The sequence below is a fragment of the Schistocerca americana genome, chromosome 2, assembly GCF_021461395.2.
Source record: "Schistocerca americana isolate TAMUIC-IGC-003095 chromosome 2, iqSchAmer2.1, whole genome shotgun sequence".
NCBI lineage: Eukaryota > Metazoa > Arthropoda > Insecta > Orthoptera > Acrididae > Schistocerca > Schistocerca americana.
Genome location: NC_060120.1, coordinates 137,718,335 through 137,862,513, shown reverse-complemented (window position 1 = coordinate 137,862,513; position 144,179 = coordinate 137,718,335). Strand labels below are relative to the sequence as shown.

The following is a 144,179-nucleotide window of genomic DNA, read 5'->3' as shown; positions in this document are numbered from 1 at the left end:
GGAAGATAAGATCATGGACCAATACATGGGGTTTTAGGTTTGTCGGTAACAGCTAGAACTTATTCCCAAATAGAAAAACGAGGAATTTTTTAATGCAATACACAATGGCTAACGCCTCGTTTTCAATTTGCGAATAATTTTGCTGTGCCTGTGAGAGTGTTTTAGAGGCAAGAGCAGTTGTTAGCTCTGTACCATTAGCGTACGTATGTGAGGGAAGGGCTCTTGAGTTGCAAGGGTCAATAGATATCCTAGTGAGAAAGTCACTAAGCATGGGGTGATACCAGTTTATACTTTTTTTTTCAACTCAAGAATGCTTTGTAACACTGAGGCTAGGAAATGAACTGAACATCTTTCTTCTTCAGATTGTTCAATGAATGTGTGACGTAATTTCCCCAGAAAGTAAAACCTGTGATGGCTTAACGTGGTTTCAGGCTAACATCTTCTCAATTTCATGAACATGCGCTGCCATCTGTGTGATCTCTTTGCTGCTCAACGTAAGCCTCAGATACTGAACAGATGATGCAGAAAACTAGAATTTGTCCAGTTGCAACAGATTCAATTCCTCAGTAATTGCTGAATTATTAAATTTTGATTGCTCTTGCCTAGTAGCACCCAACACCCAAATGTCATCCAAATAGTTCACACAAGTCGGAATATCATGCATATCTTTGGAAAATTCTGATGCTCAGGCAGACTCTTCTACCGACACATTCCTAAAGGTGCATTTACTACCAGGATTATTTGAAAGTCTGCATATAGAGATAACTCCAAGTATGCGTGCTTCAAGTCAATCTTTGAAAATTTCTGCTCCTTTGCTGTCTTTGGTAAATTGTCCTTTGGCCATAAATGTCTGTCTCATTTTCTGCGTTAATCGGGCCGTAAAATATCCGCAAATTCTGAGGGTCCCTTTTGCTTTCTACACGAAGACCAAAAGAACTGTCCACTTGTTACAGTTTAATACATATACCCACTAGGATAATGAACATCCAGTCTCCTAAGGAAGGTAATGATAAAGAAAATTAAGGATATAATCACTGGCGTGGCAACAGAAAGTTGTTACGCTTTTCCACAACACAATAGTTCACGAGAAAATAAATGAATCAGAAGGTCATGAGTTTGCAGTTATTTATTCTCAAATTAAAAATTTTGAAAGTAAAATTAAATGACGGTACTGGCTAAATAAACGTAATTAAGACTTCGTTCTGTAAAAAAAGCTACTTTCGCTAACCTCAGTGTAACGTAATGCAAAATTTATAAAAATGCAAGCAATTTACATTTGATTATTGAAACACTGAATTGAATTCACTATAATAAATGAGCAACTGATTTTACTTTCAATATAACAACAATAATATACATAACAAGTCAGCAGAAGTCACTCGCTAAGGTGAACACAGAATAAATACGAGTAAAATTGCGCACTCTTAATTTGTGCTGTATCTTTGGTTTCTAGTTTTGCCATTGAATGTTTAGTTAACTTTAAGTGAATTAAGTTAATACTCAAAATGGCTAATTAGTGAAGTCTCTGTTAAACAATACAAGAATGAACAGTTTATGAGGCAGCAAAATTTTGACTGAAACTGGTCATCAGCAAACAAACAAAATTGGCAGTAAATAGCTAATCAATTTTCATAATTTTACGACGCTTGCTGATTGCATGTAAAGGAAGGTGACTCTGCTTGGTAATAATGTCTGAGGACAACGACAACACAGGTGTCCTACAAGTTTTAACCACAGCAGGTTATTACTCAAGAATGTAAGTCAGAACTTGTGAAAGGAATACCACTGCGTAATGCCTGTACAGTATTAATTATACTCTGTCAGTTAACAGCCTTACGATGTTGTAGCTGTGCGAACGACGAAGAATGTAGCCGACGACCACGCTGAGCTACTGCAGTTGCTGCTGCAGGTTGAGAATCACGAGTCGTCTCCAGAGCCACGGATAATTATGAGACAGGTAATCATTAGAATTGTAGCTTGCTCCACCTGCCCAGTCCTAAAGTGGTCTCAATCGAATTAGGTGTGCCCGTACTGGCGCGATCGTAGCTGCTCACCACATCTGCGGGAGCTCCCAACAAACACTTCCACACTGTTTCATGACTCTATGCTTCCTCTCTGGTTGTAGAGCAAAGACAAACAACGCCACAGCCACTGCCATTTCGTCGTTTCTATGAATACATTTAAATGAAATTCCCTTGACCATTACCCAGCAATTTACAATATTGACATCATAATTACCATCAATTATATACCTTAAGAAATAAATACACCATTACACCCCTGCGTAGTAAATATGGTTTCTGTAATAAAGCTTACAGATTCAGAATTAGAATTACAGTACGAGTTACTAACTCAAATTAAACGGCGAAATTTATTTGGTTGTGTAGAAGGTATTTTATCCGCATTTTCGATGTGACAACACTATAAAAATTGTATTTCAGTTTACATCTAAGCCTTAAAAAAAATTTATATGTGTAAAGAATGTTTATAGATCTGTGTAAGTAATGCTGTAAAAACTGTACTTTACACTCGGTTAATACTGGTTAAAGAAATGTTACGGACATGTATCAAGAAGTGAAGACGCACTGTACAGCGGCGTTTCTGGACGCGAGTGGAGTGACGTCAGAACGCGCTGCACAGGCACTTTGCTGAAGGCTCTGTGATTAGACGCGCGAGTTAAGTGCTGAGCTAGTGTGACGAAAAGTTTTAATTAGCGGCACGATAGCAACTCATGAGCTCGGGCAAATGAAAAGGCAGCTCCATTCGCATCAAGATCCTGCTCCGCCAGTGGTCATTGCTAAGTAAATGTGTGGTCCCACATTTTCTCTGGAGCTACCGCAGCAGTGTCGACGACAGCTGCTGCTTCATCTCTTCGACAACGAAGGACGTAGGACTGTATTACTTATTTCACCTTTTTAGAACTCTAACGGCATTACTCAATGATACTGGCGAAATTTTACTTCTAATAATAATGACTGCAAAAACTTAGGATCTTTAACCTAATAGTTATCGCAAGTCAATATTACCAAGTGGGTCCCGTGCCAAATTCTGTTACTGAAAAACACCGCATATCGTTTATTTGAAAAGAAAGAAATATATAAAAAAGAATTTGAGTGGCATTCATTTCTATATTTTTCAATAATTTTGGAAACAGAAGTAGAAGTATTTCTCATGCGAAGTATTTTTAATGCGCCTGAGTAACTTCACTGTTGAGATAAATATTGTTTAGAGGCAAAGCTATTCTTTCAGATCAAAAGTAATTTCAACTATCGAAAAGTAAATAAATTCCCGACTTTTCATACTAAAGATTGTATTTAAAAGAACACATTATTCATGCTTGCTAATTTTAGGTAAACTTGTGATGCTGTTTTGTGTGATGACTTGTTGTAGTTGTGTTAATATTCGGTGGTAGTTCTTTCATTTAAGTATTTCTAAAGTCAACTGAAGATTTTTTGTGTTTTATTGCCAATTCTCAAGTTAGCAAAAGTGAGTGAAAGCTACTGTGAGTTGCGAAACTACCTGGCATGAAAGTAGGTAGCCTTCAGTTAGTCAAGTGAGATTTATTTATTCCAAATTCATTTCATTGTGTTTATTAACGAGGGTAGGAATAAAGGAAATCCTTCATCATTATTACTTCTTCACATGTTTTGCTACTGCTAACTTGTGTGTAGCTTTCTATTGCAGCACATATCCAAATTATTCCTTACTGATTGCTGTCCGCAACTTTAATTACTCAGTGCACGGACAGTACCCAACTGGGCTGCTGACCGTTTTCTCCTTTATATGAAAAGTACCGGTAATAGTAAAATTTGTTGTTTTATACCCCTTTTCGTTGGAACAATACGTGAATGATTTCACAATTTTTAATAACTGAACTAAATTTAACTGAAAATAGAGTAGGCGGAATAAGTTGTCCTCAGAGATAGCTTATTGTAAGCTTCTCTCTTGCTAGGTGGTGTTACGTTTTCATCGGAAAGGACAGACATGCCAAATTTACTTCTGTTAGGCACTCACGAACACGATCAATCACATTTCCGCAAAAGGTAGGTACGTGTGGGGGGGACGATATACGTAGCGACGCCGATGTCAATCTTGCGATAGTCTAGTAACCGAATTTTGCACTATGAGGAAATTTCGTGTGGTCATGAAGCCTCTTTTCACTACGAACAAAGAGTCGTGCACGTACTGTTACCGCCAGTGCAGAGAAGATATCACACAGGTGTGGGATGATAAAATTTTGTTTCATTAGCAAAAGAAATTTAAATGATTCAGAATACTGAAAAACGGAATTTGGTCTACTTTAATTATGACCAGGCGGTCGAACAAAGGATGCCGGGTGAGTCGGAATCCATAGCTTAGGAGCGGTCGGCAGCCGTCCCAAACGCTGACACGGGAATGCGAACACTTACGGCAGAGGAATTTCACTCTACTGAATACGCCGCCGAATGCAGTACATTTTTTAAAACTGAACCAGCTGACGATTTATACGAAAAAATAAAAAGGAACCGAAATTAGAGGCACAACAAAGCTCTCTGGGAAAAGTAAATGGATTCCCAAGTATTTCGCTTGTTCAATTGGAGATACAGGAAAAGAAAATAGATGCCCAGAATACATAGGTCAAAAGTGATATGGAGTAAATGGAGACACAATGAAAGAAATTATGTGAATGGATTACTACTATCGATAACAGTGTTATCGCAGTGAACAAGAAAGAACATTCCATAAATAAGGATATGGAAACAATCAATACCGAAATTGGTAGTCTTAAACGCGACATGACGACATGCAGTCGCAAGGTCAGGATGTAAATGGTCGATTTGACTGAGATTAAGATAATGTTGAACCTATTGTCGAAGGCACAGTAGGAATGTTGAGGGATGGATTTAACTAACAGGTAGCTACAGTAAAACAGGGACAAATGAATGAAATCTCAAATTTGACAAATTTTGTATCGACAGATGATACGAAAGTTAAGGAGCAGAGGGGTTTCGCAACACAAAATGTTGGAGGTGGAAGCGTTGGCCACGACCACCACCGAAATAGCGAGTAAAGTCTCGGACCCTCAACTAACAGTTGAGGGTAAATACACTCCTGGAAATGGAAAAAAGAACACATTGACACCGGTGTGTCAGACCCACCATACCTGCTCCGGACACTGTGAGAGGGCTGTACAAGCAATGATCACACGCACGGCACAGCGGACACACCAGGAACCGCGGTGTTGGCCGTCGAATGGCGCTAGCTGCGCAGCATTTGTGCACCGCCGCCGTCAGTGTCAGCCAGTTTGCCGTGGCATACGGAGCTCCATCGCAGTCTTTAACACTGGTAGCATGCCGCGACAGCGTGGACGTGAACCGTATGTGCAGTTGACGGACTTTGAGCGAGGGCGTATAGTGGGCATGCGGGAGGCCGGGTGGACGTACCGCCGAATTGCTCAACACGTGGGGCGTGAGGTCTCCACAGTACATCGATGTTGTCGCCAGTGGTCGGCGGAAGGTGCACGTGCCCGTCGACCTGGGACCGGACCGCAGCGACGCACGGATGCACGCCAAGACCGTAGGATCCTACGCAGTGCCGTAGGGAACCGCACCGCCACTTCCCAGCAAATTAGGGACACTGTTGCTCCTGGGGTATCGGCGAGGACCATTCGCAACCGTCTCCATGAAGCTGGGCTACGGTCCCGCACACCGTTAGGACATCTTCCGCTCACGCCCCAACATCGTGCAGCCCGCCTCCAGTGGTGTCGCGACAGGCGTGAATGGAGGGACGAATGGAGACGTGTCGTCTTCAGCGATGAGAGTCGCTTCTGCCTTGGTGCCAATGATGGTCGTATGTGTGTTTGGCGCCGTGCAGGTGAGCGCCACAATGAGGACTGCATACGACCGAGGCACACAGGGCCAACACCCGGCATCATGGTGTGGGGAGCGATCTCCTACACTGGCCGTACACCACTGGTGATCGTCGAGGGGACACTGAATAGTGCACGGTACATCCAAACCGTCATCGAACCCATCGTTCTACCATTCCTAGACCGGCAAGGGAACTTGCTGTTCCAACAGGACAATGCACGTCCGCATGTATCCCGTGCCACCCAACGTGCTCTAGAAGGTGTAAGTCAACTACCCTGGCCAGCAAGAACTCCGGATCTGTCCCCCATTGAGCATGTTTGGGACTGGATGAAGCGTCGTCTCACGCGGTCTGCACGTCCAGCACGAACGCTGGTCCAACTGAGGCGCCAGGTGGAAATGGCATGGCAAGCCGTTCCACAGGACTACATCCAGCATCTCTACGATCGTCTCCATGGGAGAATAGCAGCCTGCATTGCTGCGAAAGGTGGATATACACTGTACTAGTGCCGACATTGTGCATGCTCTGTTGCCTGTGTCTATGTGCCTGTGGTTCTGTCAGTGTGATCATGTGATGTATCTGACCCCAGGAATGTGTCAATAAAGTTTCCCCTCCTGGGACAATGAATTCACGGTGTTCTTATTTCAATTTCCAGGAGTGTAAATTTTCGTATCCTGTCGTGTACAGAGTACGGATTTATCAGTGAAGGACGAAAGTTTTGACACACTTAGAAAGTCGGGTGGAGTTCACTCAACAGATTTAATTAAAAATTGTGGAAGGGCATTGCCAACAACGTGGCAGACGAAAGATACGCTGATGAGCCCATACATTATCACCACTTTCCAACGCGAGGCTGAATGCCTCCTGGTGGTGTTGCGGGTACGGGACACAGTAAGGAAAGAATGTAATTGGAAGAGAGACGGAGGGGCAGGCTTTAGAAAGCATCGCTCCAGCGAAACGCAACTCGCCCTTTTTTCACATGGTATCCTGTGAACCATGGATGAAGGGTATCAGCCGGATGCCATATTCCTTGACTTGCGGAAAGCGTTTGACTCGGTGCCCCACTGCAGACTCCTAAGGTACTAGCATATGGGATTGGTTCCCAAGAATGTGAGTGGCTCGGAGGCTTCTAAAGTAATAGAACCCAGTACGTTGTCCTCGATGGTGAATGTTCATCGGAGGTGAGTTCAAAATGGTTCAAATGGCTCTGAGCACTGTGGGACCTACCTTCTGAGGTCATCGGTCCCCTAGAACTTAGAACTACTTAAACCTAACTAACCTAAGGACATCACACACAACCATGCCCGAGGCAGGATTCGAACCTGCGACCGTAGCGGTCGCGCGGTTCCAGACTGTAGCGCCTAGAACCGCTCGGCCACCCCGGCCGGCCATCGGAGGTGAGGGTATCATCTGGAGTGCCCAAGGGAAGTGTGGTAGGTCCGCTGTTGTTTTCTATCTACATAAATGATCTTTTGGATAGGGTAGATAGCAATGTGCGGCTGTTTGCTGATGATATCTGTGGTGTACGGGAAGGTGTCATCGTTGAGTGACTGTAGGAGGAAACAAGATGACTTGGAGAGGATTTGTGATTGGTGTAAAGTATGGCAGCTGACTCTAAATATAGATAAATGTAAATTAATGCAGATGAATAGGAAAAAGAACCCTGTAATGCTTGAATACTCCATTAGTAGTGTAGCGCTTGACACAGTCACGTCTATTAAATATTTGGACGTGACATTGCAGAGCGATATGAAGTGGGACAAGCATGTAATGGCAGTTGTGGGGAAGGCGGGTAGTCGTCTTCGGTTCATTGGAAGAATTTTGGGAAGATGTGGTTCATCTGTAAAGGAGACCGCTTATAAAACACTAATACGACCTATTCTTGAGTACTGCCCGAGCGTTTGGGATCCCTATGAGGTCGGATTGAGGGAGGTCATAGAAGCAATTCATAGGCGGGCTTCTAGATTTATTACTGGTAGGTTTGATCATCACGCGAGTATTATGGAAATGCTTCAGGAACTCGGGTGGGAGTCTCTAGAGGAAAGGAGGCGTTCTTTTCGTGAATCGCTACTGAGGAAACTTAGAGAACCGGCATTTGAGGCAGACGCCGGTACAATTTTACTGCCGCCAACTTATATTTCGCGGAAAGACCACAAAGATAAGATAAGAGAGGTTAGGGCTCGTACAGAGGCATAAAGACAGTCACTTCTCCCTCGTTCTGTTTGGGAGTGGAACAGGGCGAGAAGATGCTAGTTGTGGTACGAGGTGCCCTCCGCCACGCACCGTATGATGGATTGCGGAGTATGTATGTAGATGTAGATTATAGCGAAGATACGGACCGAAAATGTGGATATCCACTGATACAAGCAGTTTTCACAAAGGACGCATTATTGTGGCCATGCGGCTGGATACTAGAATCTCTGAAACGGCAATGCTGTATGAAAGATGGTGAAATAACGAATAGCCATTGTGCTATAAGACGACAATGTCTCATCACAAAACGTAGAGGTCAGCAGATTCCCCACTGTGTAATCCAACTTAGGTAATCCAGCATCGGCTGCAATCTGTCACAGATTTGACGACAGAGTACAATGCTAGTGCAGGCACAGGTATTTCGATGTACACCGTTCAAATGCCATTGTTGGACGTGAAGCTCCACATCAAACGACGTTTTCGAGGTCCTGCGTTGACCTAGCGACGTCATCAGTCATGATTGCAGTGGGCACAGCGTCACTGAGGTTTCATCGTAGATCAACAGAAACGTTTCGCTTGTCGGATGACTCGCATTTCTTGTTACACTAGGTCTCTGGTTGGATCTTTCCACGCCGTCATCCAGGCAAATGGCTGCAGGGAGAAAACACCACGCCACAGTCACAGGCCGGTGAGGGCTTTGTGCTGTGCATTACTCTGAGTCGGGCGTCCATGGGATCTGTATTGGTAATTGAATGCTTCATGAGAGCAATGAACGACATGAACATTGCGGATCACCTGCATCGCCTTCTCTTGTCAGCAGGTCGATAACGTCACAAAATCTCCCCCTATGGCGATGACACCTTCCAGCAGGATAACTGACGGTGCAAGGTCAGAATCTTGGTACAGTGGTTTGAGGGGAATTGTAGTGAACTGACATCGATGTCTCGGCCAGCATATCAGTCAACTCAAGTACACATGTTAATCCAAAAACATTATCGTGGAAGTAGGGGCCAGGAGGTGCTAGTGAAATAACACACACTGCTAAGGTTATCTTTTCATTTTAAAAGGCTTTCTCAATAATAAATTTTTAAGTCTGGCATTAAAAAAAACAATTTCAAAAACAATTTCGAATTTATATATATATATATATATATATATATATATATATATATATATATATAAAGAACTTTTAAATAGCTGGCAAATTTTCTCTATGTAAAGGATATTGCAAGGTATGACGTTAACAGCTTCCCAATAGTAAGATTTTATGATTTTAACTAGATATATATAAGACAACAATTAAAAGAACTCTTTTAAATAGCTGGCAAATTTTCTCTATGTAAGGATATTGCAAGGTATGACGTTAACAACTTCCCAATGATAAGATTTTAAACTTGTTATATCTATAAGAGAACAATTCCTTCAAATAAACACCTTTAAGTAGATAGTTTGTACTAAGCTAAAATAGTTGTCTCTCGCTGTTTAAATAACTTATATTACACCTGTCAGTTGTAACATGATAAATGTGAATAAGCCAGCACACGAACCTTCACATTAAAGGCAGTTTCCAAAAAAAAAATTCCGTATCTCGGCGAGGGAGTGACACTTGTAAAGGGGCCCAAATCTCAATAGGCGGAATAGTTATTGGTGGTATTGGTGGTCTACAAGGCCACAGCAGATTAGGCCCAAAACTTCCATTACAAGCCACCACCTCCCGTAGTTACCCAAAACCAGAAGATGTAGCAAGGGCGGTGCCTGCACAGACTCCGAACCACAGAGACAGGAGACTCCGGTCCTAAATCATCCAATCGAGGTGTGAATGAAACGGTCTGACCAAGAAGAAATTACCACATTCCTGCGGACAGACAAACGAAAACTGTGGTGGGAAGACCCCAACAAAACCACTGGTGTAGAAACTCATACACTTCACTAGAACTTGAAAAAACCCCTTTTATATATATATAAAAACAGTACTCCACTTCTCACACTCCACAACAGTGCCGGGAACATGTTGCACTTCCAAATGCTCCTCAGAGCCAACCGCTGCCAGTGGTTTCAACGGCCGATAAGAAGACATACGGTCCCACGCGCTGACCACCTGCACCGCGGCTTCTAAGCTTCATAATACACGTATATGCGGGTTAGGCAGACTTAGCACCTGACAGCCAAGAGAAGGCAAGCGATGGGGTCTAGGCTTCGATAATTCCAGAGTGAGTTATCGAGTACTCAAAATCGAATTCTTGAAAAGAATACTGGTCTGACAGAAGCAGGAAAGTGTATCGATGGTCCTTGTAGTGTCAAGATCCTATGACAACAATGAGCGAACCTCAGTACGAGAGTTTTCAGAAAACTGGGTCCACAAGCTGGAGTATTTGCGTGAGCGATGATCAGAATCTGAGATCCTGTGGGAGCTGTGGAAGAAAATTCATGACGCCTCCAAGCGGCGTACTGGCAGTAACTACAGAAAAATTACTGCATTTTGAGGAGAAGTAAAGGACGAAGACAACTGATGGAGTAATCGCGAAAATTTTAGAAATTGCAATCATAATCACGGAGTGGGAAATGACGAAGTACAGTACCAGATAAACTTGGTACGAGGGACATAGAGTGATAATAGAACTAACAGAAACAATCCAAATTATAGCAAAGCCACAGGATCGGTGTTGCCAACACCAATTAAGGAAACCCACTAACAACGTTGGTTAGGGGCTTGACGGGCGTGAGGAGATTTGGCGGCAACGGAAAAATCACAATCTGTATCGCTATGATAAACACAGATGGGAAAATCGGCGATACGAGAAAGATTGCATTAACTCCGACAGTGACGTACATACTGTAACAATTGTTGAGTTAGGAGCAGGTGGTGGAAAAGTGCTTAACTTGCTGAGTAATAGAGAATAAGTAGTACTGGTCGTAAACGAAGAGGCAGACGTTGTTAAGGTAATAGCGGAGCTGCAGGCTCCGGTAAGCAGTGATTCACGGAACAAGGTAAGGAACCAACTGCGAAAAAGCTGTCGTTACTGAGTGCAACAGTGTAAGATAGTACTGAGTGAACAAGAATAAGGGTGGTTTTGGAGTTGTGCTAATTAGGAGAGCTGACAAAAATTGATGCTTCTCTCACACGCAGATACTAGCAAATCTAAGGAATAGTGTTCGGTACAAAAGATACAGGAATGTCCAGAAGAGGGAGACGTTGTGACCAAACGCAGTCTAGTTAATCGTTGCGACTTGAACAGCAATCTGTGTGAGCAGTGGCAAAATGACAAAGCAAACCATGATCCGGAAGCAACGTAGATTGAAACGTTTGTGAGGTAAAGGCAGACGTAGAACAGTCTGACGATAATGGAGCAGGATACGACAGCCCAAAGGGGATGAGACTTTTACCGGCGAGGCACATTTCTCAAAATGAATCGGAAGATGATACCCGTTTTTATCGGCGAGTCACGCTCAGATAGACTGTGACGACCTTGTGTTGAAACAAATACAACAAATTCACGAATTACATGGAATTATTACCTTAAATGTTTACGTTCGATCGGAACATATTCAGAACGAAATGACAGAAATCAAAGATGTAGACGAGACAAGGAGAAAAAAACCACCAGATAAATCTCGTTCGATTCAAATTATTCCTCACTCACTGCTGTTCGCAGTTTTTATGACTTACTGAACGGACAGTGTCCAACTGGGCTGCCGAGCGTACCAGAAGTACATACCAGTATCAGTAAAGTTTACTGTTTTGTATCCCGAGGTCCACGATGCTCCTTCTCGTTAAAAAATACTTGAATGGTTGCACGGACAGTGTCCAACTGGGCCGCCGAGCGTACCAGAAGTACATACTAGTATCTGTAAAGTTTACTGTTTTGTATCCCGAGGTCCACGATGCTCCTTCTCGTTAAAAAATACTTGAATGGTTGCACAGTTTTTGGTAACTTAACTACATTTAACAACGTAGAGTAGGCGGAATAGGTAGTCCTCAGAGATAACTTAAAGCAGACCTCTCCCTCACTAATCGGTGTTACAGCTTCCATCAAAACCGCTAGCCCACCCCAATTTTACTCTCTGTTAGGCACATGCGAACGCAGAAGGTGGTTGTGTAAAAGGAGACGTTAGACACTGGCTATCTGAGATCGGCGCAATTATCCTGCAATCTGTTTAACTGGGCATTTATGGTTGGTGCACTGTATGGGGACTGGCTGTGCACGACAAAATTTGGACATAGCGAACCGCTTGAGAGAAATATGTGCTTTAAACTATTTAGCTCGAAACAATGTTGGTTGGAATAACTGTTCATACTTCTCTAGTAACGGTTATAAATATTGGAACGGTACTGAGCCGGATACCACTTTCGTCTCATTAAAGATTTAAAAACCAAATGCAACGAACGCATCTACACCAATAATTTTTACATCACCTGACTACAAACGTATGGCCAACACAGTGATTTGCTGTTCCACATTCTTGTGAATTGACAAAACGAACTGTGGCAATTGCTGTTTACATCACTTTGTGAAAATAGACATGTACAGTTCCGGTATCCTACTTACCCTTTCTTTTGCTGGCTCTATGATACAACATGCAGCGGTGACGCCGGCATACGGAAGTGCGTCGAAACACTGATAGGTTTCGTGCATCATTAGTGTAACTACATCCCCTATATCCAACTGGAACTGGACTGTAATACCATTGATATCCAAGTCAATTAATAATTTACTAGGTACTTGGTCGGGTTCAGCCGAGACTGGGCCGGCCGAAGTGGCCGTGCGGTTAAAGGCGCTGCAGTTTGAACCATCAGTCGAGACTGGAGTTACAGCGAACACTTCTGTTTGGTCAAGTCCTGCTGCCCACAGTGTAACTGCGAACCCCGGCTAATCGGCCTGCAGCGCTGTTTTCCAAGCCAGTCACGCTATTGCTAGGCATCCTTGTATGCGGCTGGAGTAACTCGCGATAAAACGTGTCCACTTGTGACACTAGAGGCGCGTTCAACAGTTAGGACAAAACTTAAGCATCAGTGGGGGTGAGTCCAACAGTGAGGTGGAACTTTTCTTATCATCATAATAGAGTGACCTACGTAGAGACGCCTGGCTAGGTTGCATCTGTTTACTAGGGCCACTGAATCCTATTTGGGAGCAATAGATTTTTCAAATGGTTCAAATGGCTCTGAGCACTATGGGACTCAACAGTTATGGTCATTAGTCCCCTAGAACTTAGAACTACTTAAATCTAACTAACCTAAGGACATCACTCAACACCCAGTCATCACGAGGCAGAGAAAATCCCTGACCCCGCAGGGAATCGAACCCGGGAACCCGGGCGCGGGAAGCGAGAATGCTACCGCACGACCAAGAGCTGCGGACAATAGATTTTTCCCTGAGTGTCATCTAGTGGAGAAATATGACGACGGGGTGTGAAGAACTGAGCTATTTGGCAATTACCAGAAAACGCGGTTGAGCTGCTGCCTGCAACTCAAACCTTTTAGCAATACTTGCAATTGTGCTTAATAGGGGGTGTTGGCCGGACCTCAGTGTCCAAAATTAATTTGATTACTACGATTCCAGTAAAAGAATTAACGAACGAGAACCTACAATTCGTACCTGCCAACTTTCATTTAAGGACGAGGGCTTGTAAAAGCGCCTTGCATGACACGTGAGACTTATCGATATCCACCAGTATTGTTGCTATAATGTGCTCATTCAGCAGACTGCACTGTTCAGTAAATGCCAGGGCTTCAGGGTGAGGGTACAGACACAGATTTCGCACGGTTTCCTAAAGGCTTATGTTGCTGGCCAGTAACAAAGCGCTCAAGACTCTGGCGCCCGTTATGTTACTCACCGTGCAATACAGAATAAATCTACACTGGTAGTTTTCGCACTATGTCGTCGAACACATGAAACGGCGGGAACTGGGTGAGAAGGTCGCCCCAAAGGTCGTCAACTCGCAGGTTGCATACCCATGTTTTAGACAAGCTCCAAATTCACATTGAGGTCTCCTGCATCTGGTCATGCTGTAGTTGCTGCTGCAACAACTTCTCTTCCTGCTGTGGTTCCTGCAGCGTTATTTGACGCTCCTAAGGCTCCATAAACTCTTGAACCATCGTCACGAGCTATTTCGCACGTGAGAGACAGCCTCGTCTTCACTTTTGTGGCGCACTACCCCAGTAGGGGAGTGCCACGACCTAATATCTCAGGAGGACGTCATGCACACGAAAAAAAAAATACCGGGTTGAAGACCGCCAGCCTTACACAGATCCGAAAGGACAAACCGAGTGGAAGTCAAACGTGAAGTGGAAAGGATTATCGACAGCGAATAAACTAAATCTGCATAGAAAACTGAGGGAATATCGTAGAACAAGCGTGTCACTACGTGAAAACAGTAATATTTTGAAAGTCACTTTCGTTTTGAAGCCAATAATCATCTGACCGGTTTGATAAGCCCGACCATAGATTCATATCTTGTTAGTCCCTTCATTTTAGAGTAGGACTTGCATCCTACGTCCTCAGTTTTTGTTGAATGTACTTAAATTTTTCTCTTCACCTTCATTCTTCACCATCTGCAGCACTGTCTAGTACCAAGGAAACTATTGCGTGATGTCTTAACACTTGACCCATTTCCAGGCCCCTCGTCTTGGCAGTGATTTCCATACGTTCCTGTTTTTAACCACGTCTATGTAGAGCCTTCTCAAACCTTATTTTTTCAGTCCATATAGTTTTCAACAACCTTCTAGAGCACCACATCTCAATCACTTCGATTTTCTCAACTTCTCGTTAAGGATAAAGATCGAAAGAAAAGACTGTGATCACATGTTTCTAATTTAAGTCTTACAGAGATGGCCAAAACTAAAAGCTGGAAGAAAAATGTGGTTGGAAAAATGTTGATTGTAACCATCTATTTCTATCACAGTTAACAGTGCGTGACATACATTAACTTTTCCCGCAATTCTGCGAAGGGAATTATACCTTATGTGGGCCAGTGTAGACGTTTGTTAATCGTAACGAATGAATATGTCTCCCACCGGCTTTCAGTCCATCGTGAATTCGTGCGTTATTAAAGGCGAAAACAATGGCGACTTCTCTCGCACTGGTGTCTGCATAACGGAAGCACGGACACGGACAAGGTATTTCCCAATCGTCTGGACACGCTCTCACCGTTTAATCATAAGCAAGTATGCGTCGCATTTTCTGTTACAACATGCTTTTAAAATTAATGCGGCAACTGCCCACAGTTTATGAACGGGTTCTTCAAATGGGCTTCTGTCATGACTCCTGTCCATTGCTGTCATTCTTCTTTGGTTTAGCCTCTTTGCCACCCACGCCCCACCTTCTTGTACACTGTTGGTTGGTTGGATGGTTGGTTTTTGGGGGAGGAGACCAGACAGCGAGGTCATCGGTCTCACCGGATCAAGGGCGAATGGGGAAGGAAGTCGGCCGTGCCCTTTGAAAGGAACCATCCCGGCATTTCCTTGGAGCGATTTAGGGAAATCACGGAAAACCTACATCAGGATGGCCGGACGCGGAATTGAACCGTCGTCCTCCCGAATGCGAGTCCAGTGTGCTAACCACTGCGCCACCTCGCTCGGTACACTGTTGATAGCTTGGTATGGACGAAGAACTGTCTCATGTACCGGTCCTTTCAGAAATCGGACATTCTCAGTAATCGCATGAATGTTCAGATGTGTTTGACTTCCTAAGGGATCAAACTGCTAAGGTCATCGGTCCCTAGACTACACATCACTTAAACTAACTTACGCTAAGGACAATACACACACCCATGCCCGATGGAGGACTCGAACCTCCTTCAAGAGAAGCCGTGTAATCCGTGACATGGCGCCTCAAACGGCGTGGCCACTCCGCACGGCTAGTAATCGCATAGCTCAGCTTTCAGTGGCGAGTATATTACGTCTGTAGGAAGGACATAAGCAGATATGCTTGAAATGACTCTGAGCACTATGGGACTCAACTGCTGTTGTCATCAGTCCCCTAGAACTTAGAACTACTTAAACCTAACGAGCCTAAGGACATCACACAATCCATGCCCGAGGCAGGATTCGAACCTGCCACCGTAGCGGTCGCGTGGTTCCAGACTATAGCGCCTAGAACCGGCCGGCATAAGCAGACAAAACGTGACCAGATGCTTACTAGTTAGCAAATGGAACTGTCTGAGACAGTTTAATTTATCCTCTCTCGTCATTTCTACTGAAATTGGACACGTATTACGAAGAAATTTATTCAATATTATTACGATATTGCTTACACTCATTCATACACTCGGGTTAACCTACTTTGTTACTAATAGAAATTGAGTTAACTCACTGCGTGTTCATATCACACATCGCTCATACATATCAAGGATATAACTTTCAGCTTAGTTCTGATGAACTCACCGGACGAAATACTGTTCACCCCGTGAAAAAGTGCAAGGAATGTCATACTGTAGAACAGTTGGCAGGCGCTCATGTGAGCCTCCACTGTTGGCGTTACTATGGCACTGAAGTGTTGTGTATGTGGTAGTTCGTTGCATGAAAACAGCTCCACAATCAGTGGAACGATAAAGGGGGTGTAACAGAATGGTAGAAAGAAACTATGTGTTTGAACATATTCAAGACTAGGCCATGAGCGAGGTTGCCCAATTTCTTTATGTACTGACCTGGACTGACCAACGTGCCTAGGAGGAATAGTGTCTAGAAGGAATAACTGACCACCAGCTGACATGAATAATGAGCAAGCACTGTGTTTGTAAAAATATATGTGGGAACACGTGAGGCAATACTGACCCTACGACTTATCTTAGAACAAGGATTAAGGAAAGGCAAACCTACGTTTCTAGCATTTGTGGACTCAGAGAAAGCTTTTGACAATTTTGACTGGAATACTCTCTATGAAATTCTGAAGGTAACAGGGGTAAAATACAGGGAGCGAAAGGCTATTTATAATTTGTACAGAGAGCAGCTGGCAGTTAGAAGAGTCGAGGGGCACGAAAGGGAAGCAGTGGTTAGGAAGGGAGTGAGACAGGGTTGTAGCCAATCCCCGATGTTATTCAATCTGTATATTGAGCAAGCAGTAAAGGAAACAAAAGAAAAGTTAGGAGTAGGTATTAAAAGCCCAGGAGAAGAAATATAAACTTTGAGGTTCGCCGATGACATTGTAATTCTGTCTGAGACAGCAAAGGACTTGGAAGAGCAGTTGAACGGAATGGACAGTGTCTTGAAAGGAGGATATAAGATGAACATCAACAAAAGCAAAACGAGGGTATTGGAGTGTAGTCGAGTTGGATCGGGTGATGCTGAGGGAATTAGATTAGGAAATGAGACACTTAAAGTAGTAAAGGAGTTTTGCTATTAGGGGAGCAAAATAACTGATGATGGTCGAAGTAGAGAGGATATAAAATGTAGACTGGCAATGGCAAGGAAAGCGTTTCTGAAGAAGAGAAATTTGTTAACATTGAGTATTGATTTAAGTGTTAGGAAGTCGTTTCTGAAAGTAATTGTAAGAAATGTAGCCACGTATGGAACTGAAACATGGACGATAAATAGTTTGGACAAGAAGATAATAGAAGCTTTCGAAATGTGGTGCTACAGAAGAATGCTGAAGATTAGATGGTTAGATCACATAACTAATGAGGAGCTATTGAATAGAATTGGGGAGAAGTGGAGTTTGTGGCACAACTTGACAAGAAGAAGAGATCAGTTGGTAGGACATGTTCTGAGGCATCAAGGGATCACCAATTTAGTACTGGAGGGCAGTGTGGAGGGTAAAAATCGTAGAGGGAGACCAAGAGATGAGTACACGAAGCAGATTGCAGTAGATACTGGGAGATGAAGAAGCTTGCACAGGATAGAGGAGCATGGAGAGCTGCATCAAACCAGTCTCAGGACTGAAGATCACAACAACAAGAACAATATGTAACGTCCGTCTCCGCAGCGCAGCGGTAGCGTTACCACCTACTACAAAAGGGGGCCCGGGTTCGATTCCCGGCAGGGGACTGGGTGTTGTGTGTCCTTTCTCATCATTGACACGCAAGTAGCCGAAGTGGCGTCAACTAACAAGACTTGCAATACGGTGACCGAACCCCGAAGGAGATATCCCGGACAATAAATGCCATACGATTGTTTCATTTGTAATATGTGACAAGGACTGGAGAAGAGAGTCAATCGTTGCCAACGACGGTTTCAAACCTGACAGGAAATGTTGTTGTCAGTGAATATAGGTCCATTTCAAACGGATTAGGAGCGAAAATTACGAAAGGAACTGCATGAAATGGACGTTTAGGGTCGTGTATCTGTGGGATCCTGCTCACTCGTCTCTTATAAGGTGGCTAGGACTATTAGACAATTAGACAACATACAAGCAAATCATATTATTGGAGTTCATTACAGTAACTGAACTGACGACACTTAACTTTCTACATGATAGGTCGCAAGCCCTTTGCCACATGCAAATAATCAATGTCCTTTGATATATACAATTTCCATGCAAGCTTATCACTCAAGTTCATAAGTCACTGCTATCATTAATACCACTGCGGCTTTTCTATGGTGCCTCTTTTGCTGTCCGGCCGCGGCTAGATGGCGCGTCGCTTTTACTCTCTTCGTGTAGAGGCCGCTCCAGTCGTGGTGACGTTCTAGTCAGCGTGGTATTTGCTGACGTCGTCTCACAGCCCTCTCTGATGTATCGTTCTTGATCTCCTTGCCGGCGCTTGTCTTTACGCCGCAACAGTATCTCGCAGCAATCTATTGCTGAAATCGTCCATACAACACAGATACTGAACAGTAACTGACTGAAGAGAAGTACTGTGGTATGAGAAATCGTGACTTGTCTATTTCGCAGTAACGGAAGAGGCTAAATGCAATGACGGTGTTTAGTCGGCAGTGTAATGAGGGTGTGGTTCAGGTCACAAGTGGTTCTGCAACGTTTCGTGAGCGTTTCCGGTACCTTGGCTTCAGTTTAAATAGTGGAGGCTACCATTAAATACAACCAAGATGTTTATTTCAAAGTGTTTTATGGCCAAGTGATGCCCACACATTCACGTCTTCAGGATAAATTTCTGTAAACGCTCCTGTCCTCCAACACAACAGCCACGTTCGTAGAGTTAAGTTCTAGTTTCCTAGCACACCTCGACTGGCCCGCTCAATCATCATATGTTAATTACATTCAAAATATCTAAAACTAAATCAAACAGCAAATTCAGCAAACCAGTTAATAACCCAGCATTTTGGTAGCTGTAGAATGTCTGATTATCAATGAGTGAACTTATCTGGACACACCTTATCTCAAGGAATTTATATATTCCCCTCCTCGGAAAATTTACTCCGTTATCAAGGCTAGAGGCGGTGTTACACACATTAGAACAATATCCATTGCGAGTTGTAAGGGTACAGACATCGTTATCCTTTCTCAGATGGCGGAAAGCCCTACCCTCCTTAGCAATGACATTATCATTGTTGGACAAGTAACACTCTCTCTCTCCCTCTCCTACCCTTTCCATCTCGTAACAGTATAATATTAGACGAGGTAACCAATCACTTGAATTGCGGAAAAGTCGCAAAAATTTCAAAGGTATGCAGTATTTCTGAAAAAATAATTTCTTAAGATTCATCTGAAGTGGCCTCATGTTCAAACATATTCGGTTCAAATTTTCATATTTTTAAAATTATTTTTCTCTAAAACGCGTAAATTGGTGCCAAAACACACACACACACGTGCCTCTGTATCTCATACATCAAATACTGTATGCATTACACATGTGCTATCTCTCTCCCTACCTCCCTCCCTCCCTCTCACTCTCTCTCTCTCTCTCTCTCTCTTTCTCTTTCTCTCTCTTTCTCGCATACTAATCGAGGAGCAGATATCATGTGGGTGTGTGTATCCTTACAAAAGTTTATTTTCTATTATTCTAATACAGGAACACACACAAGCTAACATTTTGCCTCTACGAATACCGTACTGTACTGCCTCATCATTAAATTTCACCTAAGACTTGTGTACACTATATGTCCACATCTGCCTCATCATCATTTCTCTGATTTATAGACCTCTCTGTATTTCCTATTCTCTTCCATCCACTTTTGCCTTTTCATTAAAATTAACCTCATAGTAGTGCTTACTTTGATGAAGCAACAAAATTATAACATATTAAATAGTGAACGAAAGGAAAATCAAACAAAAATGCTATGGATATAAATTTTACCACAAAAATTTGCTTACGTTTTCGAGCAACAATTCATGGGTAACATTGACTTGCAGCACAGATCGTTTGACATGTTATAATGTCAAGGCAGTGGAAACGTATGAGCTTATTATGCAGGGTGACTATAATTAGAGTTCTAGTTTCAAAACGTTGTACAATAAGAGGTACCACTTGACGTCAAATTTGAAAGAACTGTTATGACAGACGAGGAAACGATATGGGAACAAAAAATATTCAAGGAAAATATTATTATTATATGGCGCTCTAAGCAGCAGAATATACAGAATGAAAGACCTAGGCCACATGGCTGCTCCCCAGCTTACATCTGAGATGTTCGGCATGACTGTCTCAAGCTGGATCGCAGGCTGATGTTAAACCTCTTTGGAAGAATGGTGTCTGTGCGCAGTAGCCCTGCAGAAGCTTCGGATGTTCAAGGGTATTAAAAAAGGCGTCGATCCGATGTCTGGCAAGTGTCTCGAGAAAATAATTACTAATCTCGAAAAGACAGGTTCTTTTGAACTGAAATGTAGCAGAGGTAAGAAAACAAATGATCCGATGTCAGTAGAGAATGTGGCCACAGCATTGCAGGAGGGGTCGAGAAGTGGTGTGCAGAGATGCAGTTCATAAGGAATTCACAGGGAGTGCCCGTTCACAAAATCATAAAATTCTACGAAACATCCAGCATTGCTAACCATACAAAATTACCCACACTCAGTAGATGTTTTACGCTGACCTGCCAATATGCCAAACGTTTGAGCTAGAACTTGTTGCTTGCATGGAAGAGGATAATGAATGACCATGAAACAAGCTGTCGGCAGACAAAGCCCATTTCCATCTGCAAGAACATGGAAATACACAGAATTGCAGAATATGGGAAACGGAAAATTCGCTAGCACATCAATCGGTAGAGCTTCGTTCTGCAACGGTAAATGTGTCGTGAGCATTGGTGGCATATTTTATCGTAGGGTTATTTTTCTCAAGGAAGGGTCCCGTTACCTGTGCTGTTACTGGTGAATGCCACAAGAGTGTTTTGCCCACCAACGTCATCCCAACCCTCCAAGGGTATGCATGTGTGGGTAGGATCATTTTTATGCAGGATGGCGCTACTCTGACAGTGAAACAGCTACTACAGAGGCGTTCTGGAAATTTTATGTTTATCAGATGCCATTTCCCTACAGCCGCACCATACAGATCAGCTTATCTTCATCCGTGTGACTTCTGTCTGTGGCCTCCAAGATACTTAAGTCTGCCGTCGAAAATACTGTTTCCCAATTTCAATTTGTGGCAGAAAACATTGGACAACATACTGAGCACATCTGGCACCACGAAAATTAAAAAAATATTTGGCTTTTGCTTTTTATGCGGTTTTTGCCCTCATGGCAAATAAAAACCGATTGATCATTGCTTCCTTGCAATTTTTTGCTTCAAGACACTTAATAATCGGTTTCTCGCATTCGATGTGGTATGGCCCTGTCGTGCAGGATGGACTTATCTAACTAACAGACCCACATTTGTTTAATGGCAAACTTTTACAGTCATGCACAGTGCACAGTATGATTGCTTTAATACGCAGCTCACACCATAGGTGTCGTTCTGCGAGTAATCTTTTACTGTAGCCGAACCCATTTACGTTATGACTCTTACAAAAATATCTAGTGGAAAAATGTTCGCTAAATTTTTCTTTTTCATAACATCTCCCCTTTCCTCGCTAATATTGCATTCATATTCGAGGTCTCTCTGACCAGCGTTTTGAATCACTAACTTTAATTATAATCAACCTATACATTGTACATTGTCTTCAACACTTTTTAGAATATCACCTATTGCAAACAATAGGTTGTTACAATTTGACTAATTATTGGAGGCAACTCCACTATACAACCAAGTTTTCGCTGCTGTATCCTTCTTAAAAAAGGCGAAATGACGCTTCCAGGCATTTTGTGGGAAAATTACCTACAATGTGAATAACATATCCTCAACCTAACAATCAACCTGTTTTTATACTGAAACAAAAACAATTCAGTGTTTTAAATACACCTGCACTTTAGAAGGAACAGAGTTCAGGATTTGTATACCAATACCAATAAATTTTTCATAGCGTGTAATAAAAAGGGGGCGGCGGCGGAGTACTTATGCCCACCACAAAAAGGTAAATATTGTTAACCTTCATTAAGAGCATACTTATTAAGTTGGCACTGATGTACACGTAGGACCCAGAACATAAAAATATCTTTTGGCACAGTCTTAGCAATACCAACGCATTTTCTGTAATGTGTGCACAGAGGGGAGGGGTACTTTAAGAAGAAGCGGAATTCATGCGGCTACACCCCCGAAATTTAAGGAAGCACTTATTGCACCGCGAAAACATGAACATCAAGCATTGCCACATTCGTTGCTACACAAAACATTTCAACAATGTAAAATTAATTTAGGGATGTGTCCACTCTTCGCCTTTAATAGGGTTTGAACTCTGCTGTGAATACTTTAAATGAGCTGTCCGAATGTCTGTAGGGGAAGGGCAGCCCATTCTTCCTCAAGGGCCGAAATGACAGATGTAGTGATGTTGATCGCTGAGATCTGGAGTGAAGTCAACCTAACTCATGCCAAAGGTGTCCCATCAGCTTCACGTCCAGACCCTAGGCGGGCCAGTCAATTTCGGGAATGTTGTGCACAAACCATTGCCTCGCAGACGTTTCTTTATGACATGGTACGTTGTCATGTTGATATAAAGAGTCTCTGAAATCTTGTTTTGATGTAAATAGAACACAATGATTCTGATTCCCGTCCCATTTAGCTTTTCTTAAGATCAGTAGGAGGACTGCACCCTAATCCCGAAAAACATCCCCTTATCGTAATATCGTTATCTTCGTACTTTATTGACTGCAGATAACGGCCATCATACAAAATCATTCCATTATACAGTGACATCCACTGTCCAATGGCATCCCGCTTTACACCACGGCAAGTGTAGCTTAGTATGGACTTCACAATTAACTGGCATACGAGGACCTGCTTAACCTTCGCCGCTCATTCTTTTCAATTTTTTATCCATAATCATTGTGAAAACTGGACTACTTGTAGCACTTTTGAGCTCAGGAATGATTCCTGCTGCTGATTTCATGCAATTCTCTAGATCCAGTGTCAACGGTCCTTCACGAAACTTCTGTTTCAGTACATGAAGTCTAACTGGTACTGTGTGTGGTTGTTGCTCCTTCGTGTTTCACTTCACATCGCGAACAGTAGAACGGGACAGCTTAGAAAGGGTTTAAATACCCTTCTTACTGAGGTTACAAACAGTGATAAGTTCACGTTGGAAGGTACAGTCCAGGCAACTCTGCTCCTAGTGCTTCTCTACTGACAAAGCAGCACTCATCCTTCCCCCCCCCCCCCCCCCCTTACCAGTTTTATACGATAGCCTGAAATGTGCTGCCAAATGCTTTTGGTTAACACATTTTTTGGACAGATAGTTATATATTGGCGTAAGCATACACCTGCTGCACTCACTCATATTATAGCTGAGGATATTGTGTTTTCGCCAGACATGTAATACATCATCTAGGCCACACAAACATCGATGTTTTGGAACTCGTTTTATCCGGTTCCCCTAGATTTCCCCTGGGGTGACAGGCGGCTAACAGTTAACGGTGATTGACGGGCAACTGTACATGAAAGGACTTATCGGTGCTTCTGAGGTTCACTCTCGTCCTAGCGAGAATTAGAGCTGATTAGGGAATAATAAAACTAGCAGACCAGGAACAAAATTCTCGGATAAAAAGAGTGTGTGACAGGGATGTAGTCTTTCACCCATACTGTACTATCTGTACGTCGAAGAAGCATTGATGGAATTAAAAGAAAGGTTTTAGATCGAATTAAAATTCAAGGTTAAAGTATATCAATGATAATACTCGGTGATGGCATTATTATCATCAGTGAACCTGAAGAGGAATTATACGATCTGCTGAACTGAACTCGCTGATGGCATTATTATCATCAGTGAAACTGAAGAAGAATTATGCGATCTGCTGAATGGAATGAACTGTCTAACGATTAGAGTACATGGTTGAGAGTAAATCGACGAGAACAGAAGTAACTCGTGGTAGCAGAAATGAGAACAGCTAGAAACTTCACATTCGGACTGGTTATCATGAAGTAGATGAAGTTAGGGAATTCTGCTACCTAGGCCGCAATATAACCTATGACAGACGCAGCAAGAAGGATATAAAAAGCTGACTAGAACTGGCTAAAAGGGAAGTATACTAATACTAAACATAGGCTTTAATTTAGGGAAGAAATTGCCGGCCGAAGTGGCCGAGCGGTTTTAGGCGCTACAGTCTGGAACCGTGCGACCGCTACGGTCGCAGGTTCGAATCCTGCCTCGGGCATGGATGTGTGTGATGTCCTTGGGCTAGATAGGTTTAAGTAGTTCTATGTTCTAGGCGACTGATGGCCTCTGCAGTTAAGTCCCATAGTGCTCAGAGCCATTTGAACCATTTTTAGGGAAGAAATATCGGAGCAAGTACTTCATGAGTACAGCATTGTGTGGCAGTGAAACATGGCCGGTGGGAAAACCAAAACAGAAGAAAATCGAAGCATTAGAGACGTGGTGCTACAGGAGAATTTGAAAATTAGGTGGACTCTTAACGTAAGGAATTGCAATGTTCTCCAAAGAATCGAAGATTAAAGAGTACATATGAAACACTGACATGAAGTGAAAGAATAACTGTAGAGGAAGACAGAAATTGAAATACACCCAGCAAATAATCGAGGCCATAGGTTACAAGTGCCACACCCTGAAGAGGTGGCCACGGGAGAGGAATTCGCGCTAGAACACATGAAACCAGTCAGAGGACTGGTGAGTCGAAAAGAAACTGAGGGAAGAACTTTGTTATTCTATTAAAAGACACTTACATCGCTGATTGGAACTTATTAATATTCGTGTGTTATGATATGTGCTAAGACAATGAACAATGAAGATTAACTTTTCTAGTCACTGTTAGGCATTGTCTTTCCTGATTCATGTTTTAATTTTTCAATATGTCATTCGTAAAAGAAGTATGTCAGGAAAAAGTACTAATAATAGTTTTTCTTACCTTTGACGCTATGTAATTATGGTATTTTGATTTTGTTGTTCAACAAATCGAGCATTAATATAATTTTGGAAGTACTTTATATACATGTATATATATATACTTGTACAAGGTACTAATGAATACTAGCACCATAGGTTATGGAAGGAGGAAGGTTGTGTTCAGTGAGAAGGGTGTAGTTTGAATTTCCTCGTTTTCAATAATAATTAATGACTTTCATTAATCATCGTTATGATGAATCAGAAATAACGTCTAATGTTATGAAACAACTTTAATGCACAATACAGTTGTCTAAATGTATCTCATTTGTATTTTGAGATATTAACCATTAAGTACTGAAAGAGGAGACAAGTTTTAAAAAAATGTCCAATTGTGTGTGAAATCTTATGGGACTTAATTGCTAATGTCATCAGTCCCTAAGCTTACACACTACTTAACCTAAATTATCCTAAGGACAAACACACACACCCATGCCCGAGAGTAGACTCGAACCTCTGCAGGGACCAGCCGCACAGTCCATGACTGCAGCGCCCAAGACCACTCGGCTAATCCCACGCGGCAGACAAGTTTTAATTTATAACCATGTGCAGATGAGAATCTTATGAAATACACTGTTAATGATGTTGAAAGCTTTCAGTCCGGGGTGCGATTTTCATAGAATGAATAATGATGCACTACTTCCATGATGTAGCAGTATATCTACATCTACATACATACTCCACAATCCACCATATTGTGCGTGGCGGAGGGTACCTCATACCACAACTAGCATCTTCTCTCCCTGTTCCACTCCCAAACAGAACGAGGGAAAAATTACTGCCTATATGCCTCTGTACGAGCCCTAATCTCTCTTATCTTATCTTTGTGGTCTTTCCGCGAAATATAAGCTGGCGATAGTAAAATTGTACAGCAGTCAGCCTCAAATGCTGGTTCTCTAAATTTCCTCAGTAGGGATTCACTAAAATAACGCCTCCTTTCCTCCAGAGAATCCCACCCGAGTTCCTGAAGCATTTCCGTAACACCCGAGTGATGATCAAACCTACCAGTAACAAATCTAGAAGCCCGCCTCTGAATTTCTTCTATGTCCTCCCTCAATCCGACCAGATAGGGATCCCAAACGCTCGAGCAGTACTCAAGAATAGGTCGTATTAGTGTTTTATAAGCGGTCTCCATTACAGATAAACCACATCTACCCAAAATTCTGCCAATGAACCGAAGACGACTATCCGCCTTCCCCACAACTTCCATTACATGCTTCTCCCATTTCATATACATTTGCAATGTTACTCTCAAATATTTAATGAACGTAACTGTCTCAAGCGCTACACTACTAATGGAGTATTCAAACATTACGGGATTCTTTTTCCTATTGATCTGAATTAATTTACATTTATCTAGAGTTAGCTGCCATTCTTTATACCAATCACAAATCCTGTCCAAGTCATCCTGTATCCTCCTACAGTCATTCAACGACGAAACCTTCCCGTACACCACAGCATCATGAGCAAACAGCCGCACATTGCTATCCACCCTATCCAAAAGATGATTTATGTAGATAGAAAACAACATCGGACCTACCACACTTCCCTGGGGCACTCCAGATGATACCCTCACCTCCGATGAACACTCACCATCGAGGACAACGTACTGGGTTCTATTACTTAAGAGATAGCTTGGAACTGATGTAATGATATTTACATTGAGATGGTATAACTACAGTGTGCTAGGTTTCTTTGTGGAGTGTTTTGCTGATCTTAGCGATGCTGATGATGTTGATAATGAAGTTGATTATTGAGCATCATTGGAGTCTATGAAGTATTACGTAAGGGGTGTGGTGTGGTGGCTAGTGACTAATTCGCTTGGGGCATATGGGAACTGTGTTCATGGAATCATGTGGATCATACATGCAATGAAGTGTAAGTTATCCTGAAGAGTAATTGAATGTGAAGTCAACAAGGATGAAATATTAGAAAATGTAACAGGCACACTAAGGAGACTACCTACACTACACTTGTCTGTCTTCTTTCAGAATACTGCTGCACTGTGTGGGATCCTTACCAGATAGGACTGACTGAGTACATGCAAAAGTTTAAAGAAAGGTAGCACGTTTTGTATTATCGCGAAATATGGGAGAGAGTGTCACAGAAATGATACAGGATTTGGGCTGGACATCATTAAAAGAAAGGCGTTTTTCGTTTCGACGGAATCTTCTCACGAAATTCCAATCACCAACTTTCTCCTCCGAATGCGAAAATATTTTGTTGACACCGACCTACACAGGTAGGAACGATCACCAAGATAAAACAGGGGAAATCAGAGCTCGTACGGAAAGATATAGGTGTTCATTCTTTCCGCGCGCTATACGGGATTGGAGTAATAGAGAATTGTGAAGGTGATTCGATGAACCCTCTGCCAGGCACTTAAATGTGATTTGCAGAGTATTCATGTAGATGTAGAGGTAGAAGTAGATGTAGATATAGATTGTATTTGTGATCGATTCGTTTTGTGAATTGGGGAAGGGTAGAAACGGTTGTTTGAATTCACTGATATTATTTCAGCGACAAATACATAAACAACTAAATATTTAGTTTGCCAATGAGATTTCATTACTGTTCTTTGTAATGTGTACCATACTGTATTATGTGAAAACACACTGAACCATGAAATGAGGCCTACAGTCAATTAAGTTGTGTCTGCTAAGGTAATGGCTTTTGATACGTTGGAGGGTTAACACTTATGTGCAGTATTTGACTTGATTAGTGAAAATATGAACTGTTTATTATTTTTCAGAACTGGTTATAACTTTGGATTACACGTATCTCACGTAGAATTTTTACGGAAATAGCATTTTTCCTGCAGTTTGAATCATATGTTGAAATTGTGTTTTTGAAATAATTTTCAGGTGTAATAATGTCTCTGAACTTTTCACTGCTTACGTAAAACTCGCTCAGAAACCTGTCAAGATATAGTTTTAACTCTACATGTGATAATTTCAAGCGAGAAATTCTTCATCCTCTAATTACTGACCACTGTTATGAAAACTAATTTAATGATGGGTTCTTGTAGACAAGTACACGAGGTAAGGGAAATGTGACATACACTGTGCTTCAACTTGAGATATGTTGGTTTATCATGCAAGATGTGCTGGATGCTACCGTAAGGGATGATGGGCTTGCTGGAAAAATATATCGACAAAACAAAATTGATATTGAGGGAACTGTGATGCTAAGATTAAAAATGTAGAAAGGAATGGAACATGTATTCCATAAGGGAATGGTGAATTGTGTCATTCGTCACATTTTAGCAAGTAATATGAAGTTTTTTTTACTAACGGTACTGTATGAGGGATATATATTACAGTAGCTGTGGAGCTTTATTTCACCTGATTGTTCCTGGATTACAAAATACACATGCATTAACAAAGAATATTTTCCTTTCAGTAAATAATTTATTTCATAAAAACGTTTACTTCCATTTCTTTTCAACTAACCATGGGGCTGTAACACTGACTGGATGACAGAATTTTGATCACATTTCACGTCTGCAAAATTCTTGGGAGATTTCATAAATGGAACTGGCCAGTGACACAGTTTTATTTTATAATATATGGCGTGACACATTTACATACGAACAGTTGTTCAATCAAAATTTTTCTATATCAGTGCAAAGGTATGTGCAGAAGATTTCTTTTGGAAGAAACCCCATTATACTTAAAATGTGTCTAAGTTATTTTGCAGTCTTGGAAACAACGATATGTGCTATTTTTGCTAATACTGACAGCATTAATTATTTTTGTAAAAGTAGCAAAATCTAAGTATGGAACAGTAAATGTACAGCATTCGAAGACAACTTTATCTGATTATAAATTAAGAACTTTGAATAATTAAGTAAATCTTTGTTTACTGTGCATTTGGTCGAAGGCAGTAGCTGTGAGTTGAATATGGACAGGTTGTTTTGGATTTGAGGTGGACCTATTTGCCTGGAACATGTTTGGGGAGAAATTCATTATATAATGAATTTTAATTTTCTGTTCACATTGTTAATATGTAACCACAAATACTATCCAATATTTCTTTTCCTTAAGCTGCAAATATTGCCGAATACACAATGTGAAAACGAGGAAAGTCAAATAAAATACAAAAAAGTGAATGAGACAAGTAAAAACGGACTATTATTAATTTCGAGGTTTCTTGAGCAAGAAACGACTCAATTGTTGTAATAACGTTATTAAATCATATTATATTTATAGTAATACAGAAGAAAATGGTATTGTGATCAGAGCTGGGAGCCAATGATTCGAAATTATTTTGCTTTGATTTAAATACTTAAAGTACACCCAAATCAATATTAAACTCCCAACCAGTATTTCAAGTCAAAGAAACCGTAAATAATTATAATCACATTAAATAAATGATTTCGAAACTTTAGCCAGTGTCTGAGATGGCAATATAGACATTGGGCACCTATTTCAGTTAGCTGTGTTTCTTCGTCCTTGCCACACAGATTTCAGCTTCTTTTTAGTAATTGTATCTGTGACATGTGTATAGCATATTATGGACACTTTCGTAGCTATTGCTGATGTCGTTTTCTGCTTACCAATGAAGTTCCATAAGCTGTGAACGTCCCACACTATTTTTTCCGTTGAAATAATATGTAATTCTAAGACATGGCCGGATTGATAAGTTATGTTTCTGAATTCCAGCAACGAAACAATCAACCATTGCTACATTTCACTTTATTAGCTGTAGATTCTCTCTTTCTGTAGAAAAAAAAGTCTTTATAACTGTTAAAGAAACGAAGCAAAACAAGTTACGGATCCAGCATTTACGATGTGAAGCAGATTATAAATAAACCCTAAATATAGACATATGCCAAGCAATGTTAATTTACTGATGACTCAATATTTAAACTAATGACAGAATTGTAATTTCTTGATTGAATTAGAAAGCGAATATTAAACCTTGTTCTGCTACAGTGAGGTAAATTGAGTATTACGCGCTAAGATTCTTAAGCAATTCTACGTCTTGAAAGGAGAAATAAGAGTTGCTATTTTTTCTTGACTACCTCAAATGTAACCTTCTTTCCAAAGGAAAAGTGAAAAATGTGTCAAGCAAAAGTTTTCCTACAAGTGTCATCCATCTTCCCCCCTAGTCTTTCATGTTTCCAAAGCCTTACATATACGTTCTAGCATCATACTGGTTACGCCACTTAGTATTTTTTGTCAGTCTCATTCTTAGACCTCTGTGTTCACTTTATCCAGCTTGAGCTGCTGCATTCTTACATTTTGTCACTTCCTCAGCTGAATTCAGTATGTCCTAGTCACCCTAGGATTTATACCTGATTTATGTTTTTGCTATGTGTTCCTTTGCTGATATCCCTAGTTAATTTCTAAAAGCCATCCTTTCGTCAGTCCATTATTGCCTCATGCTTCCTCTGAAACGATGAAGAACATCTACCCCCTTCAGTTTATCCCTTCAGTTTATCGAGGTCCCATTCCCCTGGTTTCTAAAATTGCTTCACTTGAAATCTGCTGCTAATATGCAATTAATTATGGTCAGAGCACACATCAAATATCTCACAGTTAAACTCTTTTCGGGGATACCTGTCATGTTATTATGAAATCAATCTGAAACCTTCCTGTGTCCCTTGGTCTCTACTGTGTATACACTCACCTTTCACAATTAGTAAATAATGACGATTAAATAACTCTCTGAGCAAAATTAAGTCATATGGCTGTCTCTTTAATTCCAGTTTCCCAATTCCACGCCTTCCAACTAATTTTCCTTCTCTTTCTTTTCCTCCTATCCAACTACAGTCACACATCACAACGAATGCAGTCAGCCACGAAATACCCTCATGTGCCAATCTCTTCATCCCAGACAAGCACTTGCATCAAATGTCCGCAATTATTTGTTGGATGTATTTCTATCTCTTTCATCCCCTACAGCTTTTTATCCACTACTGATCCCTCTAATGTGATGGACTTTATTCCCTGACGTCCTAACACGTATCCTATCATCTTCTTGTCAATGTTCTCCATAAGCGCCTCTCATCGCCGATCTGCGGTGATCCGTTATCACATAGTATCTTGTCAGTCCACCTGATTTTCATCCTTTTTTGTTTCTCCCACAGTACACCATTCACTATCACACAGTGCCCTACTTGCATCGTTCATCATATGTTACATCGTATCCAGTGAAGAGGATTTCCTCTGCTTCATCTCATTCTTCGTCCCTATTTTGATGTTATCACTAATCTAATGTCTGCTACACTTCACTTTCGTCTTTCTTCAATTTTCTCCTAGTCTATATTCTTTGCTCATTAGAATTATCATTCTAACCGACAGGTAATGTAATTCTTCTTCACATTCACTGAAGGTAGCAATGTCATCAACAAATCTTTCATTGAAATCACATCATTATGAATTTTAATTCCACTAATGAACGTGTTTTTTATTTCCATCATTGCTTCTTCGATGTATAGACGGAACAGTGGGAGTAAGCCACGTATTTCAATCAGTTAACGTTGAAGTTGGCTAATCCGAGCGTTGCGCGCTCAAATTCAAGTGGCCTGCAAGTGACAGTAGATTCATAAAGCCGAACGACTGAGTGATATAGAATTCGACATGGGACAGTAATAAGGATCAAATTCGAGCCAAAGACTAGGCGGTCTCGTGCGCTATCATCTAAACTTTGAGATCAACTGATTGTTCAAAAATGGTTCAAATGGCTCTGAGCGCTATGGGACTTAACATCGATGGTCATCAGTCCCCTAGAACTTAGAACTACTTAAACCTAACTAACCTAAGGACAGTACACAACACCCAGTCATCCAACTGATTGTACCTGGCATCGTGAATTTGCCTGTGTGAAATAACCACTGGCTATCTTCAACGCTAACTAACTCCGAAATTTAGAAACGCATCGAATTTCTTCTTAACATTTATATCTCCACACGACCTACCCTAAAACAACTTTACTGTTTCTGACCACTGTCTCTACAGCATGCTCCTATTTTTCTCAAAATTTCGAACATCTATTATTTTACAATATCAAACGGTTTTCCAACTACATCTTGATTTTTCTGAAGTCTTACACAGAGAGGCATTAAGCAGATTGTGCAATAGTTCTCGCACGGTTCTGCTTTGGCTGTCTTAGTAATTGTGTCAGTGATATCTTTTTGAAAGTCTGATGTTATGTCTAGGAGACTTGTGGATTCTACGCGACTTGAATAGTCGCCCTGTTGCCACTTCCCACAAAGATTTCCGACTGTCCCTTGTACCTAAGTTAACTGAAGTCACTCAAAACTATTAAACTGTGACTCTAATACTCGATCTCCATATGTTCCATGTCAGCTGCAATTTCCTTCTCAATCTGGACGTCCAATGCACTGTTTTCATGTAGCCGCTCTCTCGTCTGCACTGAACAGTGGAGTTTCATCTGATGACCTCGCTTTCCATAGCACGGAAGGTCGTCCCTCGAACGACCATTTCTCTTTCGATCTCAAGAAATTTGTCCTGCAGCCATTTTCCCTTGGATTCTTTGCTCTTGTTATTTCCTTCATTCTTAAGTGACGTTGTGTATCTGTATTGTTGCAATTAAAAGAACTTTTTTGTACCTTTTCCTTTTGCCAATCAATATTAGGTTTTCTTTTGTTACCAAAGTATCTACGTAGTTATCTTCTTTATACATATATTTCTCTGTCCGACATCTGTAACTGATCTTTTTGGAGTAGTAAGTTCCTCTCGAACTGAACTGCTTTAACTACCTGAATAATTTCCTTAACCTCATAACTCAATTTTTCAGTTCCTTATCACTTGCGTAACTATTTGGCACCTCAATTCTTACTACGTTGGCGGTGTAGTCATGGTTCCTAATTTGGGTGTGACAAGCCATTCACTATGTGGTACACAGTGGCTTACGCGTATGCTAATTTTCTTATTCATTATGAAACCATCTCCCGCACTAGCCCTATTTGATTTTACGTAGCCAATACTGTAATAACCTGACAATATGTCCTGTTCTTTCTAACACAGACTTCACCAATTCTCACTGTACCTAACTTCAACCTATCTATGTCCCATTTAAAATTCTCTAAGCTACTTGCCCTATTACGGGATCTAAGATTCCACCCTCTGACCAGTAAAGTAACAGTTTAGTTGTTTTGCTGACGAATACATCGTCCTGGACATGCGAATGGGGAATATTTTATCCCCGGATTGGGAGTACGTTACTAAAGAAGATCCCACGGTCGTTCACCCATACAGTAGAGAAACGTGCCCTCGGGAAAAAATAGCGCCTCTGTCCCTTGTACGAATAGACGACCTCATAGAGTGGTCGACGGGAATAGTAGCTATGCCTGTCGTCACCTTCATGAGGTTGCCGTTTAGTACGTTTCATGCGGTATAGTGCCTTGTTGACGGTTCTTTTTAGCAGAAAATTTCTGATTCTTTAACATAACCTGAAATTACCCCGTCAGGGCGAAAATCGTCGTTCGTAAGTTAATAAAGAACATTCTGCAACCTACGACTTTTTCTTTTAGATTGTTGGCTAAGATGGGTTATTTTTGCCCTCTACTGACACGGCTGCTGCCCTTCCTCATGATCCACAGATTGGTCTGGCCTCTTCACACGTGCCCTTCTGTTGTGGTTACACCTACGGTAAGGCAATATGGGTACATGAGGCATGGCCTCCCTTCTGTTGTGGTTACACCAACGGTAAGGCAATATGGGTACATGAGGCACGCAGGCCACGCCACCTCGACAAGGTCCATGATTAATTGGAAGGGTGGGGGGCGGAGAGAAGGAGGAGGCAGAGGGAGGAATGTAGCAGCAAATATTGCATAATTTAAATAAACCTCAAATACTTAAAAAGGCAAATAATTAACGAAAAAGTATTTTACAAATGGAAGTGACCGAAAGATGTTAACCGGTAAATTTATGATTTGTAGAAAAGAAGCTGTATCATCATACACCCTTCTTAAGATCCTTAGGACTTGCACTAAATTGTCAGTACCAGGTATATTTTTCGTGGCGAAGAAGTAACTCTGTTACTTAAAGTCAGGATGTTCAGACTTATGTATGAAACTTTCTATTGCAAAAATCTACACGGCGTCAAGCGAGCCCCTTGTCCATTTAGACCACCGAGGAACTAAATATTACAAAGGAAAAAAATCTTTAAGATAATGCAACTAAATGTGAATTCAGTCAGTGTGCAGGTTTCGAGCATTCTTCCTCTGTGTTACCATACATGACACCTGACTGTTTCCACTGGAACTGGAGTAGCAGGACGTCTGAGAGGCATGTAAGTGTCTTGTTGCATCAGAGCAGATCACAGAAATTCTGGAAATACGAGTACCCACCCACCTGGCGTCTTCAAATGATGTTCTCGTCCCAGCACAGATGTTGAATTCAGGTCGGGGGTCCGGTGCTCTAGAGCTGACCCTAAAACGAAATTGCTGTTAATTGGGCTAAGGTTCCCATGTCACTGGTTGAACATATTGTCGCGAAGATGAAGAAACACGAGTTGTTTCATCTGCAATTCGTTATTCTAAAATTATTAAAAGTGTAATAATACCGGACATTATCAGCTGCAGAGCGATTGTGAATTCAATGCATAGATAGCTTCAGATATGAAGTTATTATTGCCTTGAGCCCATGTACAGTACATACATTGGATTCCTAGTTTCGACAGGGCTAAGCTACCATCTTCAGATCTGCTAGTTACTAAAATTTCAAATGGATTACACCATTGTAGCTGTAATTGTAAATTAACGTTTTTTCGTACGTTCTTTTGGACATATCCTCAGTTTACAGGTTGTGAAATCCGGCAGTGCGATAAAGCTAATGTTTGTTTTTGTACCGACTTAACGAACTGTGAATTTGAACTAAAAAAATTAAAACTAAAATTCCCTTTACGTACGTTATTACGATAAATACACAACTTGCAATAAATGCCTTACCTCATGTAGAAAAGAGAGTAAAATAAAAAATGTAACTGTGTAGTCATCGTACATAGAATCATACAAATATGACACATTAGCAGGTGCCGCATGTGTCTGAGATGACTGCCGGCTACATACTACCGGATACCTGTTGGGCTAATAGAGTAATACAGAGGAGTGCCGTCAAATGGCAGCAGTCTCGTGAATAATAATAAATATTTTCTAGGTTCTTCTCACAATATATATGTACATGCAACAGTATATCGTTACAGAAAACATGGCGTATCAGTGATAGCACTATTACAATAATGGTGGACACTTACGTTTTTCACAAAGAGCACACACATAATACGTTTTCTTATGCAGTTATAATAACATGAGGTCTAGAGCAAGGAGACAATGGAAGATAATTTTCAACAGGTAAATTTTTGTTTATCGAGCACTACGATGTCACTCGAAGTCTAGGTAACAACTGAACACTGTGATTATCGAGAAGTGATACTATACAGCTTTAGAGAGAAACGATGGAATTTGCTGGAATTATAGGGAAATACACAGATCAAGCATTTACAAATATAAGGAATTACAAGTGAGAAGAGTTGCAGTTACAGAACTCCTAACTTACAATATAAGTTTCTATTTCAATAATATAAGGAAAACACAAAATTATCACCAACATTTGGTAAGATATAAGGACATTCTCCAACACAGACTGTAGCTTTTTGTTCACTTAGCTAGAGAAAGGCACTTATGGCGGTGGACCTTATAGTTACAGTGTAAGACAATTGTTATCAATAGCAAGTGCCTGACGTATTGGTGAAAAGCAATAAAGTATTATCAGACAGTGATAAGCTATACTAATCAAAAGAATAATGTGCTGTAATTCGAGTATGTATTATGGAAACAAACCATGACCCAAAATATCCTATAAACATTTACGAGCGCTTTTTCTAACCAAGATAGCCAGATTACATGGCATAACTTTGTGAATAGCTTCATTTTATAGCTACACTGACTATTGTTTTACTATTTCTCATCTAGACCTAGAGCACTATATTAAATTTTCCACAGCTTAACTCTAAGGTGTGGAGGATATCCTATGTCATATTTAGTTTCCATGATAGATAGATGAATTACAGGACACCACTGTTTTGATGATTGTGCCTTATCACTGCCTCCACAATACTGTTTCTCACCGAGACGTCGGGCACTGAGAAGATGACAATTTAGCTCTGAGGAAACTAGTAATCCAGTATACCTACATGTGATAAAGACACTGTAATCTTCATATCTGAAGCTTTCTCTACTTTATTAAAAGTGGTTATTAAAATGAAATCTAGAGTGAATGGTGAATAACTTGCTATTGAGATAATGTCATTTATTGTTATCTGTGTGCTGAATTATACTTTTAACGGTAAACCCTGTATCTTCTGTCTTGATAGCCTGTCAGTTAATATGACTGCAAGACTGTCGCTGTTTCCCTGTAACCCTAGTACTAGTTTAAAAATTGTTGTTGGTACCTCACTTCATATTCTTACGTCATACATCAACTAAAGCACGTACTCTCAAGTACAAAGTGAAACCTGTGACTGAAATTTTGGCTTTCAGAACTGCAAGCCTCCACACTGTAAGATTTCTGAAATTTGAGTAGCCTCACAGACAATTGTAGAGGAATATTGGACGAGGATAAAAACTGTCAGGATGTGCCGTATTAAAACTCTTCCGAGTTTCCCAAAGGATTGACTATTTCCAGCTACAGTGTCCCCCTTCCTCTCGATCTGCATCACCGGATCCCGCAATGCTGAGGACACCGCTTCATTGTCTGTGAAAGAGTTTGGTGTGGAATGGCTGCCTCGTCGACCCATGCACTGCGCTGCTGTGTGTCAGCCTTGTACAGCCGTGGAGTTGTGACGACGTCAGGATGTGCCGGCAGTCGACTCAGTGGTCTCTGTCCCTGCTGCATCAGTGCTGCCCACTAGGAGCTGCAGGGTGGCCCGCGGCATGCTTCCTCGCTGACGTGGCTAGGATCGCAGCAACAACAAGCGCCAGTGATCTGGCCTCAAAAGCTGCAGCCCTTGCCCTGTGATGCCTCTGACGTGTGTTGGGAGCCAACAAGGCTTCCCACAGTAGCAAGCCATGGCGTGGCCCGCCACTGGCTGGTTGCAGACACCGCATTGGCCTCAGAGAGTGGAACCAGCAACCTGCCATGGACTGCAACACTGGGGCCCAATTTGCTGCTGTGCGTAGCCAGTGGTGTGACACACCCTGCTGTCGAGGAGAGCTGTCACACTTGAATGCCTTGTTAGTGAACCGGCGCCTCTTCATACGCAACTGTGAGCCTGTGTTTTGCTAACGCACTGCTCCGAGTCATGTACTCATAACACCTGGGTTGGGCAACTGGGGCTCTTCTGCCTGTAACTTGCGCCATGCAAACCGCTGCATTTACTCTTTTCAGCAGGTCTACGGCCCTGTTGTCTCCCTTCTACTTTGCGACTGCTGGTAGAGTAACTTACAGACAACAGTCCGGTGTCTGGCTGTAACTTGTGCACTCAGAAATATTGAACCAAAGCTAACCTTTTCCCATCTTAAACGGTGGTGCCGCTACACAATGGGCAGTTTAAACATGGAGTTTACATAGATCATTATGACTCAAAATAATTACGAAAACATAAATTTGTTATTGCTGGGGCAAGATTTCTCATACTAGTTTTTAAACATAGTGCAGAATTAGTGCAATTAATTCAATGAAATATAAGTAATGACTAGTTCTAAAATCTCAACAGTCTGAATTTACACAACTGAGCAACATCAAGTTTCCAATTTTGTTTATAGTAATAAATCATGCTAAAGAAAGTCTGGAATGCTTCATAAGCCAGGTCATTCGCATCAAGAAACCTCAACTAATATCTGATCACAATGTACTTCTGTTGGAATTTTGCCCTCAGTTACAATGATAAACTTAAAACTGAAACAAACATTTTTGTTATTCAGTAAATTAGGCCACTACATGTAGCATTTGATCTCCACCTGTAATACTACAGTGGCGCAGAACTGCCATGGCTTGCGATTACTTGCGTTATTAAGAGGAGTCTCCCACATCAGAGGAACTGTGTTAGTTCATTCTGTGATGTTGATCAGCATATGATGTAACAGGTTCCATTACACCTTCTGAAAAAGACAATTTTAAAATTGTCAAAACCTAGGTCATGCAGCTTCTGAAGTTACAACCATGTTTAAAATTTTGAAATCGTTTCCTTGGTTCAGTGCCACCCAGTTACATACGTTCTTTTACCACATTACTCGACATATAAATATTTTTCACAGCATTTACACTCATCAGACTGATGTTCTATCTCAACACTAGAACAGCTATAACGACTTTCCATACACGTGGAGATGAACAAATTCCTTAAATTTCAAAATAATTCGATTGTGGATTAGATGTGCCAGCTATATGCAGACGTGATGCTGCCATTTTTAGCTGTCACACTACATAGACAAATGGCAGAGTGTCTCATATTGCGCCTGGACTGATATCCCTTCACCCCTCTCCGTGTCTCCCCCGCTCCCCCCCCCCCATCCCCACCACTTCTTGACTACATCTTTTGCATACAGGACAGGTACATCTTTGTTTGAAACAGAAAAATAACATTAATCTTCAAGCTACTATAAATGACAAGAACATGAAATAAATAACAAAAATCCATAGACCACATCATTACGTGAGAAATCCCGGCAAATACATTTTTTATATAATTTTTAATACAAATACTGACAGTGTCTTTCATTTATTTTCTTTTAGTTTGTTGTAAAAGCTGAAACTGTAGTGTTTTTTTTTGTGTATGCTACTCCTGTGCTTAAAGCACATTGCTCCGCCCTAAGCTCAGCCAGTGTCGTTTATTCGCCTTGTCAGCAGCTCAGCAGCTCAGCAGGACAGCTAACGCTAATGGCCTACCCTATCTCTGAGTCATGCAGACACACAGGTCTGTCCCTGCACCGAGTGTGCTTTAAATTCTCTTTACAGTCTGCTGCCGTGCTGTTTGCCTTACATTACGTGGCGCCGCTTGGCTGGTCCTCTCTTCTCATACATAAAACACAATGTTAAAAGAGGTAGAAAATTACCGTAATCTTATGGTAACTACTTATAAAGTGTCATGTTTCGATACATATTGGAGTTTTACAGAAATTCTTCTGCCTAGTCTGAAAACATTTTACTTCCACTGTAGCACGTAGTCTTACTATATAGACATACATTTCTGATTCGTAGTTTTTAAGAGAACACTTTGGTCTGTAGGCATGCCATAGAGAAAATGAGTAGAATGCAAATACTAAGTGTTGCTTCCGCTCGATAATCAGACACTCATTCCTGTTGCTGTATTGTTACCCGTCATCTACTGTTACTGTGTCCAAATCTATAATGTAGATGCTGTCTTATCTTTATTTCAAGAAGTGTAAGAAAATGTTTGTGAATCATATTATGTACACACGGATCAGTGTCCTCAGACATCAGCTATTCGCAGACAGAACATACTTTAAAATGTGGCTATAAATTTTTACAAATACAGAAGAAGAATGTGGACTGTTAATGTATCCACATAAGGCAAAACGAGATAAGTTCCTAAACTCAGATAAATAACAAAATTAATTATTTTTTCTTGAAATGTCCCCAGTAACAAACTGCAACACAAAATTAAAATTTGCGAATTTAAACGTATGTGTGGTCCAACTGACGGAACTCTGAGGTAGAAAACCAGAAAGGAAACTAAACTGAAGCTTTACAGTACTTGCCAGAACTGTTAACATTACATGGAAGTGGGTTGTACGTAATCTCGGAGGAAGCCATGAGATGAAATTCCTCAGGGCAGTCAAGGGTTGCAGACTGGCAAAGTATGAAACACAGAAATAGGACAAGAGAGTCTAATTTTTGATTTGAAAAGCAAAATTAGAAAAAGATTATCTGTTGTAGCCATTTAGAATTAATTTAGCAGGAACATCTTCCTAGACGTGTCATAAATTACAAGCTTACTGGACACCGAAGTGTTGATATCTGAGGTAAAGCATGGTCTTTGGAACATGCTGCTCAATTTACACGATGAAGTGAAGAAAAAGAAAAATCAGAAGAAGATGTAGATGATGATAATGATGGTGATTACGCTTCCTGAACTTTTCAGCCCGAGAGGCTAATTAATACCTGGCCTTTAAACCTACGCCTATTTAACAGCGTTAACTATCTGCCCAAAGTCTTCTAACACTTCTGACCCATTCACTTGTGTTTTTGTTGTTTGGTCATTGGCTCTTGGTTTTCATCAGTCCCTCTTTCTTCGCTATTAAGAGAATGGGATCACAGCAATTACTTTGTGAAAGTTCAATTAGTTCACATTCTAGTATCTTGTTTATTTCTTGCAAAGGGAATGGGTTACGTTTTAACTCTGAACTTGTCATATAGCTTCACTTGGAAGCGATAATCATAGTTTTTCATACACTATGGTGTCCAGAGGAACGCTTTTTGATGTTTAAGCAGTATCTTCTTCAATTCATGAAGTTCATCTTCACTTAATCTTTCAATACCTCCAATATTTTTTCAAAATATTTACATCCATTCTGACCTCATCAGACTCTGCCAACCTCGCTTGAGGATGAAGTTGTGTATTCCAAATCAAGATTCTAGTACATTTGTTCCCTCGTTATGCTTGTTGTGGCATTGCCGTTACTGACTTGAGCTGACACATTTCATTGCAGTGTAAACACTTTTTCTTCTTCATCTTCCTTTACATTCATTAAACCTTCAACAACATCTAGCATTGCGCTGTTTGCTGTCAGGTAGTCCATACATAATTTTAAATTGACACACAGCCCTGGCACTACCTCAGATTTCACAGGGAACATCGTATCTTGCAGTTTAAGTTAGTAGAGATATCGTTTCTTCAATATCTCACTTCCTATTCAATGAGCTGTAATTACTATGATAATAAGCTGTAACTACTTGCACTGATAAATTATCTTTTATCTTTGCATATAAGTCATTACATGCAGATCGAACCTCACTACAGGACTCGAAGATTGCTATTGTTTTCATATTTTATACGATAGCCTAAGTTGTCTGAAGGCGCACTTACTTTACTTGTTTTGTTTCATCTTCCATAAGTGATTCCTTTTCAAATCATTTTCATAATAAGCCAGAAATTACACAAGTGCTCTGTTGCGTTCACAGTTGGACTAAGTCTTAGAGTCTTATAATTTTTCTGCATTTCTCTTTCTCTTGTCCGAACGTGCCCCAGAATTTGGCTATTTTCTTATCCTCAGGAGTTTCCGTAATAACTCTCTCTGTTCATGCCCCTCTGAGACGTGCGCCTTCCCTTCTAGACGTTTTACAGGCAATTTTCGTTCAAGCCACAATGCATATTATGCCTGTCAACAAGTGATCCCCTGTTTTATTCGATGTCATTACGCCTCTCTTTTCTCCATCCACTCCTTGTCCACTCTTCCTGCCCTTGTCTGTTGCCCGACAGCGAATCTGCTCAAGTACATCTGTTAAATTACTGACATTATGTTTGTTGATAAGTTTTTACAGCGCTGACACAGTTTCAGTATTATCATAGCAATTAGACTGGATTCCTTGAATGGGTCGGTTAAGGAGATGTTTTTCTCCCTGTTGGAAAAAAATTCTGTAGCTTTCGCAAAGACACCTAACTAAGCTTCGACCTTCGAAAATTTGGCTTTAGACACTGTTGTGTCTTCCGCTAGACCAGTATTGATTCAAAAATGAACCAATGGATTCTTCATATTGAATTATCTCATTTTGAGAAGACCGAAGGAGCACTCTCTTTTATTTGTCAAAAACACTAAGCAGCCTAGATTATACAACCTATGTCGTTGAGTGTTTTCAGCAAGAAGTCTTCATATGCTTTACGTGTAATAGTTCCTTTTCTGGGAAATAATGGAAATTACATTCAAAAATGTAATTTACTCTATCGCTTACTGCTTTCATCTTTTCTTGTCTCTTCCATGTTAATTTCCCTTCTGTCTCGTAATAGCATTAGTTACAATCTTGGTCTCTATTTTAGGGAATTTTTCAATATTTACTTCTATTTGGGTCAACTCTACTCACCATTCATTATTCTTTACAACTTGTTTCTACATTGAAATTTTATTCATAAGTTGACATTTTTCGTTTGATACAAATTCTGTTTAGGTGTTTTACTTTTGGTGTTATGATTTACTAGTCACAATAGATTCAGTTTGTGTATCAGAAATTTCTCTGACCTTGGAGTCTTATTAAAGTTTTTAAAGTCTTTTCTCAACTTATTTTCCATTTTTTCTTGATAATCATTCAAAGTTCCAATCAGATCTTTTGTTTTCCCCGTCTTTCTTCCCTAAGGGTTGCTATTTTATTACAAATTGCAATGTCCATTCCATTTTGCCCTGGTAGTAGTTTCATTATCCTTCTTTATTAAGTTTACATAAATCAGTTTTAATACCCATCTGATCTGCTTTGATATCCTACCTGTTGTTTGTTGTTGTGGTCTTCAGTCCAGAGACTGGATTCATGCAGCTCTCCATGCTACTCTATCATTTGCAAGCTTCTTCATCTCCCAGTTCCTACAGCAACCTACATAAGTTCATTTAATTCATCCCTCTGCCCTTTCTTTTAAGTTTTTAAAAGTATTCTTTATTGCCTTCTGGAAATCTTGCAGCGTTTATATTTAGGAAAACTTGATGTATTTCTCCCACAGTTTTATTTCCTCTATTGTCATCCTCATTTGTCAAGGTACCACCAGATACCATACCAGAGCTTTACATAAGCAAATCTTCTGTTGATTGTTTTGAAATGACACATCAGATTCTGCATCACTTTCTCATTCACAACAGTCACGTTAATGTGGTCAGACACGACAGATTTTACATGATCATGAACACTATCAAACTTCTTTATGTTTCATTTGTAGCTGATATGAAGGATAATCGTTACCATAATCAGCTTGCACACATTCCTCCTTCTAAAAAAATGTCTCGTTTCCACATTCACTTGCAATTTTACATTTAAAAAAGCTTTAGAAAAAAATTACACACTTTCCTTAACACAGCAACGATGACTGCATACGCATTAATATTATTCAGGCCACTCACCTCTTACTAACAGTAACTCCATACACTGAACAAGTTTATGCTAGCTTAATTAACAGTTACTCTGGTTTCCAGTTCTCTGTGAGCTGTCACCAAGAGAGTCTCTGCCGCTGTTAGCTGTGTGCTGCCAACCTGGTATTGTACCACTAACATTGCTCAATTTGACTACACCACATCTCTCATTCGCTTTTCCTTGCTAGTGCAGCTGCTTGGACTAGGGGTTTCTTCTTTGTGTAGCCTGCTCTACTGTCTTCTCCTTTGCGTGGTTCCTTCTTGCTTTGAAACCTTCCCAATGTTACAGCTCACGTAATCCATGGACCACACACGCAAACATATATATTACCGTAATACAGTGACATATAGCTGCAGTCTTTAGGCTCTTTTTACACACTGTAAACACAATGATTTAACAGTAATTTGTTTGTAGCAGAATTCTTAAAGTTCTATGTAGATCAAGCCCGATTCTTGACAGTTCAGTACCAACTTTCCTACTGCACACTACTCTCGCTTGTAATTTCAAGTCTGAGTCTTTCAGAAATTCTCTTCATCAAAATAATATAACAACTAGGTATGCTATGAATGGCGGTAAAGAATCCCCAACAAAATGCCACTGAATGTGTTACAGTCTGTGAAAAATTCGACTTGCAGTTCCCTCCTCTGTGTTACCACACATAACGCGTTTCCACTTTTACTGGAATAGCAGGACGATAACGAGCCAGCGGTCTGTTTGTGTTTTGCAGCATCAGAGCAGACTTCTGATACCCCGAAAACACCTACGTGGCGTCTTCGAATTTAGTTCTAGTTCCTGTAGATAAGTAGAACTCAGGTTGCTGATACGGAGCTCTTAAGATGCCGTTGAAAGGAAAGTGACAATGATTAGCTAAGGGTCACCATGCTACTGAATAAAAATCCGGCGTTTGTTGGGTGTCAATGGTTATTTGACCATATTTTCATCAATGAAGCCAAAAACTGATTACGAATGTCGCATGTGAAATAAATCAAATCAAATAAATTGTTAAACTTGTAGTAACACATGAAATCATATATCATAGTCTCTGTTACTTTCTGCTTAACATGCAGACTCATCGACAGCGGCCCTATAGAACTGTATTGTAAAGCCCTCATCTAGAAGTGCAGTGAGCAGCCGTAATCACGTTGCTGGTCTTTCGTTTTGTCGAGAAGACGAAGATACGAACTTATTCATCAGCGAGCTGCTATCGTAATGTAAAAGTGGCGGTTACAATGATACCTGAACTAATATGTATAATTCTCTGCTGATAGGACATCTCCGATGGTTATCAATCTTGTATGAACTATATATTAACGAAGATTATAAATCAAAATGTGGGAGTTGGCGCGCAGGCCCAAGGGTAATCCCTAGACTTGCCATGACAAACAATCAGATTATACTGCTGTTAAAGTGGTACAGTGACTGATGATATAGGTATTTGATGCAGCATCTGTAGTCAGAATTTCACCCTATTTTCTTGCATTACACATCAACCAATGCATATTCTCCCTACTACAAAGTGAAGTCTGGAACCGAAGATTGTAACTCCCAGAACCAGGTATGTTAGAATGTTATTAAGCACATTGTAACTGAGTGCCAGACTAATATCCCAGTACACACTAAATGATCTAAGTAAGTCAAAGAATGGGATTTACACCATTCTGTTTTACTATCAATACCAGAGCTAAAAACAAGCTTTACCCGGAAACGAGTTGCTTTATGGCTGAGGTTCTAGCAAGAAAAGAGGCACTGAGATATGCACTGCATACTATCAACAATATCTGAATAATAATAGACTTCCGTAGTTGCCTTGAAATAGTAGAAAATCCATCCTCGAACTTGTAAACGACCTATTAGATCTTCGAGGTGCATGAACTAATTTCTCAGTGTAAGAGCAAAATATAAGAGTGCAAATTCTGTGAGTCGAAGGGCGCTGCGGAATCAGAGATAACGAAATGGTTGGGCGTTTAGGTAGGAGTGGCATCGTGGAATGAACACTTTTCTTTGTAAGTCCGCCTTACATTGACTTCATAAAAACTGTAACTCAGGGGAAATCAGATGATTGTTAATTCTGGCAAACCACTTAGATAATGCAAGGTCTAAAATGGGCACAGATTCGACAAAATTCCCAAAAAAACTTTCAAGCCGACATACATCAATCATAATATGTGAAATGAACATGGGCGTGACCGTGGACATCTCTACACCTTGTTATTGTGAAAGTCGCGCCTCTAGAATAGCAGATCGAAATCACCTTCCGCTTAGGTCTTCTCATTACGCTAGTCAATAGACCGAACCTTATAAGGCAGTCTTCCAGTTGGTAATTCCCCTAAATGCCAGTGCCCGCAGTAATCTACGTCCAAATAGCAAGATCTTTCAAGAGATGTCTGTTATCTCTCAATTCTAAACAGTGCAGACAGGATGATGATGATGATTTGGCCTGTAGAGCGCTGAACGGCGTAGGCGTGGTTGTCAGAGCCTGTACATATTCACAAACGTTTCACTGGCAGTCTCGAATTCCCTGGCTCGGCCGGGAATCGAACCTAGGACCCTGTGATCAAGGGGCAGCAACTCTAGCCACTAGACCACGAGCGTAAAGATAGAACGCCACAGCAACTGCGATACTTCATTGGCTCCACAGGTGCACTCCAGTAACTGTTGGTAGAATAAGAAATCTTATGCAGACATTTTATAATTGGTTATTTGTTTTTGCCATTTGACTACTGTACAGTCAATTACTTAATTTCAATGATGTATACCAACGAGATTATTACAGTAAAAAATTCTTGGCAGTTGTTAACATCCCCAACCAACTAATAAGAAATTTTACCTAACTTCGGTACTTCATTGGCTCCACAGGTACACACCAGTAACTGTTGCCAGAATAAGAAATCTTATGCAGTCATTTTATAATTGGTTGTTTGTTTTTGCCATTTGACTACTGCACAGTCCATTACTTAATTTCAATGATGATTACCAAAGAGATTATTCCAGTAAAAAATTCTTGGCAGTTGTTGACATCCCCAACCAACTATTAAGAAATTCTACATTTTGGTGTTATTTGTAATGACGATTTTCAATTAAATAATAGTGACAATTATCAAAAATTCGTTATTATCTTAACAAATTATACGATATAGTGAAACGTCTTAAATAACAATGTAATTGGCTAAATAGGTAGGTAGCAAAAAGCTAAATAAATGCAATACGAAAGAGAACACTTGTGCTTTAGATCTGCACTCATAATTAATAGAAATGTGTACACCTGGATTTTAAAAATATTTACTTGTTGGAGTTAATAAAATTCGCTTATGAAATTGTGTCATTGTTTGAAACTGCTTATCGGTATGAGCAGTTATTTACAGTCGTAAGTGCCCTTTGAATCCAGACTTACTGAGACATGGGTCCGTTTTGAATGGAATCACTGTAGACAGAATATCATCTGAAGTAGAACAGGTATCACCAGAGAAGAGGTATCAGATATCAGAATCAAAATATTATTCCTTATAGTTGTTACTCAAATTTTTTAAGTATGCTCAAAATATACTAGCATTTGTATTAAAATGTTTTAGGGCTTAAGTTATTTTCATAACAGGATGGAAATTCAGTTTGTCGCTGTTATTACTCTGCTAGGTACTATTCCTAATTTCAAAGTAAATATTCATTTATATAGTAGTTAAAGGTTTTTGTTTCAATAAACATAAATTGCACTTTATTTATTTGACCTGAATAAGCCTTCAAGTCTGACATGCCACCTCAACATAAGTTATCATGTTAAGTATGAGCTCAATATATAAACTAAAGTGTGAGAAACGATTGTTTACTAGGCAAAACTAATAAACTGATTCTCTCCTAAAAGGAATATTTTGAGGATGGACTGCCTGAGAGATTTATAAGCAATCTCGTGTGCAAAGTGATTGCATTGTCCTAGCATCTAACAAAATGAAGCCTACCACCCGCTTTACAACGACAGAGCCTAAGTCACATTCCACTTCATACCACTTCAAATATTTCGAGTTGACTGCAGACAACTGTGACTCTGACAGTATAGTCACATGACACTAGCAATGTGCACAATTTTTAGCATCTGAAGTTTGAAACAATTTCCAAGACTTAGTATCACTTGGAAACCTTACCAATATTTGACTTAATATTTCGTTTTTGATAACATCAACAACTGGTATATGTCTGTGGTTACTGTTAGTTAATATTGTTAACCAGGTCGGGTGCTTGGTGAGGAAATGTAACTGAAATCCTTATGACGTTAAAATAAATGGAGAAAAAATGGTGGCGTTTCTGATTATTTTATGAAAAATATACACTACGGTGGTCTCTGTTGCAATGTTTACGGAAGTTTATTTGTTGTAACATAAAATGTGCAGTATATGCTCCTAAATATCGCTGCCAAACCAAAACGGAGAAGAAAGTTATGCAAGTTCCAATGAGGTACAAAGTTTCTGTGTGTTGTTGTCAGCTTGTCTTGCAGGATTTTCCGTATCTTCCACATATGCAGTTGTCTGCGTTGGACTCAGATGAAATATTTAGCTTTGAAATGCAAATTAGCAGGGACCTGGAAGTAAAAAGCAACAATTACTAACACTACATAAGCTAGTTGATCACACAGGATGGGTTTGGAACACAAAATTTTATTGTTGATTATGACGCGTTTTGATGCCAACTATCATTAGACAAAACCAAAATAATGTAAAAAGATGTTTTGTGTTGTGATTACTCTCAATGCAAGAAATTAGAGTAGAAGGTTTTTCAGCATCTCATTTTCTATACATCGCTTCGAACGTGAAGCAAAACTCTCTAATCTAGTTTACATCTTAGTTATACATAAATCATATCACAAAATTGTGGTCAACTTTTACCAATTTTTTAAATTTTATTTTCTATTTCTGTTTCGAAATCATTGTGTTACTGACACCTCATTTTCTTTCTCATCGTCTTCTGTTCTCGAAATGTCCTTAACTTAGAGCTTGATTCCAAGCAAACCATTTTGACAATTACATACCACAGCAATAAAACTTTGTATGCATAAGTAGCTAAGCTTCGAAGATATGAACTTATTCATACTTCGTTTACTTAGCTAGAAGCAGCTGTTGGAGAAGTATTTAGTTTTTCTCTCAAATCACTAGGTTTTCTGAACTGCTTTCAAGCAATAATTTTTCTTTTGCAAAACTATACTTCATATAGGTCAGTTTGATACTCCATACGCCAATGTCCCACTCTTCGTTAGGCTATGCAAATTTGGAGAAAAAATCTTTCTGCAAGTTTCCCTCAAATATGTTTTCCTTGATTGTCATGACTACTTTAAACCAATTAAATATTTCTTTTACTAATTTAGATTCCACGCCGGTCCATTTTGTATTCCTTTTGTCCGTTCCCCACATTAATTTTAGGTGTAAGAATGCAATCAAACTTGTTCCCTAAAATAACTAATTTTTTTTTCTGAATTACTCCAGATACGTTCAAACAAGAAGAAATTTTGACATTGCACTGGTTTGTTTGATATCTCATTTGCCCATTTCCAGCTCATCGTTGGGTTATGACAATTCGCAGAAGAACCCAAAGGTGTCTGGCTTTTTTTTCCTCTCTCTCTTTAAGGCTGAAGATGAGTATGACCAAAATGTGTAGTAAGTGATAATAAATACCTGATGGTGCAAACAATTGCAGTGCATAAGCATTTGTTATATTGGTAGATTATCTTTGTTATCAGTTCTCGGTGTAGTGAACAACAGTTTGGTAGAAGCATGGTCGAAGTTCTCTAGGGTAGGTTGCGTTCTTCCCAACAGTGCCGCCTCATCGTCGGTGTAGTGACAGATGGACCCCTCAGTTCTGCGATGGTTTTAGTCCTCCGGTGGACGGCGATCTCCACCAGCAGCAGGGCCAGCGACACGCAGAGACCGAGCACCAGCAGCGCGAACTCTCCCTGCACGTGCGTCAGCTGCAGCTTCACCGGGCCGTCCGGCGCCTGGGCGTAAGACCGAAGGCCCGTCTGTGCAGCCAGCTGCACGCGCGGTGCCATCCACTTGCGTGCCACCTGCAGAGGGCGTATACAGCAATGAGACCATGGTGTACCGTCCTTTATCTTCCAAGTTGATTTTTGGCACACTAAAAAGGAGTCACACAGACTATATGCAGAGTATAGTATACGCAATATAAAATGTTACTAACGACCAACTAAAACTTTTATGAAAACTATCAACTTTGGAGACGTCGGTACGAGGTCCTCCGGTCTGTCATCTACATCTACATCTACATAATTACTCTGCAATTCACATTTAAGTGCTTGGCAGAGGGTTCATCGGACCACAATCATACTGCCTCTCAACCATTCCACTCCCGAACAGCGCGCGGGAAAAACGAACACCTAAACCTTTCTGTTCGAGCTCTGATTTCTCTTATTTTATTTTGATGATCATTCCTACATATGTAGGTTGGGCTCAACAAAATATTTTCGCATTCGGAAGAGAAAGTTGGTGACTGAAATTTCGTAAATAGATCTCGCCGCGACGAAAAACGTCTTCGCTTTAATGACTTCCATCACAACTCGCGTATCATATCTGCCACACTCTCTCCCCTTTTAAGTGATAATACAAAACGAGCTGCCCTTTTTTGCACCATTTCGATGTCCTCCGTCAATCCCACCTGGTAAGGATCCCACACCGCGCAGCTATATTCTGACAGAGAACGAACGAGTGTTGTGTAAGCTGTCTCTTTAGTGGACTTGTTGCATCTTCTAAGTGTCCTGCCAATGAAACGCAACCTTTGGCTCGCCTTCCCCACAATATTATCTATGTGGTCTTTCCAACTGAAGTTGTTCGTAATTTTAACACCAGGTACTTAGTTGAATTGTCAGCTTTGAGAAATGTAGTATTTATCGAGTAATCGAATTCCAACGGATTTCTTTTGGCACTCATGTGGATCACCTCACACTTTTCGTTATTTAGCGTCAACTGCCACCTGCCACACCATACAGCAATCTTTTCTAAATCGCTTTGCAACTGATACTGTTGTCATCGTGTATGACATTGTTCTGTGGCATGTCTGATGGTCTGCGGTCCTATACAATTACAAAACGAGAATGGCTGCATTTCTGTTAAAAACCTTTGCAACTGCTATTTTAGGTTCTAATTCTGTTTAAATTCTAATCAAGAGTGGTATCGGGTGTGGATTACATCATTGATATCTAGATGTATTTGCAGGTATTTATTATTAACGATCCATCCTCACTCGCTCGTAGCAGCATTACTACACTGTGGTTGAGGGTGTTGAATGTGTCTTAGCTGTGCCAATGTTTTGTCTGGGCGACTTGATAAAACATGCAATCATTCTCATGATGTTATTAAGTTGGATGTCTGTTTATGGTGAAGTTAGGCAGTTTAAACTAAATGGTACACAGTATTCAGCGGATGAGAACACAAAACCCAGAGCACATGAACGACGGTTGTCTGCTGATGTTCCCCACGTTGTACCACATAGCTTGTGGTTGATGTTGTTTCCTGTTCAAATTTTTCTCTAGTTTTTGTTAGGTGCTCTCAATCAAGTAGAATTCTCTCAGGGGCGAGATGCAGATGCTGATACTGAGTAAGTGATAATATCAAACTGCATGTTGAATTTTCTTCCGGCACGTTTGTTATTTAGGCTGAAGCAGGAGACTTCCGTTTTAGAGGAGTTTGGTTGGAGTCACGATTTACGAATTACGCTACACATTGTTAGAAGTAACTAGTCATTGGTGTAACCAAACTTCCTTCATTTTGATTTTGACGTGTCTGTAGTGTACAAATTGAAGAGAAATGGAGCAAGAACAGATCACTATGGAAGGCCGTATTGTTGTGGATTTGACGATGTATCTCATGAATCCTTGGAACACTCTATTATTTCGCATATCGAGAATGAGTCGATAGGCTTCTCTGCAAGGAAATTACCGGAAAAATATTCGTCACCCACTTAAACGCTAAAATGGCTATGAATTGCTCTCGATTTTACAGGAGTCGTACCAGCCGGTCATATGACCCTCCACTGCCAACAAAAGTCATATCGGTGAAGTGGTCTGATTGACGTAATCCATTGTATGAAATCAGTGCAATAACGTGTGTCAACGAGGAGACGTGACAGAAAAGAGCTATTCTATTTGGACGTCTCCAGACAACAGTGTGGATATAGTCAACGATTTGTTAATGTATCAGAGCGTGCTATTCAGCTACCCTAAAAGTAATTCTGTACCACTTGCACTTAAGTAACACGATGTAATAGTGATCGTTGCCGACAGGGACCGCCGAGACGAGTGTCATACATTCTTAGTGACAAACGTTTTCAAACGAGACATGGAATGCTTCTGTCAATGAATTCAGGTCCTTGTCAACCAGTTCCCGAGCGAAAATAGCGAAGGCAACCGCAGGTAATTGACATCTGCTGTCAAGTACCTCACAAAAGTCCGTTTCTAACGGTGACACATAAAGCCGAACGTCTTCGGTCGGCAAGACAAAACGTAAACGGGACAGTAAGTGGCTACTTGGACGTGTTTCACGAGATCTGGGGAGAAGTGATTTTGTCTTGTTTATAAGTACTGAAGGCGTCGAGTGCACCGACACCCGGTGTGGTATTTAACCTGCTATGTGCGATGTGTGTGGGTACGGCTGGATGTGGTTCTATGTCTATTAGAGGGTATTTTCCGTAGAAGCACTTGTGCCCACTCATCTTGGTTACCGTAAACTTGGACCGTGACCTTTATGTCTACATTCTATAGGTAATGGGCTGTCTTCCATATATGGAAGAACAATATGTTGTGGATAAACCTGTCCACCAAAACTACAACAATGGTGTTCATGCCTACATTCCTGGTTCGACTAGCAATCATCAACCCCTAGATTTGGTAGCCCTAAGTGATCTGACCGTCAACGAATGACTTCATCTGGATATGGAAATCCAGATGAAACCAATGTACTCTCACCCCCGTCGAACTGAGCCCACTATCAAGGCTAAAGTCGGTGTTACACGGAATTAGTGTGATATTCCTTAGTGATGAATAACTTTTGTCTGGTGTTCTTATTTTCCTCAATGCAATAGCCTGAACACTAATGTATCCCGAAAGCTCAAAAGTCACTGCCACAAGAGTAGAGACTTATTTAACTCTGCCTCTGCAGTTCAATCAATTATGGTAACCTATATTAAAATTGTTTTGTGAGGACGTGAGACACATCTGGGAGCAGTATATTTTCATTTCCTACCGTGCGGGAAATGTATGCATCGTGCGCTTGAGCAACTGGAGCAACGCCGAGTTGTTGCGCTACAGTCGACAAAAGGAGGTCCGACATTACATTATAAGGAATCCCATGAGTTTTGTCACCTCGGTGTGTTGGTCAGTCAGTGAAAAAGTGCAGTAGTATGTGATGAAATACACATGTTTTTCTATTTTTTATCTCTACATGTTTGCACATACAGTGGGAACACACCCACAGTATATTCTGTGTCATTTGATCAGGTTTCTTCCCACTTAATTGTGCCGCAAAACTGTTTCTTTTGTTCAGTGTGTTCCAATGAACCCGCTCCGAAAAATTTTTTAAGTTACATTAGAAGTTTTAATATTTCTTTGGCAGTTTTGATATCAGCAGGTGTTTTGCTACCTCGTGCATCTGGTCACAAGATCCGTTGGTAGTCATTGCTTTTCTAGCCAGACAGTGTGTACAATTTTTGAAATAAGTTCCATGTAGGAGTAGTAACATTGTTGTGAAATCCTATTGTGTTCTTCAGTGTACGCTCCGTGTGTAACTAGGCTTAGTTTTTACTGTCTGCCCTTCGAAATACTTTATGATTCAAGAGTTTGTAGAAACGTTGTAAGAATTTGTTGCTGTTGTGTTTTAAGATTTTTGGGATCCAGGCAGGTATTGCTGTTTTTTCAAACAAAGGAATTTTGATATTATTTTTTAAATTGTTAAATTTAATTGTGCCTCTCCTCAGTTTTGAAGTGTTAAAGATGTTAGGTTTGTAAAAGCCCAATCGATTGTGGGCAATCGGTACAGTTCAACTTTATTTAAGAAGTGTTTACTAGTTACTAGTTAGGTTCTTTGGATCACTGTAGGAAGGTGGTACTGTATGATGTATAAATTATTTAACGTAATAGTGTGATTAAATAATGGAATTTTATTAAATACGTTTGTTTATGTATGAGAAACTGCAATGTAAAAACTGGTTCATACTTAGGAATTTTGTATTGCATAATACAAAAGACATAGTGATTCCCCTCCGCCACGGAAGTGGTTTGGCGCGCAAAGAAAAGGTGGAAGTGGCGATCAGGATGACCGGAAAGCGAGAGAGCACAAGAGGTAGTCATTAACCAGCAGCCGACTAGTCAACAGCGCAGGTCCCGAGTGAGGCATCCAGTAATCAATTTGAAATGAAATGGCGTAAGGTGTGATTGCGGCTGTAAAATGGTGCTCTCGCATTGGAAATGGCTCTAAAAATGATATTCACGTCGCCAAGAAGAACTAAATAGAGCTTTTTACTGTGAAAGGAGAGGTCAGGTAGCCGCCACGTGATCGCCTTCACTATTGCGCCACTACTTCACCAGATTCAAAAGGTTAGAACTGTGTAACTTATGAACCAGAGTGTTTGTGAGAATATATTGCAATAATAATTCAAATATTGCAAAAACTGTGTTTAAACTTTGAGTCTGCCCTGTGCATATAACGAAGTTGGGTCGTAACCTTAACATGATAAAGTCCGAGTGTCCCCTGTATAAAGAACTGGGTATTGTAAGATCTATTTATATGTGCCTAAATTCAATGATAAGGTATTAATATGTAGCAAATTAAATTAATTGTTGCATAGACAAAGAGGGGCACATGATGCCAAATTTAAAAACGGCTCCAGTCTACTTTGGTTTGCTTCTACTTTTCAAGTGTCTTTGCTTTAATGTTAAGAAGCATAAATGTTTTCTGTGAAAACTAATTGCTTCACATGTTAGAGTTTTTCTACCTAAGGAAATCTGAAGTATTTATATAAAAGAGTCTATAGAAAAGAGATGTGTATAGTGTTAGCTTATTGCATTTGTGCTGTGTAAATGCGTGTTGTCCTAACTTGAACTCTGGTCAGGTGTCATTTAGTCTCGAGTTGTTATGATAACATCCCGTGTGATAAATTAGTACAAGGTTGAAGTGATGATTGTTGTTAACAGGGATAAAAATCTTTTCCATTACAGTGATTACTAAACTATGCTGTAGATAATTACTACTACTCACCATGTAGTCCGTTTGGTTGTAATAGGTGTTCACTGCACTTTACAAAGAAAGTAATTATGAGAATCTCCTTTTACAAGATTAAAGATAGATACAATGAGATTAACGTTTTCATATTATTTTGCCTAATTAGGTTGGCGACCGAATTTTGTTTCAATTACAGGAACTTTGTTAGTATTATTTATTACAAAATTTTAGACTTTCTTTTGTCTACCAACTGCTCCCCATACCGAATTTCATGTTCTATACCCTCTATCAGTTAGGTAACACTCGGTCAGATTAAAAAAATCTCCCAGAGGATAACACTATAATGTGCAGGTTTAAACCAATTTTTATCCAAGAATAGTTCTAAGCACTATGGGACTTAACATCTGAGGTCATCAGTGAAGTGTTGGCAGAAGAGCCAACACCGTGTTGCTAGAGGAGGCCGAAATGCACGCGTTTAATTACACGCAGACTGGCGTGAGGTCTGGAACAGTTTAATGTAATCAATATAGCCAATACGGTACGCTGTTTCTGGAATACTTAACTTTAATCCATAATCGGTGTACATCGCTCTTGACGGTACATTAATAATAATATCAATATAAACTGGTAATGGCGCCTTGCTAGGTCGTAGCAAATGACGTAGCTGAAGTCTATGCTAACTATCGTCTCGGCAAATGAGAGCGTATTTGTCAGTGTAGCATCGCTAGCAAAGTCGGCTGTACAACTGGGGTGAGTGCTAGGAAGTCTCTCTAGACCTGCCGTGTGGCGGCGCTCGGTCTGCAATCACTGACAGTGGCGACACGCGGGTCCGACGTATACTAACGGACCGCGGCCGATTTAAAGGCTACCACCTAGCAAGTGTGGTGTCTGGCGGTGACACCACAATCAGTCCCCTAGACTTAGAACTACTTAAACCTAACTAACCTAAGGACATCACACACATCCACGCCCGAGGCAGGATTGAACCTGCGACCATAGCAGCAGCGTGGTTCCGGAATGAAGCGTCTACAACCGCTCGGCCACAGCAGCCTGCACCAGTTTTGGTAATCACTACTACGCGAAATAGTGTTATAGGTTGTATAACGCTAATTTAACTGTGCTATATAAATCCACTGAATGTTTGTTGTAAATCTGATGTTGGGAATTTACAGAATAAAAATTTAATGGGTAAGAGACCACTCACAGCTCAACCCAGTCCCACCATTTACTTAGCTTTATTTGCTAGTAGCAGTGCGTGGTTATGGGTATGACGAGACTTGGATAGGAAATAGGATAATTTTGTACCTTGTTAGTTCAGTATTTTAGTGCTTAGGTGTCGGTTCCTTACCACGTCGTATACTACTCTGTTTACTGTTCTGTTTCAATATATCTACAAAGTAGATGACCCGAATGTTGGAATTGCAAATGGTTGAGCTGAACTACGGATCAGAAATCAGGGGTGCGGAAACCACTAGAGGTGCAACGAGAATGGGACAGTGTATTCGCAAGGTGCTGGACCACCCACTGGCCCTACCGGACGTTCAGCCAGCACAGGTGAGTGGGACTATCTCCAGTATCATTCTGCTCTGGCTGATCTAGCTTCAGTGATAGGAGTATTTGAAGTTGGTGAAATCTCATGGTCTCAAGTTGATAAGAGTTCGATCGCGAACGTTACATTATACGAACAGACTCAAGGATTTTAAAAGAAAGAAGGGTGTAGAACAATTTCGAAGACCTATCACTCCATTGTAGACCCAGATGAAATGTTTGCAAGATTGAACTCGCATACTGTTAGATAAAAACCGAATGTATTGATAGTGAAAGCTAAGCTAGTGAGGCAAAAAATAACAAGGATGGGATTGGAACAAAATAACGTTACGGCTCTATCATTTGCCACGATGCCTAATTTTTTAGTATAATAGTTGTGAAAAGATAGTATCAACATTAGCAAGGATATCAAACATACGGGACAGTTCCACTAGGATTTAAAGGACTAGGGAGTGGTGTTGAGATTGAAAGATTTTCAGTTTTGTCCGTTCTTGTCGCCAGTGATTTCTGACAATTTAGTACAGGTGTTACAGGAAGCTTTGAAGAGAAAGTTAGCACCTGTGCACCTCTATGAACTTTTTTGCAGGTGTCAGCTCCCTGGTTGAACACGCCGTGGGCAAGTTGGTAAATTATACCTTCGGGTACAACTTTCTGACGGGGGGCTAGAAGATACTGTTAGCAGAATGAAAATAGGTGCTCGATGTATGTCTCTCCGTATCAAAATAATAGGTTGTTAACAAGTTCTCAGAAGATATATTTCCTGAAGATAGGATGTGAATCATATTTAGTAACCTACCAAGGAATTTTGTGGAGTTGAAACAGCTCTTGTCGCAGTTTCAAGCAATTAGGACGGCTGATACGAATCGTTTCGAGGAAAATAATGTAGTAATGGTAAAGGAGAAGAATAAACAGTTTTCAGTTATGACAAGCAGGAAAATACAACTAGGTGCCGTCAGAGGAAGGGTTTGCCGCGACACTTGTCAGGTTGCGAAAAGATATTTGTGGCCCTCGCAGTTCAGATTCCAGTTTTAAGCTTGGAGATTAATGGAGAACCATTCTGTGTACTGCTGGATACGGGAAGTTCCTCGATGTTAATCAGTAAGCAATTTTGAAACGCACATAAAGACGCTGGTAAATATGAATCGCTATCACGGAAAAATGTAATGTGCAAATTAGCCAATATTAATTGACCTTTTTTTACTGGGCGAGTTGGGCATAAGATTATGAATTAACATTTTACATGACCCTTTCAGAGCAAAGTTGCGGAAGAATTATTAGTATCAATGATTCTAGGAGCGGATTTTGTTTACAGGATGGGTTATACCCTAATTAGCATTACAAGAAGTCTTTCTTCAATTTTGAGCCACATTTGGTCTTTAATTCTATAAGCTTGTTGTACAAGTTGGTGTTCACTTGATAGTTAACTGTAGTGATGGCAATTCCGGTCCTGTCTTCGAATTCAACCATTTAAGCCACGAACAGCGGGAGGAGTCGGAGCAATTATGTCGGGAATTAATTAATCGGCTAGGCCTGGTCAAGCATGGCGAGTATAAAATAGAACAGAGTGATAACATTCCAGAGGCACACCCCCGATATTAGCTATCTTCATTGCACATGAAATAATTAAAGATGCAGTGGATGAAATGTTGAGGTCTGGTGTGATTAGACCATCTAAGTCACCGTATTCGTCTCCCATTTTCTTAGTCCCAAGGTAAGGTTAGTGCAATACCCACGACTACATTTTACTCAGAATACTTTTCAAGACAGAATTGTGTGTGGAATTTGATCGAACATTATCGTGTTATCAGTGAAAAGAACTTCATTGACACTAAAAGATATTAATAAATAATTATTACTTGTGTAACAATTTAATTTTCTCTGTCAATAATATCTCAGGCAATGTTCATGGAAAACAGACAATGAAAATCATCTTTGGTTATCTGGGATAATTGTAAATCAAGGCGGCTTCTTCTTCGTACCATTGAACTGACTGGATGCGATTGACGTAACACTGAGGTCTGTAAGAAACTGTAATGGGTGTTGTTAATTAATACTTGCAAAATAGAGTTACTTTGGATGTGAAATGATTTTTATTTATTTCAAAGTTTAATTCATTGTAATTCTCATCCTATATAATTGTTAATCTTTCCGCTCCGCTACTATGAAGCGCAGCCATTAGCGTTAGTGATTTACAGCGCAGTTTATTAGCAAATGGTAGAAAAGTAATAAGTAATTTTCATTGAGAATATTTTTAAATGTTAATCCATAATGAGCCTAAAGCAAAATGATTTAATATATATTATTTGTTTGTGGTACAATAGGATCTGAAGCGACAATCGATGTCATCCACCATCTTAGTAAAATATTACAGCGACAGTTTTCAAAAGAAATTTTTATCAGACACAAATGTTGTTGGTTATAAATAATTACTATAATAATTGTTGATTGGTGGCCCAGAACCTACTTTGAAAAGACAAATTCAACTTAGTTTGAATCTTTAAATACAGTGCAGACAGCACGCTACGTTATATAAATTCTTATCCGCTGATGTAAGAAGCCTGATTATTTCGCGCTACTTTCTTGAAAAATTTAACAGGAAAAATACGTCAGTGTTGTGCGCGTGTAGTATTCTGTGCAAACTGTTCATTTTGCTAAAGGGAAGTGCTTCCACCTCATATAACAGTAGTATTAAATTTGATAAACGATCTGCAATTTAGTGCCATTTACACTACTTTACAAACAACATTGCTACACAAATCTCAGCTGGAGATTTCTTTAGCAAAGTGCCGATTATTAGCCGGGAATACCAATGTTCAGATGAAACGACTTATAAATTGATAATAAGTTACTGGTTTTATTGGTGATCTTGCTGAAATAGCACAAGACATAATCAAGCCACGAATGCTGCACACGCCACATTAGGTAGATGGTTGATTATCATGGAAATCATATTGGGATCCACTCCTTTGGTGGATTTACATTCTTGCTTTGCATGGTTCCAGAGAGCTAAGGTGTTTATAACATTTGATGAAATGCCTCTGAGCACTATGGGACTTAACTTCTGAGGTCATCAGTCCCCTAGAACTTAGAACTACTTAAACCTAACTAGCCTAAGGACATCACACACATCCAAGCCCAAGGCAGGATTCGAACCCGCGACCGTAGCGGTCGCGCGGTTCCAGACTGTAGCGCCTAGAACCGCTCGGCCACCCCGGCCGGCTAACATTTGATCTTAACCACGCATATTTTCAGTTGCTATTAGCGGAAGAATCTATGTCATTAACTGTCTTTTCGACCAACGGGATTTTTTGGAGTGCAATTGGGTTCCATTGGGTCTCTCAGCGGTGTTGTCGCGCATTTCGACAATGTTTTCCCTGATCTGAAGTTCAGTTGCGCGTACAGCAACTTGGACAATTTAATCATTTGAAGGCTGGGATTTCAAGAGCTCCTAGGGCAAGTTAGAGAAGACTCTAACCATCTGAAAGAGGTCACATCTACGGTCAAACACTGCAAGGTGAAATTTGCGCAGCCAGAGATTTCCTTTCTGGGACTTACAGTAACCTCTGCTGGCGTCACTACTGATCAAACTAGAACAGAATAAATCCACAGCTGCCCGCCATCTAAAAACATGAAACGGGTTGCACGTTTTGTAGGTATGGCAATTTCTTTCGTAAATTCGTCTCCAGTTTTGCGCAGTTATCTGCTCCTCTTAAAGAGTTAAGGTAAAAGGGACAAATGTTATTTTGGGGTCCCTCCTAGCGGGCCCCTGTGGAAGGTATAAAGACCATGTGGCATGTGTGCCTGTACTGTCGATTCCATATTTTGAAAGGGAATTCATTGTCTAAAATGATGTTGGCAGTTGTCACCGTTTAGATACAACAATATCAAATCGATAGGAAGAAGGAAGGAAGATTGGATTTAACGCCATTAGAGGCGAAACATGAGTTCAGATTTTATAGGATGGGGAAGTAAATCGGGCGTGCTCTTTCAGAGGAACCATCTCGGCATTCGCCTGGAGCGATTTAGGGAAATCACGGTAAACGTAAACCTGCAAGGCCGGGGACGTTTTTGAACCGTCGTCCCCCTAAAGCGAGTCCAGTGCGCTAACCCCGACTCCATCTCGTTCGCTAATTGGTGGGTGGCCGGTGGTGTAATCCTATGGTGGTCCCACGCCACTGTAAGTTAAGTGCGTAGTGTACGAACTTGAGGCCTTGGCCATTTCATTTGCTTTGGAGAAATGTAAAATGTATGTGGAGTACCAGACGTTTCAGTTAGAGACAGATAACCAGGCTCTCAGCTGGCTGCTTGTGCGGCCGAGGCAGACTGGGCAGATAGCCTGATGGATGGTGAGGATATCCGATTTTCAATTTACGGTTAAGCATACCTGAGGGACGAAGAACGTTGTTGCATACGGCCTATGCTAAATGTGTGACGATGAAAGCGAAGAAACGGTAAACAAGTGCAAGCCATTCGAACTGAATGAGGGGACGTAGTGACCAGTTGCGACGAGGGTACGACTCCCTCTTATGGACATTGCTCAACAACAAGAAGAAGGCCCAGAACTGATTAAGGAATTTTTGAGAAATGGGGAGACTGTTAAGCCGTGTCTGATAAGCGGTAATATTTTACGCGGCGCAGTTCGAGGACGTCAAGGCGACAAATTTGTCTTGTCATCGGACCTTGTGCCATGCTTATTTAAGTGTTTTCATGAAACACCGGTGGAAGGAGACTTAAGTAATTTTATGCGTAGATTGGAGGTTTGTGAGAGATTCATTTGGCAAGCATGGGCAAGCAGAATCAGAATTTTGCACAGATGTATAAAACCTGATGTCTTACAAAACCTGCATTGAACGACCGGCATCTGATGCCTTTTTCCGAAGACGAGTTAGCTCCCTTGAGCAATATTATTATGCACTATGTCGGCCCATTTCCTAGATCAAAGACGGAAACGGTTCGCACTTGTGTGCAGAGATACGTGTGCTTGATTCTGCTGGTTACTCCCTGTATGGAACGTCAACGCAGTGGCAACCACGATGTGTTTGAAAGGGGTCTATGGAATATTTAGACCGCGTAGGACCATTGTATCAGATAATGCGACAGCCTTATTTTCGCTGCGTTTAGAAACTTCTGTTTTGAAATGAGGATAGCCTATACTTCAACAACCTTTACTATTAAACCCCTCGTTTGCAGAGAGAGTTAACAGAAATTTGCGGGCAGCCCTGATCGCCTTCCACCATGATGAACACACTAAGTGGGACATGTCCTTGTGCTGATTCAGTTGTGAGTTCATTACCGCTATTCACGATGTGCACAAGGAAACCTCGATTACACTTACGTTTCCTTTCCAGCTAAATCCCCCCGCTACCGATCTGTGTGCTAAATTGATGCGTTACCAAACAGCACTGACACTGTGCAAAATTCAAGAAACGTGGGACAACCAAGGTAAAACAAACATGAGAGCGTTTCTGAGTATTATAACCAGGGGAGACGGCCCACCTCCAAGAAATCTGGAGATCAAATATTTGTCAAGGAATTGGGGGCGGCAAGTACAGTCACCGAGATGTTCATGGGCAAGCTGTTGCCTCGCTTTATGGAGCTCTTTGAAATTACAAGGTTGTCGTTAAATCTTGCTGTGTTTAACGCTGTGATCCTTACGGAAGGACAATCTTCACGATTAAATAATTTGCGGAACTCTTCAAAGAATTTGTTGCTACTGTCTGCTATGATTGTTTTGGGATATCAGGCACGTATTACTTTCTTAAAAACTGTTAATTTGATCTTACAATTTTTTAAATTTTGAAACATGATTGTGGCTCTCCTCAGTCCTGAACTGTTAAAGAGATAACCTTGTACAATGCACATTTACAATGTGCCACATAAATTTTCGGAATATTTGTTGTAAAATATACGTTGGAAATTTGTAGAACAAAACTTTTATGGGTAAGCGACCACTCATAGCTCAACCCAGTCCCATCACTCCCTCTAGCGGCACACGGTGTGAACTAGTAAGTCCTTTTACTATGCTTATATGTGCTCCACCGATGAGGGTTGGTTTGGTTGTCTTGTGAGTCGCATGTCGTATTGTGTCTCGTATTGTCTCGTATCGTACCCTCCTAGTGAGAACCGCTCCTAGATTCAACCACTGCTGTAGGATTATCTACCACGTTTCAACACAGTTCTCTCATCTTTTCATGTTTCAATGTTTAAATTACTCATATTCGCCCGTGCATTCATTCACAGGTACCGAGTGTATTCACTTTCCACCACAACATCCCAGCTGGTGCGTCGTGCAGTTTTACTTAGTGGCACAGTCATATACAGTATTACTTTATATGATAAGAAACATTTTATTTTGTAAGATAATATCTAGTGATTTATGATCAATTTTAAGACAGTTTGAGGAAGATAGTCCCTGTAGCAGCGGGAGAGAGCGGATGACTGCTCGCCGGTAGTTCCAGAAATGCTAAAAACTTGGAATAGCGCTGAACTTACTCTTTTCACTCACTGAAAGCAAGAACAAGAACACATCCGTTAGTTACTGTCGTAGTAGTCACGCCTCAAGAAGGTGGTAGTCCAAAAACTATAACTGAGTTTCATGATTGACAAACTTCTTATTACTAAGAGGCAAGCTAGTACTCAAAATAGTGAAACTGATTTTTACGATGAACCGGAACGCTAGGTCAGCAGAATCTGCTTATTAGTACAAAGAAAAAACAGCCAAAGTTGCCAATTTCACTTTTTTTATTCACTTGATGGCTAGTTTCTGGCCGGGACCCATTCTCAAATCATCCTACAGGGCACTTGCCAAAAATATAGAACATATCGTATCAAGAATTACGTGACATACACTAGTGTCCAAAATTAAAGCAACTAACCGCTGTTTCTCCGTTTTGTGTCTAATTCTCGATGTGATTCTACAAACTGTCAACAGATGTCAGTACGATTGTGTTGTGCACGGAAGGTGGCATTTTGGTGAACGGCGACCACGCCAACGACGGCCTCAGGGCATCTATCATACGGGATAGTGTTTGTCAGGTACTCCTTCATCCACAACTGCTTTGTACGCAGTCACTGATGGTGCAATATGGCTCGGAGAAGACGCCTACCACAATCTCTGCGATTGAGGCCATAGGAAAAATGGAAGCAGGCGGCTGCAAACTGATGTGGCCGATGGCTTAATGTGAATCGTTCTGCTGTGTCTCGGATGTGGCGACAATTTATAGAGACCGAAACTGTATCTCGAAGACCAGGACAGGTCCCATCGTTCGTGACATCAGAAACAGAGGACTGCTATTTGTCAATAAGGGCATGACGGTACCGTCTTAGAACTGCACGGCAACTGACATCTGACCACGCAGCATCCACTGGACGTGTTGCAGCGAGGGATACTGTGTACTGAAGGCTTCGGCAGAGTGGCCTTTATCGTCGGACACCTGCTGTTTGTGAACCTCTGACGCGTCTTCACAGAAGGGACTGTCTAAATTGGAGCCATCAACGTGCCACCTGGACGATCGAAAAGTGGGCCAATGTTATTTCATAGATGAGTCCCGATTCGGTGTGGAGAGTGATTCCCGAATTCGCATCTCGAGGGAACGTGGAACTCGATTTCGGGACCCAAACACTGTGGAAACAGACCAATACAGAGGAGGATCCCTAATGGTATGGACAGGGGGACTATGTTAAACAGACGAACACCTCTTCACGAAATTGTACTGGTGATTCGCAAGGTTTAACTGCTGTCGGGTACTGTGACGAGATCTTGGAATCACATGTGCTGTTGTTGTGAGGTGATGCGGGCCCAGTGTTCGTATTGTTCTTCATGTACATCTACACAGATACTCTGCAAATCACATTTAAATGCGTGGCAGAGGGTTCATCGAACCACCTTTACAATTCTCTATTATTCCAGTCTCGTATAGAGAGTGGAAAGAACGAACACCTATATCTATCCGTATGAGCTCTCATTTGGCTTATTTTATTGTGGCGATGGTTCCTCCCTATGTAGGTTTGTGCCAAGAATATGTTTTCGCATTCGGAGGAGAAAGTTGGTGATTGGAATTTCGTGAGAAGATTCCGTCGCAACGATAACGCCTTCTTTCAGTGATGTCCAGCCCAAATCCTGTATCATTTCAGTGACACTCTCTCCCATATGTCGCGATAATACAAAACGCGCTGCCCTTCTTTGAACTTTTTCGGTATACTCAGTCAGTCCCATCGGGTAAGGATCCCACAGCGCGAAGCAGTATTGTAAAACAGGACGGACAAGCGTAGTGCAGGCAGCCTCTTAAGTAAGTCTGTTACATTTTCTAAGTGTCCTGCCAATAAAACGCAGTCTTTGGTTAGCCTTCCCCACAACATTTTCTATGTGTTTCTCCCAATTTAAGTTGTTCGTAATTGTAATTCCTAGGTATTTAGTAGAATCTACGGCTTTTATATTTGACTGATTTCTCGTGTAAACGAAGTTTCACAGATTCCGTTTAGCACTCATGTGGATGACCTCACACTTCTCGTTATTTAGGGTGAACTGCCAATTTTGGCACCATTCAGCCATCTTTTCTAAATTGCTTTGCTGTTTCTTTTGATCTTCTGATGACTTTATTAGTCGATAAACGACAGCGTCATCTGCCAACTACCTAAGACGGCTGCTCATATTATCTCCCAAACCGTTTATATAGATAAGCAACAGCAAAGGGCATATAACACTACCTTGGGGAAGCCAGAAATCACTTCTGTTTTACTCGGTGACTTTCCGTCGATTACTACCAACTGTGACATCTCCGACAGGAGATCCCAAATTCGGTCACACAACTGAGACGATATTCCATAAGCACGCAAATTCATCTTTTTGATTTGCAGCTTCTTGTGTTGACCGTGTTTTCAGTTAAAATTGTAGGATGCGAGGTCCGTTATGAAAAACATTGTTTTTTCTCAGCATCCAAACATATTTCAACACCACTGCGTCATCATCAGTGGATATACGTATTATTTATTCCGTAATGTGAACATTTTTGTTAAATGATTACAAAATTACTTGGATGTTTATTTCAGACAATAGTTCGTTTCTTTCTGTTAATACCTTTACACTTGGTGTGTATGAATTTTTCGGATCGCTTGTGTATTATTTAATACAGGTAGCTTGTCATCTGCAACCAAACGATGTTAATGAGAAAATTTTGCTGGGAGTAAATTTATTATTCTAGAATGTAATTTGGTTTGCCGCGATGTTTTCCGCTCCTGTATTCGTTTTTACTTACGTTTTCGTGTGGCAAACCCTTTTATTCTTCGCATCATGGTGACCTGAGCATCAAGACACTTGCAGTAATTCTTTTCTTATTTGGAAGATACTATGATGTTTGCTAACTGTAAAAGGGCTCTCAACAGAAGTTGGAAATAATTAAGATAAATAAAGTTGTTTTGCTTCTAACGCGATGCTCGTATTCGTAAGTGATGATTGAGACAATGTATAGCACTCACATCCAATGATATTTTACAGTTAATTTTTAATATATAATAACCTTATTGAGTGGTTTAATTACGAGCATTATTAATTTTCAAAGAGTCAAAATACAAGGTCTAAAGTTACTGTCGTATTGTGACTTAACCCAAGTCAATACGAGTTTCCAGATCCATGTCTTACAGATTAACTAATTTTCTCAAGAAGCTATTGTCTTAGTTATAATCGATTTAATTAAAATGTATGCTAAGCAACAGCCTTACACAACAGCTGTTTGCTAACTATACAATTTAAAGTGCTAACAGAGAGAAGTGCGAAGGGCGTTACCATTACGCACATAAAAGTAAGATATTTTATTATTTCAGGGATAGACTTCATTAAGCACATGGACCATTATTTTCAAACCGATCAAGTTTTATTTTATTATGAGAGCCAACAGATCAATAGTGTTGAATCAGACTTAGTTTTTGGGTTACGTAAATTCATTCAATTTTGGTTTGGCTTAGAGTTATCGACAGTCTACATTCTCACAGCTAAATAAAATTTACATTCTCGCAGCCAGAAAGGATCAGTACAGGACAAAGCGCTTACGGGACGAGATACAATACATGTTTACATGCCACTTCCATATAAACAGTTATGTTTCAGATCACTGTGAGTCACGTAAATTCAATCATATTTAAAATGCACATGTTTCACTTATTACAAACGCGCATGCTTCAGTGTGAAAATTCGCCTATTTTTCCAAACCAGAGCTGAGTTTACGCATGGCCGCGTAAGTCAGGTCAATACTTTATGAAAAGGCGTGACTACGGTACAAAAACAATCGTGTAATTTTTTCCCTTATGTCATTGCGAAGCCACGCTAATGCTAATTTCACCAGCTATAGTGATCGATAGAAAATTACATCATTCCATCTATAAAATCATTATTTACTTAAATATAGCAGGAAATAATGAAATTCAACAAGTTAACTGTGCAGCAAAATATTCTCCCCTTCGCGTGCTATAATTTACCGGGCCCTCTTTTCAGTGGATGACAAATATTTCATTATAGCTATGTTGTTAGCGTGTGCGAGAGCAAGTGAACCACAAAATAAAAATAATTTTCTCGAGTTTGGAAGTACATATAGGTCTCATACCTAGTTTAAAGGAAAATTCGAGATATTGCCTGAATTTCACATACAAGAATGTTTCATCTAATGCACAAAAACGTAATTTTTTCTCCTAATTTAGCCCAGTGTGATACCTGAATGCGAATAACAGAGTGAACATGACCAATAAAGAAATGATGGGCACTACACCATAGAGCTAACAAATGAAGCTGTTACGTAAAAGTCAATTTTTTTACTGAATAGTTTCTGTAAAATCGTGTGAAAAAACTGCAAGGCTAGCGGATCGTACGGCATGTTCTATGCGCTAGGGCACTGCCGCATGTTGAATAGCGGGTGAAAAGAGTTCTCAGTGTGTAACCGTAGACGCGTACAGTTACACTAGATAGAGCGGCGGGTCGGCACGTGATCTAGCGGCTTTGTGTCTTCCCACACCTACTTGGGCCAGAGTCCTTGGCTGGTGACAAGCAATAAGGTAACACCAGTGGTTTTTCGACTATGTGGAAGGATGGTCACATCGGCAATGAATTCTGTTTCATTCAGACCTGTCTGACGTCGAGTTTCGTACTATGAGCTGGTCGACATTCTGAGGGTTCCAGCATGTTACGCCATACTGGTTGGGTGAGATCACAACACGCTCTTAGATATAGCAACGATTTTCACGCGTGTCCTCATAAATTCATGTGGAAGCACTTGTTTTTGGAGTAACAGGTAGTAGGAGCAATTTCTCATGAGCTGCGCTTGATGGTATTAAAGACGGAACTTCGCTTCCCCTTCGGATCTGAATCCCATGTCCACCTGCAGAGTGGTATCTAGTCGTTCGTGATTCATTTACGAGCATTCATGGCATTGATTCCCTCTGCCATTCCCTTAAACCAAAATGAAACCATTTTTGTGAACATCGTAAAAACTTGACATATTATGCCCCTTTGTTTGATACAAGAAGGTGCTTGTAGTCACCCGTGTAAAGCTGTTTGTTAGGTGTCACTAATAATGAACATTATGTAAGGTTGGGCCAGGGGATTCTATTTCTATTTTATTTCAAGAGGTTTATTTCATTTTCTTGTTACGGTCATGCATTAACAGGTAGTAGCTTCAGCTTCCTGTAATTTTCTCGTCGCAAGATCTGGTGTAAGCATGTCAGCACTGAGGTGGGCAATTGCGAACACGTGCCTCCCTGTAACGCCGCTTACGCGAAGCTGACCAGGTCACGCTTCGGAACTTTCCATGCCGCCCCCAAGGTTTTCTCGGCTCATGACCAGTCAGGGTGGAGGAAGCTGCCTGGCAGAAAATCCAAAGCGATTCTGGTACTATGTGAAGTATGTTAGCGGCAAGAAACAATCAATGCATTCTCTGCACGATAGCAATGGAGATACCATCGAAGACCGGGTTGCCAAAGCAGGGTTACTAAACACAGCCTTCCGAAATGCCTTCACAAAAGAAGACGAAGTAAATATTCCAGAATTCGAATCCAGAACAGCTGCCAACATCACTAACATAGAAGTAAATATCCTCGGAGTAGTGAAGCAACTTAAATCACTTAATAAAAACAAGTCTTCTGGTCTTGACTGTACACCAATTAGGTGCCTTTCGGAGTATGCTGATGCTTTAGCTCCATACTTAACAATCATGTACAACCGTTCGCTCGACGAAAGATCCGTACCCAAAGACTGGAAAGTTGCACAGGTCACACCAATATTCAAGAAAGGTAGTAAGAGTAACCACTACATTACAGGCCCATATTGTTAACGCCGATATGCTGCAGGATTTTAGAACGTATATTGTGTTCGAACATAATGAATTACCTCGAAGGAAACAGTCTATTGACACTCCGTCAACTCGGGTTTAGAAAAAAACGTTCCTGTGAAACACAACTAGCTCTTTATTCACGTGAAGTGCTGAGTGCTATTGACAAGGGATTTCAGATCGATTCCGTATTTCTGGATTTCCAGAAGGCTTTTGACACTATAGCAGACAAGCGGTTCGTAGTGAAATTGGGTGCTTATGGAATATCGTTTCCAATATGTGACTGGATCTGTGATTTCCTGTCAGAGAGGTCAGAGTGCGTTGTAATTGACGGAAAATCACCGAGTAAAACAGCAGTGATTTCTGGCGTTCCCCAAGGTAGTGTTATAGGCCCTTTGCTGTTCCTTATCTATATAAACGATTTAGGAGACAATCTGAGCAGCCATCTTCTGTTGTTTGCAGACGACGCTGTCGTTTATAGACTAATAAAGTCATCAGAAGATCAAAACAAACTGCAAAATGATTTAGAAGAAATATCGGAATAGTGCGAAAAGTGGCAGTTGACCTTATATAATGAAAAGTGGGAGGTCATCCACGTGCGTGCTAAAAGGAACGCGTTAAACTTCGGTTACACTATAAATCAGTCTAATCTAAAAGCCATAATGCTACTAAATACCTAAGAATTACAATTACGAACAATTTAAATGGGAGGGAACACACAGAAAATGTTGTGGGGAAGGCTAACCAAAAACTGCGTTTTATTGGCAGGACACTTAGAAAATGTAACAGACCTACAAAGGAGACTGCCTACATTACCCATGTCCGTCCACTTTTAGAATACTGTTGTGCGGTGTGGGATCCTTACCAGATAGGACTGACTGAATACATCGAAAAGTTCAAAGAAAGGCACCACGTTTTCAATTATCGTGAAGTATGGGAGAGAGTGTTTCAGAAATGATACAGGATTTGGAATGGACATCATTAAAAGAAAGGCGTTTTTCGTTGGGGCGGAATATTCTCACGAAATTCCAATCACCAACTTTGTCCTCCGAATGCGAAAAATATTTTGTTGACACCAACTTACATAGGGAGGAACGATCACCAAGATAAAATAAGGGAAATCAGAGCTTGTATGGAAAGATACAGGTGTTCATTCTTCCCACGCGCTATACGAGATTTGAATAATAGATAATTGTGAAGGTGGTTCTATAAAATCTCTGCCATGCACATAAATGTGATTTGCAGAGTATCCATGTAGATGTAGTTGTAGATATAGATGTAGATGGCCACGCTGGAGATGCCCTGCCGGCAAATGGCCGAAACGCTCTCTCTGCTGCGCACCCTGCAGCTGGGAACATCTTCTTCCCCTCCTGGTACTGCGGTGCCGAGGACTTTGTTTCTGTAGCTGCCACGCCATTCGGACTAGTCCGAATGGCAGCCACCACTTTTCTTTACCTTCGCCCACGTTTGCTGCAAACTATGTTTCGCCCACCACTACGTCTTGGTCACCCCAGTCCTTACTCATGTTGCCCATTAAAATTTTTGGTCTCTCTGCTAATAAATGGCCTCATTTCAAGAAAAGAACACTGTCTTTCAATATGCCTTGGCTGATCGCAACAGAGCCGTTCTTTACAAAGTTTGACTGAATCTACAGCAGCATCAGCATTCCTCTGTTTACTATGTAGAACCTCTTCGAACCACATGGCCCTTCATATTCAGAACCAGCAATGGTCATTTCCTGACTCCTTGGTAAATTCAACGGCTCTGTTTAAACAAACAATGCACCGTTCATATTTCCCGTTCTATTTCACCTGTCCTGTAAGTACTTGTATCACAGTTTGCTGGTGCCTGCAGAACCATCGGCAGCCTCACTTGTGATATGTTCTCTTAATCAGCTTGTTGAAAGTCATTACAGTTCAGGAGCTGGTATTTTGGAAGTGTACTCTCAGGTTTCACTGCGAGTCCATATCTCACAAATGGCATATACGAAAGCATTGCTTATAAACAGGACCTCTTTACACTCGGAAACCATTAGATTTGAACATTTCCCGCACCAATATTACCTAAACTACTTCCTTCTAAGGCACAGAACGAATATTTCTTGGCACTGAGTATTTTTGAAACAGATTGATTCATCTCATAGGTCTGACTGAATATAGCCTTAAAATCAGTTAAAATTGTGTTCCCGAATTGTAGTTATACATTCAAGTTAAAGTTTCAGGACAACGGTTAGCTTTGAGTGTGGTAGGTCAGACCATTCCTCAGTGCTGCATTAGTATCTAGTATTCTTGTTGCCTAGCAGCCATTACCCTCTGCATCTTCATGCATGAGTAACTCACTGTATGCACACGTCAGTGGAGTCAGAACAGGGGCCGGAGCACTGTGTGCTGTAAGCTTCTTCGTGTTTAGCAGTGACTAGTCTGATGTTGGCACAAATCCGTCCGGCAGACTTGTGGCACAGTACGGTGAGCCAGCCAGTCTGTGGATGGTTTTTAGGCAGTTTTCCATCTGCCTCAGCGAACGCAGGCTGGTTCCCCTTACTCCGCCTCAGCTACACTATGTCGACGATTGCTGCGCAAACAAGTTCTCCACGTACGAGTGCACCATTCCACGCAAAATAGGGGTTACTCTAGTCTGGTGTGAGGCGTTCGCTGCCGGGAGGGGGGAGGGGGGGGGTCCACCGGTGGCGGAACCGCACAATAACCCTGAAAGAGTGGTTCGGTGTGGGGCGGCGCGGCGGAGGGGTGAAGTGGACTGCAGTACTCGTCGTGGGGTTGTGGACCAATGCGGCTGTGGTGGCAACGGAGCCTCTCCCCAGTTAACATACAATACAGTACAATACATACAATACAATGTGATGTTGCCTGATATTTTTAAAACTACGTGAAAAACCATTTGTTGTGACTCGTGAAACTGCCTCTGGGTGTTGAGCCGCCCAGAGTGGTCGAGCGGTTCTACGCACTTCAGTCTGGAACTGCGCGACCGCCACGGTAGCAGGTTCGAATCCTGCCTCGGGCATGGATGTGTGTGGTGTCCTTAGGTTAGTTAGGTGTAAGTAGTTCTAAGTTCTAGGGGACTAATGACCTCAGAGTCCCATAGTGCTGAGAGCCATTTTTACTGGGTGTTGAGCACTGTTTTATGTACATCGAATAGTTACAAAGTAGCAACGTTACGTCAACATGTTGGTTGAAAAGTATCGCAAATAATTTTAGATTTTTCCGCTCCACCACTATCCAAGCTTAAAGGGAGGCCCTGACTCCGCACTGGGCGGAGTCACAGTTATAGTGATATGGCCTTGTTCCTAGGTGGCTTAACAGGAGGTCTGGAAACGTTGTTTTCTGCTCGCGCCTTTCACCCGTTTTTCCAGTCCTGATGAGATAGGCTTTCCTTTTGTGCAATAAACTCGCAGTGGATTCGAATAAATAGCAAATGTTTTTCGCAAATGGAACGTGATTGGAGCTTGCAATCCTGCACTGCAGCCTGACGTTAACATGCGGGTTGCCGACTTAGAGATGTTTGACGCAGCGCCAGAGTTTTGATGGCACGCTTCCCAATCTGTTCGGAAAATATAAGGGCTGGTTTGTAGAGGAGCCAAGAGTGTGGCTAATGTGAAGTTGGCACCATGTGCTCAGATTCGAGCAACAAACTCATAACAGTTATGTAGAGACAAAACACACCTCATATACGCAAGCTCCGTAGACAGCAGACTCATAGCGCTTTGATACAGTAATTTCGGCGTTCATTTGACTTTATGAAACGAAATAATGAAAAACAAAGTAAACGTTATTTTGTCCAAGTAGAGCAGAATAAAGCTGAAAATTGGATTGAACTCTGCTGCGATTAGCCAGAAACAGAGCTTTAAATTAATAATGTGTAAGCGAAACCCGTCGGTTTACACAGTACTGTTTAGAATAATTTCGTTGTAGCAGTATACGAAACCTGGGTCTGACAGGTGCGAGAATTATCGAACAGTCAGCTTAACAGATCATGGAACCACTTGTAAGAATAATGTGGAGATGGATGGAGAAGAAAATTAAGGATCTGTTAGATTACGGTCAGTTCTTGTTTAGGAAAGATAAAGCCACTACAGAGGTTTTTCTTACGTTGTACATGATAAGGGGAGCGTGTCTTAAGAAAATTCAAAGGCTGGTTCATAGGATCCGTCCACCGAGTTAAAACGTTCGGTAAAGTTAAATGGTGTAAGATTTTGGAAAAGCTCGAGTAAACTCGTATGTATAAGCTATTGGTAAATACGGGTAACATACAACACGTACAAGAACCAAAAAGGACAAATGAAGATGGAAGACTAAGTGCTCGGATTAGAAGGGGAATATTTATTAATAACTGTTCATCTTGATCGCACATTATTACATTATACACAATATGAACGGTTAATGCTTACAGTTTTCATCAGACCATTACGCGCATTCTGTTACGAATATCAACTTCAAGGGCATTATACAGTACACTCATGTACACGAACCAAGTGATAGAAGACAGTCCCTACTGTTCTATATAAACATCGAAAACGCAATGACGGAAATGGAATAGTAGTTTGGAGTTAGGATCAAAATTCATGGTGAAATGGTATCAATGACATGATTCGTTGATGACATTGAAATCCCCAGTGAATGTGGGGAAGAATTCCAAAATATGATGAGCGGCATGAAGATTCAAAATGGCTCTAGCACTATGGGACTTAACATCTGTGCTTATCAGTCCCCTAGAACTTAAACCTAACTAACCTAAGGACATCACACACATCCACGCCCGAGGCAGGATTCGAACCTGTGACCGTAGCGGTCACGCGGTTCCAGACTGAAGCGCCTAGAACCACACAGCCACAGCGGCCGGCGATGTTACTGTCCTTTCCCTCATTTCTATTCATTATTTTATGATAAACTCTATGTAGTTTTTGAACTTTTTCATCCTTGTCGTAAAATAATCTAATGAGAACACGCTGTAAACTGAAAGTGAACCAAAGAAAGAAGAATGTCATGAGAAGTAGAGGAAATATGAATAGCGATAAACTTGACATCAAAATTGGTGGTCACGATGTGAACAGTATTAAGGAATTACGTTAACTAGGAAGCAGCCCGCCAGGTTTGCCGAGAGAGCACCGAGCGGGAATGTTCTTGTTTATTTCACTTGCCGCAGCGTTGCTTACGTGGGGTTTACCTCGTTAGTGTTGTTCTGTCTGCCGAGTGAGTTGTAGCGCCTCCGCTCCACATTTACTGTCTGTTTGTGTTCGTCTACTTGCAGCGGCGTCATCCCTCCGCTATGGCTACCATGGTTTCCACGGGTATTCGACGAAAAGGCAGTGTGAGCTTTACTTTCGATAAAACAACGCCACATGTGCAGCCCGGGACTCTAGAAATACACGATTGACTTGTCGATACAATTCATGTGAACTCTGATCGGGTCGGGTCCACACCGCTTATTTCGATGCAGACGAGTACGTGTTTTACGTGAAATTTTTATGGATCCCCTCCCCGTTAAAAGATTACTGTCGAGACATGGTTCTCAAGTCCCGTTCAAGCATCGCGGTAATTCCGATAGTATAGAGTCATTCGCAGATGCTGAAATCGAATATGCCAATTTTCGAGTGTTCAACCTCCCGCCAGGAGTTTATGACAACTTTCGGAAGGACATATTGACTCCTTTTGGTAACGTAAAAAACGTCCGTGGTGAGCGCTGGTCTACTCAACACAAATTACAGTGTTATAGTGGAATTACTTCCGTTGAAATGCATGTCAAACGCAATATTTCACCACATTTACAAGTGTGTTGTTATCTCGTCGGTGTCATGTATTCTGTTCAAGAGGCAACCTGCTTCCTATGTAATGAAAGTGGACGCGTTCGATCTAGTTGTCAGCGGCGGGTTTTTGTATTAAAGCAGTGTCGCAAAGTAGCGGGGGCTGATCTTGTTCCTTTCACTCCCGACGTCAGAGTCAGACCTACTTCTGCTTCGGATTATAATGAACAAACAGTCAGTTCTGATAATCGTGTCAATTAATTTCCGCCATTACTTCTGCGATAGGTTCACAGTCCTATTGGCCCCAGGATAAAACCTATAACGGCAACAAACAAGCGACGTTATACTAAGGATGGTGATGGTGAGGATTTGGCTGTGCCTTCTGCGCAAACCTCCTCCGTATCGATTGCGTCCCCTGCTCCTCTCAATGCTACGATACCTACCGTCCGTGGCACTGTGAGTGGCGAAGAATTTATCTCCAGCATCCCTCCTGCTTGCGAAGTGGCTCCTTCTGCGCTGCCTGTGTGTGGAGAGGGAGCGGTCCCCCCCCCCCCTCCCCCTGTGTCTTTGTGTCCTCCATTACAGTCTGAGACATTGCAGTGTCCTCCTGTTCCTTCATCTTCAGCCGCCAACGGTATCCCAAATTTGCCGACTACAGCAATTCCAGAGGAGAATAAAATGAGCGACCAAGTATCACCTGTAATATTAGTAGTTCCACAGAATGCTTCCGCCTTAGTAACTGGAACTGCATTACCGGACCATAGTTAAGGTGGGGGGGGGGGATGAAGCTGTGCCTATGACCCCGCCCACGCCACCGTCTACAGAGGCCTGAATCCCACGTAGCCGACAGAAACATCATATACAACCTTACCGTGCTATGGCACATAAGGAATCTACCAAAAAATGTTTGCAATGACAAGGGTTCTGGTTCCACCATGTCTGATTCCTCTGTGGATTCCGCAATGGACCTTGATTCTCACCTGTGTACCTAATTCTAGTCAGGGGTTCCGTATATCCCTGCCCAGCTGTGATCCATGACCCAAGCCTGCACTTTGCTTTCCTTAAATGTTAATCGTGTGGAATCAGAATTACCGTACGATTGGCTTCGCTGCGTCAGTTGATTCATGATGTGCGGACATAGATTTCTTACAGGAGGTGTTATTTAGTAATTTCTCCTTACCTGGTTTTCGATGTGGCGTCGAATGTAATAAGACCTGCACGAAGGCTGCCGGACCTGCCCCGCCAAACGCTCATTGACGCCAAACGCTCATTTCCATTTTTGCCTGGTTTTCCTATGATCTTTAATAAAGCACATGAATATTCTACAGGGACCGCCTTATTCTTTCGCGAAGGGATGCCTATTGCTGAGGCGGAAATGTTGGATTCTGGCAGGGGCATACGTTGTCAACTTTTTAATCCTACCTTGGTTCCGCTGGCCGGGGAGGCCGAGCGGTTCTAGGCGCTACAGTCTGGAACCGCGCGACCTCTACGGTCGCAGGTTCGAATCCTGCCTCGGGCCTGGATGTATGTGATGTCCTTAGGTTAATTAGGTTTAAGTAGTTCTAAGTTCTATGGGACTGATCACCTCAGAAGTTAAGCCCCGTAGTGTTCAGAGCCATTTGAACCATTTTTACCCTGGTTCTTTTACATGCCTCTCCTGGCACAAGTCGCGAAGTGGATCGTTCGCCTTTTTATAAAGAGGATATTGTTTATCTGTTGCATAAGAATACTCCGGGTATTCTGTTGGTTGGTGATTTTAACTGTGTATTGTGTCCTGCAGGTCAATCTCCTAATTTTCATTTCTCTCGTGAATTACATGAATTGGTCCGCTCCTTACGCCTAAAAGTCGTATGGATATGTAAATACCCGACGTTAATTAAATTTAGCCACTTTACAGCGAATTCTAGTAGCAGGTTTGATAGGTTTTACTTATCTGACTGCCTGAGCGGTAGTATTCTTAACGTTGAAGTCATCCCAGCTTCCTTCACGGATCACTGTGCTGTGGCCACAACTCTCAATCTTGAACGGCTACCAGTCAAATTGTTTCGACCTCCGTGGATGTTAAACGTCGCCCAACTATCTGACCATCTCTCGATGACGTGATGTGAGTGATGTGGGAGCATACTCTACGGCCCACTGGGAATATACTCTTCCACCCTTGACTGGTGGACACAGCTAGCAAAACAGAGGCCGAAGAAAGCTTTGATACCTTTGTGTGCTGCCAGAGCGCGAGACTTTCGGGCTATTTATGAATATTACTCTTCCATCCTGAGTGAACTTTAAGCTGCTTCGGATCACGCCCCTCTGCCAATTGCGGATGTTTGGCATGTAAAAGCAACATTTTTGTCCTTTAAGAGAATATAAATGGAAGATTTGAAAATCCGATCGATGACGCGTTCATTGGTGGCGGAAGAACTGACTTACTTATATGATTTACTTCGGCATTTGACCCGTCAGCGACGAGCTTGTATTCATTCTCTCACTACATATGAAGGACGTTTAGTAACGGCGAAAGCTGATATAGTGCGCATCTTACACCAGTACTATGTAGACTTCTACGACTTCGATGAGTCCAATGAAACCTTTTACGATCCACTTCTCAGCACCTTGGAAACGACAGTTACACCTGAACACAATGCTACACTCTTAGCTGCCTTTCAGCCTGAGGAAATTTACAAACGTATTGTGGGATCGCCTTCTCAAAAGTCCCCGGATCTAGATGAACTTCAAATGGTTCAAATGACTCTGAACACTATGGGAATTAACTTCTGAGGTCATCAGTCCCCTAGAACTTTGAACTGCTTAAACCTAAGTAATTTAAGGACATCACACACATCCATGCCCGAGGCAGGATTCGAACCTGCGAACGAACCTGCGACCGTAGCGGTCTACATCTACATCTACATCTATACTCCACGAGCCACCTTACGGTGTGTGGCGGAGGGTACGTATTGTGCCACTATCTGATCCCCCCTTCCCTGTTCCATTCACGAATTGTGCGTGGGAAGAACGACTGCTTGTAAGTCTCCGTATTTGCTCTAATTTCTCGGATCTTGACGTTGTGATCATTACGCGAGATATATGTGGGCGGTAGTAATATGTTGCCCATTTCTTCCCGGAATGTGCTCTCTCGTAATTTCGATAATAAACCTCTCCGTATTGCGTAACGCCTTTCTTGAAGTGTCCGCCACTGGAGCTTGTTCAGCATCTCCGTAACGCTCTTGCGCTGACTAAATGTCCCCATGACGAATCGCGCTGCTTTTCGCTGGATCATGTCTATCTCTTCTATTAATCCAACCTGGTATGGGTCCCATACTGATGAGCAATACTCAAGAATCGGACGAACAAGCGTTTTGTAAGCTACTTCTTTCGTCGGTGAGTCACATTTTCTTAGAATTCTTCCTATGAATCTCAACCTGGCGCCTGCTTTTCCCACTATTTGTTTTATGTGATCATTCCACTTCAGATCGCTCCGGATAGTAACTCCTAAGTATTTTACGGTCGTTACCGCTTCCAATGATTTACCACCTATGGCATAATCGTACTGGAATGGACTTCTGCCCCTATGTATGCGCATTATATTACATTTATCTACGTTTAGGGAAAGCTGCCAGCTGTCGCACCATGCATTAATCCTCTGCAGGTCCTCCTGGAGTACGTACGAGTCTTCTGATGTTGCTACTTTCTTGTAGACAACCGTGTCATCTGCAAATAGCCTCACGGAGCTACCGATGTTGTCAACTAAGTCATTTATGTATATTGTAAACAATGAAGGTCCTATCACGCTTCCCTGCGGTACTCCCGAAATTACCTCTACATCTGCAGATTTTGAACCGTTAAGAATGACATGTTGTGTTCTTTCTTCTAGGAAATCCTGAATCCAATCACAAACCTGCGGTCGCGCGGTTCCAGACTGTAGCGCCTAGAACCACTCGGCCACACCGGCCGGCAGATGAACTTCCCAAAGAACTTTACGTGCGCTTTTTACAGTTTTTCTGTGCTAACTTTACCTCCCTTTTGAATGAAGCGTTACAGGGTAGAGTAGTGCCGACCTCGTTCAAAGTGGGACAAATGGTCTTAATCCCGAAACGCACTGGACCGGCTGCCCCTGATAGCTTTCACCCACTTACTTTGTTAAACTATGATTATAAGACTGTGACGAGGGCAGTTAATAGTACGACGTCGGCTCTGACGGAGACGGTTCTTGTAAAACATCAAGCTGCGTACCAGGTCGTACCATTCTTACCCCTATAGTCGAGTGTCGTGACGTGGTTTCGGTTGCTGCTGTATCGTCCGTTCCTTGTGCCCTTGCTTTTCTAGACTTTGATAAGGCATTTGATAGTGTTAATCACGACTTTCTGCTTCGGATTCTCGAGGCAGTGGGTTTCACTGTTGACACACGGCGAGTTCTCTCAAATCTATTTACGGGTATTTCGGCTTCGGTGGTTGTTACTGGCCAACTGACGTCCACAATAAATATCCGTAGGGGAGTGCCTCAAGGAAGCCCGCTGTTAATGACTTTGTTTGTGTTGTCTCTGGAGCCCCTACTTCGGTTGCTAGAATCCCAACCGACAAGTTGGACGCTTTCCGGCGGGACTTTAGCTGTTCGTGCATACGCGGATGACGTGATGGTTCCACTTCGCAATCCTCCTGAGATACCTCGACTGCAGGCTGTAATCGATGATTTTTGTCGGTGTTCAGGTGCAAAACTTAATGAAGGTAAATGAAATCTTCTTCCTTTGCGAGGTTTTGTGACGCAGTTATTCCATGAGCTACTGCGGTGCATCACCATACGTCTGTCGGTATCATCATTGATCGTTGTCCGCTCAAAATGGCGACGCTCAACTGGAAGTCCGTTATGGAAAAAATTCAGGGACCGGTGCTAGAGCATGAAAGGCATTCTCTTACTCTCCTCCAGAAAGTCCGAATACTGCATACATATGTATTATACAAAGCTTATTACATGGCCCAAGTTTATCCGCTTCTCTCGACGATGGCGAAGAAACTACAATTGTCTGGTCTTTTCTTATGGGAAAGACATATATCTCGCTTAGGGTGTGAGGTGACGACGAAGCCTCGTTCCTTTGTGGAGGGGGACGTGGGGGGGGGGGGGGCGGTTGGACTTAACTGATATACGAAGGATCAGGCAGATGGTATATGTGCGACGTACTGTTCATTCACGTCTTATTTATTTCTTTGTGTCAGTCCTGCTAGTTTACAACTCCCTATTGATGTCGGTCCAATAAATTATAAGTTAAAAAACATTCGTGACTTCTATCTAGCGGTGAGCTATTTAGGGCCTGACATCTTATGGAAACCTGTCCTCATCATCAAATTCCTAAAGACTCGGTGGGAACCAGTCCATTGCCTGATCCTCGTTGAAAGAGAATCTCCGCATACGATCTGCATGACAGTTTGGACCAATATCAGTCTTCCGATTTTGCCAATGCGTGTAGCGTCCTCGTTTTATAAGGTAGTAAATAACTTTATTCCAACAAACGAACGACTTTTCCGTATTGGCCTTAGTGCGATTTATGTAGTCGTTGTTTGTCTCCAGATATGACACAACATCGCTTTACTTGTGGAGGTCGTATGGCAAACTGGTCTTGGATCAGACACAATTGGCCTTCGTTACTCGATCTACTGAGGCTGCATACTCTACTGACATCATATTGCGCCCAGATTCTTCTTTCTTTCCGCGGTCGAAAACCCATACCGCCACGTGGTTGCTGGGACACTTCGTTCATTACGTTCTAGAAGGTGAGGGGAAGATAAAATGAACTTCATGCAGTACTTGATCACTGCCTATTGGGCACGCTTGCGAATGCCTCAATATCGAGACCTCTTCGCCAACATGTTGAATATTATATTACGTCGACAAAGTGTTGGTTAATGTATTTTTTCTGATAAGTGTTTTTCCTTGTTATATATGTTCCCATCTGATTTCTTTCGGCTTGTCCTCTCCTGGTTTCCCTGCTCATTTTGTTTTCTGTATTGACTCAGCTTCGCTCCAGTTCTGTTGTAAAATGTGTATACCATAGAAGTATAGTTATACATGAGCGTCTACAATCCTTGCAGTCAAATTGAGATTTTTCTTAATTTGCTACTTCGAATATCAGCTGGTTTCGTTTTCCCTCTACTTTTGGATTCTATTACCAACTTTAAAAATAAATAATTATACAAAATTAAAAAATTACTAAAAACATATAAAAATAATTGTTGATACATATTATGTGAGGTTTGTGGTGGTTTTGTCGGCCATGTTCTCGTTTTTTTCCAACTCTGTTATCCTAATTAATTTTTCCTCTCATTTGCAGCGTATATTACGTGATGATCTGACTATGGTCTACTGAAGTGTCATGATAGTACCAAGTCATTCTGATAATAATAAAAAATAGAGCGCTAATCAGCTACTTCCTGGACTCGGTAGGCGCGCTGGCCCCAGATCGAATCCGCCCGGCGGTTGAACGACGAGGGCCAGTATGCCAACCAGCCTGGATGTGATTTTTAGGCGGTTTTCCACACTCTGGTAGATGAATACCGGGATGGTCCCCACGTTCCGCCTCAGGTACACGACTCGCAGCCATTTGAAAACGTTCGCACCATGTCATGGCTTATGCTAGACACAGACAGCTGTGGGTACACTGACTCCGCTCCAGAGGGCCCTGGGTTGCGACAGGAAGGTCACCCCCAACTCCGCCTCGGGCCACCCCCCGACACCAACATCGCCAAATCCATAGTAACAAGGCCAAGCCCGCGTGAAAGCGAGACAAAGGCCCAAAGAAAATGATGATGATGCTAACTTGGAAACAAAACGATACGTGGCGAACTAAACATGGAGCATGTAAGAAGAGAGCACCACAGTAAAATTTAGAATTCCTGGAATAAATAAGTGTATTAGTATCAAATATCGATCATAATTTGAGGACAAAAACTCTTGTAGCTGCACATTTGAGGCAGAGCATTGTATGAAAGTGAACCATGGTCAGGAAAAGAAGAGATTCGAATAGTTTTGTATTTGATACTACAGCAGAATGTTAAAAATTAGTGAAACTTTCTTCTACTAGGGAATAGGGGAACCATTTGAAGGACTGGACCCCTTACATTTATCAATCATATCAAAAAATTCCTTTAAACCAACAATATCTTAATCCTGTGTGAATCTGCTACCTGTGACGTCACCGCCAGACACCACACTTGCTAGGTGGTAGCCTTTAAATCGGCCGCGGTCCGTTAGTATACGTCGGACCCGTGTGTCGCCACTATCAGTGATTGCAGACCGAGCGCCACCACACGGCAGGTCTAGAGAGACTTCCTAGCACTCGCCCCAGTTGTACAGCCGACCTTGCTAGCGATGGTTCACTGACAGATTACGCTCTCATTTGCCGAGACGATAGTTAGCATAGCCTTCAGCTACGTCATTTGCTACGAGCTAGCAAGGCGCCATTATCAATTGCTATTTATCTTGTGATGCATGTACCGTCAGACCGATGTTCACCAATTATGGATTAAAGTTAAGTATTCCAGAAGCTCGGTACTTTTTTTACTAGACTCAACTCCTTTAACTGTTCCAGATCTCACGCCAGCCTGCGTGAGCTTAAACGCGTGCCTTTCGGCTATCTCATAGTGGCTTGGCTGTCTTGCGAAGTCACAACACTACCAATGTCTTTTTATGAACAAGTTCTATCTCATATATAAGAAAATCTTAAAACCATTGACAATTATACGCCTGACGGCTTACATTAAGACACACAATGTTTCTGACTAGCCTTCGGACACTGAAAACTGATGTTCTCAAAAATATTTACCTAAATAACAACATGCCAGAGATGCACCTAGTAAATAGCAGGATGAAGTTAATACAAAGGCACTGGTTTCACGCTCAGGAGTCAGTCAATATCACTAAGGCTTACTAAAGTTTCAGACTTCGGTTCCAAGGTCCTGTAACACAATTAGTCAGCGCAAAGTTTTACTAAGAGTAGCACAGCAACAACCTTTCACAATTGTATGTTGCTCTTGAGATATGGTTTAATAAATGTAATAAACACCCAAGTAAATATAATTTTCGCCAGGATTAATTAGCGAGGAGTGACGCCAGGATGCACGAAGGCAGAACGAAAACTTAACTTGGAGAAGCCAAGGCGGAAGGCTGCAGTTCGTACAAGACCTACTCCTCGAGCTTCGACCCGGAGTCACCTCCCGCTACCCAGAATTCCACAGCCCCGGTAGCCATAGGTGGAAATGTAACGCTTACTCCAAAATACCAGCTAGCCAGCTGTAACATTTAACAGGCGCACAGAACAGGTCCGCAAGGATAATGTAAGCCACCACAAAACATATTAAATAACGGGTTAAATTATTCACTAATTAAACGGCACACTGCCTTTGCCACGCTACGAATGAACTACACAGGCGAGGTACAACCAACAGGGCAAATCTTATCAATAACCTTAAGGAGAATTGCCTGCTATTAAGTTATATAAAAGAAACTTACAATTTCTAGCAAGGCAAGCAGGCACTCCAATCTCAGTCCCAATTAAACTACGTGAACTCATATGCCCCACTGCTCAGTGAAAACCATAACGAGCACAATTCTGAGAATTTCATTATAACTTTACTGGGGCTCACTGGGCTAAGGCTACCAAACACTCGAATACACTTCTTTTGTTACAAGTGCAAGATGTTTCAGAACTAGGTTCAAATTTATGTTAGTCATCAAAAAAATATGAATATGTATTAACCAAGTAAGAATCGTGTACAACATTCAACATTCAACATGAAGACGAACAACTTGAGACTACTATGTCCATTAAAAATTATTGTTAATAAGACAACTTCGTAATTTAGAGATGGAAACAAAAGAACATTTGGAGTAGGAATTAAAATCCAGGGAGAAAAAATTAAATTTTTCAGATCGTTGTAATCCTTCAGAGACAACAAAAGACTTGGAAGAGCAGCTGAACGATAGGGACAGTGTGTTGAAAGGAGGGTATAAGATTGATATCAATAGAAGCAAACAAAGATAAGGGATTGCAGTCGAATTAAATAAGGTGATGCTAAAGGAATTATATTAGGAATTGAGACACTTAAAGGAGTGGATAAGTTATGCTGCTTGGGCAGCAGAATAACTGATGATGGTCGAAGTAGAGGGGATATAAAATGCAGAATGGCAATGGCAAGAAAATCATGTTTCAAGAAAAGAAGTTTGTTAACAATGAGTATAGATTTAAGTGTCAGGAAGTCTTTTCTGAAAATATTTGTATAGAATATAGCCACATATAGAAGAGAAACACGGACAATAAACATTTTGGACAAGAAGTGAGTAGAAGCTTTGAAATGTGGTGCTACAGAAGTATGTTGAAGATTAGATTGGTAGATCACGTGATTAATGAGGAGGTACTGAATAGTATTGGCGAGAAGAGAAATTTGTGGCATAATCTGATTAAAAGAAGGGGTAGGTTGGTAGTACACATTCTGAGAGATCAACGGATTGTCAATTTAGTGATGGAGGGACACATGGAGAGTAATAGTGGTATAGGGAGACCAAGAAATGAATACAGTAAGCAGATTCAGAAAGACGTAGGTTACAGTAGTTACTCGGAGACGAAGAGGTTTGCACAGGTCAAATTAGCACGGAGAGCTGTATCAAACGAGTCCTCGGACTGAAAATCACAACAACAACAAAAAGATGGATTCTGCTCATGCTCCGTAATATTAACAGTAAGGTGTCAGCAAACGGATCAGAACACTGACCTGTCCTTCCCATGCGTGCATGATTCCTGCTTCGAACAATATGTCGATGAGTTCATCTAGTTGCTGTATGTACGGCCAGCCCTTTGGCACTGCGAGAACCACGTATTCCCAGTAAATATCCTCGCGCATTGGGCGTAGGTATCTGCTTGCAGCCTCCTCGTCGATGTAGTCACCAATGGTAAAATAACCTGTTACGGTACATCAACCCAAGTGTTATTAATCTTGATGTTGATCTTGCGTAGTCAGTCGTCATAGTCTAACACAGAAATACATGGAAATATAAATCAATCTTAGTTGCAAGCAAACAAAATAATCAAGCAATTACGAATATAAGGATGAATGGAGAGAAGCTGAAAGAAATACAAGACTTTGTCTACTTGGGAAGCAGAATAACATCAGATGGTCGTAGTAGGAAAGATGTAATAAGTAGAATAAATCAGGCAAAGATTGCATTCTATAAAAGGAAAGGACTCCTCACATCAAATATGATAAGTCTGTCGTTAAGGAAGCGGTTAATAAAGACCTTTGTTGGGAGTGTGCTTCTCTACGGCAGCGAAACCTGGACACTTGGAGAGGACGAAAGAAGAGGGATTGAAGGATTCGAAATGTGGTGTCTGCGAAGGATGTTAAAAATTCCATGGATGGCCAGGATGACAAATGAAGAAGTCCTGCAGAGAGTGGAGGAAGTTCCAGTTCTTTGGAAGATGGTCAAGAAGAGGAGAGATATATGGATGGGACACATTCTGAGACATGAAAGTCTTCTCCACACTATAACGGAAGGCCTTGTGGGGAGCAAAATGGCAAGAGGCAGACCTAGAAGAAAGTACATAAGCCAGATAATGCAGGACTTAGGATGCGGAAGTTTCACGGAATTGAAGAGGCTGGCCGACAATCGCACTGAATGGAGAGCTGCTGCAAATCAATCTTAGGATTGGCAACTTAAGAAGAAGAAGATAAATCAAACATTTTACCGGCATAATTTCGTAGAGGCTGACAGCTATGTGTAGTCCATGGTGCGAGAAACGACCAGAAAGTAAGGGTACTAGATATCTATATACTCCCAGACAAATTGTAAGTCAGAGAAAATTACAGGATATTATTGATACACTGATTTTTTTCACATAATCGCCATTCCTTTCAATGCATGTGGTGAACCATGGCACAAGCTTCTTTATGCACTACTCGAAGAACTCTCCCGCTAGCTCATTTCCCGATTTCAGAACCGCTTTTGCACCTGCTCGTCAGTTAGAAATTTAATTCCACTCTTGTTTGCCTTCATGGAGGTCACGAGATGGTAAGCTGTACGCGCAGTGTCAGGGGAATAGGCGTGACTAGGGCTGTTTGAAACATCTAACCCAAATGAGTCCAAGAACACCTTGGTGGCTAGGACTGTGTGAGCACGGACGTTTCGTGCCAAAAACACGCTCCTCTCGTCATTATTCCCCTTCTTTTGGTTTGAATGCTTCCTCTGAGCTTTTCAGGGTCTCACAATATCATTGTTCATTGATGGAGTCCCCATAAGGCAGAACGTCACCAAAATGATTTCTTTTCGGTCCAGATACAATGTGGCCATTATTTTACTACTAGGAAACATAGTTTTGACTTTTTCGGCAGATGGAGAATTGGTGTGCCGCCACTGTGACGCAAGTGTATTTCTCTCAGGTGCGTAATTAGCTACCCACGTTTCGCCTCCAGTCGCAACTGAGCTCAGAAAATACTCGACTTCCAATTCAAGTCAGTCAACAGACTTGCGGCCGCTATTGACCCGACCTTTCTTGTGCCAAAAAGCTGTGTTTTGGGACTCATCTTGCACACAGTTTTCGATATCCCATGTTTCTGTGAGTGTCTCGAATAAGAGAGTTCTGGTTAGTCCTGGGAACATCTCACAAGTTTCGTCCAGTGTCAGTCGGCGGTTTCCTCCATTTTTTGCACCAACACACCATCACAATAGAAGGTCTTCCACTCATCTGTTCATTGTGAACATTTGTTCTTCCCCCATTAAACTTCCTACAACACCTAAATACGCTTTTTCTGTTCAGATCACCTTCACTGTAGACCGTTTTGATTCGCGAGAAATATCGGAAGTTGTTATTCGTTCCGTGAATAGGATTACAGCAGGTGGCTCGCAGTTGGCGGGACTTCTTACCTGAGTCTTCCACGTGACTGGACAGTACGACGTGAGTTTACATTCTACCGTGTTCCTGCGACGATCGCACCGATCGAGATCCCTCCCTCCACCGCTCAGTGTTGCCAAACCTCGAAAAACATGACAAAAAAACAACAAGCAAATAAAAATAGAAAACACAGCCTGTCATATTCACAGCACACTTACTGTCGGAAAATGCCTCGTATTAACTTTCCTTACAGTTTCCTTCTTTTGTTCTTACTTTTGTATATCTTTTTTACTATCTTTTAGTGTTTCTTGATGGCAGGTTCAAATTGCTGTTAAACTGTAAAATTAAACAGCAGTGATTACATTTTGCATGATATATGAAGAAAGAGTCATCTGATTGCACTACAGCCGGCCGGAGTGGCCGAGCGGTTCTAGGCGCTACAGTCTGGAACCGCACGCCCGGTGCGTTCGCAGGTTCGAATCCTGCCTCGGGCATGGTTGTGTGTGATGTTCTTAGGTCAGTTAGGTTTAAGTAGTTCTAAGTTCTAGGGGACTGATGACCACAGCAGTTAAGTCCCATAGTGCTCAGAGCCATTTGAAACATTTGATTGCACTACAGTACAACTTTTACATGAAAGTAGATAGAAATTTTGGACGAATTTAAACTTACGTATCGGAAGTAAACATCACATTGACACGAACTGTGATTAGCTGATTAATATGGTTGCCGATGAAGGTCTCCGTGGAGGAACTTAGCCGATCACCCTTTTGCTTGCTCGTTTATTACCCACGAAAAGGCGTTTTATTTTCACCGTTTCAACAGGAGCGTGTCCATTCTATGAGGTTTCGGGATTGCGCCGCATCATGCTGACTTCTTGCGACAGTAATGTGGCAAGAAGTTAACATGGTCCGACTGCAATCCCGAAACCTCAGAATATTCAGTACGCCGGGAGAACTTCAAGAATCACAGGTGCTTATCTGCCGCTACAATGCGGCGTGTTTTTTCGTCGAGAGTACAGCACAGTGAGATGCCTCAACGGTGGATCGGTCGGCCATAAAGTGCATACGATTCCCGCATTCTACTTCTACCCTGATATTACAGCATGTCGCTTTTTTTGACGTTTTGTGAAAAACTTCACGTAGTTCCACTTCCAACGACATTAACCGAAGTGCGGCGTCGTATAGCTGCAGCAGTAAATCTAACTCGAGACGTTACCGCGCATTATGTAATTACTGCTGTTTGAAATCAGAGCTTAACAGCAGTTTGAATCTGCCATCATGAAACAGTAAAATATAGTAAAATAGATACACAAATGTAAAAAAACGAAAGAAATTCTAAGAAAATTTAGTAAGAGGTATGTTCAGAAAGTAAGTGTGCTGTGACCATGATGGACTACACTTTTTTGTTTTCTTTCTGCTCTTTATTGTGTTTTTTTCTTTAAGGTTTGGCAACACTGAGTTTGATAACTGTTCAGGTGCCACGTGGCCGGTAAAGGACACACAACGTTTATGGATGGTACATTTAATCCTTAATCCAAGACGTGATTGTAAAATTGCCACAGGGCACTATGTATATGCATCCTTGTAAACACGGATCGTTCTTTTGAAAATAATCAAAACTTTGTAGTCCTATGTGTAAGTTAATATCTATCTCAACTTCCAACCTTGATCTTGTTGACAATATACTCTTGTGAAACCGCCTAAATCTTTTCGGAACACCCCCTAAGGCATCATTTTCATTTGATAGGACTTTCGTGTTTCCCAAAAATTCTTCAGTTTTTGCAGATATAAAAGCGGTTACTACTAAATGAAACTGTTGACCACGTCGCAAAAATGGTTTCTATGGTAATCTGTATTTCGTAAACAAGTAAGCTCATATTACGTCCATATATTGTAATTCCACCTGTTCCGGATATATTTCCGTATCATATAACGCAGTCACTCATATACTTCATGCCAGCTAGACTGCTACACTCGTCTAAATACAGTTTAAACTGAGCTTAATTCAATGACTATGACTACGTTTTCTGGTGGATCGTAACAGACTGTTCCTCACGCGGACCATGCAGCCATACTGCAAAGCGTTTGCAGTTGGCTGAACGTGACAGTATACCAAAACCCCAAAATTACTCGGTGCACATAAGAAACCCTTCAATATATCGATATCTGTGTATGGCGTCCACGCATAGATAGTTTCCCTACAGTGAGATGACTGAATGCTAACACAGGAGAAAATCTATTTGCTTACCGATCTCTAGACTGAGCCGGAATAATCGATCCAGCAGTCGCTTATATTGTTTGTTACCTTTCGTCAAGTATTATCTCAGAATTCACTCGCCGTAGCCGGCCGGAGTGGCCGTGCTGTTCTAGGCGCTAGAGTCTGGAGCCGCGTGGCCGCTACGGTCGCAGGTTCGAATCCTGCCTCGGGCATGGATGTGTGTGAAGTCCTTAGGTTAGTTAGGTTTAAGTAGTTCTAAGTTCTAGGGGACTGATGACCACAGCAGTTAAGTCCCATAGTGCTCAGAGCCATTTGAACCATTTTTTTACTCGCCGTTGTCGAGTAGTTTGTTTTTGCTAATGAACGTGTATGAGTGTTGCACAAAATAAAAAGTAGCTTTGTTCACTTCTGTCCAATGTACTTTGTTTTATGAGGTATGCAAGCTACCTTATTTTTGAGGAGTACAAGCCTTACCCAGATAATTAGTGACGCTCACGACGAATATACATTTTATTTTTTGCATGATTTGATATGGCATCATTGCAATGGAAGACACTCGCAATCATACAAGATTAAAAACATTCGCGATGATATCCCGGTTTGGGAGGTCTCCATTTCTGCAAGACATAAAGTAAGCACTGTGGGAAGAACCGAACACTAAAACAGTTCACAGTACCATGTCGGTTCAGCGAGTACATGCAACTATACCAACTACACTCCGCCGTTTATTTGATCTTTCTCCTATGTCAGGAGGTGATGGAAGGCCTGATTTGAAAATATTGTCTATTCTGTTGAATTCTTTCGTGACACAACCGCGCCCAGGAGGAAATGAGAGTACCAAGTTACTGACAGATCGTTTCACGTGGCCACTGCTTAAAAAGATGCCAGTACCTGAGCACGTTTATTTATTCAATGCCACCAATGCAAAGTGAGATGACCCGAGCAAGCCGAAATCGGGAAACTTGAAGCGTCTACAGCGAGATTCGTCCACCTCCACATCGATCTCGTAGGACCACTTCCACCTGCCATCGGGTATACATACCTTCTCACAACGCGCTGCGGTGGTCTGATGGGTAAAATCTACACCCAAAACGCCAAACGTGGGCGGCACCCCGCACTATCATAGAATAAGCTACTAATCTGACCACAGTGGGATCGAGCGCCAAAGACAGCTCTGATGTGCCACTGCTGTAGATGAATGGAGGCCTTTCCCTTGGGCATCGCACAGCGTAAAAGTAAGACATAGAAGTATTGGTAGCAGAAACGACATATAGGGAGCCATTACACATTCCTGCAGAATATCTGAATGCACTGCTACCGTCCCCAGCGGAATGGCCATAGCTGGAGCAACAACTCCGAGACCATGTAGCCAAGATCCGACGCCCGCCTGGTTTGCTCCACACGAACACCCTGTTTTCGCCGAAATAGCTTAGGACGATCGCACTGCCATTATCTTCCCCACAGCTCTCATCTAGCCACTCGACACAAAAAGAAAAACATCCGTCCGAACAGACCATGGAGGTCGGACAGTACCGACCGTCCGCCGTGTCATCCTGAACCCACAGGCATCACTGGATGCGGATATGGAGGGGCATGTGGTCAGCACACCGCTCTCCCGGCCGTACGTCAGCTGCCGAGACCGGAGCCGCAACTTCTCAATCAAGTAGCTTCCCAGTTTACTTCACAGGGGCAGAGTGCACCCCGCTTGCCAACAGCGCACGGCAGACCGGATGGTCACCCATCCAAGTGCTAGCCTATCCCGACAGCGCTTAACTTCTGTGATCTGACGGGAACCGGTGTTACCACTGCAGCAAAGCCGATGCGAAGGGCAACTCAAGTTTAAATTTCCCTATGTTCTGGGTGCTCCGCTCAATAGGAGTGGTGGAGCTCTGTGGTAGTAATCGGGCCAGCAATCAACGGTGTTGTGTGTTATGTTTCGTGCAACAGTTACTTTTAAAGCTACTCTAGGTTATCAAGTTATCTGTTTTCTCTTATGAACGAGTATGTCTGATTCTAGAGACAAAAATTAATTTTGTACACTTCAGTTCTACGTAGTTTATTTTATGTCGAGCATAAGCCTTAACCCCAACCTGTCTCAGGTTACAAAACAAGCAGTTTTTATCAACTCTTCAGGTGCCCTGATGGTAGCAGCGTGCACTTTGCAATGAGGCATCTGCTTTCTCGTCGTGTTTTGTGATCTTTCGGACTCTGTTCGTAAGCCTTGTCTCTCTCCCAAAGTTTTTTCCGCAACTCGTAGCCTGGAATGGTATTAACATTCCGCATTAGGAATATGCAACCAACATAATTAGCGATGGAGAACACCCGAATTCCGTGACTTGGCAGTGTAGTACGACTTAACATCTACGCCGCTCATATGTCGCCTATGCTACGATTTCCTTTGCAGATGACGTAACACTGTGTCATGCAATCCCCAAACGACCAAAGAAACTTGACAGCACAAAGACCCTGCAAGAGTTTCTATTACGGTTTGTGCTTCCACAAAGTGGCTTTGCTTTCACTTGGTTCTACATTTCTAGTGAAATGAGAAGTAAATCGTGATGTCCATGAAACAACACTGGTTACTATTCTAATTCACTGGCGCTGATATTTCCCTTTTCATCCTGAAAGAGATAAACTCACACTGCTACAAATATCGAGAAATAATTTAAAGTGCCTTCCCTGGTATAAATAGTCAAATAGTCACCAGACTGGTATTTTATCGAACCACTGTCGTCAATTTTCGGAGAACATCAACGCGGCTTTACCAATGTCTTTGAAAAACAACAGAACTCTCATCTTCTCTGATAAACACTTTAATTCAGTACCAGAATGAAATAAATTAGAACATGTAATGGATATTTTCTACCTGCAAGTTTACCCAGAGCCTGTCCTGAAAGATCAAAATTGTATCATTATTCACCATGAAAATAACATAAGTTATCCCCCCCACCATCATCACCACTCACTCTCCCACCGCCTCCGTATCCCCGACTCACTACCACAGGGACTGAAACACGAGCTGTCCACATCACCATCAACACTACAAATTCTCCTCCGTTCACCCTCATATCCCCAGGACTGTGCTCCTCTTGTCCTCTACCCTCATTTACACTATTCATTTGAACATTCCCCGAAGAACGATACAAAAGAAGGCTGACCATCATACAGCAAATATGCTGCAGTCGCCAAAACGAATGAGGGCGAAGTTGGTGATACACAGTATTTTCGACTGACAATTAAAAAATGATTGTAGAACCTACGTACGTCTCACACTAATTTAAACCATTTTCTTCTTTTTATATCATTTATTACAACACTTTTGTAACTTGTGTCAGTTGAATAGTATATTGATTGAATAAGAGACAAATAAGCTTCTGAAGGCGTGTAAAACCCCCATTTGCATGTAATGTATTTGTTCTTAGTTTGTAAAGGCCTCTCGAAGTAATTTGTTTTTCACGAGCAGTTACAGACAAAATATGTGTGAGTTTCACCTGAGGAATAGGCCTTGAAGACGGACACTGTGAGCAAGTTCTGAGAATGCGATTTTTGTTAGTATTTAAGAGGAGGAGAAAGGCTTCCTTGGTAACATCTAAGACTTTTTTCGGCTTTATGATAGTAAAATACTAATCCCTTTCAAATAACTCGAAGAAAGATGTCTTGAGATTGACTAAATGCTGATATGCACTTGTTAGTGCTATGGGTACCAGGGAACAAGTTAGAAAGAATCCACATCTTGATAAGACTATTCGGGTGAGGTACGATTTCGGAATTTGCCTCATATCATGAAACATTTATAATTATCTAATTTCAGTAAAGCGACTGCTTTAATTGGAGTCATAGATAAATTTGCTATAACCAGCACATGGTTTGGACAACGTAGCAGCAATAAAATCAGAGCTAGCGCATTCTAGTACCTCCTGGAAGTCTCTCTATAATGAAGGCCAAATCACGTGTGGTGGTCCTGGACTTCAGAATATCCACTGTAAGCACCCGGTATTGTTTGATGAGGTCCAAATACACCTGCTCAGTACGACCTCTCAGGGAGTTTAGAAACGCAATGTGCGTTTCAGCCCATTCCAAACCACTGTCGCGCAAGTCGACGACGCTGTCGATTGGTGGCTCGTATCTGTGGAGAAAAGAAGATTCATTAGGCTGTTGGCTTGATAAATAGCGAGAAGTTTTTGATTCGAAATGATTACTATTTATCGTTGTTTTTATAACCAGATATAACACTGCTTGCCGGCGAGAAGGAGAACCAAATGGTTGTGCTGTAGCAAAAGGTTCGGAGCGTGCAAGTAAAATGCAGATATTGAGTACGTGGATAGTGTGCAAATTAAAGAAGTAGCAAATCGACATCGAAAGGGATGAGATTCAAAAAGCGAGAGGAAGAACAAAAGTACACACAAAATACATCCTTCTGACGACATTCGAGGTGTGTCATGTTTCGACTCGTACAGGACACCCTGCTATGGCCATGATGCTTGTATCGAACCAGTTGACTAAAGTGAGATATATACGCTACCAAGCCATGCATTGTAACATCAAGACAATGCCACTACATGGCAGTAGCGCTGGCCAGCAGGTTCGACTAACTGGGCAGTAAATTGCAGTTTCCACAAGTGCGCATGCTTCAGTTGCAAAAATTAGTTCTTCATTTGCGACGCACTTCGCTTGTATTGAAAAGAATCTTCAAACAATCGAACTATAGGTAAGTAATCATCTCATGAAATGAGGGGTCAAACACATAAAATTACACCCAGGAAAGAATGGACCAAGTGCATGTATAACTCCAAAATACGGAACAATGCTGATGGTCGCAATTTTTAGTTTGTGGAGGTTTATAGTAATGTGGTAACACACCACAAGCCAATAATGGTAATAAAGGAGCACTCTGATATGATAAGATCAAAAGTCAGTTTTCTGAAATACAGGTTCTGTCAACAGCATAAAAAAACCGTCATACGGAGACGACGTCTCTTAAACACAAAATATGGCCTGTTTACATCTGTCATATATGCTCAGCATTACGTGCCAGCACTACACCATTGACACACATGCACTTGGCCCATTCTTTCATGGGTAGAATTTTACGCGTCTCACTCCTCATTTCATGAGATGATTTTTTACCCATAGCTAAACTCTCTGAAGCTGTCTTTCAGTACAGGTGAAAAGCGTCGCAAATGAAGAACAAATAAATCCATATTTATGGCAACCACTACTGAAATGTATCTATAAGTACGTAAGTAGAACAGAGACGATTGGGGAATAGTTACAGCGACGGGACAAGTAGTAAATGGATAAATCGATTCGCATTAGCGATTCTGAAAAACAAGCAGATTGCTATGGCCATGGAAGGAGCGTGTAGGAAACGGTGAAACCGGTTAGCTATTTGCGTGCTGTTGTATCTGTGGAAAATGGTTCCAGAAAGACGAAGTCTCGAATAGGCCTCATCACACAAATTGCAGGTCGGAGTCTTGGCCGCGGTGTAAAGCTGAATAGGAGGCGATCTGTGACAGACCTGTTGACAGATTAAAAAAATGGCTCTGAGCATTATGGGACTTAGCATCTGAGGTCATCAGTCTCACAGAACTTTGAACTACTTAAACCTAACTAGCCTGAGGACATCACATACATCCATGCTCGAAGCAGGATTCGACCCTGCTACCGTAGCGGTCGCGCGGTTCCGGACTGAAGCACCTAGAACCACTCGGCCACAGCGGCCGGCTGACGACAGATTACACTTCCGGTGAAGGCGCAAGTGTTTCGGAGCACACCGTTAAGTGCACATTGTTGAACATAGGGCTCCGCTGCAAATGACCCCTCATGTTGGTTTCATGATATGGTCGGTTACCGTGACTGTAGGCTCGGTGCCATCCAGACTGGACCGTGAATCAGTGGAAAACGGTCGGATTGTCAAATGAATTACATTTCTTGTTACATCAACTGCCTGTGACGGTACGCAAACATCCAAGTGAACGGCTGCTAGAAGCTTGCAAGTTGATGCTATTTTGTCAAAAACTGATATTTTGGGCCCATGGCTGCGTACAAAATATGGGTTGACTCTTACATAGAAGAGAACAGTAACCGGACACTTTTTACAATGCTATTTATTTAATTTAAATAGCGCCGTTACCAGTTTCGAACAGACAGCTTCATCTTCAGACGGATTGTTCACGTTTTACATTATTTTTCGCCTTTTGTTTTCCCAAACTAATGAAATTTCCTTTGGGTGACATTATCTATTTAACTGTAATTGTGCCTCACAACGACTTTAAGTGATGTAAACAAATTACCACTGTTACAGGCCCGTGGGGGGCAGACTTTGCTAATGGGGACATTCACCTGATCTTTCTTGGGACCTGTTGTAGTAATCAGCTTTGGAATACGTGAAAACTATTGCGGACCGACAGTATTCCTAAATCCTTGATGGCTTTCTCGGGTGCGATGACATCTTCCAAAAGACCAGAATGATGTTACACTATGAAACTTCCTGGCAGATTAAAACTGTGTGCCGGACCGAGACTCGAACTCGGCTCCCGAGTTAGAGTCTCGGTCCGGCACACAGTTTTAATCTGCCAGGAAGTTTCATATTAGCGCACACTCCGCTGCAGAGTGAAAATCTCATTCTGGATATTACACTAGTTGGAGAGGAATGATAGTGAAGTAACGGTCTATTGACACACAGTCAACATGGGTTTAGAAAACATCGTTCCTGTGAAACACAACTAGCTCTTTATTCACATGAAGTGTTGGGTGCTACTGACAATGGATTTCAGTTTGATTCCGTATTTCTGGATTTCCGGAAGGCTTTTGACACTGTACCACCCAAGCAGCTCGTAGTGAAATTGCGAGCTTACGGAATATAGTCTGTCATGTGACTGGATTTGTGATTTACTGTCAGAGAGGTAACAATTCGTAGTAGTTGACGGAAAGTCATCGAATAAAACAGATGTGATTTCTGGCGTTCCCCAAGGTAGTGTTATAGGCCCTTTGCTGTTCCTTATCTATATACACGATTTGGGAGACAATCTGAGCAGCCATCTTCGGTTACTTGCAGATGACGCTGTCGTTTATCAGATATTAAAGTCATCAGAAGTTCAAAACACACTGCAAAACGATTTAGAAAACAATATTTGAATGCTGCAAAAAGTGGCAGCTGACCCTAAATAATGAAAAGTGTTAGGTCATCCACATGAGTGCTAAAAGGAATTCGTTAAACTTAGGGTACACGATAAATCATTCTAATCTAAAAGCCGTAAATTCAACTAAATACCTAGGTATTACAATTACGAACACGTAGAAAATGTTGTGGGGAAGGGCTAATGAAAGACTGCGTCTTATTGGCAGGACACTTAGAAAATGTAACAGACCTACTAAGGAGACTGCCTACACTACGCTTGTCCGTCCTCTTTTAGAATACTGCTGAGCAGTGTGGGATCCTTACCAGATAGGACTTACGGAGAACATCAAAAAAGTTCAAAGAAAGGCAGCACGCTTTGCATTATCGCGAAATATGGGAGAGAGTGTCACAGAAATGATAAAGGCTTTGGGCTGGAAATCATTAGAAGAAAGGCGTTTTTCTTTGCGACGGAATCTTTTCACGAAATCCGAATCACCAACTTTCTCCACCGAACGCGAAAATATTTTGTTGACGCCGAACTACATAGGGAGGAACGATTACCAAGATAACATAAGAGAAATTAGAGCTCGTACGGAAAGATATAGGTGTTCCTTCTTTCCGCGCGCTATACGAGATTGGAATAATAGAGAATTGTGAAGGTGGTTCGATGAAACCTCTGCCAGACACTTGAATGTGATTTGCAGAGTATCCATATAGATGTAGATGTAACGTTGAGGTCTGTGCCACCATATTCGCCTAATCTGAACCAGATGGTACAAATTCATGGGGCTATCTGGAGCCACGTCCGTACCCACAAAACAGCGCCATGTAATTTATGGGAATTGCGTTTCCTGTGCGTGTTTATCTGGAGGGATGTGCCTCAGGAGACCTACTAAAGATCATGCCATGCAGAATTGCTGTTGTATTGGGAATTAATCGTATATAAAAATGCTATTAAGCTAGCAGTCTTAATTATTTGGCTTATCATAATAATTTATTTTTACAAACATATCAAGAGCTCAAATGGAAACCCAGTTCTAAGCAAAGAAGGGAAATCAGAAAGGTGGAAGGAGTATATAGAGGGTGTACACAAGGGCGATGACCTTAAGGACAATATTATAAAAAAGGAAGAGAATGTAGATGAAGATGAAATGGGAGATATGATACTGCTTGACGAGTTTGACAGAGTACTGAAAGACCTAAATCGAAACAAGCCTCCGGGAGTAGACAACATTCCATTAGAACTACTGACAGCCTTGGGAGAGCCAGGCCTAACAAAACTCTACCATGTAGTGAGCAAGATGTATGAGACAGGCGAAATACCCTCAGACTTCAAGAAGAATATAATAATTCCAATCCCAAAGAAAGCAGATGTTGACAGACGTGAAAATTACCGAACTATTAGTTTAATAAGCCACGGCTGCAAAATACTAACACGAAATATTTACAGACGAATGGAAAAACTGGTAGAAGCCGACCTCTGGGAAGATCAGTCAGGATTCCTTAGAAATGTGGGAATACGTGAGGCAATACTGACCCCACGACTTATCTTAGAAAACAGATTAAGGAAAGGCAAGCCTACGTTTCTAGCGTCTGTAGACTTAGAGAAAGCATTTGACAATATTGACTGGAATACTCCCTTTCAAATTCTGAAGGTGGCAGGGGTAAAATACATGGAGCGAAAAGCTAGTTACAATTTGTACAGAAACCGGAGTGTAGTTATAAGAGTCGAGCGGCATGAAAGGGAAGCAGTGGTTGGGAAGGGAGTGAGACAGGGTTGTAGCCTATCCCAGATGCTATTCAATCTGTATATTGAGCAAGCAGCAAAGGAAACGAAAGAAAAATTCGGAGTAGGTATTAAAATCCATGGAGAAGATATAAAAACTTTGAGGTTCGCCGATGATATTGTAATTATGTCAGAGACAGCAAAGGACCTGCAAGACCTGCTGAACGGATTGGACAGTGTCTTGAAAGGAGGGTATAAGATAAACATCAACAAAAGCAAAACGAGGATATGGAATGTAGTCGAATTAAATCGGGTGATTCTGAGGGAATTAGATTAGGAAATGAGACGCTTACAGTAGTAAAGGAGTTATGCTATTTGGGGATCAAAATAACCGACGATGGTCGAAGTAGAGAGGATATATAATGTAAAGTGGCAATGGCAAGGAAAGCATTTCTGAAGAAGAGAAATTTGTTAACATCGAGTATAGATTTAAGCGTTAGGAAGTAGTTTCTGAAAGTATTTGTATGGAGTGTAGCCATGTATGGAAGTGAAAGGTGGACGACAAATAATTTAGACAAGAAGAGAATAGAAGCTTTCGAAATGTAGTGCAAGAGAAGAATGCTGAAGATTAGATGGGTAGATCACACAACTAATGAGGAGGTATGTAATAGAATTGGAGAGAAGAGAAATTTGTGGCACAACTTGACTAGAAGAGGGGATCGGTTGGTAGGGGTTATTCTGAAGCATCAACGGATCACCAATTTAGTATTGGAGGGCCGCGTGGAGGGTAAAAATCGCAGAGGGAGACCGAGAGATGAACACACTAAGCAGATTCAGAAGGATGTAGGTTGCAATAGACACTGGGAGATGAAGAAGCTTACATGGGATAGAGTAGCATTGAGAGCTGCATCAAACCAGTCTCTGGACTGAAGACCACAACAACAACACAAACATTGTAACCGTATATGGGTCCTTACGCAAAGCCAACAGTACGCTAGGAGCTACATCTATTTTAGCCTGAAATGCAGCACTTCAGTGCATAGTGCTTGCAACGAATACTCTCTACACACTGCTAGAAATGGCATATTCCCGACCGCTACCGAGGTATGGTGAGCACGGAGGAGAGTCCGCTGCCGTAGCTGGCAGTGACGAGCAGGTAGGCGATCAGCAGCCAGGACAGCACGTGGCGCGTGGGGCCCACGACACGTGTGTGGCGCCGCTCCACGTCCGGCGTCTGCAGCACCAGCAGGCCCACCGACCGGAAGAAGCAGTCTTCCACCGTGGCGTATCGCCCGACTGCCCGCCCATCCTCTGCAACAAGCAGATACACTAGCATAAAATGATTTTTACGAACTACTGTAGACGTGTAGATGATGGCAGACACCACCATATTACATAACGCAACTGACCATTTTTGTATCTGATTGATAGATTTCTTTCTTTTAACTTCAAGTTACAATTTTATTGATAGTATTTAAAGGATATTCCTAAACAGCATCAGGGAATGGAGAAATGCTGATAACTTGTAGCTTCTCCGCAGGACCAAGTATAGCTAAAGAGTACTGGGATGAGCGACAAGCAAAATAAGCAAAATGTGGCTTCAGGACGAGAATCTAAGACAGGACACGCAGTCTTAGCCCGGGCACGCATAATGCGTGAGTGAAGCCCACAGACATAAATAGATAACGCGCTATCCTCGTTGCATTGGTCTATTGACGTACCTGATGATAACAACTAGTCCAAATATTTTGCACATTAGCCACGTCTACTCGGCCAATAACCCTAAGAAATTTTCATTCGTGACATATGAGAAATTGCTATACAGTTTTAGTTATCATCAGTAGACAGTCAAGCTCTGAAGATTAAATTTGGTGTTAATCTCTTGCTACATAGTTATGCGCGAACGCGATACATTTTTCTCAACGATGGATGGCACATATATTTACTGTAGAAGTCTTCAGTTCAAGGGACGTTCCACCTCGAGAAACATCCTCGTAGCCATTCTGTAAATGCCTTCCACACAAAGATTTCTTCATACAAGAAAGAAGGAAGACCTCACTGGGTGCCACGTCGAGAGGATATGGGGAACAGAATTTGATGTCCCAAAGAAGCGGCATATGTGACAGTGCCGGAGGGCAGAAACAGCTGCGAGAATGTTGTGGAGCACGGATAACCTGCTGGGTAACTTACCGTAACGCTTCGTCTTGATGGTCTTCCATAACCATGAAGTGAGATACGGTAGTATGTTCCTGTGACGGTTAGTCCCTTACGATTATTCTCCTCTAAACAAACCCTAGATATGAGAGCTATTCGTAAAGTAAGGCCCGACCGGGCGCGGAATGGAAACCGCACTGAAAATCCGATGATCGGGTACGAAATGAAAGCCACAATGAAAATCGGATGAATCTTTGCGCAGATGCGTTGGGAAGTGTCTCTAGTGTGCCCGTCGTTCGCATCACGTCGCTCTTTTCAGTTCTGAGCGCGTAGTGAGCACCTAAAGATGCCTAAATAAATAGTGTCTCGCGCCACGTGTGAGCGCCTGGTGAGAGAGTTCGCTTGATCTCATGCGGCACACGTGACTATCATGTGTTTCCTTCTTCACGACAATTCTCTTCGTGACTGCTCAGCCGCACTCTGCAGGGTCAGTGAAGATGCGCCTGCAGGGTTTTCGTTGGGAAGTGTTTGATCACTTACAATACAGCTCGTATTTGTCTCCCTCTGAGTTTCATCACTGCCCACATGAACCGCAGGCTATGTGGACAACATTTTGGCACAGACAGTGAGCGGTAGACTAGCCTAGAGAAGTGGCGGAAAGCCTAGCCGACCGCCTTCTGTGATGAGGGTGTAGTAAAGTCAGTACAACGTTACGACAGATGTCCAGTTGGAGCGCCGACTTTGAAGAGCGGTAGCTGGAAGTTGTAGCTAACTGTTGCAAATAAAACGTTTTTGATTTTCACAGTGTTCACAGTGTTAGCCCTCGTACATTCAGGGTCGTATACGCAAACAACTTTCCGACTGAAGCTTCTGATGACATAGTGCTACACTACGGTCGTTCGGCTCTCAGCATCACGCGGACGCAGACCAGTCAAAGAAAAAGCACGAAGGCTATTTTCTACCAAGAAAACAGCATTTTGGGAGTACCGTAACAATTCCAAATTAGATCAGCTGTCCAATGCATATTACTACCTAAATGTCCTGACACGCCGGCCGGAGTGGCCGAGCGGTTCTAGGTGCTTCAGTCTGGGACCGATCGATCGCTCCGGTCGCAGGTTCGAATTCTGCCTCGGGCATGGATGTGTGTGATGTCCTTAGGGTAGTTAGGTTTAAGCAATTCTAAGCTACAGGAGACTGATGACCTGAGATGTTAAGTCCCATAGTGCTCAGAGCCATTTCAACCATTTTTCCTGAAACACTACTACTGTTTGCCGGACTGGGACTCCAATAGCGACCTTTACCTTTCATAGTTAATGTCCATTCCTAATGAACTGTCATTGTTATTTTAGTTATTGTTAGATTAAAATTATCTAGACAGTTGTTACCACAGTTTTTGATATCTCAGTACTGTTTAGCGCCTCCAACTTAGGAATACATACATCCTCACGTACTATTTTAAAGATATTTTCGTCAATGACGTGTATAGGAGAGGTTTAATTTATTCCCTCGGTGTTCATTTGTCTCCGTCTTTATGAAGATTTAGACGACGCCACAGAAAATCAGTACACGTGGAAAAGTGGGAAGGAACAATCACTATTGTAGCGAATCCCACCATTTATCTTCATCCGCCATTACCTGAGTCTAATAACTGTTGGTTAATACTTGAAATAATTTCATTGAGCATGTACGAAGAGTGCACGCTCTGGGTATTATCAAATGTCTTGCTCGAAGCAAAGAATAAATAACAAAAAGCAACTAAGAGTCTAATTCTGTATGTTATGCCATTATTATTAATCAGATAGATTTTCATGTTCCCAGAACATTATTCACAGAGGACGAAAATCAAAAGGCATTATTTAATGGCGACCTCTCACCCATATATAAGACGCGACGGGGTTAGTTATTAAAATACTAAATGTACGACTCGGTAGGCAAGGAAAAAATAATTCAGTATACTCCAGAAATGCAAATAAACTGCGAAGAGAGGAGATCATGCTACAAGTGCTGTAGCTGAGGCTTTGGATATCCCACAAAAGTTTATCTGCAGTAATAGCGGCTGTTCATAGTACTGTAATGGTTCATATTTTACTTGCAGCTGCTGTGTATATTAGTGATGGTACAACCGACAGTTTTTAATAATCGATTGGCCAGTTGATTGTTTCTTCATTCAGTCGTTTTTTTTTTCAATCGAATGACACAAGCGAATGAAACTAGAGTCAGCGGCATTGTCAGCCATAGGAATGATTTCACTTACCGTGTTTGAGTGGTTTCATTCAGTGTGAGACAACCGACTGAAACAAGTCTCCATCGGTTGCGGCCGTTATATCAATGTTTCCACTCATCGGGTTTGAGTGGTTTCACTCAATTTACACACTTTTTCAGTCTTTTCGGCTGTACGTGAAGCATGACTAGGATTTCCAAAGTTTGTAGGTACAAATAAAGTATCTTATTTCAAAGACATGTGATTAAAAAGTAGATTTCTAAAACTAAAGTACATTCCAAATGTATGTACTTACGTATATCGACCTGAAACTGCTGCTACTGGTATGCGACCGTTATTATTAGTATTTCTGAAGGATTTTAGAAAAGCAGAGTAGCGGCAAACGAACAGGTACTAGTTTTTTTGGTGCCTTTATCCCAAATGACATGCTTCGGGCTCTACCGATCATCAGATTTCCATTTCATAGAAAAATGACTTTGGCACTTTGTTCCTTACTCATACAGCCACGAACCAAAAGGTGTTACATATAATTTAAACTTGGAGAATGGGAATGATTCTGAAATCCACTGTCTTAAATATCTATTTACTTACTGAAATACGAATATTGGCATTTAATGGCATTAAACATTAATTTTTGTTTGTTTCAAAAGTTTAATATCTGGTTCTGCACTGTAAATTAGTGTACATATAAATCAACAATCACTTTTGAACGTTTTCATTAGGTCGGTTTCTTGTCTGTTTTTGTTGGTACAAATTTTGTAATTGATTTTTAACTAGTTTCCCGATAAGCTAGAGTCTTGAAACTTTCAACATGGCTCATAACTGGATGATACTGTAAGACTAACTCGCTTTTAAGTCTGGTGTGTGGCAGACAGTACTTTAGCTTTTCGATCTGTTGGTTTCTGTTTGTTCGGTACAAATTTTGCATTTGATTGTAAACTAACTTCCCGATAATCTACAGACTTGAAACTTCCAATTTAGCTCATAAATGGATGACAATGTAATATTAACTCGTTTTCTTTGCTGGTGTGTGACGGATAGCAGGTACTTGGTGTACCACAGCTAATTTCCCTGTCTTCTCTTTCCAGTTGCGAACGTTTCGCACTTCAGAACGATTGCTTCTAAGCTTTCTTGTCAGTTAGATTCTCTAGTTTTTACATTCGCTGCCTTCTCTCGAGATACGCCTACGAGCAAACAATATATTGGATGACTCATTTGAAGAGCAACTGAAATAAAGTTTACAGTCCCCAATTCGGATTTCCGGGAGTGGACTGCCAAGGCTGAGGTGACCACGAGGAAAAGATTGAATAATCAGCGAAATAATAACTTTCTACGAGTCAGGGCGTGGAGTGTCAGAAGCTAGAACGTGGTAGGGAAGTTAGAAAATCTGAAAAGGGAAATGCAAAGGCTCCATGCAGATATAGTTAGGGCCTGTGAAATGAAATGGAAAGAAAACTAGGATTTCGAGTCAGATAAGTACAGGGTAATATCAACAGCAGCAGAAAATCGTATAACTGGAGTAGGACTCGTTGTGAACAGGAAGATAGGGCAGAGAGTATGTAACTGTGAACAGTTCAGCGATACGGTAGTTCATATCAGAACCGACAGATAACCAATACCAGCAACGATAGTTCAGGTATACAGGCTGACGTTGCAAGCAGAAGATGAAGAGGTAGAGGAAGTATGTGAGGATATTGAGCGGGTAACACAGTACGTAAGGGTTGATCAAAATCTAATAGTCACTGGGGACTAGAATGCAATTGTAGGGGAAGGACTAGAAGAAAAGTTTACAGGACAATATGGGCTTGGAGCAAGGAATGAGAGAGGAGAAAGACATAGTCAATTCTCTAATAAATTTCAGCTAGTAATAGCGAATACTCTGTTCAAGAATCAGAGGTGGAGGAGATATACTTAGAAAAGGCCGGGTGATACGGGAAGGTTTCAGTTAGATTACTTCATGGTCAGACAGAGATACCGAAATCAGATACTTGACTGTAACGCATACTCAACAGCACATATACACGCAGATCACAGTATAGTAGTGATGGAGAGTAAGCTGAAGGTTAAGACATTAGTCAGGAATAATCAGTACTCAAAGAAGTGGGATACGGAAGTCCTAAGGAATGTCGAGATACGCTTGAAGTTCTCTAAGGCTGTAGATAAAACAATAAGGAATAGCTCGGTAGGCAATACAGTTGAAGAGGAATGGACATCTCTAAAAAGGACCACGAAACAAATTGGAAAAAAGAACATAGGTACAAAGAAGTTTTCTGCAAAAAACCCATCGGTAACAGAAGAGATACATCAACTGATCGATGAAAGGAGGAAGTAAAAAAATCTCCCAGGAAACGCGCTGAGGAATTAAATAAATAGGAAGTGCCGCTGCATGAAAGTGTGAAGAAGTCGAAAGGAAAATGATTGTCGGAAGGACAGACTCAACATAGAGGAAAGTTAAAATAACCATCGCTAACATTAAAAGCAAGGGTTTTAACATTAAGAGGGCAATGGCAATTCCACTGTTAAATGCAGAGGAGAGAGCGGATGGGTGGAAAGGATACACTGAAAACCTTTATGAGGAGGAAGAGTTATCTGATGTGATACAAGAAGAAACATTAATCGATTTAGAAGGGATAGAGGATCCAGTTTTAGAATCAGAATTTAAAAGAGCTTTGCAGGACATACCATCTGACTTTCGGAAAAATATCGTCCACACAAGTCCGAAGACTGCGAGAGCTGAAAAGCGTGAGATTTACCGCACAATCAGCTAAACAGCTCATCTATCAAGGTTGCTGACAAGACTGATATACAGAAGAATTGATGATGTACTAGATGACAGTCAGTTTGGCTTTAGTAAAGGTAAAAGCACGAGAGAGACAATTCTGACGATGCGGTTGATAATAGAAGCAAGACTAAAGAAGGGGGTAAGCTATCGGTAGACACGGGTAATGTACAGTTTTTACAAGAGCCAAGAGGGAATAATAAGAGTGGATGACCAGAACTAAGAGCTCCCGTTAAAAACGGTGTAAGACAGGATTGTAATCTTCCGCCCCTAAAGTTCGATCTGTACATTGAAGAAGCAATGATGGAAATAAAAGAAAGGTTTGGGAATGGAACTAAAATTCAAGGTGAAAGGATCTCAATGATACGATTCGCTAACGATGATGCTATCCTCAGCAAAAGTGAAGAACAATTACATGATCTGCTGAATGGAATGAACAATCTAATGAGGGCAGAATATGGATTTTGAGTAATTCGAAGAACATCTACATCTACATGGATACTCTGAAAATCACATTTAAGTGCCTGGCAGAGGGTTCATCGAACCACCTTCACAATTCTCTATTATTCCAATCTCGTATAGCACGCGGAAAGATTGAACACCTATATCTTTCCATACGAACTCTGATTTCTCTTATTTTATCGTGGTGATCGTTCCGCCCTATGCAGGTCGGTCTCAACCAAATATTTTCGCATTCGGAGGAGAAATTTAGTGATGGGAATTTCGTGAGAAGATACCGTCGCAACGAAAAACGCTTTTATTTATTTTTTTAACGATTTCCAGCCCAAATCCTGTATCATTTCTGTGACACTCTCTCCCATATTTCGCGATAATACAAAACGTGCTACCTTTCTTTGAACTTTTTCGATGTACTCCGTCAGTCCTATCTGGTAAGGATCCCACACCACGCAGCAGTATTCTAAAAGAAGACGAACAAGCGTAGTGTAGGCAGTCTCCTTAGTAGATCTATTGCATTTTCTAAGTGTCCTGTCAATAAAAGGCAGCCTTTCGTTAGCTTTCCCCACAATATTTCCTGTGTGTTCTTTCCAATTTCAGTTGTTCGTAATTGTAATACTTAGGTATTTAGTTGAATTTACGGCTTTTAGATTAGACTGATTTATCGTGTAACCGAAGTTTAACGAGTTCCTTTTAGCACTCAAATGCATGACCTCACACTTTTCGTTATTTAGGGTCAACTGCCACTTTTCGCACAAAAAAATGTTCAAATTTGTGTGAAATCTTATGGGACTTAACTGCTAAGGTCATCAGTCCCTAAGCTTACACACTACTTAACCTAAATTATCCTAAGGACAAACACACACATCCATGCCCGAGGGAGGTCTCGAACCGCCGCCGGGACCAGCCGCACAGTACATGCCTGCAGCGCCCTAGACCGCTCGACTAATCACGCGCAGCTTTTTCGCACCATTCAGATATTCTTTCTAAATCGTTTTAAGTTTTGTTTTGACGTTCTGACGACTTTATTAGTCGATAAACGACAGTGTCATCTGCAAACAACCGAAGACGCCTGCTTAGATTGTCTCCTAAATCGTTTATATAGATATGGAATAGCAAAGGGCCTATAACACTACCTTGGGGAACGGCTGAAGTTACTTTTGTTTTACTCGATGACTTTCTGTGAGTTACTACGAAATGCGACCTCTCTGACAGGAAATCGCAAATCCAGTCACATAACTGAGACGATATTCCATAAGCACGCAGTTTCCCTACGAGCCGCTTATGTGGAACAGTGTGAAAAGCCTTCCGGAAATCCAGGAATACGGATTCGATCTGAAATCCCTTCTCAATAGCACTCAGCATGAAACGTCCCCTTAGAAAAATTAGTGAATTACTGTGCTGGTAAACCTCTTACGTTATTTGATTTTCAAGCAGCTGAGCAAAACTGAACGTACTCAGTCATTTCGCTCTTTACCGATTCTGATCAACACTAAACTGGCACACAATATTTTTTTTTAGCGCAACGCAATCTGACTTTCAATAATCCCTACAAATGAATGGCCCTGACTAATATTAACCTATACCTTTCACAAATCACTTACCTCACAAAAATCTTCGTTACTCGAGCTACTGCAATACAGCGAGCGCCAATACTGCCAGCTAAATAAAAGATTCTAACTACTGAAGTCACTGACTACTGATGGGCGTAGTTAGCAAATGAAAGATTTTGATTGAGAACGAACAATGTATTTACCATAATAGTGTTCAAAAGTCATAATATATATATCAGTTCATGACATCCAGTGTTACAAATTTACTGTCTCTTTCCAGATCATCCACTCTAAAAACTCCGCCATCTCACTCCCCACATCCACCACTGCTGGCGACTCACCTCGAACTGTGCAACGCTAAGCGCTGTTAACATCCAGCTGCCCAACACTACAATGGCGAGTATTACAACAATTCCAACCAGCCACTGACTGCACACAGCACAGCCAGTGATTTTCATACAGAGCGCTACGTGGCGTTACCAATATAAAAAACTAAACAGCCTACTTACAAGCATTTCATGCGGGAACGATGTTTTCTAAACCCATGTTGACTGTGTGTCAATATGCCGTTTCCTTCGAGGTAATTCATAATGTTCGAACACAACATATGTTGTAAAATCCTGCAGCATATCGACTTTAACGATATGCGCCTGTAATTTAGTGGATTACTCCTACTACCTTTCTTGAATATTGGTGTGACCTGTGCAAAATTCCAGTCTCTGGGTACGGATCTTTCGTCAAGCGAGCGGTTGTATATGATTGTTAAGTATGTAGCTAATGCATTAGCATACTCCGAGGGAACCTGATTGGTATACAGTCCGGACCGAAAGACTTGCTTTTATTAAGCGATTTGAGTTGTTTCACTACTTCGAGGATATTTACTTCTACGTTACACATGTTGGCAGCCGTTCTCGAATCGAATTCTGGAATACGAAAAGAAAGACGAAAGTAATGAGAAGTAGCAGGAATAAGAACAGCGAGAAACTTAACATCAGGACTAATGGTCACGAGGTAGAAGAAGTTAACGAATTCTTCTATATAGGCAGTAAAAGAATCAGTGACGGACGGAGTCAGGAGGACATCAAAAGCAGACCTGCAATGGCAAAAATGCCATTCCTGGCCAAGAGAAATCTGCTAGTACCAAATACAGGCCTTAGGTTGAGGAAGAAATTTCTGTGAATATACGTTTGAAGCACAGCAGTGTACGGTAGTGAAACGTGGACATCTAGAAAACCCAAACAGAAGAGAATCGAAGCATCTGAGATGTGGTGCTACTGACCAATGTTGAAAATTAGGTGGACTGAAAAGGTAAGGAATGAGGAGTTTCTGCACAGAATTGGACAGAATGATAGGATATCTGTTAAGACTTGAGAGAAAGACTTCCATGGAACTAGAGGAAGCTGTAGAGTTTAAAAATTGTAAAGGAAGATAGAGATTGGAATACATCCAGCAAATAATAGAGGACGTAGATTGCAAGAGCTTCTCTGAGAAGAAGAGGTTGGCACAGGAGAGGAATTCGTGGCGGGCCGCATCAAACCATTTAAGGTGACCATCGCCCCCTTTTACGTGATTGTAACGATTTTTCTATATCATGTTTTCGAAAGTAATTCGGGACAACTATTTGTTCCGGACTTAGCAATTATGAAACGATTTATTCTGAATCGTTTGTTCGGTTCAGCTGTGTCGCTATGCTGTTACTGAAGGGATATTTTCCCAACTGAGTAATGCATGGAGCAGTGACAAAACAGCTTTTGTAGAAACTAGAGTGATTGAGTTGACTTGTTTTCATAAAACTATTGAAGAATACAGACATGCTGAAGAAAATTTACAGCCGGCCGTTGTGGCCGAGCGGTTCTACGTGCTTCAATCTGGAACCGCGAGACCGCTACGGTCGCGCGGTTCCAGTCCTGCCTCGGGCATGGATGTGAGTGATGTCCTTAGGTTAGTTAGGTTCAAGCAGTTCTAAGTTCTAGGGGACTGATGACTTCAGATGTTAAGTCCCATAGTGCTCAGAGCCATTTGAACCATTTGCCTACTCGCACTCCTTCATCGTTACATGTACTAACAAACTATAAATTAATGTCCTTTTGGTAACAGATTAAAGTGATAGTTTGCGTATCTAGTTGAGACATTTTGTGCTATATCAAAAATTTTTAATGTGGCCTTAGAACCTTAGGTGTATTTGAACATTATACCACAAAAATCGCTTTTCTACCCATCCTCAATTCTGAAATATGTGATCAAAATTACATAGAAAATATTGAAACCACCTTTATTATTCATACTTCTTTATTGAGACAATGATAACCTGCCGACAATGGGCAGTCACCTACACCGCTACTTGCCCCTATAGCCGGACAACTGAATGTCTTAAATGTCATTTTCCTTCTACTCTTTGAGCTATTCATTCATTTTCCTTACTGCAAAGTAGTACTGCATCTGAATATGAACGTCTCTACAATGCGCTTTCTCTAACCCTTGTTACTCTCTTGTGCTATTTATACCTGCTGATCGGTAGGAGGCCCTCTCCCCCTCTTTCGCCCCCCCCCCCTTATTCTTCGGGTAACATTTTGGCCGACCGCCAACTTATCGTCTACAAACTGTTTGCGTCTGGGAAAATAATCCTATTTCACCCATAAGTCCGGGGTTTCAAAAGTTTTTTTCTGAGGTCGCAATATAAGCGATGGTAGGCCTACCCCAGGGATGGGTCAGGTTAATTACTTACGTGTTAGTAGCACTTGGAGGAATTTAATCCTGAACCGCATATGAATCAGTTTAAAATTATGAAAAGAAAAATTACTCCAATCAGTTCATAATTGACTGAAATTGTTTACTGCGTATGTTACCTTTGGCATACCCTAAACACACTCTTAGGTAGGACCATCCCCCGACAGTATAATGTTTCACTACTTTAGTTCTGCTAATTAAAGTATTGCAGGCCCGTTTCACTCAGAAGAAGGAGTGGATATCTCGCTCAGCTGAAACAACGAAGAGCAGTTTCAGCTAAAAGAATTAATGCGTGGTTCAACAGACAAATAAACTACTTATTCTTTTCACAGTCAATACCCAAAGCTGCAGCGGTGTCGAATCCCTTTACATTCGATTGCTCCCACTGACTGTTTTCATTCGTAAAAAGTAAATGAATATTAATTCTACCGGCAGGTAAAACTACAACCGACTGAAAAGATTGTTTTAATTCGGTTGCTCTTCCACTACTACTTTCATCCAAAAGAATGAATGAGTAGTCCGACCAACTAAACGATATTTTTCTTTCGGTTTCTCCCACAGACTTCTTTCACTCGAAACGGTGAATGAGTAGTCCAGCCGACTGAATCGATTCCTTTCACTCGGTTGTTTTCACGGAGTAGTTTCTCTCAAAAGAATGAATGACTACTTCAAGCAATACGTATAGTTACAACCAAACGAGTCGATTGTTTTCATTCTGTTGTTCCTATCACTAGCGTATATAAAGGCATTTCTAGTAGTTTGAGAGATTTGGCAATAGTTAGCTGTCAGGGAGGGCATTGCTGTTACTCCATGTCGCTTGTATTTGCTTGTTTGTTGAAGCTGAACTGAACTGGTGCGGTGTCTATTGCTCTGACACATACAGTTGAATTTTTATTACAGGTATTTAAAATACATTCGTGCATTTAATAAAAATTCTTATTTAGTATACCATTAGCGGTTTGGTTTAGTAACTGTAAACACCGTCAGTGACCCATAAAGAAACATATTTGTAATTTTTGATACTTCCAGTTCAAAAATGACTTCAGCTGAAAACATACTGAAGTGTGAAATTTTGATTACGCCACTATGTTAGAATTCGGCTCACACCTAGAAGTCTCATCTGATGTATATTCTCGTTGTATTTTCGCGTTTGGCACTGACCTTTCTGATATAACGTCACGATGGCTTGCAGCAATTCTTATTTGTTGCCGTGAAGCTCAACAAACTAATGAACCAGTAGTGTTTACTTAAGTGCTCCAGGCTAAACGTATCCCTGAGCGTTTGTTTTGTAGTAGTCTTTCGAAACAATTTGTTGGTCCTGATTTTCAGTTTATGTAAAAAATCCTGTTTTTATCTTTTGTTTCTCAAATATATTTGATTTACATTCATTTCCACTTATTTAAATATGCAAGTGTGATGATGATGTAGTGTTGAAGGGGAAGTGTCGAAGATTGTGCATTGATGTGGACAGTGAATGGAAACAAGCAACTTCTTGAATACAACACGAGATGCTTAAATTAGCCAGTATCATATGAGAATGTCACCAGCATTAATACACACAATGATCACAAAGAGGAATTTCCACATAATCGACAATAGAGAATCCAAAAGGTAAATTAGACAACAGGCACACAATTAACCACATTAATCTCTCCACTGCATGGTTCTAGATCCGTGAATATACTTCTGAGTATCTTTAAGCATGTGTCTCAATAGAAAGAAACAATATTTAAGACAACTCTCATTTTTTGTTCGATCTCAGTTGCGCATTTTTACTTATATTACATGTTGCGGTCACTCATGGTCATATTCAGATCTAAAACAAAGTAAAATTAAATATGTGCCATCTAATATTTTACGAATAAGTATGAAATAGAATAACTGTACATAAATGTAGACTTTATCTAGACATTTGCTTCAGCAACCCGTCTTGTCTGCTTAGGACCATACACCAGAGCACTGTTCTTTGTAGCTGCGGTCAGTGTTTTGAATAGGTATGTGTTGGAGTTTGGGAAAGGGGGAGGCGGGAGGAGAGGCAGGGGAAATGGAGTAAGTAAATGAGGGAGCGGGTGATGGGAATGTCATGAGCTCAACAACAGTGGCCGTGTTAAATTTATATAATGTATAATTAGTAAAATTTCTCTTTGGAAAACTAATAGCGTAGAACAGTAAACGGCATCAGATAGTAAAATTATTAATTCTGGAAGTAAATAGTCTAAATGTTTTTCGTTCAAGTAGAAAAGGTGTACTCCTAAACAATGGGTGGGTAAATAGTGAAAGACAAAATGATCGTAAAATTGCAGAAGTGGAAATATTTATTATATTCGCCGCAGGTGCAAAGCTTAGTAATCTGATACCTGGTTCTGAGACGGCAAGACTGGCTTCAGACTCAAGAACTCAGGTAATTTCTACATTTATGTAAAATTCTCTTCACTTCTACTTCTTGCTAAATATTAGATTGTTCTCATTTAATTTTACTTTGTCTTAGATCTGAAGGTGATCGCGAGTGATCGAAACATTTAATGAGGGGAGACGGTGGCAGAAATAATGAAAAATTTACAAATTATTTTTATTTGCTAATTTGATAGTAAATATAATTGAGATTATTATCCCAAATTTTTAATTGAAATTCGAACTAAAAATGGCATAAAAAAATTAAAACCCTAAGCACTGTAATTCGCCAAGCCCGCTTTTCAATGTACCAAATGGAGGAAACATTTTATTGCAGAATTTGGCCTGTGAACCTAGATAATATAGATTTACAAGGCTGTGATTTTTTATATACATAACAGCAGTGTTGTATAGAAGACTGTGGAGCCTTTTTCCGGTTCAATCATTGTGGTATGGAAGGCTGTGGAATGTTGTAAACATGTTTTGTGCTGTTCAGTGGAATTCGAGTGACGCTCGATTTATTGTGCCATTCTTTGTGCGAGGTTGAATCTGTCGATCCCTTTTTGCAATGCCTAGGCCTGGGGAAGTATTTAGAAAATATAGTAAGTCCCATATTTCCAATATAAAGCGAAAAACTGACATTGAGGTTGGGTCAGGCCTGCAGATGCAGGCATTAGCTTGTCTCCAAGTGCATCTAAAATAAAACCTGGGACAGAGATTGTGTCAGAAGAAACAAATCATGAAAGAAATACAGTTTTCAGAATTTTGGATCTGGAAATGGTGGCAGAAGCACTTAGGAAAGATTGCAAGTGCTCTGTTTGTGGAGAAATGTGGATTTGGTTGATGATGGAAAGGGAGAGGGTTTGGTTTGCACAAACTGTGATGCCGACAGACCATTCAAGACATCAAAGGTCAGTAATAGAATCTATGAAGCCAATATGAGATTTGCTTATGGACTAAGATGTATAGTGATTGGAAGAGATGGTGGAAACCTTTTATGTGGTATTATGAACATGCCCAGTCCTCCCCTAAAATTTTCTGCAATGAATACTGCTCTCCTCAATGCAGTTGCAGAAGTAAGTGAAGAGAGCATGAAAATGGCAGTCCTGGGGGCAATTCAAGATAATTGTGAAGCAACTAGTAGCAACGATATAGCAGTTTCCTGTGACAGTTCTTGGATGAAGAGGGGGCATACCTCACTGCATGGAGTTTTAAGAATCATTAGTGTGGAGACTGGAAAAGTATTAGACTTACAGGTGATGTCTAAATATTGTTCTGCATGTTCCTTGCACAAAAATATATTGATGCAGGTAAAGAAACAGAAAGGCAAGAAACCCATAAAGCTGTTTGTAGTAGAAATTATGCAGGCTCCAGTGATGGGATGGAAGCTGCAGGTATGAAATTCATTTCCCGTAGATCTCTGCCAAAGTATGGAGTGAGATACGTACAGTATTTAGGAGATTGAGACTCTAGTTCTTTCAAGAATGTAGTCGCAAGTCAGCCCCATGGAAAAGATTACACTATTGAGAAACTGGAGTGCTTAGGCCATATTCAGAAGAGCATGCGTGGACCATACCGCAGACTTGTTGGAGACAATAAAGGCAAGCTACTAGAGGATGGAAAGCCACTGGGAGGTAAAAACAAACTAACAAAGACGAGAATTGACAGCCTACAAGTCTATTATGGTGCTACAATTAGAAGTAACCTCACAAGCTTGGACAGTATGAGGAAAGAAGTATGGGCCATTTGGTTTCATTACTTTTCGACAGACACTACACCTCAACATGGCCTCTGTTCTAATGAATGGTGCAAACTTTTGAAAAGTAAGGAAAGTGGGGAAGCTTATACCCATAAAAATAACTTTCCTTATGGGGTTTCAATGGCCATTAAACCAACTTTTAGAGCACTGGCTTCAGCAGAACTGCTAGAAAAATGTCTGAGTGGGAAAACACAGAACCCAAATGAAAGTTTCAGTGCTCTTGTTTCAAAAAGATGTCCAAAGACTGTGTTTGGTTCCAATTTGGTGGTGAAGATTTTTGCTTTGGAAGCTGCAGCAGTGTTTAATGATGGGAATGCGGCAAGACTTAACATCCTCAGCAAGTTGGGCTTTACACCTGGAGTCTTCACTGAGCAGATACTGCAGATCATCGATAAGCAAAGAATCTCGAAGGCGGAAACTTCAGTCCAGAACATACAAAAAATTGCTATGCAAAGGAACAGAGAAGCTCAAAGAGCTATAGAGGATGATGAGGAAGAAATAGATTATGGGATATGGGCAGTTTTAGCTAAGGTACGATAGATTTTTTTTTTTACATTTTATCCAAACTTTAAAATGATTTTTCTGCAACTTAAGGTTTTCTACTTACAATAACTCATATACCAGAAACTACTGGAAGGACTGCAATGAAATTTGGCACACCTATTCTTTTACTTTGAAGCTGTATTTGTGTGGAACAAAATTTTAATCGAGACATTATACACAGTTTTGTGGTTGATAATATATTGAAAAGTTTGATTGTAAAAATTGTTCTAGTCCAAAATATCACAGAAAATAATAGCATTAATTTACGAAAAAGTTACTGCACTTAATTATACATGTGTTATTGTAGATTATTTTACCATTAAAAAATTAGGAAAATTTTCCTCTAAATTATGAAAAAGTGTACCTTAAAATAATAATGTAATAAAAAATTCAAAATTATCTCACTGCAATCAAAAATTCTGAATTTTTAAAAATATAATATTAGATCTCTATACATAAGCGTGCTAAATTTCAATGAGATTGAACAAAAAATGGGAAAGATATAGGTTTGCAAAAATATCAGTGCAAGACTGCCCCCTAATTTAATAAATATGTGCAACTGATACGGAGCAATAAGCGAGAATTATCTTAAATACTAATACAGGAGCTGAATCTCCTAAGAGGATTATATTAGCTACCGAAAAAAAATCTAGTTTATCGGAAAATCGAAGGGGAACTGGAGCTCACCAAGCAGCCAGCTGGAGACCATCCTGGCTGAGTAGAGGGCGACGGTGGCGAGTATGACGGAGGCCCAGACGGCCGCCCAGAGGAGGGGCGAGAAGGGCAGCACGGGCAGCTGCCAGCCGGGCTGCAGCAGCGGGCGCGGCGCCATGCAAGTGAGGCCGGCGCGCACGTAGGGCCGCGTGTACTCCACGAAGTGGTACTCGGGGTACCAGTGGTACACCGCCGCGTACCCCGCGTCCGCCTCGTCCATCGCCACGGCGCCCAGCAGGCCGTTCCCGGAGCCGTTCGGCCAGATCGCGCCCCACTTGTCCTCCTCGCAGTCCACCACGCGCCACGTCGCATTCTTCTGCCGAGGGACCACAAGAGACAGTTGGAAGCTTATGCGGCTACAGTGATTCACAGTTCCGATAGTTACAAAAAAAAAAAAAAAAAGGTTCAAGTGGCTCTGAGCACTATGGGACTCAACATCTGAGGTCATCAGTCCCCTAGAACTTAGAACTCCTTAAAGCTAACTAACCTAAGGACATCACACACATCCATGCCCGAGGCAGGATTCGAACCTGCGACCGTAGCGGTCGCGCGGTTCCAAACTGAAGCGCCTAGAACCGCAGGGCCACACCGGCCGGCTCCGATATTTACAGTTTTCTGGTAACTCGGTACGCATGTATGTAATGTACCACAGAGTTATCTCTCATTATGAGGATGCCCATAAGCAATCAGGACTATAATCATAAAATATTTGATTTCATTTAGAAATTATTACAAAGAAACCAGTTATACACGCCAGCTCATTAAGCTTATCAATTACATCTACATCTACATTTATAACCCGCAAACCACCCAACGGTGTATGGCGGAGCGCACCCTAAGTGCCACTGTCATTGCCTCCCTTTCCTGTTCCACTCGCGTATGGTTCCCAGGAACGACAGCCGGAAAGCCTCCGTGCGCGCTCGAATCTCTCTAATTTTACATTCTTGATCTCCTCGGGAGCTATAAGTAGGGGCAAGCAATATATTCGATACCTCATCCAGAAACGCACCCCTCGAAACCTGTACTAGAAGCTACACCGCGATGCAGAGAGCCTATCTTGCAGAGTCTGCCACTTGAGCTTGCTAAACATCTCCGTAGCGCTATCACGGTTACCAAATAACCCTGTGACGAAACGCGCCGCTCTTCTTTGGATCCTCTCTATCTCCTCTGTCAACCCGATCTGGTGCCGATCCCACACTGATGAGCAATGCTCAAGTATAGGTCGAACGAGTGTTTTGTAAGCCACCTCCTTTGTTGATGGACTACATTTTCTAAGGACTCTCCCTATGAATCTCAACCTAGCACCCGCCTTACTAACAATTAATTTTATATGATCATTCCACTTCAAATCGTTCCGTACGCATAGTCCCAGATATTTTACAGAAGTAACAGCTACCAGTGTTTGTTCCGCTGTCATATAATCATACAATAAAGGATCCTTCTTTCTATGTATTCGCAATACATTACATTTGTCTATGTTAAGGGTCAGTTGCCACTCCCTGCAACAAGTGCCTATCCGCTGCAGATCTTCCTGCATTTCGCTGGAATTTTCTAATGCTACCAACTTCTCTGAATACTACAGCACCATCCGCGAAAAGCCGCATGGAACTTCCGACTCTATCTACTAGGTCGTTTATATATATTGTGAAAAGCAATGGTCCCATAACACTCCCCTGTGGCATGCCAGAGGTTACTTTAACGTCTCTAGACGTCTCTCCACTGAGAACAACACGCTGTGTTCTGGTTGCTTAAAACTCTTCAATCCAGCCACACAGCTGGTCTGATATTCCGTAGGCTCTTACATTGTTGATCAGGCGACATGCGGAACTGTATTGATCGCCTTCCGGAAGTCAACGAAAATGGCATCTACCTGGGAGCCTGTACCTAATATTTTCTGGGTCTCTTGAACAAATAAAGCGAGTTGTGTCTCACACGATCGCTGTTTCCGGAATCCATCTTGATTCCTATAGAGTCGATTCTGGGTTTCCAGAAATGACATGATACGCGAGCAAGAAACATGTTCTAAAACTCTACAAGAGATCGATGTCAGAGATATAGGCCTATAGTTTTGCGCATCTGCTCGACGAACCTTCCTTAAAACTGGAACTACCTGTGCTCTTTTCCTATCATTTTGAACCTTCCGTTCCTCTAGAGACTTGCGGTACACGGCTGTTAGAAGGGGGGCACGTCCTTTTGTGTACTCCGTGTAGAAGCTGTGCTTAACCAGCTTTCGCTTCCACAGGATAACATAGGAATTATTATCACTCTATATAATTTCATGATCGTCTCTTTTTGTACTTTGTGATCCCATGTTCTGCTAATGGTTCATTACATGTTACACACGTGATCTGAAAGATTCTTTTAAGCAAATGATGTGGAACGATTCAGTTTACAGGTAGAAATGAAGTGATCGTATGGCATTGTTGACCGGGATGTACTAGTCGGGTTCGGCCGCCAAGTGCAAGTCTTACTTCATTCGGCACCTCATTGGGCGACCTGCGGCCGGTGATGAGGATGAAATGATGATGAGGACAACACCACGCCCAGACCCCGAGCGGAGAAAATCTACAACCCGGCCGGGAATCGAACCCGCGCACAGTGCATGGGAGGCAAGCACGTTACCACCCAGCTAAGCCGGCGGACTGTTTACAGGTTATGTAAACATGACTGGGGTTAATATTACTGAACGTTGTTTGGGAATCTAATTAAAAGAAGCGAAAAATACGCTCGCTTAAGATATCACAAAGAATCTGAGCAATAAACACAGTTGGATTTCAGACTTATCTGTTATTCTTAACACCTTTTATTCGCAGATAATGAATAAGTGTTTCTATTCATATAAGTGAATAACGATTCCAATAATATTTGTCATTCACAGATAACGAATAGTAATTTATGATAATATTCTTCTCGGGTGTGCAGCCGGATCATAACGTCATCTTGACACAATATTTCAGCGGCCGAGATCGTGTACCAGCACTATCACCTGAAGATGGCGGCCAGGTGGACCGCTGAAATATTGTGTCAAGATGACGTTATGATCCGGCTGCACACCCGAGGAGAATATTATCAATTAATACGCTGGGAAAGCCTTCGTAATTAGAATAGTAATTTATGTCTGTTTTCCTTATTTGTCATTCGCACAAATTTCGCCTAAGTTTGGTGCCAGACAAAACTCGCATCTGCGCACTGTGGATTATCAACTTATGTGCAAACGATAGTGATGATGATTGATTCCTGGGGCTCTCAACTTCCCCGTCATCACCTCCCGTGCAAAGTTACAATTTTTACACAGTCCAGTCTAGCAACTGTCACGGATGATGATGACATCACAAAAACCCAGTGCCCGGGCAGAGAAACTCTCCTACCAGACCAGGACCCGTCTTCTTGAGTTTTTTTTTTTTCAAGTAGTAAACAGAAAGTTTATGGTGCACAAAGGACTATCTCTTCATTGTTGAAGGAAAGTTGCTTCGTTGCTCTGTGTGAGAAGGAAAATGTTAAAACAAAAATGGGAAAGAAAAAATGCCTTCTGCATTGGTAAGCGTCTGGATATTATCTTAAAATTCCGATAAGAACTAAAGTCCCAGGATGCAACTAGGTTTCATACATACAGATCACTGGCAATCTCTGCTATCCGAAATATTGGATTTGATGTATTTAACCGTTAATTATGATTTTCAGCATATTTCCAAATATCCTCCTGAAGTCACAATGTTGACTCACTATAAGGTGCTCAATTTCGATGTTAGAATAATAATCTAGGAAACTAGCATGCTTATTCTTCATAATAAACAATGCTGTGTGGTCCATGATCCACGTTGCAGCGTTGTATTTTGTTCGTGTATATCTCAGTTTTTGTGGCTGAATGATCTTTAAAAGGTCTACATCACTGGGCGTCTTACGGTCTATCACCGACAATCGTTGACGAAGAGATGTTGTAATTTCTTCTGCATGTCCGCACGTGAGCCTATGAATAAGCGTATCGACTCTTCTGCATGCGTCACAGTTTGCCGTGGATGAAGGCCTATCTTATGTAGCTTTTCATTCGTTGCTACTTTATCGTTGACTGTTAGATACCAGTCGCCTATGAGGCGTGAGGGTAACATGTCAGGTGCTCATTCCGCTATACTATACTCCAATGTGTATGTAGATGTTTTTCTTCGAGACGATTTCTGTGGTTTGTTGTCATGAGAAGGTCATAAAGTTTCCTGTTCGTCAGGTTTCCGTTATCGGCGATGTTGTATCAAATGTAGCTCATTTCCATGTAGTACAGTCGCACATACCTGTAAGAAAGTGGAATGCAGGTGATATTAACGGGTGGGTCAAGGCTATGAGGCTTTCACCGCTGAATGAGGTTTGCGATGATACTGGTCCTCCTTCCTGATGCGATTTAGGAGCAGGGTGACACACTTTTTGTGTACCGTAATGGGGTTAAGGCCACCTTTGGACGAAAGTAAGGTTAAGGTATCGAACTGAACTTTGAAAATGGGCCCTTTAAAAAGAAACCAACATAACGTTCGTTGTATACTCTTGGCTAGATGGTCGGAGATTGGAAGAATTTGCGCCAAATAATTCATCTTGCTTGTAATGGCGATCTCTATGGTCTTAACTTTCAGTAGTATGTTCAAGTCACGGTCCTTGTGAAGTATCAAAGCAGAACGTTATTTATCAAGCTTGTGTGACCAGTTCTTCGTCAGGAATTTGTCTGGTTTGGCCTCAAAGGTAACACCGAGAGTTGTGTGATAATCCTTGACCTTGCACCAGGTAACATGGGATGTGTCTTTGATACCGCCTCCGATCTGCAAAGCTGTGGTTTTGGTTCTATTTAGTATTGCTCCTGAAAGAAACGTGAATGTTTGTAAAAAGAGTTTCTGTTGACATAAGTTGTTGTGATGATGACACAGTTACGCATATATCGTCAGCATTAGCAATGCATGGGATAGTGACAGACTCGACGCTAAGCCCGATGCCGCTATACGCTAAGTTGTTCAGTAGCGGCTCTACTGCAATAGCGTACAAAATGATTCAAATGGCTCTGAGCACTATGGGACTTAACATCTGTGGTCATCAGTCCCCTAGAACTTAGAACTGCTTAAACCTAACTAACCTAAGGACATCACACACATCCATGCCCGAGGCAGGATTCGAACCTGCGACCGTAGCAGTCCCGCGGTTCCGGACTGAGCGCCTGAACCGCTAGACCACCGCGGCCGGCAATAGCGTACAAAATCATTGTAAAATGGCCATTAATGAGAATCCATGAAGAGGCGTTTGTAGTAAGTTTCCGAATTAATTCTATGATATGAGGTCCAAATCCTAGTTTCTTCATGCTTTTAAAGAGGAAGTCATGACGTACACGGACATAAGCCTTCTCAAAATCTAGAAAGATCAGAGGGCCCTGTCCTTTGGTTTCAGTATTTGAACAAATCGCAGGCAGCTGAGATGGCACTTCGGCCTTGCACTGCACTGTACTGGTAACTGCCTAAATCCTTGTACATAACGGTTTGCATCCGTAGCTTAATCGATCTAATAATGACTTTGAAATCGGCATTCAGGAGTGTGATGGATCGCATGTTTTCGACCTTCCTGCTGTTACCTTATTTCGGTAAGGGCAAGATGATACCTTCCGTAAATGCCTTGGGTATGACTTCCAGGTGCCAGATTCCATTCGCTATCTCGAAGAGTGTCGGACAGAGGAGGTTCCAGTATCGCTGGTAAAACTCAGCGCTGATTGGTGATTTCCCTTTCTTTGCAGTGTGGACCGCCAGTCGGATTTCGTCCTCTGTGAAAACAGATTCCAGATTTGCTTTGTCCTGTTGTGACAAATGGCAGCTCAAGATCGTAAGAAAATCGTCGCACGAGTGTTCATCAACGGGTTGCTTCTTGTAAAGTTGACTATAATAGTCGTAGACGTTGCTTCGTGATGGCATTCTCAGCGTCATCAACGACGGCTTCAATAAACATTGCTTTACACCGTTTCGTCGTTCTCAGGATGTGGTACAGAAAGGCCCGTTCTTCGGCTGCAACGTATTTTGGTTGGGCTCGCACGATAATGCCTTGCAATCGTTTGCGTTGTATCGCCGTGATTTTCGCTTTATATCGTTTGATCTTTACGTCGAAAACGCGAGAAGGATTGGTAGTGCGATTGTACAGTTCTCTCGAACAGCGATAATAAAATTCAATAGCCGGTTTCTGCGAAAAACGTTTTTGTCGGGCGTAGCTCATGAGGGTGAGGCGTAATTTAGGCTTGGCACACTGAATCTACCACTGTAGAACGGTAGCGTAACGACATCGCTGCCGCTGGAGCTGTTGCCATGTTATGTTCACCTCCTCTTCAAGTTGGGCATCCTGCAGAAGGCTCACATACAATTTCCAGTGGCCTTTCCCACCGTAAATTTGCTGGCGTTGTAGGTTAAGGTAACACTCATACGCGCAATGGTCGGAGTTGTTGATAGGAGCTATGCCGCAGTCCACAGTGTGTCGCTGGAGAGCATCGGACACATATATTCCATCCAGCCGACTGGCAGAATCACTGGTTACGAAGGAGTACACTACCAGCTCACCCTGCACTTGCTCCCAAGTATCGTGAAGACACATGCCATGAACCAAATGTTCAAGTTCGATACATCTGTTCGTGTTAGGAGCTTGGTCTCTGTCGTTAAGCACACAAGTGAAGTCACCAAGGATGAGATGTGCACGATAAGCGCTAAGATGAATGGGAACCTCGTTTTTATAAAAAATGAGAACGATCTCTCTTATGAGTGCTACCTGAGGGAGCGTACACGTTAACAATCTGCACACCCTTCACTCGAAGAGAAATGCCACGGCCACTAGGCAGCCGCTGCACGTCCGTAAAGGGTATACCGTCTCGCAGAAGTATGTCAGCGCCTACAGCATCCTGGATATTGATGTTATCAATAAGAACGTAACCGGACACTTCTAAGACTGTGACTACCTCCTGTAGGAGGACAGTGTCAACCCTGGTACCATACAAGAAATCAGTTAGCGAACGGAGTTTCACCGCACTTTGAATCCTATTGACGTTAAGTGTGTTAATTTTGTACGTTTGGCTGTCGCATGATGGCTCAGAGGACAATGAGCGCTGAGTGTTGGGATCGTCCTTCTCGACGGCTTTGAACCAAGCTCGTTGGTATCGTCTGGAGTGTGAGGCGAAACGTCAAAGGCAATAACGTGTCAGGGAGTGGAAAGGTCGCAGTGCGATGGTCAAGCGCGAGAGCAGCTACTGCTGCATCTCCTCGTCCTGCTGGCACCACGGCTCATTGCTGTCGGGGTGCTTTGCGGTGCGCGCGCCGCCCTGCCCGCCACCACCGGCTGGGTCAACGTGGTCGCATCCGCCTGGCCACCACGCGGGTCTGCGACTGGTGACGTCAGCGAGTTCCTGCGGGAGGGCTGCTGCAGCTGCTCGCTGCTCTGCTCGCTCTTCCTCTTGGCCGTTACGGTGCTCTGCTCCCTCTCAGGGCTCAGTAGTGCCTTCAGGTGTTTGGTTTGTTCACGGATGCGTTCTTGTCTCGCGGTGTTCTCGCAGCGCACTGAGCAAGAAGACTGAGGTTCAGTCTCGCTGCCACTTTCTGGCATGTGGACGGGTCTCGAATCATCCGACTTTTCCTCTTTGATACTATGCCCTTTGCTTCTCCTACGGCGGCCTTCCTTCATTTCTGGTGCAGTCTCTCCCGATAGGGTGGTTCAGTAACTGTCCCGGCGAGGATGACGGGGCCGAATCGACGTCCGTCCTACCGCGAATGTCTCTGGCACTGCATTCCACCTGAACTGGCATATCCACCTCGTAAACATGTTCCGGCTACCGAAGTTGTGGTACAGTCCCCGCGACTACCTCACTCAACAATGGAACAAGCCTTTCACTACCGTCTGCAGGACGTTCCCGTGGAATCTGAAATGGATGTCAACGTGTGCATTTCATCCGCAGGTGTTCTGTTGAATGGCAGATCGAACAGGTAGGGGGTTGTCCAGTGTAAGTTACAGGTGCGCGACAGCCGCCAATGACAACATACGAAAGTATATGCTTCTTTAAGTCTCCACGTACACTTCGCACGCCGCTGTTAACTTGGTACCGGTATGCAATCGACCATTTTTCATTGGTAACTGTCAAAACAGCGCCGTACAGTGACAGAGAACGTGCAATCAGATCATTAGGGCACCCAGGTGGTACACTAAATGCACGCACGGCTCTCACTCCATAGCCTAAGGGCACGATTTGGACATTGTTAATACTGCCATCATTATGACGAAATGGTCTCACGCCAGCATGCTCCTCAATGAATTTCTCATAAGTGTCGCTCGAAATAAATTTGACAAATAACGAGTACATCTTCAGGCAATTTCAAATCCTCAAAAATCTACTCGTGAGTTTCAAACGCCGTAGGTCGCAATGCAGCGTGATCGAAAACACACTGAACGCTGTTCGCTCTGTTAATTGTCGACATCGTACATATAACAGTAATACAGAAGCAAACGTTAACAGCGCTCACACACGCTGCTCAGCTCTCCACCTCAGCACTGCTCGCGACGTAAACACTGGCCGACGCTACCGCCCGTCACCGCGTTATGTGCACTGTCCGAGTGGCTGAACACGACGTGAACCATGAACTGCGGACATGTGCAAGTGAGTGGAAGCGAGCCGGCCGGGGTGGCCGAGCGGTTCTAGGCGTTACAGCCTGGAACCGTGCGACCGGCATGCCTCGGGCATGGATGTGTGTGATGTCCTTAGCTTAGTTAGGTGTAAGTAGTTCTAAGTTCTATGGGACTGATAACCTCAGAAGTTAAGTCCCATAGTGCTCAGGGCCATTTGAGTGCAAGCGAGTTAAATCCGTGTGGCAACGGACTGTTAATTGGCTGTGCCAGCCACGTGGTCCAGTGTACATCTGCTCACGCGGCTGTCATTAGTATCACTAATCTTCGGCAACTACCGCCAACGTTCGCGAAGTCTAGGCGCTTCAGGACCTAGCGGATAGTTCGTGCCGTTGCAGGGTTCTAACAAGGGAGACTCCACAACTCCGCCCTTCTCACTGTTAGACTTAATGGTAAAATGGCCCAGTGGACAGCCCGTAGAAAACTGAACGCAGATCAATCTCGAAAACAGGAAGAACGGGCGCTGAACTGTGAAGAAAGAAGAAAATTGAAAACAGTTCATGGTGCAAGCTCAAGATGTGCAACATCAAGCAAATAGCAAGAACCACGTTGTCTTGGTTGGTTGGTCACGGTGATGGACTGCAAAACGGGAGATACGTGTGGAAATCTCCCTCGTGCCCCTTACTTTTCTCCCACAGTTATGATTGTGTATGGTCATCGACGTGTCTGTTTTCCTTATGTAGTCTTGGTAACTGACATACTATACATATAGGATATGAGTCATGTGGTAAGAATATATTACAGTCTCAAGTAAATATGATGAGTGGTGAGAGCAGCTGTGATGCAGTCCTCGCAGAAATGCTCAAATGTGTGTGAATTCCTATAGGACCAAACTACTAAGGTCATCGGTCCCTGGACTTACACACTACTTAAACTAACTTACGCTAACAATAACGCATACACCCATGCCCGAGGCAGGACTCGAACCTCCGGCGGGAGGGACGGCGCAATCAATAATGGGAATGAGCGTTTGGCGTCGTTGGCCGGGAGGCCCCTTACGGAGCAGGTCCGGCCGTCTTGGTGCAGGTCTTATGACATTCGACGCCACATTGGGCGACCTGCGCGCCGGATGGGGATGAAATGATGATGAAGACAACACAACACCCAGTCCCTGAGCGGAGAAAATCATCTACCGAACCGGGAACCGAACCCGGGCCCGTAGGACGGCAATACGTCACGCTGACCACTCAGCTATCGGAGCGGACCGTGCAATTAGTGTCATGGTGCCTCTAACTGAGCGGCCACTCCGCGCAGCAAGCCTCGCAGAGAAATGAAAACAACTATTAAACGGATGTAAACTATGTTACAACAAAGGAACACACGAGTCAAAACTTCCAAAACGAAATGCAAGAGCCATGTATAACATGTGGTACCTGTGCAGTAGAAATAGGAGGTACATACGTCCGGAGATCCCTTCCTTACACCTCGCTGTAGCAAACGGCCGTTACAGCACCAGACAAACTCAAATTGAATACAGCGAACAAACACGTCGCTATCCAGACGGACAGTTCACAATTGTGTGAAAAAAAAGGCACGAGAAAAATTTGAACACAGATCTCCCCCTTCACAATCCAACATGAAAACCACATAACCACAACGCCTTGGCTAATCTAATTCCCTCGATGTTCCACATCTTGAGCTTGGACTGTTGACTGTTTCTATTTTTCTTCTTATTTTTCACAGTTCAATACACTTTCATCCCGTTTTTATTCTTCTTCTGTATCCAGTTTTTTACGGCCTATCCACTGGGCCATCTTACCACTAAACCTGACGGGGTTCAGTGGGGACGTACCTTGTAAGCAAGAGTGTTGGTCGTGTGACTAGGGCCTCCCATCAGGTAGACGGTTCGCTGGGTGCAAATCTTTCGATTTGGCGCCACTTCGGCGACTTACCTGCCGATGGGAAGGAAATGATGATGATTAGGACAACACAACACCCGGTCCCTGAGCGGAGAAAATTTCCGACCCAGCCGGGAATCGAACCGGTACCCTTAGGATTGACATTGTGTCGCGCTGACCACTCAGCTACCGGGGGCGGACACGAGTCCTGGTGCTGCAATGTGGCGCTGGGGAGAGCAGTGGGTCCGATCTTACACTGCACTGTGTATGGAGCTTGTGACGCTGTGCTTCTTCGTGTTTATTGGACCTCACGACACGTAGACTGCTATACGGAAAGCATATAAATTTTTCCAACAACGTGCCCATAATAATGTCGCATTATCACAGACAAGGAAATATAACTTAATATTTTCAACTATCTGCCCATGCCACTGGGTGCTGACGTGGAAGTAAACTGCAGGCACTACAACTCGTTACAAATTTTGCTACACTGTCTATGCTCCATGCCATAACGTTGCGCTGCTGCTATTGGAAGCAACGTTGTTGAAATACACATTTATAGCAGGAATAAAAATCAATGACAAAAATTATAAACCATTTTAATAGCAGCAATGTCACTAACATATTTGGCAGATCCTTACTGGCTGCCTTCTGCTGCTATTTAAAATGACTTTTTGGCCATATTGTGAATGTAAGTGGCTACTACTGTTGCTGCTGATGCTTCCGGTGGACTACTGGCACTCTTGCTGCTCAGGCATTAAAAGAGCGTTAAATTCACAGGTAATTTCTAAGTACTCTCCTCTGCAGGCACCCTGCTTTCTGCAGTACCCTTCCAAAGAACCAAAATCAGCCATCGTCCTTCTCTAAGACTGAGGGTGTGCGATCATTATGCATACTGTGTGTTTCCTGCCAAGAAATCCTGAGTCAAGTGACAAATTTTTATGAAATCACTTTTAATCGTATTTCGATTAATAAAATTCTGTTAAGGCAAGAAACATTGCACCTACCTCTTTTCCTAGGTGCATGGCTTTAAGGACGTCACTATAACTTGTAACCTGCTGTTTGTAATAATTGATTTCTTGTTAAAGTAAGCTACAGGTGACTCAGTCTGAAATCTTAGACTTGTAATACATTCATGAAAACTAGGACCTTATCTCATAGTGAAGGCAGAGGCAGCTTTTAGCCTCACATTCAAAACTATTTCACAAACGGCTCGTTTGCGGACCCGTGTCTACTGGAACGTTCTTGCTTCTGTTATGATACACTTTGAAAGGGTGTCACTTTTTGCTCTTAATTATGATAACTTCCGCTGTTAGTAAATTAATAGATAAACTGTTAACTTTCATAGCTAAGTAAGCTTAGCGCCACGTCTAGTGGCTAGCAAGTTACCTTTTTGGTGAACTCAATTAGGATGCGAGTTTCGGTGCCATCCGCGGGGAGGGAACCTGTCTTGAGTACGACGTACGGAGGGTAATTGATTGTTGCGAAAACCATCTGTCGGCCCTGCAGGTCTGCAGTCCTGTCGGCGAAGAGGTCTGCTGACGGCGGCTCAAATCCACTTCCCGGCCGCCACCGCGCCACCACCACCTCGTGTCGCCACGTCTCTTCTCCTGTGAAGTTCAGGGTCACCAGCTCGAAGCTGGCGACCGACGTCGATATGAAATGGTAAAGTATGCCTGTACTATCAGAATTATGTGAGTCGGAAGCCAACCGAAAAACATATTTTATCTCTAAGTTACTGTGTAAGTGTCCGAAGTGGAAGGTGGCTCGCTGAACTTAATTGATAGGATTATTCACTCTAAATATTAATTTCTCGGTACTTCAGCTTGTGAAGATGTAGCCGTTAGTAATAGGCAATTTCTTCTGTAACTTCTCTCGCTTTCTTAGTTTATGTACCTTTGATGCTGTAGCAAGCAGTAGTTGGCAATATTGTTAAAAAGTAACTAAAATTCGTTTATTTTTCTCTAATGGCTTAATAGGTACTCTTAGTACCTGCATTACTTATTGGTGTAGAATTTTAATGGCGAGTGGTGTATAATATTAACTGTTATGTAAAGAACTCCTATGTAAATCGTAGAGATGAAAGCACAGAGGGCGATAGCGAAAGCACTATTGAACAGTGTTATACGATGAGGGAATGTTAGTTAGTGTGTGTGTGTGTGTGTGTGTGTGTGTGTGTTTGCGGTAGTATGACGGGACGTGCGTTGTTTATGTGATATGCAAAAGCTTGCCGAAACAGTGACTCGTGGAACTCATCAACTTACGATTCGGATTACCGTCGCAGTGCGTACTGAAAGTTGAAGTGACCATTATGATCAGGAAGATCTTACGGTTTGAGTATTACTAAGTGGGTTATTTCTCAACCGGTAATGACATGCCTACGCGAATAGTCATTGTAGTTGGTGCTACCATATGAGTGAAACTGTTTTTACGTCTAACTTCTTTGTGGGAGCCGCGGTTCCATAAAACTGTGTATTGTGTGTGTCTCATTAATGAACAATCGAGTGTTTGAAGCCGTAACTGTCGCGGTGAACATAATTACTACTGCCCGTCAGGCGAGAGAACTTCCTTTTTTTGGGTCTTGAGTATTCTGATAGGTTTGACGCGGCTGCCACTTATTCCTCTTCTGTGTCAACCTCTTCATATTATAGTAGCACTTGCAACTTACGTCCTCAATTATTTGCTGGGTGTTTTCCAATCTCTGTCTGCCTTTACAGTTTTTGCCCGCTACGGATACCTTGGAGGTCATTTCCTGAAGTCTTAACAAACGTCCTATCATCCTGTCCCTTCTCCTCGTCAGTATTTCTTCTCCGACTCTGTGCAGAACCTTTTCACTCTATAATTCATCCGTCCACACAATTTTCAACATTCGCCTATAGCACCACACCGGAAATGCTTAGATTATCTTCTGTTACGGTTTTCCAACAGGCCATGTTTTACTACCGTACAACGCTTTGCTCCAAACGTACATTATCAGCCATTTCTTCCTCAAGTTAAGGCCTATTTATGATACTAGTAGAACTTCTCTTGGCCAGGAATGCCCTCTTTGCCAGTGCTCTTCTGCTTTTGATGTCTTCCTTGCTCCGTCCATCATTGGTTATTTAGCTGCCTAGGTTGCAGAATTCCGTAAATTCATCTACTTCGTTTCCAACAAACCTGTTGTTAAGTTTCTCGCTGTTCTCATTTCGCCGGCCGGGGTGGCCGAGCGGTTCTAGCCACTTAAATCTGGAACCGCGTGACCGCTACGGTCGCAGGTTCGAATCCTGCCTCGGGCATGGATGTATGTGATGTCCTTAGGTTAGTTAGGTTTAAGTAGTTCTAGATCTAGGGGACTGATGGCCTCAGATGATAAGTCCCATAGTGCTCAGAGACATTTGAATCATTTGTTCTCATTCCATCTACTTCTCATTAGTTTCGTCTTTCGTCGAGTTTCTCTCAGTCAATGTGTACTCATTACACTCTTCACTCCATTCAGCAGGTCTCGTAGCTGTTGATCACTTTCACTGAGAATAGCAATGTTATCAGCGAATCTTACCATTAATATTCTTTCACCATGAATTGTAATTCCACTTTTGAACCTTTCTTTTATTTCCATCATTGCTTCTTTAATGTATGCATCGAAAAGCAGGAGGGAAAGACTACATCCCTGTCTTACACCCTTTTTAATCAGACCTATTCGCTCGTGGTCGTCCACTCTTATTATTCGCTATTGGTTCTTGTACATATTGTATATTACCCCTCACTCCCTATAGCTTTCCCCCAAATTTACTCCTAATTTCGAACGTCATGCACCATTTGACATTATCAAACGCTTTTTCCCGGTCGGCGAATCCTATGAACGTGTGTTGATTTTTCTTTAGTCTTCCTTCCATTTTCAACCACAGCGTCAGGAATTCCTCTCTGCTGCCTTTACCTTTTCTAAAGCCAAACTGATCATCATTTATCACATTTTCTTTTCCATTCTTCTGTTTGTTATTCTTGTAAGCAACCTGGATGCATGAGCTGTTAAGCTGATTGTGCGGTAGCTCTCGCACTTGTCAGCGGTTTTTCTGGGTTAGTTATATGCAAACGTGGTGAACAGTTACATCGCGGTCGGAAATTGTCACGAAGAGTGGGTGTATAACGTACTGAAACGAGAGCTAGACGTGTACGTGCTAGACCTGTAGATTATCACCAACAATTACGTCTATTCAGGCAGTCGCCTGTTAAACGCCGTGCGGTTGACTTTGCAGCGAAACCGAGAATAGGCTTCACAAGCATAATTCGTCGTGTAAATGCGACAAACGGAGTTGCCGTAGTAACTTTGTCTGCAACATTGCGAGCTGCTGCCGTCGTCTCAAAACGCCGTTACGCCTCTGCAAAAAACAAATGTTTTAGCTGCATTTCCAGGTTAACAGAATTCAGCAGTTCAGGCTGTAAACTGTTTGTTTCATCATGGAACGACTTTTTTCTTTTTCTTATGTTAATTTTTATTCCAAAAATGACGTTGCGTGAAGTGAACTATTGACTTTCAATGTATATTTGTTGACCTACCTTTAGTTATAACTATATTTCTTTTGAGATTTTGAATATGGCTGCTCCTCAGCAAGTGTGCATACAAGAGCTTCAGTGCTTTAGAAATAACAGCCAACCAGTTCCAAAGTACAGGTTTAATTAATCTTGACTATGGTTTCGACGGTTTCAAGACCGTCTTATTATCTGTAGTCTTTGTGGGAGTCGTTTACTCTAGCATACGTCATCCACTCAACAATAACTAAAATAAGTTATGTAAATTTAGTAGCCGTCCATTGACATAAACAAAGTGCGTACTTATTTCAGTAGTCACAGAGAGACACAATAAACTTATCATTAATTATGGTGGATGATTATGTGATTATGTAATAAACATTCAGGGATGGTGGAGAAGGGTAAATGTACTGATTTGACATAACAGACCCTGGCCCTGAAACGACCCAGTCGAAAGTTATTAGCGAAAATCGCTATTAACCTGTGTCGGTTACATATTCTGGTACGGTTGTTGCTAAGTTTGTAGTGTACCCTACTTTCAGACATGGTAGCATTGACGAAAACAAGAAAAAAACAGCTAATGAACTTGGGTTTTAAAATGCGGACCTTAACAGCCATGAGAACTTCTTCATCTTCGAAAATGTGAAACACGTCTCTCCTCCTGAAAGCTACTTGGTTTTCATATTGTTGGAGGAGGTTGTGTGGACCAAAACAAGAAAAAAAATCCAGTATATATAGGCTCTAAAACGAATTCCATAAGAGCTACGAGCAGTAGAATTGATGTGTTTCACAATGCCGAAGATGAATATTTTCTGGTAGCTCTTAAGGTATGTAGTTTAAGAGCCTATGTTTACCAGACATCTTTTCCTTGTTTTACTCCATTCCACCATCTCTGAAAGTTACTTATCCTGCAATGTTAGACGGCCGAGGTGGCCGAGCGGTTCTAGGCGCTACTGTCTGGAACCGCGCGACCACTACGGTCGAAGGTTCGAATCCTGCCTCGGGCATGGATGTGTGTGATGTCCTTAGGTTAGTTAGGTTTAAGTAGTTCTAAGTTCTAGGGGACTGATGACCACAGCAGTAAAGTCCCATAGTGCTCAGCGCCATTTGAGCCAATTTACCTTTCTCAATCACCCCAGAAAATTCGTGACGTCATCACGCAATAATCCTATATGTGTACTATATGACGGCACCAATTATTTACGTTTGCCAAAGGCGTAATACTCTAATTACAATAGCAAAATTAAACATCTGCTGCCCGTTATTCTAATAAAACGTTCTTTCAAAAAGTTACTGTTTACGTTCTTTTCAACAGAGAATGAATCACAACGACTTCTGATCTTGCAATTGCGTAACGAATGTTTGTGTTGGTGAGATCGCGATCAAGTCACCAAGGTGAATTGAGTAGTTCGGCCAGTCATGCGGAACGTGAACAAAGTGGGCATTATCAGTATAGTTCGCATGATCAAATCGTAAATGACCAAGTTCTGGAAAGTGCCATCTCCATTATCTTGAAACCATGGGTTTTCATTTGCCACCGTTAAGGTTTTCTCTTTCCTACCGCTGTTGGGGGAAAAACAATGCCGCGGTGTGAAATGGAGTTGGCAACAACATGATAATGTGGGTCACAGCCACTATAACAGGTTGTGTATTATGACCTTTAAATATTAAATCAGCATACCCGCCCACTACTAAAAAATATTCAAATGTTTGTGAAATCTTATGGGACTTAACCGCTAAGGTCATAAGTCCCTAAGCTTACACGCTACTTAACCTAAATTATCCTAAGGACAGACACACACACCCATGCCCGAGGGAGGACTCGAACCTCCGCCGGGATCCAGCCCACTATTCAGGTATCTGTTTGAACAAAGCTGAAATGTATAATATTTGACGATAAACAATTGCGCCCAAGGACATTTATCCTGAGGGTCTTAAATTTCCTTAGGCGTTCGGCTCATTTCTCTCTGCGTCTGAGAACGTCGGATGTCTCTGCGTTCTATAACCTTTAGTAGCATCGTACGGCCCTTTCGATGTGATTTTTCTCGTGTTACAAAATAATATCAAATGCAGCTACAGATGTAAACATAGAAAATATTCACCGTGAACCGGACGCTATCTGTAACACTTCAACATAATTGTACAGATCTCATTCAAACATAATGAGCGTGGAAGGTACTTATTACAAAGCTGAAGCTACCTATTGTAAAGCCGTTACATCAGTATGTTCTTTCGACGTCACCTCATTGTAGACATCTTTCTGTACCAGTAAAAGGAGACAATATATGTACGTATTGGCAGGTTCGGTGATTAATAAACAATTTATTCATTGTTTTGTATTTTACTTCTTAAGGAATTCTGTTTCATTCACTACACCCGCACCCTTTGATGAACAGAATTTGAGTTCTTCCCTTTTTCCCCTCCCCTTCCCCTCACTCTTATCAGAGCAAATCCCTTCAGCCCATATAATATTGTATTGAAAATGGCTAGACACTAGCCGAAATATGGATTTGCAAAAAAGGAAAACAAAGATGACTGATTTACTGCGCTCTATAATTTATAAATCAGATCACAGTCGCTGGGTGCACCCACGTTCCTAATGGAAGGTAACCTGATATATGTAATACTTTTCGTTCCTTAAAGTGTGTATACATTTTTCTGGCAGACTCTCTATATTAGGGCTCTGAACAGCGTCAGATGTTTAGTGATCACTGTGAAGAACATGGAGGACCCGCGTAGTCCTGTGAAAAATTCTGAACGTGGCAGAATTAGAAATTGGCTTCATTTTGTAGTTTCATTTGGCCTCATGGTCGAATAGAGTAATACTCAGATTAGTGGCGCATTTGCATGTGGCAATGGCCCTTTATTGGGCTTCGTGGGGACGTGAGCACGGGCATACACATCGTCACGATTCTGGTCTACCACATCTGACCAGCAGAGCGGAGGAATGCCATATTGTGCATCAAGCACGTCGCAAAATCTTCACATGTGTGCTTGCCGTCCGAGAACTAGAAACAATCTTTGTCATCTTGCACTACTGATCGGGGAATAGCACCATCCGGACTAAGAAATTACTGACACATGTTAGGCTGCTGTGGACACAAAAACGCTAATAGCTGTCCTTTTAGTGGTGCCATAAAAAGATAGCATGAACAGCTGATAAATGGGGTCGCATTGTGTTCAGTAGTGAATCGCAGTTTTGCGCTAGTCCAGATGACTTCGGTAAGTGTGGTGGTGGGCTATGTAGAGGTCCTTTCCCTCTAACGTTTTCGAGAGGCACAGCGGTGTTATTCCTAGCGTTATGCAGTGGGGAGCCACCAGGTATATTTTCAAATCATGATTGGTAGAGTTTGATGAAACTCTGACGCAAGAAAATGTAGAGTCATCTTGAGGCCCCAAGTGTTACCTCACATGCGACAGTTTAGTGGTACTGTTTTGCGAGAGAATAATGTTCGCCTAGACATGAAACGTCTCTCTATGAACTGTCTGCATGATGTTGAGGTACTGCCCTGGCAAGCAATATACCTCCGCAGATAGACCATGTGTTGGACCAGCTCGGATGTCTGCTACTTTCCAGTGCCAGAATCCCGGATACCAACGACCAGTTACAACAGTAGTCAGCAAGTTTGCTTCAGGAGAAGATACAATGGCTTTATGACAGGCATCCAAACAGAATAAGTGCATACGTCCAATCCATTTGGGATACTACCCATACTGATAAGGGGGATCATACTACCAAGTTCCTGTAAATTTTCTTTGGTTTTTGTAAGTACTCCAGTGACATCACATACCCTCTCAACCCCATAAATTTAATCTCGTTCCGTTCTCCTCTTTTGCATGATTCACCTTTTTTGCCAGGCACTGCAGCTGGACACTGTCGCTAATATACATTTTGCTCGTAAGTACAGATTTGAATTGAGTTTTAAGTAAACGAAGAAAGAAACAATAATGGCATCCGATAATTATCCGGGTCCTAAATACACATATAATTCCCAATCTCCTGGCATATCGATCTTTCCCTTTGACTGTAAAACTCTTAATATTTTGTCTCGGCCCACTGAAGACTGACATTTAGGATTTGTATGTTTTATTCCCTGTATTTTCAGCTTAATATTCGTCGTTTCTAGGTTCCTGCTTGAATCAATATCTGATAAATAGGAGTTAATAGCGGACAACGACATCGTATATTGTCTTCTTTTCAGTTATCTTTGAAGTTACTAGGATATTTTTGTAATTTCTTGCGTGTTTGAGTGCTTACTACGAGCAAACTTTCAATTTAAAAACAGTGTTGTGTACAGTACTGCTGTTGCTATCGACCGTTGTCTCGACCCTCGTATCGTACAGGCTTTCGTTTGTATTTGCTTGGATCAGCTCAGTTAAAAAAAATTGTTCAAATGGCTCTGAGCACTATGGGACTTAACTGCTGAGGCCATCAGTCTCCTAGAACTTAAAACTACTTAAACCTAACTACCCTAAGGACATCACACACAACCATGCCAGAGGCAGGCTTCGAACCTGCGACTGTAGCGGTCGCGCGGGTCCTGACTGTAGCGCCTAGAACCGCTTGGCCACCCCGGCCGGCAGATCAGCTCAGTGTCGGTTAGACAGTCAGTAACAGAGCACCGCGAGTTTCTGCTGCTGACAAGGTGAGTACACCGTTTATCAGATATCTTTACGAGTTTCAAACAGAAGCGAGTTCTGAAATGGTTAGGCACTGTGATTGCTGTGTACAGATGGAAGCTGTGTTGGTGACCCTTCGTGCACCGCTCCAGGCAGTGTTGGCTTCCGTCACACAGGTTGAGGCTGCTGACAAGGAAATCACTGTGTGGGGTCGGACGTGGGGATGCGATGGACGTCGAGCACGCCACATGTGCCCCGATCGATCCACTGCTGTGGCCGCCCCAGGTACTGCCTGCACTGAGGTTGACCCCTCACCCTCGGTCGAGTGGGAGATCATTCCAAAGTCTGGCAAGCAGCGAAAGACTTTCTGTGGATCCGATTGTGGGACCTCCCTGAATCTTTTGGCTGACGATGTCTCTGAGCCTGATGCAGTCGTCTACCCTGAACCAGAGGAAGCTTCTTGGTCCATAAGGTCTGGGCATTCACAGAGGGTGGGTTTGCCGGTAGTTCAGAGCTCCAGCGCTAGGCTGGATTGGGCCCTAAGGAACATGGCTGCCAAGGAGGGGAAGGAAGACAGTGTGGACTCCGTGTGCACACCGGGAGGGAGTCATTCCAGATGTGGAAAGGGTGCTTCCGGATGGCATGAAGAGTACTGGGTGCAGCCAACTGATGGTGATGGCCCATGTCGGTACCAATGATGTGTGTCGCTTTGGATCGGATGAGATTCTCTCTGGTTTCGGGCAGCTAGCGGTAAAGACTGCCAATCTCGCTTCCGAGATTAAGGTGGAGCTCACCATCTGTAGCATCGTCGAAAGAACCGTCTGTGGTCCTTTGGTGCAGAGCCGAGTGGAAGGTCTGATTCAGAGGCTCAGGCGGTTCTGTGACCATGTGTGCTGCAGATTCCTTGACTTGCGCCATAGGGTGATGGGTTTCTGAGTTCCGCTTAATTGTTCAGGAGGCCACTACACACAGGAAGCGGCTACACGGGTAGCGGGGGCTCTGTAGAGGGGACTGGGTGGTTTTTTACGTTAGACGGTCTCAGGAAACCACAGGATTGGCGTCCGTCAAAAAGGGGCAGGTAGAACACAGTAAGGTAGGTGTAGAAACAATCACTATTGTGGTTGTAAGTATTCGTAGATGTGTTGGAACGGAACCGGAACTCCAAGCACTAATAGAAATCACCGAAGCTCAAATAGTTATAGGTACAGAAAGCTGGCTAAAGTAGGATATAAGTTCAGCTGAAATATTTTCAAACGATCTAACGGTGTTAAGAAAGGATACATTAAATACATTTGGTGGTGGAGTATTTATTGCTGTCAGAAGTAGTTTGCCTTATTGTGAAATTGAAGTACATAGTTCCTGCGCAATGGGTGGAGGTTATACTTGACAATCTGACTAAACTATTAATTTGATCGTTTTACCGACCACCAGACTAAGAAGATATAGTTGCTGAACAGTTCAAAGAAAACTTGAGTCTTATTTCAAATAGGTACCCCACTAATACATTTATAGTCGGCGGCGACTACAATCTACCCTCGATATGCTGGAAAATTATACGTTTAAAGCCGGCGGCAAGCATATAACGTCATCCGAAATTGTACTGAAGGCCTTGTCATAAAATTATTTTGAGGAATTGCTTCAGGTGGCTATTCGAAGCGTAAATGGTTGCGAAAGCATACTTGACCTCTTAGCAACAAATAATCCTAGACGAATAGGGAGTACCATGACGAATACAGGGAATAGCAACCACGAGGAAGTTGCGGCTATGCTGAATACCATAACACCCACAACCATCAAAAAGAAACCCGAAGTACATCTATTAAAAAAAAGCTGAAAAACATGCTCTTAACGCTTTTTTAAGAGACAGTCCGCACTCCTTGCGATCCGATCACGTAAGCGGAGGAAAGATGTGGAATGATTTCGAAGTTATACTATCGACGGCAATTGAGAGATATATAATACATAAATTAATAAGTTATGGTACTGATCCCCCATGGTACACAAAACGGGTGAGATCACTGTTGCAGAAGCAACGAAAGAAGTATAAAAAATTTAAAAAAATAAACGCAAAATCCCGAAGATTGGCAAAGTTTTGCTGAAGTTCGAAGTATAGTGCGTGCTTCAATGCGAGATGCTTTTAATAATTTCGACAACGAAACTCTTATCTCGTAATCTGGCAGAAAACCCAAAGAGATTCTGGTCATATATAAAGCAGACCAGTGGCAAGACGCAATCAATACCTTCACTGCGCGATAACAACGGTGAAGTCACTGATGACAGTGCCACTAAAGCAGAGTTATTAAACATGGTTTTCCGAAACTCATTCACCCAAAGAAGACGAAGTAAATGTTCCCGAATTCCAATCAAGAACAACTGCGAAGATGAGAACTATAGAAGCAGATATTCTCGGTGTCGCAAAGCAGCTTAAACCACTTAATAAAGGCCAGGCTTCCGGTGCAGATGGTATACCAGTCAGGTTCCCTTCAGAGTACGCAGATGCAATAACTCCATATTTAGCAATTATATAAAACCGCTCGCTCACAGAAGGTTCCGTACCTAACGACAGGAAAGTTGCTCGAGTCACACCAATATCCCCAAAGGGAAATAAGAATAGCCCGCTGAATTACAGGCCCATATCACCAACGTCGATTTGCGGTAGTGGTTTGGAAGATATACTGTATGCGAACATTATGAAGTACCTCGACGGAAAGGATTTATTGACACATAGTCAGCACGGATTCTGAAAATACCGTTCTTGCGGAACTGAACTATCTCTTTATGCTCATGAAGTAAAGAGTTGCTATCGACAGGAGTTGTTAAATTGACTCCACATTTTTTGATTTTCAGAAGGCTTTCGACACCGTTCCTCATAAGCGTCTTCTAACCAAACTGTGTGCCTATGGAACATCGCCTCAGTTGTGCGACTGGATTCGTGATTTCCTGTCAGGAGGGTCACAGTTCGCAGTAATAAACGGAAAGTCATGGAATGTAACAGAAGTAATATTCGGCGTTCCCCAAGGAAGCGTCGTAGGCCCTCTATTGTTCCTGATCTATATTAACGACATAGGAGACAATCTGAGTATCCGTCTTAGATTATTTGCAGATGAATTACCATCTTGTTAAGTCATGAGATGACCAAATCTAATTGCAAAATGACTTAGATAATTAGCAATTGACCCTGAATAAAATAAAGTGTGAAGTTATTTACATGAGTACTAAAAGAAATCCGCAAAATTTCTATTACGCGATAAGTCACACTAATCTGAAGGCTGTAAATTAAACTAAATACTTAGGGATTACAATTACAAATAACCTAAATTGGAATGATCACATAGATAATGTTGTGGGTAGAGCAAACCAAAGACTGCGATTCAAAGTCAGAACCCTTAGATGGTGCAATAGTTCTACTAAAGAGAAAGCTTGCAATGCAATTCTCTGTCAAATTGTGGAGTATTCCTGTGTGGTGTGGGATCCGTATTAGATGGGACTGACGGATGATATTGAAGAACTTCCAAGAAGGGCGGATCGTTTTATATTATCGCAAAATAGGGGAGATAGTGCCACAGACATTATACGTGGATTGGAATGGCTGTCATTAAATCAAAGGCGGTTTTCGTTGCGACGGGATTGCGAAAACATTCTGTTGGCCCCCACCTATATAGGGATAAATGATCATCACGATAAAATAAGAGAAATCAGGGTTCGCACAAAAAAAATTAAGTGCTCGTTTTTCCCGCACGCCGTTCGTGCGTGGAACGGTAGAGAGACAGCTTGAATGTGGTTCATTGAACCCTCTGCCAGGCACTTAATTGTGAATAGCAGAGTAATAACGTAAATGGCGAAGTTCCTTATGGTCTTATCTTTCTGTAATGCGATTTTTGGAAAATTGTGTCTCCAAGAGGTAGTTGAAATTTATTCTCTGTTCAACTGTTTCTTTGCGTGGGCTATGTATGTCTGTTACTAATAAGTGAAACCTCTTTTACAAATTTGAGCAATTTTATGCTTTTACCCGCACTTCTCAGCAGCTAAGCTACGAAAAGACTAAATGAGTATCCTAGGTCGATTCCTTAAAAGACGCCATAAAATGCACATATTGTCATAACAGTTTCGTGTAAGTGTTTACGCACACATATGACTACACGCTAAGGAAATGCGAGATGAAAGCGTAGCCCGAACTTATGGGGAAACTGTTTTGAGCTTAAGACGGAAATAAATGGCAAACAGTTAATCACAGAATGCAAATCAACATACTTGTCGTATTTGGGACAAGATGAGCATATTGAAAGTTGGAGTCTGAAATGACTATACTATTGCAAACGTTGTGTCTTACCTGTCAGCTTCGTCCACAAGCATTGCAACAAGGATGTCGGGGATATTCCCAATACCGTGGAGATAGAAAATTTCAGATATGTTAGTGAAGGAAGTTCGCCTGTTCGGCAACACCAGTAAGCGGCGTTTTCCCCTCCGGATGGCCAGTTTGGACGCCTTGAGAAAGGAGTCCACAGCCGTGACGGCATCGCCGCAGCGAATCACGACCCCCTGGCAGTCCGCGTCCAGGGCGGACACCAGGAGCCGCTCAACTGAACCGTTGGTGGTGGCCATTGAAATGCGCACAGTCGTGGTCCCAGAAGGAATGGCATCAAGAGCGGAATCTGGATGCTCTGATAACAATAATATACAATTATAGTTGCCAAAGTGTTGCCTGAAAACTTCGGACGCCATTTCACGTATCACGTCGTCAAAAGAGCTGCGAAGATCTTGCAGCAGTGCAATACGTCCTTCGCAATAAGCGAATTCAAATACTGCAATCAGCAACAGAATATACATTTCTTGCGGAAAATAAAGTCCCTCAGAATTTGCCCCTCAGAAATACAGTTTATTTTAAAACTAATGATTTTTCGTCCCAATTTGAACCTTAGAACTGAATTGCAAGTACTACACAGCCTTCCCTAGCTGATACTTTCTCACACTTACCAGAACCTACCCCACTTAGCTGTTGCGTGTATGAGGATGGCAATACTCTTTAGAAGAGAATTCATCGATGCACAACACTCTTTGTGCGGTGGAACCGCAGTGAAAAATTCAGTCAATAACTTACTTTGATACTCCCACCCCCCATACAGTTTCCGTGTTACTCAAACAGAAATTCAGCCTCCCAGTTTTTGAAAGGTCTTTTGCATTCTTCATAAAAGGATCAAAAGTCTGCTACTGAAATATAAGTGGAGAAGTCGGTTTGAAAATTGTCCAAAGTCAATTTAAAGCATTACCCACCGATACTTACCCGTACGTCCCGTGGAACTGCTATATATTTCAAAACATTTCCGAATATTTGATCAAAGAAAGCTCGGTCGTTTAGGGGAAGTAATAACTTCAAACAGTCGTTACTGAGCTTCTTTTCCAAGACCCAAATGATACATCTCCATCTCTCGTCGAGCACATTTTCGATAGCTTTTCGTGGAGATCGTTCTTATGCACCCTCCTGGACGTGTTTATTATCGTCTTTTACACTGTTCTGATCAGCGGTTGGCAAGACATTGGTAATCTCTCACTTCAGTGCGTGTTCACACACACCTCGTATGTTTCAAGAGAAAAGAAAATCCTTATTATGTCAAAAAAAGTTAATTTTCAACCATTCGTTTAGTTGCTAACCTTCATTTTTCTTTAAAAATATCCGTCTTTGACCATTGAGTGGCGGAAATGAAACTAGCGGCAAGCTCAACATAATAATTATGGACCAAGAAGTAGAAGAAGAGAAAGGATTCTGCAACACTGGCAACAAAACAAGACGTTCGAAGCAAGGAGGACATTAGAAGCAGATTAACACAAACAAAGAGGGCGTTCCTGGCAAGGATTAGTCTACTAGCATCAAACATCGACACTAGTATGAGAAAGAAATTTATGAGAAAGTACGTTGGGGCACATCAGTGCACAGTTGTTAATAGTGGGTGTCGGAAAATTCGGAAATAATAGAATCAGAGCGTTTGAGATGCGGTGCTATTTAAATATTTTAAAAATTATGTGGAATGATGATAAGGGATAAAGAGGTTTTCCGCAGAATTGGCGAAGAAAGCAAACTACTGAAAACACTGGCAAGAAAAGGGGTGAGGATAAAAGTACAGGTGTTGATATTCTCATTTATTTCTTTCGTTATACTTCTAGATAACGTTGCCCTATGAATTACTAAAATTGCATGTAGTCGTGGATTGCGTAACTCTGTAGTGGCTATGTTCACTTGTGATCTTTTTAAGACCAGACAAGAAAACGTGGACTATTGGCACGTAGACTTCATTGTGATGCAGGGAGAGAATAGTGTCAGATCTAACACATATTATTCTCTTCCAGAAGACATAATAATTAGTTAACAGTCAGCGATGTATTGCCCAACAATACGAGGACAGACACGTCAATTCTCTCGGTACGTGTATAGCCAAAATTGCCTCCATCGTAGACTCTGCACAAAATTTGTAGGGCTTTTATTTACTGAAATAGATCTTCCCACTGAATATGGTGACTCATACTTCTTGGTGGAAAGTATGACGGTAAAAAAATAATTGCATATTGTCTATTTAAATCGTAGCAGCTACAGCTTTGCGTGGGACCAGTTCATGGGATCAGTTTTATATGTAGTGTATCATTTGACTGAAACTTATTCAGTTGGAACCATGTCTACGACATTGCTGCAGACATAACGGTGCAATGCTCTTACTGTCTCATTCAAGATTCTTTGTTTTAAGGAACTGAAAGATTGTACCACCATAACATGTTAAAAGTTCCGTCCACTTTCTAGAGTCATTAAACTGGAGTAGAATTCATACAGTGACATCCTGTCAGGGCGTCTGTACCTCTGCTGTAGCACAGGAAACTCTTTTTTTGTGATAATTCAATGTTCCTGCCCACAGAGGACAGTAAACAACAGGCTTGTACTGCTGAATTGTTCGTTACACCATAACAGTAGGCGCCTTGCTGACGTGAAAGAACATTATCTGGTCTTGTATTGGTTAAGTTAATGTCGACTTACGTTATAAATGCAATGAGCAAATAACTCTAACAGACACGATGATTGCACCCTGACGGGACTCAGATGTGCTGCTCGTGTTATGTAGATAACCTAAAAAAATATATGTATTACTATGCATTTCTCTGTTTTTAGTTGCTTGTATGATATTCTCCTCAACTACTCGATCCTTAGGTATACATTTTCATAGTTTGGGTAAAAACGGGTCAAATACCTAACTGCAGAGAGTTTCAGTCAGCATGTCACTGAAATCTCGGACTGACTTGGTTTACAGTTCTAATACGGAGAGTGTTTGTGATCGAGGATCGCATATCCAAAACGTCTTCTAATGCCAAAAGCGTCATCGATACCTTTGTTTCCTTGCTGGAATTCTGCATTTCAATGGAGAAATCAAATTTATGCTGGTACATGAGATACTTTTTATGCTAAACGTCTCCCGGACCATTTATGATTCTCTGTGTTTTTGGAGCCCCACTAGGTACACGAAGGGCGTGACAATTTATTTTCTTTGTCTGATTTCAGTATCTTTGCCTTCGCCGTCTTCGCTGGAAGCTCAAGGCTTTGATGAGAAAAATTTACAAGAAATTTGTGATTCAACGTACTGGTCATCACAGGCCAGTAGTTTTTCCCATCTTTCGAACAACATATGTATCCCGGGGGTCTTTTGAGGAGATCCACAAATCCATCCAATTTTGCACTTGTTCATATGACGGACGTTCCGGTCAGCCAACCTGTGTACCATTAATCTAAAAATGTGTTAATCAGAGGGAGTAACGTCTGAAAGATACGGTGGATGGGGCAGCACTTCCCATTTCAACGGTTCCATGTATGTTTTGAGGGGTGTCGAGCAAAGACACGCTGCAAAGTCGGCTTTTCGTGTCTACCTGTGTACTGTGGCCGTTTGTCTTTCAGTGCTCGGCTCAAACGCATCAACTGCTTTCGATAACTATCTCCTATGGATGCTTCCGTCGGTTTCAGTAGCGTCGAAAAACTTCTCTGTTCCACCACCATGCTGGAATTCGACGTCAAAATCACCGTTCTTGAAGCATTGAAACCATTTCTGCACGTTCTTCCACTAACAGGTGCCTCTCCATAGGGCTTACCCAGTATTTTATGAGCCTCAACAGCATATTTCTTCATGTAGAAGCTACATATTAACGGGGGCACACATTTTGAACTGTCCCCGTTGATGTATATCAACGCCTGTCGACAGATTAGGGTCTTGATTAAATTTTCGTTTCATTCTAATAAATGTTAGCTGACCGTATGTAACAATGAGCGAATAGTTTTCAGCCACTTTACAGCTGTGGTGCTTTGTTGCAGCTATTTAATTATCTAGTTTACGTTACAAAACATTTCTTGCTTGGTGGCTCAGTAGTACACAGTAGTGTTACGCACTCAAAGGTCTAGAGTTCGATCCACGCTGAGTTTTAGTATATTTATCTGTCACATCTTACTTCTTTCACCTTTGGCATTGCTTGTTAATGTGCAAAATGGCAGTGTTGCACCGTGCTTCGGAGTCCACTTTAAACTGAAAGTTCCCCTAAAACACGATTGCTGTTAGCTCGAAGATCGGAGGGCAATGCCTAGTAGAACGTAATCTTCAGGTTGACGACAGATTTACTTGTTACCTATGTAAAGTCTCCCTCACCAAAAGGTAAGTAATAGATGCTGGAGTTGTGGTACTGATGCCGGCTGGAGTGGCCGAGCGGTTCTAGGCGATACAGTCTGGTACCGCGCGACCGCCACGTCGCAGGTCCGAATCCTGCCTCGGGCATGGATGTGTGTGATGTCCTTAGGTTAGTTGGGTTTAAGTAGTTCTAAGTCTAGGGGACTGATGACCTCAGAAGTTAAGTCCCATAGTGCTCAGAGCCATTTGAATCAGTTTTGTGGTACTGTTCTACAGTACACGGACTGCCACATCAACTGCAAACGGTATTAAATGCGCACTGTTGAATGGTGTAGGACATACATATAGAAAGCCGGTCTTCTATTCATTTCCTCACTAAATTTTTCCATTACCCGTACGATTATTAGAATTTCATTTCTTTCAAATTAGTTTCCCTCCCAGACAACTTTCTACACGTATACCTGGACTGTTATTGTTTTAATCGGTTTGCGGCCGATCCTCACGACAATAGTCCTATGACTGAACTATTTGTTGTAAATTCTTCATTTGCGAGGCCATAGTGTCAGTAGTTGCTTTATAATTCTTGAGTGTATTTTTGTTCTGTCGTAGCAACTACAAAAATGCGTCGTTATTTCACCACACGTGGTTCTTTCACTGGGGGTAAAGCATCATCAGTGGTCTTTAATTAAGTTATTCACAGTTTGATTTGATTTTAGATCGAAAAACAGCTCGTTAAGAGTCGGTTGATTGGTACTTACGGTTACATTTTCGGCTGATTTCTCGCTTACATCGGAAAATGCCGTTTGCTAGCATATCGTTGCTTTTCTGTGTTAGACACTGGTATTTTTGGTCTAATTTTTAGATGTTCTGCAACACCATGCGTTTCTTATGTTTTTCACGATACACTTTTATGTACACCATTGTATTCTGTTTGTTTTTCTACTTCAAATATGTGTTGTTGTTCGTGATTTGTAGTGTGGCCAACATAACCATTCCACTACTTTGATTAGACCTACAACATTTTTTTAAAATTAGATTATTATATGTGTGTAATTCTATTTAATTATGTTTATGTGTATTTATGTGCTGTGGAAGAGTAGCGATGTAGGGATTTTTTTTGGTGGGGAGAGGGGGAGGAGGCAACCATGATGAGTGGACATAAGTATGTAGCAGTGTGGTGGAGTATGAGTTAGAGGAGAAAGTGAGGAGCGAGAAGTGAAGTGAAACTGTGAATATGTGGGTGGGAACAGGGGGGGGGGGGGGGGGGCTGTAGGAGAGTGGGAGGGAGTGAAGGATGGAAAATGCTCTTTTCTTTTTCATGTAATTTAATAAGTTATTCTATATAGAGTCTGGTTTCAAATATTTATCTGGTCATTGAGCAACTGTTTATTTTGTGTTAATGCTTTTTTGTTCAAATGGTTCAAATGGCTCTGAGCACTATGGGACTTAACATCTATGGTCATCAG

General features: G+C 41.8%; 1 protein-coding gene across 1 annotated transcript; it reads right to left on the bottom strand.

The window, feature by feature from the left end:
• Window positions 1–49,156: 49,156 nt before the first annotated feature.
• Window positions 49,157–138,790, bottom strand: LOC124593830 (glutamate receptor ionotropic, kainate 2-like). The gene is made up of 8 exons (XM_047132177.1): window positions 138,399–138,790; window positions 126,332–126,581; window positions 114,430–114,753; window positions 109,428–109,472; window positions 98,241–98,449; window positions 92,209–92,420; window positions 83,964–84,151; window positions 49,157–49,432 (listed from the first exon to the last, which is right to left on the bottom strand). Exons 1-8 carry the CDS (start codon window positions 138,788–138,790, stop codon window positions 49,157–49,159), a joined length of 1,896 nt encoding a protein of 631 aa, XP_046988133.1.
• Between the last annotated feature and the right edge of the window lie 5,389 nt (window positions 138,791–144,179).

Bases quoted from the DNA above. Each gene is read 5' to 3' on its own strand.
- LOC124593830 (XM_047132177.1), bottom strand. From the start codon at position 138,790: ATGGCGTCCGAAGTTTTCAGGCAACACTTTGGCAACTATAATTGTATA. The intron at 92,421-98,240 runs GTAGCGGTCGGG...TTTTCTCCACAG, and splicing joins TCCGTGCTCACCATACCTCG to ATACGAGCCACCAATCGACA. The intron at 84,152-92,208 runs GTACTAGAATGC...GTACCGTAACAG, and splicing joins TATAGAGAGACTTCCAGGAG to GTTATTTTACCATTGGTGAC.